Source organism: Nycticebus coucang, chromosome 18 (genome assembly GCF_027406575.1).
Source record: "Nycticebus coucang isolate mNycCou1 chromosome 18, mNycCou1.pri, whole genome shotgun sequence".
Classification (NCBI taxonomy): domain Eukaryota; kingdom Metazoa; phylum Chordata; class Mammalia; order Primates; family Lorisidae; genus Nycticebus; species Nycticebus coucang.
Genome location: NC_069797.1, coordinates 15,566,120 through 15,710,298, shown reverse-complemented (window position 1 = coordinate 15,710,298; position 144,179 = coordinate 15,566,120). Strand labels below are relative to the sequence as shown.

Sequence of the window (144,179 nt, the reverse complement as noted above, 5' to 3'; positions counted from 1 at the left end):
AAAGAGGGAGAGTTTGACCTCCTCTGCTCCCATTTGGATTCCCTTTATTTCCTTGTCTTACCTAAGGAGACAACAACCAAAGCAAAGAGACAACCTACACAATGGGAAAGGATATTTGCATATTTTCAATCAGACAAAAGCTTGATAACTAGGACCTATAGAGAACTCAAATTCATCCACATGAAAAAGCCAACAATCCCATATATCAATGGGGAAGAGACATGAATAGAACCTTCTCTAAAGGAGACAGACGAATAGCTAACAAACATATGAAAAAATGTTCATAATCCCTATATATTAGAGAAATGCAAATCAAAACCACCCTGAGATATCATCTAACCCCAGTGAAAATGGCCCACATCACAAAATCTCCAAACTGCAGATGCTGGCGTGGATGTGGAGAGAAGGGAACACTTTTACACTGCTGGTGAGACTGCAAACTGGTACAACCTTTCTGGAAGGAAGTATGGAGAAACCTCAAAGCACTCAAGCTAGACCTCCCATTTGATCCTGCAATCCCATTACTGGGCATCTACCCAGAAGGAAAAAAATCCTTTTATCATAAGGACACTTGTACTAGACTGTTTATTGCAGCTCAATTTACAATCGCCAAAATGTGGAAACAGCCTAAATGCCCACCAACCCAGGAATGGATTAACAAGCTGTGGTATATGTACACCATGGAATACTATTCAGCTATTTAAAAAAATGGAGACTTTACATTCTTCGTATTAACTTGGATGGAAGTGGAAGACATTATTCTTAGTAAAGCATCACAAGAATGGAGAAGCATGAATCCTATGTACTCAATTTTGATATGAGGACAATTAATGACAATTAAGGTCCTGGGGGGAGGAGGAAAAGCAGAGAGAGGGAAGGAGGGAGGTGGCGCCTTGGTGTGTGTCACACTTTATGGGGGCAAGACATGATTGCAAAAGGGACTTTACCTAACAAATGCAATCAGTGTAACCTGGCTTATTGTACCCTCAATGAATCCCCAACAATAAAAAAAAAAAAAAAAGAGTCTGATTTTTAGGTCTGAGTGAGGCCTTGGAATCTTCATAAAAAAAAAAAAAAAGACAACAGAAATTAATTTTCTCACAGCTCTGAAGCCCAAAATGAACAGGCTGAGAAAGAGTGGGAAGAACTGCACTCTCCCTGAGGCTCCAGCTGGTTACATTCCTTGGCTTGTGACCTCACCACTCCAATCTCTGCACTGTGGTCACGCTGCCTTCTCCTCTTTCTTTCTCTTACAAGGACCTCATTTAGGGCATACCTTGATCATCCAGCATAATCCCCGCATCTCAAAAGACTAATTTGATCTTATCTTCCAAGTAATTTTTTGCCACATGAGGTCATAGTCACAAATTCCAGGGATTAGAATGTGGATATCTTTTGGGGTGGGGACATTATTCAGCCCATGGCTGTCACCTTGTAACATGCTCAGTCATGGAGCAAGTCACAAGGCTGACCCTGGGCAAGGAATGATATTATACCCTTTCTGTGGAAGTAGAGAATAAAACCCTGGTATTGTGGTTCTAGCAAAGAAAGTGAACTACCCTTGGACATGTGAATGCTGGCTCTGTGAGACTCTAATTTTCACCCTCTGCTAGAACCCTTGGCAGGTTATATATCACCAGCAACACCTACATTAAAGATGTAGGTGCTGGGCAGCTGCCTCCGGGAGTTGGAATGTGAGATCCAGCTCCACAGTAGGTGGTACAGGCAACCAGAACTGACCTTTAGACATAAGGGCATAGCTCTCTCCACCAGGCCAGAGTGGGGCGTCCACCGTGCTCTTAGGTAGACAGTCCTGGGCTCATCAGAGGGGCATTCTTTCAAGGTGGTTGCTAGCCTAGATCAGGCAGTAAAGTTAGTGGGAAGAAAACCAGAACAAAGAGATACAGAAGCTCTGTTCTTAAGTGTCAGTAGCAAAGACCAGAAATAGCTGGGCTCCATTTGAACAGGGTTCATTTGAGCTAAGTGGCTGGTAAGAGCTCATGCCTTTGAACATTTGTAGATCTAGGACTTTGAGGTCATAGACTTACTGCTTAGATCTCTCCTCTTATGGTTTTTTTTTTTCTATTTTTAATGTAAAAATAATTTATTACTTTTAGCATAAAATTGTAGGATCTTAGGCCTGGATCTTGAAAGATAAACACTGGCTTTAAGTATCCTACAGATGAAAGTCACAGACACATTTACTTTCTGCTCACAAGCTTCATGCAGGGTTAGGGATGTTATGAAACCAGGGTAGAGGAAAACTACGTCTCATAGAGGAAGAGGTTGCCTCTGTATGTACCTGGTAAGGGTACACACAGGGTCGGCAGTTACTGCAGTTATTGGATCTGAAGGGACTTTGACAGAGGGACTCCTAGATTTTTATTGTCTTCTCTGTGGGAATGGCCTAACCAGGACCCAGGGACAATGTGTTACCATAGCAATTTTGCTGCTCAGAAAGTTATGTCGTCCAGGCCTAATGTCTGGGTTGTGAGCCATTAAAGACTTGGTAATTTATATTCACGTAACTACCATTTTCCATATCTGTACCATGAGTTATGATACCTTCCTTTGTGAGTGCCTGTTTCAGGACCTTGAAATTTCTCATTTATATCACTTAGGGGCTTTCCATGTGCAGATGGAGCAATGGGCTATCAATGTCTGGTCTCCAGCCCCAGCTACCATCAAACTCAATTACCATAGTCTCAACAGATTATTGGACATTTATAGATAGCTATTCCACCACCACTCCAAGCATAAAATGTTCTTCATGTTCGTTTCCAACAAAATTGCTTACACATCTCCATTTCTCTATTTTCATCAAAGATTTCTACTGCTAATTTTTCAACAAGACTCAATATCTTGGTATCATTTTATTTTGTTTAATTCTCTTTAATTTGTCTCCTTATTTCTAAGCGGTTTCCATCTACTAGTGTTTATTTGATCAAAATATCTCTTCCCTTCAACTCCCATTATTTCCATTTTAGGATCTCACAAACTCCCCACATGTACTATTAAAATACTTCATACATCCATTCTCCTCCTTCCTCTAACCAAGGTTGTCATATACTTAAGTAGAATAAATAGGTAGTTGTTTTCAGGTCATTGCAAAAGTCTTCTAGACCCAAAACTCCCCAGCTCAGTTGGTGATGTCACCACAGAGGGCTCATTCCATTGGCATCTAGATGTGAAGTGGCTTGTGTGATCATCATTAAATGAAAAAGATGTGGGGTACTCTGGAGAACTCAGCATGAAGAAAACAATACTCTGAAAAATGGACTAATTGAAGAACTCAGAACTTTACCTTCCATGGCTTGGGAATGCCATGGAAATTTACTGATTTTATGCTTTGTTTCAGCTTTAAGAACCTAAACACAAATAACTTTATCAGTCATATATATTTTATAGTAAAGGGAATTCTTAGCTTTTTTTGAAGAGCTAGTTGTGATACAGGTGAAGATAAAGGTCATTATAATTTGGTGCTGAAGAGAAGAGTCATAAAAAAAAAAGAGTTTGAAGAAAGAGGAAACATAGAAAGCAGACTTAGTCTTCTTCACAATTCCCAATGTTAATAATAAGTCAGAATTCCGTTACTACTCATTTAACAAGCATCCAATGAGTTGTATGTTATGTGTCCTGCCTTGTTATAGAGACTGGAAAGAGAGAAGTAAGCAAAACAGAAAACATTTTGCTTTCCTGAACATGTAAACAAATGAATAAATACATCAAGTCAAGATAGTGAGGGGTGCCCATCCTTTTGGCTTTTCTATACCACATTGTCTTGGGCCACACATTAAATACACAAACATGAATGAAGGCTGATGACCAAAAAAGGGACCCTTGCATAAGTCCAACACCACAGATAAGCAAAAAAGTCCTCACATAATACACATGTAGCCCATGGGCCATGGGTTGGACTCCACTGACATGAAGAAAATAAGGCAGGGTGCTCTGATAGCAATCGAAAGTGGCTACCAGGGGGACTAGATCACCAGGGAGGATCTCTCAGTGGAGTTTATTCTTAGCTAAGAAAATAAAGGACAAGAAGACACAGCCAAGGAAAGATATGAGATAAGACATTCCAAAGAGAGAGGCTAGCTTCCACAGGCCAATGATGGGAAGTTATTTGTGTTCACAAAGCAGGCCAAAGGCCAGCGTGGTTAGAGGGCAGAGCCATGTGGGGTGGTATCTGAGGCAGTCAGACCACGGTTTTGCAGTCAAAACCATAGTTTTGAGGAAGATGGTGATGAGTTTAGGTATTATGGTGAGTGAGTTGAGAGGTCCACTGAAGGGCTCGATGCAGCAGGATGACATCATATGATTCACACTTTAAAAATATCACCTGACCACTGTGTGGGGATTGGGCTGTGAGAATAAAGAGTGGCTATCAGAGGAATATAAATGAAAGATGGTGGTGGCTTGGCCTAGGACTGTGGAGGTGGGGTCTGGATATAGCTGGATATTTAGGGTATAGTTTGGATTTGGGGTATTGTTTCTATAGGATTAGATATTGGTTGAGGAAGGAAGAGGAATTAAGGATGGTTTGGTGTCTGAGGAACTGGGTCACTCACTCTGTGAGATGAGAAAGATGGAAGGTGAAGGGTGGGAGGTGGATCAAAAATTCTTTTTGGACTCCTGGGACATGTTGAGATGTCCACCTGACATTCCAGTGGAAATGTCAGATGGGGCATAGGTTATATCTGCCTGGAGCTCCAGAAAGAGTTTAAGTTCTAGATATACAAATTAGAGCACTGCCAGGTAATTTAAAGACATGATCATGGGTAGATTAGTAAGGTTGCCCAGGAAGAGAATGGAGGGAAGGAAGGGGTCCTGGAGGTGAAGGGGGGGAGGAGAGAGAGATCATAATCATAATTAATCTTCAAAAAATACTCTTTTATTCTTTTTTAGGTCATTTTCCTACTCCTTTGCTCAAGATCCCTAAATCTTCTGTATTTTCATTAGAATTCAACTCACTTAAATGCTTACAATGCTGAATGAAATTCCTGTATTCTTTCCAATTCCTCTAGTTGACACTAGTCTTTCCATATTTTGACTGTTTTTGTCCCTTTTTGTGTATTGAAGAATTAAATGTATCCAAAGAAAAGTCTTATCTTTGCCCTTGGCTACTGGAAGGTAATCTCTAGGTCTCTAGGACGTTCTGCCTGGTAAAAACATCTTTGATGGCCTTCCTACATGTCTAACATTGTGATTTCTTTGGAGCCTGGGGACTATGTGTTATCAGTTCTGGCTTCTGGAGAGATGGAGACTAAAGGATGAACTCAACCTCCAGGAGGGGCTGGACACTAAGGGTCAGTCATGTAAGGTGTGTGGGATTGAGCCCTGGGACAGCAAGGGCCTGTGTGGGCTTCCCTGGTGGCCATACTCCACACACATAGTCAAACATAGTGGGAGGACAGTGCTGTGCATGAATCCATGGGAGAGGATGACCAGAAGTTCTGTGCCTGGAAATTTCCAGGACTCTGCCCAGTGTGTCTCTTCTAGCTGATTTTAATCTGTATCCTCTCTCTATAATAAACCATAATCTTGAATATAGACAGACTTTCAGTGAGTTCTGTGAGTCCTTATAATGAATTATCAAACCTCCAAATTTGTAATTGGTATCCAAAGCGAGGGCAATCCTGTGTGGGGACCATTCCTCCAACTCGGTACTTGGCCCTAACTCTTCATACCTTTACTTTGATTAATCCTTTTCTTATTTTCTTTGGTATTTAGCTATTTTACATGTCTGCATGTCTTTTCCTCCAGGAGTAAGGTCTTCTGGAGCATGTTTACTTCTTTTATATCCTCAACACCTGGCACAATTTGGGGGCTCCTAGTAGCATTTCCATATCTGTGTTGAATTTAATTGTCATCTTGAGCATTATCTTTCTTTCTCTTTTTAAAAAATAATTGTCATATTGTTCAAGAAATACTTGCAGAGGAAACTTAGTCTATTTAATTTCTGCTTTGAATTTGTTAAAGCAAGAGCATTGTCAATATGTGTGTGGGAGTGGCCAGAGGGGAGATGGAGGAGGGAGCTTTTTTTTTCTGAGTGTGATTTTCTGTCTGGTTGGACCTCTATTTTGTAAGTGCTGTAGCTGCACCTTCCTGATGAGGGGCTCCTGCAACACTGGGAAGAGCCTAAGCAATTCAAAAACATGTACTGCTTTATTCAAGAGAGAAGATGCTTCAAGGAGAAACCCTGAGTCTCCTAGTTCTCTTTGGTGCAGTTGTTCTTGTCCTGCAAACCTGTGCTCTCCAATGCGCTCCCCACTACCCACACATCACTACCAAATGCTTGAATTGCGGCTAGTCTGAGTTGAGATGTACAGTAAGTATAAACTACACACTGGATTTCCAAGACTTAGTAATAAATAAGAATAAAAAAAGAATGTGAAATAGGTCATAAATGATTTTTGTAAATTGATCACATATTGAAATGCCTCTTTGGATCTATTGGGTTAAGTAAAACATATTATTAAAATTAATTTCACCACCTTCTTTTACCTTAAAAAAATGTAGCTGCCAGAAAATTGAAAATGCTGTATGTGGGTCACAGTTGTTAGGGCATTACATTTCTGCTGGACAGTGCTGCCCCTGGAAAAGTCACTTCTCTTTCAGCTCCATGGCTGGGGTAGGCATCCTCACTTCTGGGCAGGGGCGGGGGCGGATAACGCAAAGTCTTCAGGACGCAGAGGGCACTCTCCATCAATGCCGGGAGAGGACACACAGATTTCCTACCTGCTTTATTTTTCTGATGGTCATTTGCTTTATGGAATTTTTAAGAGGTAGGGGGGAATGAAGAAAAAGAGTGAGAAGTTTGTTTCCAGTTATCATCCTAGATGTTCTTAAAAAAGCACCCGAGAGACAAAAGTTTGGGAGGCACCATAATTGCTTAAAAAAAATCCTGTTAAAAAATAAGCACGTCAACTCTTCCGATACTTATTTAAGATGGAAACTTAAAAAGTGTCACTTATTTTTCCCATTTTAAGTTTTCCAAAAAAACGTTCCAGAGTCAAGCAGAAATCACATAATGCCAAGATTTTGTGAAAAGGAGTTTCTATCACAAAGTTACTAGATCTGAGAATTTGGTTTTAATAAACAGTCCACATCACCTTCCATGAAATGTCAGGAATGTGCTATTTTAGCAACAACCCCACCTGTGTCCTAGGGCACTGCGAGTAAGAATCTCCATAATAGGGAAAAGAAAATAATTAAGAATTGGCAGGCTAAATCTTCTAGTAATGGTCTTAATGACTTCTTCAAAGAAGAAGCTGGCCCCTACCTTCATCAGAAACTCATTAAATTGGCTTGGCACTTGTAGCTAAGGGGTTAGGGTGCCAGCCACATATATTGGGGCTGGCAGGTTCAAAGGGCCTGCTAAACAACAATAACACCTACAACAATAATAAAAAATAGCTGGGCGTTGTGACAGGCACCTGTAGTCCCAGCTACTTGGGAGGCTGAGGCAAGAGAATCACTTAAGCCCAAGAGTTGGGATGCCACAGCACTCTATGGAAGGCAACATAGTGAGACTCTATCTTAAAAACAAACAAACTCATTAAATTGTTGTCAGTTTTATAAAGAGAAATATCTGTTTCATTCCTTGTGAATCTGTAGAAATAAGGTGATCTCTCTTTGTCTCTCTCTCTTTTAATAACTACACTGAATACCTCTGACCACAAGTCTAACATTCATTACCAGATAACCCAAAGATAGTATGCAGACACGGCTAGACTGTAATGCTCAGCGCACACCCCTCATGGTGTGCAAATCATTGCTCATTTTCTGGTGGTTATCAACTGCGAGTGGCCCCGACCCTCACAAACACAGCTTGTTTAATTATATCACCCTTTAAAGGCAGTTTAGTCATTCAAAATACATTTTTAAAGGCTTCCATGAAAAGCATAAAAAGAAAAAAAATCCTTTAGCCATAATTTAGTAATTCCTTGGCCTTGATTTTTGGCTTTCCTTGCTGCCTAAGTGGTCATATATTTTATAAGCCTTGCTAATTTGCTGTTAAATTTGCTATTTATACGATCCTGGATGATTTGCTGGGCTTCACTGAACAGAAAAGATTTTTATTAGCAGCCAGTGCTTTCAAAGAGGTGGTTTTTTTCACGCCATCAAGGCCACTTTCTCAACTTATTGACAGCTTTATGAGTGTAGTTGGATAAAGAACAGTTTCCTGTATCCAAAAGCGTTTTGCATTCCATGGGGCAAAATCTTGGACTTTTAATTAGGATATAAGAGCCTTCCTTTCTCTTCCAACATTCCCTGGGGGCGCAGAGCAGTCACACTTGGATTTAGATAGTTAATCACTTTTCCAGACCTCAGCTCGCTAAAATTAGGAAGGTTTTTAGGTCAAATGCTTACTCGGCCCTGGGCCAGCCTGGGATGGTATTTATTTCTGCACATCTGCATTTTGTATACAGACACACACCGTTTTGCCATTCTAATTAATTGAGGGTATTTTGCCTACTGAGAAAACTGTCAGATGAATCCTGTTTAGAATCTTATCTGAACCTGCATTTGATACTTTTCACAAGAGAATGAAATATACCCAGGTTTTTCCCATATGGATTGCTATCTGCGTGGTGCACCAGGCAAATTCTCCTCATTCCCTTGCTCTTGTTCTGACTTCACTATCTAGCATGTTTATAGGACTTTTAAGGTTTGTATGTTTCTGTTAATTTTTTTTTGTTATAATCCTACCCAGAATTTATCTTCTTTCCTTCCCTCCCTCCCTCCCTCCCTCCCTCCCTCCCTTCCTCCCTTCCTCCCTTCCTCCCTCCCTCCCTCCCTCCCTCTTAACGTGGTGTTACAACTTTGATTATGAAAACAATGAGCTATCAAATAGTAAGTGAACATTTTGCAGCTCAAACTGGTAGCCCTGTTGATATAATTTGCCGGTAATTTTGTGTCTTTTCCCCCTCTGTGGAAAGCACTTGCCTCTAGGTATACCAGTTAGCTGGCTCTGGTCTCTTGCTCTAGTTTTGCAGAAATTCTAAGTCAGACTAATGAGTTTCTTCTGAGGGTATGAAGAAGCATGATCTTGGACAGTCTTATCTGTTGTCATTAAGCTATTCATAAAGACACAAGGACCACCTGATACCTATTTACTTAAGTAACTAGCAGGCTTTTCACATAAAGATGCTCTTCAGGAAATTTTTCTGAGTAGTCCATTAAAAAAATGTTGTCATTATCTTAAGAAAAGCTATTTCTCAAAAAATGAACAAAAAAGAGAAAGAAATCCACACCAAATATATGGGTTTTTATCCATGGCTCAAAATCTGGCTGCTTGAAAATGCCACTTGGTGAACTTCAGCCACACTTCACTCTGTTTGGGATTGTAAAGCAAAGGCCTGTGGCACCGATGGCTTAAGATCTGTGTGCATCTGAGCACCTGGTAAGAGTTTTTAACTCTCTCTTGTTCTCTTTGTGTCTCCATCTTTTCCTCAGGGAACAAACCTTCAGGCACATGTTCACACACCAACATTTGCAAACATCTAGGCAATTTACCAGTAGCAACAAAACCTAAGCTAATTCTGAACCTATCGTTCTTCGAGCCATGAGCTTAGAATGACTGACCACCTTCTGGAAGCAATGGGCAAAGTCAGAGAACGCAGTAAGCTCATTCTGATGTGGAGCTTTGCTGTATCCGTCGTCTGCATGAAGCTTTCAGAACGCCAATACTTGTAACGAATGGCAACTGATGCTGAATTTTAGTCTATTTGCTTTTTTTAACAGATTGCAGTGAAAATTAGTTCTCTTCTAATCTAGTCAACAAAATAAGTATGTTAATGGGCTGCTTTAGACTAGTAACTACATAGCCTGAACCCCAACATCTCTGAGGGATCCAATCTTGCTCTTTTAGTTATGCTTAAAATCAACAAGATAGTAAAATTGAGTTTTAGTATCTTCCGTTTCTAACTTTATGATTCTGGCAATTACATTTTTGTTTTCTTCCTGGTCTAGGCAATTGCTCTGCTTGCTATATTCTTAGTAACTTGTCTCCTAGTGTTTCCTTTTCTGCTAAAAGTTCTTTCTCTCACACATCAGTGACCTTGATCCTGGGGCAAGTAAGTCAGCTTGGGAGCCAGGGAGTCTCTGGGTAGCTCTGTCTCTTATTAGATATGAACTTAGGTTTATCACTTCACCTGGGCCTCAAATTCTTGCTCACTCAGGGAAAGGAGTTACAACACATGTTCCCTAAGGCACTTCCCAACTGTTAAATCTCATTGTCCCCAAAGGGCCCTGTATATGTTGGAATTCTTGGTGCAGAAATAGGCCTCAAGGAACAACACATCTAGGCTGGCTTTAGGACTTTACTTTCCACCTTTTTGCTAATTGCACCCTGGAAGATCGTAGCCAACTGAATGCATTTGATATAGGGAATATTTGGGGAAATGTTTCTCAAAATTCCATGTATGTATTTTTACCTTAGCTCTTGGATGTAGAGGCCTTCAAAATCAAGCAGGGCACAATTTTCTTCTTTCCTTTCTTTTTTCTCCTTTCCTTGTTTTGCTCCTTCTTTTTCTTTCTCTCTCTCCCTCCCTTCATTTTTTCCTTCCTGCCTCCCTTCTTTCTTATTTTTATTTCATTCCTTTCTCCTTCCTTCCTCCCTTCCCTTCACCGATGATAAGAGAGGCATTTCTTTCATAGAAAGATGCTCCTTCATTGGTTGTTCTCTGAATATGCTTTTATGTCTATCCGTGTACTCCAATGTTCCTACATACTCCCTGGTTTTCATGGACAGAAGAATAATTGCTACCTTGATAGTTACATGGAAATATGACCTAAGGGTGTGCATGTGTGCGTGTGCAGGTGTACGCATGTGTGCCTGGTGAGGAAGAGCAGACTTCCACTCCTTTGTCTCATTCCCATTTTCTGCTACACAGTCCAATATTGGATGCACCAAAATAGATAGTTATTTTTTCTAAACATCTGTATTAGTTATCTATTGCTGTGTAGCAAATTTCCCCCACATTTAGTGGCTTTGTTTATGCCAATAATGGCCATGATGAGAAGCTAATTAGGGACACAACCCTCTTCACCATAGCTTCAAAGAAAATGAAATACCTAGGAATATATCTAACAAAAGAGGTGAAGGACCCCTTTAAAGAAAATTATGAAACCCTTAGAAAAGAAATAGAGGATATTAAGAATCAACATTGTTAAAATGTCTATACTTCCTAAAGCAATCTACAGATTCAATGTCATCCCTATTAAAATACCAACATAGTACTTTCAAGAAGAAAGATGGAGACTTTACCTCTTTCATGTTTACATGGATGGAGCTAGAACATATTCTTCTCAGTAAAGTCTCTCAAGAATGGAAGAAAAAATATCCAATGTATTCACCCCTACTATGAAACTAACTTAGGACCTTCACATGAAAGCTATAACCAAGTTACAACCTAAGAACAGGGGGAAGGGGGAAAGCGTGGGGAGGGAGGTGGGAGGTGGGTAGAGGGAGGGGGATTGAAAGGATCACACCTGTGATGCATCTTACAAGGGTACATGTGAGCCTTGGCAAATGTGGAATGTAAATGTCTTGGCAAAGTAACTAGGAAAATGCCAGGAGGGCTATGTCAACTAATGAGATGAAAATGTGTCAAATATTCTATGAAACAAGTGTATGGTGCCCCATGATCATATTGATGTACACAGCTATGATTTAATAAAAAAAAAAAAAAAGACTTGGAAAAAATAATTCTTCATTTTGTATGGAACCCGAAAAACCCTGTACAGCTAAGGCAGTTCTTAGTAAAACAAAGCTAGGGCCATCAGCCTACCAGACTTCAGGCTGTACTACAAGGCCATAGTGGTCAAGACCGCATGGTACTGGCACAAAAATAGAGACACAGACATTTGGAATTGAACAGGTTCCTTTTCATTTCCCACTATCTCTATCTCTTTCCATCTCTTGTTCTCTGTATATATCTTCACTTGTTCTTAGTCAAAAGGCCTAAAAGTGATCTACATATCTTTTATGAAGTTTGTGGTTCTTTTGTGAATCTTCTTGAGGTATATTCCATTAAACAAAAGGCCACACTCACAAATATTTTTGAGCTAAGCTCTGCTGTTTGAGACAATCTATGAGGCATTCGCACTCTCAATTTCTTTAGAGCGCCTTTGTCTGAATAAATGGTACTCTGAGCCATCCCTTTTTAAAATTTCAGATTAATATATGGGTGCAAATAATTAGGTTACATTGTTCGCAATGTAATTGCTAAGCCCTTTGCCCAGGAGGTGTGTGGTATACCCTTATATTGCACCTGTTAGCTGAAAGCTTGCCAAACCCCTGTCCTTCTCCCCCCACTGGAATTTCACTGAGTTTGAGACATCACTTTAGATCTTTCTCAGGTCTTAAAATGTCTCAGTCACATCCTCAGCTTCTTCTTTGTACCTCAATTCCTGACAGCACTCTGAATTTGTTCATTGCCTAAGAGCCATTTCTGAATTTGAAAACCATTATTTGCTGTTGGGAAGGGCTGAAAGTTTCAAAACCATCCAGCCTTAGCTTGCTTTTTCTTTAACTGTTCTTTTGTCAATTCCTCCCTTTCATTATAAGCAAGAAACAGTGGCATCTTGAATACTTTGCTTAGAAATCTCTTTTGCTATATACCAGTTGGTTAGACATGTTTTGTTGACTACTTTCCACATAACTTCAGCAATAGTGTTGCTAAGTTTTATGCTTCTTTATAACAAACATTTCCCTTCCATCAAATTCTGGTGAGTTTTTTCGGTTAGTTTTTCTGCAAGACTTTATCTGTAGTATCCTCAAAGATTAGTAGCTTCTTCCAAGCACTTTCATTAACATTCTTCATAAAGTCCATTGCCTGGTTCCAAAGCCATTCTTACATCTTAGGTTGTCTCTCTCTCTCTCTCTCTTTTTAATGGAAGAACTATTATAATATTAAGAAAAGAATGGAACTAGAAAGAATTGTTGCCATGTTGATACTTGATAAAGGTGTTTACCAAGAATGTATAACATTTCTGGCAGTCCATAAGGCTGACATAAAATTTGCAAGTATCTAGGAATATTTCATCTTGTACTTTTTGAAGAAAGAGAAATAAATCTGGTAGCCTCTTATATTTCTTTATACATAGGGACTCAAGATTTTGGAATAACAGCTGGCTATTCTTTTTAGATGGGGAATTTGGCAGGTTTTTCTAGGAATACTTTGTGGCTGGTGATTAATGTAGACCACATCTATTTAAGGTTTTGCCATGTCAGAGATTTAGAATGAGATGGCACGACTTCCTTAGGATTTTCCTAAGGCTCCAGAATAAATGATAGAATCAAAACTGGAACTTTTCTATATTCAACAGGCAGTGGTATGCTTCTTATGTTGGCACATTCGCCACGTATTTCCTTTTGGTTTTACATAAATCACACCCATTTGTGTGTGTACGTGTGAGGGGTGGCTCTGGTGGTTAGAGATCCATGTGATCATAGTGAAGAAATAAGTAATGTTGCTTGAGAAGCTATCTACGTTTTTAAAATTATCTACAATAACCTTTCTTGCTTGCTTTAAAAAATTTGTAACTAAGCTCTTCCTACATCAGTATATACTTCGGCACATAGATATTTCTGTTCAATAGTGCAAATGTCATGTTCCCAGACATTTCCTTAAAAATAAAATGCTACTGAGGAATGTAGTACAAATCACAGCCATCTGCCCTACCAGTTAGTTATTCAAGCCATTTATTTTCAACTGGTTCATGAATACTACTAAGAAACTCCTCCCTGGATAAACTTCATTTGGTTTTAGCTCATTATATGTCTTTCTTAGGGTCACAATTTCACTCTATGTTCATTTAATAAATATTAAGTTCCTAACATGTGCTAGGTATAAACACGAGCCAGTAGCATTATGATCCCTGCTCTCAGAGGGCTTAGTGCCTACTGAGGAAAACAGGAACTGTTGAAAATGAAAACCAGAATGAATAAGTATATTTGAACACAGGACCCAGGTAAACCCAGGTGTTGTGGGGCTTGATAGACATGGTGTCCATGAAATTTTTGTGCAATTTAAAATAGTTGATACCCTCTGTATACAACTCGGGAGCTTTCTTTAAGGAAAAAAAAATAGAATGAATTTAAAAATGAAAAATTAGATACAAAAGTGAAATTCATTTACAATGAGAAAACACAGGCAATGACAAATTTTAAAATGCTGCAATAAATCATAAAATCCAGATAATTAACATTTTATTCCTTTATTGCCAGCACACTTCTGTAAAATATTTCCCCTTCTCTGCAGGCATCAAACCCTTTTGTTCGCCTCTTCATATGACAGTGATTTTGTTACATCACTTCCTATTGATAGAATAGAGAGATAATACAGTTTTTCCTGCAGTATGGATAATAGCAATTTTATTAATTATTAATAAATTAGAAGAGTTTTTTCATCCTCCCAAGTTTTTGGTTGCTTGTGCTATGTTAAGTTTTCTGATTTGTTTGTCAAATCTGGAAAACCACTAAAGGATTATTTTACTTATTATGAACCATAACATTTTATTGTTCTACATCAAGGTTTCTTAACTTTGCAAATTTTACAAAACACACGGACATTAGAACATAGTATTATAAGAAGGCTCTTCTCAACCCTTGGAAGGGGCTGGAGCAAGTAAGGGACGCTGAAACTGAGGCTTTATCAGCCTCAAAGCTTATCTGCTGCCAGACGTGAAAATGGACTGAGGCACAGAGATCTCAGGGGGACCACAGCCTAAAGGCTGCCAGTGAGAATGAAGAAGAGATGTTGGATTTTTACATATCTCCTTAATGGAAAAATATAATGGCTAGAATTGAGCAATTTATTTTTTCGTAGGGGTTTTGGGAGGTAGAAAGACGGGAACAAGGGTGACTCTCTATTTTCTGGGTTAAGTCACTGGAGGAAATGATGTCACTGAGGGTAGGGGATCGGATTTGTCAGTATAATTAAACTTGAGGGGTCTGTGTGGCAACTGAGCCAGCAATGTGGGTCTGGAGAACAGCCCGGGTGGTCATGGGGCAGCAGTGGGGTGGGGGAGTTGATGGTACCATCAGTCAGTGGAACATGGGGCAGGAGCCAGGGATTTGCTACTGTGCCTCAGCTGTGGGATGCCTGTAATTACTAAGAGCTGAGCTGGCAGCCCCCACAGGCCTAGAGGCTTTGATCCAACCAGCCCAATTTCTGTGAATGTGCTGGTGAGGGCGTGTTCCTCACTGCTCCCCCTGCTACCACCACACCCTCTCCTGAAACTTCATTTGGCATATTTCATGACACAAATCCTGGACCCAAAGCTTATAGAATTTTAATGAGACAACTTTCTCAATTCACCATCAGGATATTTTCTCTTTCCCACTTCTGTGTGTTCTAGTTGATCCTTTTTATCATTTTCTCTGGTCACTGTTATTAGTCTTTTGTTCCTTCTTCATATTTTTTCATTCTGTCTTATTTCTACAATCATTTTAAACATTCTTCGGTATGTTCTGTATCTAATGTAACAACCTCCGAAGTTCTTTCTGATCTGGCTTATTCTCACTCCTGGTGTCCTTTCTGTTGTATGCTTTGTCTTTCTTTTTTAAGTTAGTTTTGTTTTGTTTTCATTTTGAGCTTGTGTTCCTTGGAAATTTATCAGTAGGACAAGAGGAATTCTATGAGATCTGGAGTAAGGGCAATTTCTCTGAAAAAGATTATGCTTATCCTCCCTGGAGGCATTACAAATTCCTGGAATTACTTTAGACTAATTTCAAAGTTTATTTCTTATTTACTTGGCTTGCTTTTAGAATGTACCCACAGAATGAATTCAGATCTCAAATCCATGTGAAAGCCAGCCCATAGTTGCAAATTATGAAGGCAAGTTGTTTTCTCTTCATCCAAAGACAAGGTAGTGATAGGAAAATTTTTTTGATGTCTTCTTTTATGAGGTAGATTTCTGTTTTTGTTTTGTTTTGTTTTTGTTGTTGTTGTTGTTTTGTTTTCTGATTCTTTGTTTTGTTGAGGATTTTTCCAGATTCACAGGAAGTTTTGTAGGCATCTCTTCTCTTTGTCAGATATAAAGGAAATTTTCGGGGGGAAGGTGACACATTCTTACGTTTAGTCTTTTGTCTCTGGGCAGTTGCCAAAAGTGAAGATTTGTGTAACAGAATAATACAGATGCCCTTGGGGTAATCACCAGCGTCAGTGCTCACTTTGCTGGATTTATAAATTAGCTCTGTAAATTGGCCTCTAAGATTTTTTCTTATTCTCTTGCCAACTCAGCTACAAATATAAACTGATCATTTTGGGATATTTTGTTTTTGGAGGGTTCTTCAGATTGTTGCTGGACCTGAAAGTCAACCATGATTTTCTTATTTGATTCCCAGCCTTGAATTGCATTTCTAATTGCCTTTCTTTTCTCTTTTCTCTTGTCAATGACAGCACGACATCTCTTTACCATATTCTGAAATTATCAAGCTTATCTGTTGTATGGGTATGGAATCTACTTCCTTCACAACCATTTCTTAGAGACCCTGATCCTTCTACTCCACCATGGACCAGTGACTAAACTCTAGCAGCCATCCTGGAAATGCCCTTCTCTTGCTAGTATAAAGTTACAATTTCTCGGATTCATGGCTTAAAATATTTTTTTCCACCATTTTCTCTCTCAGTTATTGGACAAAATACGGTCTATTCATATCTAACATTGTATATTTTTCTTTCAAACTTGGTCGATAGTTTGCTAGGGTGTTACATATACTTTTAAAGTAAATTATCTAGAACTGTAGTTTTAGCTCCAACATCTGAAGGCCTTAGAAAGCATCACTCTTATCTTTAAAACAAGAAAAAACCTGAACACACTAAAAATCTGTGACTTTTCTTGGGTCCACTAGAGAATAGAGGTTTCAGGGTAAACCACTATTGCAAACCTGGAGAGACTGACAAATTCAGAATCATAGGCAGGATCTTTTTACCTGGAGCATAAGCCAGTAGAGCCTTAAACTAGTAGGAGCACACAGTAATGTTGATGAATTGCTGGAGGCTGAGAGTGTGAACTAGCATCAAAGGGAAAATATCCTGGGGCTAAGTAATAATGAGTTTTACTTCCAGGATCCATACTGGGATTTCACAGTGGAGAATCAGGAAAGATCTCCTGGTGACTCTGGCAGAAAGAGGGGAAAGGAGTCTTTTGAAAATGCACAGAGTATTGTGTGCATTTTCAAATCCACTTTCTAAAAGGAATGACTTTATGAGAGTCTTATGACACCTAAGGAAAAAGTGACATCCAACTCCAAAGCTCTCTCTACACTTCATGTCTCACATAAAGGGAAGGAAGGAATGTAAAGAAGCATTTGTAAAAGTCACAACTCTGAAACACAGGTCTACTGAAAGATTGAAATTCAATCATAAGATTATAAACTGCTTCCACTCCGTTATACCTTACTGCCACATCAATAGAGCTCCATTATAAACACATTATATTAGAGTTGTAAGAACCAAGAGGCACAGGCTCTATTTAAGGAGGAGCTCTTGGGGAAGCCCAAAGACAACAGAGGAGACAGAAATAAGGACATTAGAAGAGTCTGAAGCCTCTGCCCCCTACATCTATAGCTAACATTAAACAGCCCAACTCCTGGCTAGATTAACATAAAACCTCACATTAAATTCTTTTTATCTCAGTTTTTATAACCCAATACAAATGACTGGTTTTCATTTAATAATTGTGAGGCTTACTAAGAGGGGAAAAATAATACAGACTTAAGATGAAAAGCAAGTATCAGAACCAGATTCTCATATGATACATATTTTGGAATTATCAGATTAGGAATTTAAAACGTTATATTAGGGACTGACTCAAATGGAAAAAAGTTGGCAGCATGTAAGACTAGATTAATAAAATATGCAAAGAGATAAACCCCTAAGAATCAAAATAAAACAATGGAAATCAAGTTACAGCAACAGAAATGAAGAAAATGTCTGAGAGGCTCACCAGTAGAATGGACATGGCTGAGGAAAGAGTGAGCTTGAGGATATGTCAATATCAGCTGTCTGGACTGAAATGCAAAAACAATAAAGAAAAAAACCAACAGAAATAAATCTAAGAAATGTGGGACAATTTCAGAGGTATAAAATATACATAATTGGAATACCAGAAGACAGACAACAGAGCAGAAAAAAATATGTGAATTAATAATGGCTGAAAATTTTCCAAAATTAAGGACAGACACAAAATCACAAGTCTTAGAATTTCTGAAAACACCAAGTAAGATATTTACTAAAAAAAAAAAAAAAAAGCCTAGGCGTTTCATATTCAAACTCCAAGGAACTAAACACAAAAAAAGAAAACCTTAAAAAAAAGGAGGGATAAGGGATAGAAGTTTACCTACAGAGGATAAAATATATAATCAAAAAAGAGAATGAAGGGAAATACCCAAAATTTTGAAAGAAAAAAAATCTAGAATTCTATGTTCTAAGTATTATTTTTTAAGAATTAGGAAAAAATAAACACTTTCTTAGGTAAACAAACAAACACCCATAACCAGACATACAAGCAAAACAAAAAAGAAACAAACAAAAAAACCCTGAAAGAACTAATCATTAGTGGAACTTCTCTGCAGAAAATTCTAAAAGAAGCAATTCAGGCTATGGGGAAAACATAACAGGTCAGAAACTTGGACCCACATAAAGAAGGGAATGGTCTCAAAGAAGGAATAAATTAAGGTTAAAATAACATCTTTTGTCTTTTAAATTCTGAACTGACCTAAAAGTAAGTTTACTTAAAGAAATGATGGTGACAGTATATTGAGCAATTATAGCATGTGAATAAGTAAAATGAATGGCAGCATGTCATAAGGAATAAGAGGAATTGATGATACTCTGTTACAGGGTATCCACATGACATGTGAACAGTATAATGGTATTTAAAAGTGCACTTAGGCTAATTGGAAATGCATATTGCAAAGTGTAGAACAACCACTAAAATTTTTGTTGGAAGAAATATAATTAATCTGCTAAAGGAAGAGATAAAGTGGAATTATGCAAAATGTTCAATCAAAGCCAGAGAAGACAAGAGAAGAAAAGAAATAAGAAATATAATGAATAAAAGACTGTTACAGACATGGTAGTTATTAATTCAAGTGTTTCCACAATCACTTTAAATGTGAATGGTTTGAATACATCAGTTGAGAGACAGAGATTGGCAGAGTGAATAAAAAACAACGAAACTTAGGGCGGTCCCTGTGGCTCAAAGGGGTAGGGCGCTGGCTCTATATGCCAGAGGTGGTGGGTTCAAACCCAGCCCCAGCCAAAAACTGCAAAAACATAAAAAACAAAACAAAGGAACTTATCTATGTGTTGTCTATAAGAAGCTCATTTTGAATATAAAGACTCACACTAAAAGTAAAAGGAAGGAGAGAGATATGCCATGGCAATATTAATCAAAAGAATGTTGAAGGGGGGAGAGACAAGATGGCGGACTGAAGCCAGCTTTCAACAGAGGCTCCCGTCCAGAAGGAGAGTTAAGGGACAGGAATTTAGTAAGTATCCCAGTGGATTTGAGCCGCACCAAGAGAGAAGGTTGAAGAACGCACATCAACACTGCTGAGGCAAGCTGTGATCACAAGGACACAAACAAAAGGTACAAAATCCACCACCAAGCGGACGGGAGTCCCCCTCCCCCATGAGACTGGCTCAAGAGCCCCACAATTAAATAAATGGGCAGAAATTAAAGACCCTCCCACTACACTCCACGGGAGAGACCTTCTAAAAACTGGACCTACCTCCCCTACTAGGGTGCCGTGGCATTCTCCTGCCAGGCATAAAACTGTATAAAACTTTAAAAATCCTTTGCCAGCAACCCTGAAACCCCAAGACTCCCCTCCCACTCACTGAGGTCTGGAAGCCTGTCCCCCAGGAGTGGGTGGGTGGTTTCTCAAGGGGAGTGGACAGTCCCTGAGCTGCAACTGGTCAGCGCTGACTCTGAGGCATGCGAGTGAGGAGAGGGCACCTGGCTAAGGGGGAGTCACACCTCGGTGGCACTTCCCTGTGGTGCGGTGCAGCAGCCCTCCCTGTTCATCAATACGGCCAGGCATAAAACTGAATGAAACTCTAGCTTCCCCCGCCCTCACTGAGGGTCTGAGGGTCTGTCCCCCAGGAGTTCAGATCCTTGGGTGATTTCTCGAGGGGAGTGCACAGTGCCCGAGCTGCAACTGGTTAGCGGTGACTCTGAGACACGCGAATGAGGAGAGGGCACTTGGCTGAGGGGAAGTCACGCCTTGGCAGCACTTCCCTGAGGTGTGGTGCAGCAGCCCTCCCTGGGCAACAATACGGCCAGGCATAAAACTGAATGAGCTCTAGCTTCCCCACTGGGCTCTCAGCACTCCCCCCCCACTCTCACTTTGGGTCTGGGGGCCTGTCCCTCAGGAGTTCAGATCCTTGGGTGATTTCTCCAGGGGAGTGCACAGTGCCCGAGCCGCGACTGGTCAGTGCTGACTCTGAGACACGCGAGTGAGGAGAGGGCACTCGTCTGAGGGGGAGTCACTCATTGGCAGCACTTCCCTGCCGTGCGGTGCAGCAGCCCTCCCCAGGCAACAATACGGTCAGGCATAAAACTGAATGAAACTCTAGCTTCCCCCCACTCTCACTTGGGGGTCTGGGAGCCTGCCCCCCAGGAGTCTGGATTCTTGGGAGATCTCTTGAGGGGTGTGGACAGAGCATAAACTACAGCCTCTCAGTGCTGACTCTGGGGCGCGAGACAGAGGAGAAAAGGATTGGCTGGGTGCCCACACCAGAGTGGCAGTTCCTGGAGGCAAATCAACAGCCATTTTTTTCTTTAACAGCAAAACGGCTCACTTCTGGATATTCTGAAGCCACACCCCCTGTCTCCCTGGGCAACCAGGGGAGGCCACCAGTGAGCAAAGGATTTGCCTGACACTGCTCACAAACCTGGGAAGCTTCCAGGGCAGGGCTGACACAGAGAGGTAATCAGACACAAACCTCCAGCAGCAAAGACGTTTGAACTCAGAACAGCCCGTCTTCTGTAGGCGATTTTAGCAGAAACAGAGACAGAACCCAACAAAGTTGTCTGTTCTGTTCTGTTCTATTAGCAACATCAATCAGGGACGGGGCTAAGCCTGAGTGAACACCTCCCTCCCACCACCTGCATCAAGCACTCAAAGATGTCAGGCCCCATCTCCTCCTGATAGATAGCGGCAGACTGCAGGGGCCTGGCAGACTTCCTTGCAATTCAGGCAGGTGCAAACCCCTGGAGTATCTGTTCACTACAGGCAACTGGGTTAGCCATCTGCAGAGATACCAGTGACTGGGTCCGACGGAGGGGCAAAGTGGGGAAGGAGACATCAACCTTCCCAGACTGATCTATTTGCTAGGTGGCTCCTCCTGACTCCACGCAGCACTGGAGTAAGCCATATCAGAGGAGTCACCAGACCCCTGTGATCCAGTTCCCAGAGACCTCTTGAACTCTCCCACCCGAGACAGGTGCCGATTGAGACAATCGATTTGGACCTTTTGAACTGAACTAATAGACTGAGGACTTTTCAGGTGGTGCCCTGGGTATGCGGTTGTAGGAAGGTTTGATTTTCCTTTTCCTTTTCGAATTGGTGCCAGAGGTGGGTGGGCAGGGTGACTTAATTGCTGGTTTTTCCGCATAGCTGAGACTTCAAGCCAGAGTAAATATTACAATAGAATCGAACAGAAACCAACTGAAAACAAGACAGAACCACTTCGTCCCACCACACAAGACAGGGCCCCAGTTTCTCAGGCCACAACACTGTACGGGCCCTCTATAAAGCCCCAGGGGAAAAATCAAAGGGAGTAAAATAACCATGGGGCGAAATCAGCGGAAAAACTCTGGTAACATAAATAACCAGAATAGATCAACCCCCCCAAGAAAAGATACGGCGGATGTGATTGAAGATCCCATTCATAAACAACTGGCTGAGATGTCAGAAATTGAATTCAGAATTTGGATTGCAGACAAGATAAATAAAATGGAATTAGGAATTCGAGGAGAAATTCAAAAGTTGTCTCAAGAATTTAACAAATTTAGAGGCGGAGCAAGATGGCAGCCGAGTAACAGCTTCCTTGCATCTGGGCACCGTGAGTCTGGGGAGATAGGACTCCAGGCATCTCTGGCTGGTGGGAACTGCCTATCATCACTCCTATGAAAATACAGGGAGTCAGCGAGAGACTTCTGGACCCCAAGAGGAGGACTAAAACAGTGGAAAGCCGGCAAGTGGTCGCGTGTGTTCAATCCGTCTAAACCCGCCCACAACTGTAAGTTCAGTAGCAGCGAGACTGCAAACCAGAAAGGCCTTACCTGTGAACTGTTTTGATGTCCTTGGACTTGGCACTGAGTTGAACTGCCTTGGGGAAGGCCTGAGCGGGAGTGCGGAGAACTTTGGCCGTTGTCTAGGGCCCCAGTCCGAGCCGCTGAGCCAGACGGAGCTGATAGTGTTTGGTGGTGGGTCACACGGATCCATTGTCAGTGATCTGCCCCGGCAAGCTCTGCCCTCAGGGTCGCAGAGCTAGAAACGGGTGGGAGCTGGTAACCCAGCAACCAAGTACCCTAAGGGTGGGGTCTGAGCCGCCTTGCAGCCCTAACCCTCAGGGGAAGAGTGAGATCGGTTTTGGCACACTGAGTAAGTGCATAGCCACTTCAGCAGCGATTCCAGCGAGAAAGCTGGGAAAGCTTCTGCTCAGCAAGTTTACAAGTTCAAAGTGCCTTTTAAGTAGGCTGAAGAGAGATTTAGGGTGTCTACCTGCTGGGGTTTGAGAAATCAGCAGCCTCCAGTCGTATCAGAACTGTGACTAACATCTCATACCCCAGAAGACCACGTGTTGCCCAGACAATATTCAATAACATATACAAACTGCTTTGTTTTTGGTTGTGTATTTTTTTCTTCTTTTTTTTTTTTGGTTTGGTTGTTTTTTTTGTTTGTTTATTTTGACGTTGCTGATGTTCTTTTGTTTTTTTAATTTCAATCTTTTCCACACAGATCCCTTTTTCTTTCTCAATTTTCCTAGTTTAATTATAATTTCCCATTGCTGCCTTTTTTAATAACTTCAACTTCATTTTTGTTAGTGTTTCTACCGATATAATTTGGTTTTTCACCCAATTTTATCCCCATAAAGTTTTCTGTTTGCTTCTTTTGGTTTGATTTATAGCATTTTTGTCTTTCCTCTCTACTTGGTGGAGGTGGGGTACTGTGTCTGATCAGGTTAGCAAAGAGCTGCTGACCTCAAGGGAACCACGCAACTGGGCACCCCCAGAAGGTGGGGTTTTTTTAAGGTTGTGTCAAAGTACCCTACTGTACACCTATATTGCCCTGTCTCCCTCTTTCTGTGCCTCTCTTCTTTTTGTCAATATTCCTTATACCCACCCCCTCTCCTTTCTCTATCTTTCTTTTTTTTCTTATCACTCGGTCCTCCTTTCTTTCATCCCCTTTTTTTGCTCTTCAACCTTCTCACCCTTCTGGTCCTATAACCCTTAGTCCACAGGCATAAGAACTTAAAGAGCAAGAGGAAGTGAAAGGAAAATTAGGGCAAGGAAACAGATAAAAGAAATCACTCATGAGGAAGAATCAGCAGAAAACTCCAGGCAACATGAAGAACCAGTCTAGAACAACCCCACCAAGGGACAATGAGGTAGCTACTGCAGATGATTCCACCAGTATAGAAATGTTAGGAATGACAGAAAGGGAATTTAGAATACACATGTTGAAAACAATGAAAGAAATGATGGAAACAATGAAGGAAATTGCTAATAAAGTGGAAAATAACCAAAAGGAAATCCAAAAACAGAATCAAATAAGAGATGAACGATATGAAGAATATAAAAAGGATATAGCAGACCTGAAGGAACTGAAACAGTCAATTAGGGAACTTAAAGATACAATGGAAAGTATCAGCAACAGGTTAGACCATGCAGAAGAAAGAATTTCAGAGGTAGAAGACAAAGTTCTTGAGATAACTCAGACAGTAAAAGAGGCAGAAAAGAAGAGAGAGAAAGCAGAACGTTCACTGTCAGAATTATGGGACTTTATGAAGCGTTCCAACATACGAGTTATAGGAATTCCAGAAGGGGAAGAAGAATGCCCCAGAGGAATGGAAGCCATACTAGAGAATATTATAAAAGAAAATTTCCGAAATATCACCAAAGAGTCTGACACACTGCTTTCAGAGGGATATCGGACCCCAGGTCGCCTCAACTCTAACCGAGCTTCTCCAAGACACATGTGATGAACCTGTCCAAAGTCAAGACAAAAGAAAAGATTCTGCAAGCTGCCAGGAGTAAGCGCCAGTTGACCTACAGGGGCAAATCCATCAGAGTTACCGCAGACTTCTCTAATGAAACTTTCCAAGCAAGAAGACAATGGTCATCTACCTTTAATCTACTTAAACAGAACAATTTTCAGCCCAGAATTCTGTACCCTGCTAAGCTAAGCTTCAGAATTGACGGAGAAATCAAATCATTTACGGACATACAAACATTGAGGAAATTCGCCACAACAAGACCAGCTCTACAGGAAATACTTCAACCTGTTCTGCACACTGACCACCACAATGGATCAGCAGCAAAGTAAGAACTCAGAAATCAAAGGACAAAACCTAACCTCCACACTGATGCAAAAGATAAAATTAAGCAATGGACTCTCACCAAATAAGACGAATAGAATACTACCACACTTATCAATTATCTCAATAAATGTTAATGGCTTGAATTCCCCACTGAAGAGACATAGATTGGCTGACTGGATTAAAAAACACAAGCCATCCATTTGCTGTCTGCAAGAAACACACCTGGCCTCAAAAGACAAATTAAAGCTCCGAGTCAAGGGTTGGAAGACAATTTTTCAGGCAAACGGAATTCAGAAGAAAAGAGGAGTTGCAATCTTATTTTCAGATACATGTGGATTTAAAGCAACTAAAGTCAAAAAAGACAAAGATGGTCACTTTATATTGGTCAAGGGAAAACTACAACAAGAAGACATTTCAATTCTAAATATTTATGCACCCAATTTAAATGCTCCCAGATTCCTGAAGCAGACCTTACTCAGTCTGAGCAATATGATATCTGATAATACCATCATAACAGGGGACTTTAACACACCTCTTACAGAGCTGGACAGATCCTCTAAACAGAAATTAAACAAAGATGTAAGAGATTTAAATGAGACCCTAGAACAACTATGCTTGATAGATGTATATAGAACACTCCACCCCAAAGATAAAGAATATACATTCTTCTCATCACCACATGGAACATTCTCCAAAATTGATCATATCCTGGGACACAAAACAAATATCAACAGAATCAGAAGAATTGAAATTTTACCTTGTATCTTTTCAGACCATAAGGCACTAAAGGTGGAACTCAACTCTAACAAAAATGCTCAAGCCCACCCAAAGGCATGGAAATTAAACAATCTTCTGTTGAATAACAGATGGGTGAAGGAAGAAATAAAACAGGAAATCATTAACTTCCTTGAGCATAACAACAATGAAGACACAAGCTACCAAAACCTGTGGGATACTGCAAAAGCAGTTTTGAGAGGAAAATTCATCGCTTTAGATGCCTACATTCGAAAAACAGAAAGAGAGCACATCAACAATCTCACAAGAGATCTTATGGAATTAGAAAAAGAAGAACAATCTAAGCCTAAACTCAGTAGAAGAAAAGAAATATCCAAAATCAAATCAGAGATCAATGAAATTGAAAACAAAAGAATCATTCAGAAAATTAATGAAACAAGGAGTTGGTTTTTTGAAAAAATAAATAAAATAGATAAACCATTAGCCAGACTAACTAGAAATAGAAAAGTAAAATCTCTAATAACCTCAATCAGAAACGATAAAGGGGAAATAACAACTGATCCCACAGAGATACAAGAGATCATCTCTGAATACTACCAGAAACTCTATGCCCAGAAATTTGACAATGTGAAGGAAATGGATCAATATCTGGAATCACACCCTCTCCCTAGACTTAGCCAGGAAGAAATAGACCTCCTGAACAGACCAATTTCAAGCACTGAGATCAAAGAAACAATAAAAAAGCTTCCAACTAAAAAATGCCCTGGTCCAGATGGCTTCACTCCAGAATTCTATCAAACCTTCAAGGAAGAGCTTATTCCTGTACTGCAGAAATTATTCCAAAAAACTGAGGAAGAAGGAATCTTCCCCAACACATTCTATGAAGCAAACATCACCCTGATACCAAAACCAGGAAAAGACCCAAACAAAAAGGAGAATTTCAGACCAATCTCACTCACGAACATAGACGCAAAAATTCTCAACAAAATCCTAGCCAATAGATTACAGCTTATCATCAAAAAAGTCATTCATCAAGATCAAGTAGGCTTCATCCCAGGGATGCAAGGCTGGTTTAACATACGCAAGTCTATAAACGTTATCCACCATATTAACAGAGGCAAAAATAAAGATCACATGATCCTCTCAATAGGTGCAGAAAAAGCATTTGATAAAATCCAGCATCCTTTTCTAATTAGAACTCTGAAGAGTATAGGCATAGGTGGCACATTTCTAAAACTGATTGAAGCTATCTATGACAAACCCACAGCCAATATTTTACTGAATGGAGTAAAACTCAAAGCTTTTCCTCTTAGAACTGGAACCAGCAAGGTTGTCCTCTGTCACCTTTACTATTCAACATAGTGCTGGAAGTTCTAGCCAATACAATTAGGCAAGACAAGGAAATAAAGGGAATCCAAATGGGAGCAGAGGAGGTCAAACTCTCCCTCTTTGCTGACGACATGATCTTATACATAGAGAACCCCAAAGACTCAACCACAAGACTCCTAGAAGTCATCAAAAAATACAGTAATGTTTCATGATATAAAATCAATGTCCACAAGTCAGTAGCCTTTGTATACACCAATAACAGTCAAGATGAGAAGCTAATTAAGGACACAACTCCCTTCACCATAGTTTCAAAGAAAATGAAATACCTAGGAATATACCTAACGAAGGAGGTGAAGGACCTCTATAAAGAAAACTATGAAATCCTCAGAAAGGAAATAGCAGAGGATATTAACAAATGGAAGAACATACCATGCTCATGGATGGGAAGAATCAACATTGTTAAAATGTCTATACTTCCCAAAGCTATCTACCTATTCAATGCCATTCCTATCAAAGTACCTACATCGTACTTTCAAGATTTGGAAAAAATGATTCTGCGTTTTGTATGGAACCGGAAAAAACCCCGTATAGCTAAGGCAGTTCTTAGTAACAAAAATAAAGCTGGGGGGCGTCAGCATACCAGATTTTAGTCTGTACTACAAAGCCATAGTGCTCAAGACAGCATGGTACTGGCACAAAAACAGAGACATAGACACTTGGAATCGAATTGAACACCAAGAAATGAAACTAACATCTTACAACCACCTAATCTTTGATAAACCAAACAAGAACTTACCTTGGGGGAAAGACTCCCTATTCAATAAATGGTGTTGGGAGAACTGGATGTCTACATGTAAAAGACTGAAACTCGACCCACACCTTTCCCCACTCACAAAAATTGATTCAAGATGGATAAAGGACTTAAATTTAAGGCATGAAACAATAAAAATCCTCAAAGAAAGCATAGGAAAAACACTGGAAGATATTGGCCTGGGGGAAGACTTCATGAAGAAGACTGCCATGGCAATTGCAACAACATCAAAAATAAACAAATGGGACTTCATTAAACTGAAAAGCTTCTGTACAGCTAAGGACACAATAACCAAAGCAAAGAGACAACCTACACAATGGGAAAGGATATTTGCATATTTTCAATCAGACAAAAGCTTGATAACCAGGATCTATAGAGAACTCAAATTAATCCACATGAAAAAAGCCAACAATCCCTTATATCAATGGGCAAGAGACATGAATAGAACTTTCTCTAAAGATGACAGACGAATGGCTAACAAACATATGAAAAAATGTTCATCATCTCTATATATTAGAGAAATGCAAATCAAAACAACCCTCAGATATCATCTAACCCCAGTGAGAATGGCCCACATCACAAAATCTCAAAACTGCAGATGCTGGCGTGGATGTGGAGAGAAGGGAACACTTTTACACTGCTGGTGGGACTGCAAACTAGTACAACCTTTCTGGAAGGAAGTATGGAGAAACCTCAAAGCACTCAAGCTAGACCTCCCATTCGATCCTGCAATCCCATTACTGGGCATCTACCCAGAAGGAAAAAAATCCTTTTATCATAAGGACACTTGTACTAGACTGTTTATGGCAGCTCAATTTACCATTGCCAAAATGTGGAAACAGCCTAAATGCCCACCAACCCAGGAATGGATTAACAAGCTGTGGTATATGTATACCATGGAATACTATTCAGCTATTAAAAAAAATGGAGACTTTACATCCTTCGTATTAACCTGGATGGAAGTGGAAGACATTATTCTTAGTAAAGCATCACAAGAATGGAGAAGCATGAATCCTATGTACTCAATCTTGATATGAGGACAATTAATGACAATTAAGTTTATGGGGGGGGAAGCAGAAAGAGGGATGGAGGGAGGAGGGTGGGGCCTTAGTGTGTGTCACACTTTATGGGAGCAAGACATGATTGCAAGAGGGACTTTACCTAACAATTGCAATCAGTGTAACTGACTTATTGTACCCTCAATGAATCCCCAACAATAAAAAAAAAAAAAAAAAAAGAATTTAACAAATTTAAAGACAAAACCACCAAAGACTTAGACACACTGAAGCAAGAATTTGCAGCCCTCAAAGATATGAAAAATACAGTAGAATCCCTCAGCAACAGAATGGAGCAAGCAGAAGAAAGGATTTCTGACATTGAAGATAAGGTCTTCGAATGGTCCCAATCTCTCAAAGAGAGAAATGGAGAGAAATGGAGAGCAAAAACAGATCACTCACTCAGAGAACTCTCGGATAATTTGAAGAAAAGCAATATACGGAATAATTGGGATTTCGGAGAATGATGAAGTGGCCTCGAAGGGCACAGAAGCCCTTCTGCATGAAATTATGAAAGAAAATTTTTCAGACAAGCCTAGAGAATCTGAAATTCATATAGCAGACAGCTTCAGAACCCCAGCACGATTCAACCCCAATAAGTCATCCCCCAGGCATATCATAATTAGCTTCACTAAAGTTAATATGAAAGAGAAGATTCTCAAAGAAGCCTGGCAAAAGAAAACCATTATGTACAAAGGAAAGAATATTAGAATAACTGCAGATCTCTCTGCTGAAACTTTTCAAGCAAGAAGAGGGCGGTCATCGACTTTCAATCTCCTAAAGCAAAATAACTTTCAAACCAGGATCTTGTATCCAGCTAAACTGAGTTTCATTTATGATGGAGAAATTAAATACTTCAATGACATTCATATGTTGAAAAATTTGCCAAAAGTAAACCAGCTCTTCAGGATATTCTCAGACCTATCCTCCATAATGACCAACCCAATCCTATAAGACAAAAGTAAACTCACTCAGAATCTTCGAATCAAACTCCAACTTCCACACTGGCGAAAGGATTAAAAATGTCCACTGGACCTTTGAAAAACTCGATACCCAATATTCCACCAGACTTATCAATACTCTCCATTAATGTGAACGGCTTAAACTGTCCTCTAAAGAGGCATAGGGTAGCTGACTGGATACAAAAACTCAAGCCAGATATCTGTTGCATACAAGAGTCACATCTTTTTTTTTTTTTTTTATTGTTGGGGATTCATTGAGGGTACAATAAGCCAGGTTACACTGATTGCAATTGTTCGGTAAAGTCCCTCTTGCAATCATGTCTTGCCCCCATAAAGTGTGACACACACCAAGGCCCCACCCACCTCCCTCTATCCCTCTTTCTTCTTCCCCCCATAACCATAATTTTCATTAATTGTCCTCATATCAAAATTGAGTACATAGGATTCATGCTTCTCCATTCTTGTGATGCTTTACTAAGAATAATGTCTTCCACGTCCATCCAGGTTAATATTAAGGATGTAAAGTCTCCATTTATTTTAATAGCTGAATAGTATTCCATGGTATACATATACCATAGCTTGTTAATCCATTCCTGGGTTGGTGGGCATTTAGGCTGTTTCCACATTTTGGCGATTGTAAATTGAGCTGCAATAAACAGTCTAGTACAAGTGTCCTTATGATAAAAGGACTTTTTTCCTTCTGGGTAGATGCCCAGTAATGGGATTGCAGGATCGAATGGGAGGTCTAGCTTGAGTGCTTTGAGGTTTCTCCATACTTCCTTCCAGAAAGGTTGTACTAGTTTGCAGTCCCACCAGCAGTGTAAAAGTGTTCCCTTCTCTCCACATCCACGGCAGCATCTGCAGTTTTGAGATTTTGTGATGTGGGCCATTCTCACTGGGGTTAGATGATATCTCAGGGTTGTTTTGCTTTGCATTTCTCTAATATATAGAGATGATGAACATTTTTTCATGTGTTTGTTAGCCATTCGTCTGTCGTCTTTAAAGAAAGTTCTATTCATGTCTCTTGCCCATTGATATAAGGGATTGTTGGCTTTTTTCATGTGGATGAATTTGAGTTCTCTATAGATCCTAGTTATCAAGCTTTTGTCTGATTGAAAATATGCAAATATCCTTTCCCATTGTGTAGGTTGTCTCTTTTCAGTTTAATGAAGTCCCATTTGTTTATTTTTGTTGTTGTTGCAATTGCCATGGCAGTCTTCTTCATGAAGTCTTTCCCCAGGCCAATATCTTCCAGTGTTTTTCTTATGCTTTCTTGGAGGATTTTTATTGTTTCATGCCTTAAATTTAAGTCCTTTATCCATCTTGACTCAATTTTTGTGAGTGGGGAAAAGTGTGGGTCCAATTTCAGTCTTTTACATGTAGACATCCAGTTCTCCCAACATCATTTATTGAATAGGGAGTCTTTCCCCCAAGGTATGTTCTTGTTTGGTTTATCAAAGATTAGGTGGTTGTAAGATGTTAGTTTCATTTCTTGGTTTTCAATTCGATTCCAAGTGTCTATGTCACAAGAGTCACATCTTAACCTAAAAGACAAATACAACTCAGGGTGAAAGGATGGTCATCCATATTTCAGGCAAATGGTAATCAGAAAAAAGCAGGTGTTGCAATTTTATTTGCAGATACAGTAGGCTTTAAACCATCAAAAGTAAGGAAGGACAAGAATGGTCACTTCATATTTGTTAAGGGTAACAATATGATGAGATCTCAATTATTAATATCTATGCACCCAATCAGAATGCACCTCAATTTATAAGAGAAACTCTAACAGACATGAGTAACTTGATTTCCTCCAGCTCCAAATAGTTGGAGATTTCAACACTCCTTTGGCAGTATTGGATAGATCCTCCAGCAAGAAGCTGAGCAAATGAATCTTAGATTTAAACCTAACCATTCAATATTTAGATTTAGCAGACATCTACAGAACATTTCATCCCAACAAAACTGAATACACATACTTCTCATCAGCCCACAGAACTTACTCCAAAATTGACCACATTTTAGGTCACAAGTTTAGCCTCAGTAAATTTAAAGGAATAGAAATTATTCCTCGCATCTTCTCGGACCATCATGGAATAAAACTTGAATTGAGTAACAACAGGAATCGGCATACTCATACAAAAACATGGAAGTTAAATAACCTTATGCTGAATGGTAGCTGGGTCAGAGATGAGATTAAGAAAGAAATCACCAATTTTTTGGAACAAAACGACAATGAAGACACAAACTATCAGAACCTCTGGGACACCGCAAAGGCAGTTCTAAGAGGGAAATTTATAGCACTGCAAGCCTTCCTCTAGAGAATGGAAAGAGAGGAAGTTAACAACTTAATGGGACATCTCAAGCAACTGGAAAAGGAAGAACATTCCAACCCCAAAACCAGTAGAAGAAAGGAAATAACAAAAATTAGAGCAGAATGAAATGAAATTGAAAACAAAAGAATGATACAACAGATCAATAAATCAAAAAGCTGGTTTTTCGAAAAGGTCAATAAAATAGATAAACCTCTGGCCAACCTAATCAGGAGAAAAAGAGTAAAATCTCTAATCTCATCAATCAGAAACAACAAAGATGAAATAACAAGACTCGTCAGAAATCCAAAAAATCCTTAATTAATATTACAAGAAACTTTATTCTCAGAAATATGAAAATCTGAAGGAAATTGACCGATACTTGGAAGCATGTCACCTTCCAAGACTTAGGAGAATCAAGTGGAAATTTTGAATAGACCCATATCAAGTTCAGAAATAGCATCTAATATACAAAACTTCCCTAAAAAGAAAAGCCCGGGACCAGATGGTTTCACATCAGAATTCTACCAAACCTTTAAAGAGGAATTAGTACCTATATTACTCAACCTGTTGCAAAAGGTAGAAAAAGAAGGAAGACTACCCAACATGTTCTATGAAGCAAACATCACCCTGATCCCCAAACCAGGAAAAGACCCAACAAGAAAAGAAAACTATAGACCAATATCACTAATGAACGTAATGCAAAAATATTCAACAAGATCCTAACAAACAGAATCCAGCAACACATCAAACAAATTATACATCATGACCAAGTTGGTTTTATCCCAGGGTGTCACGGCTGGTTCAATATACGTAAATCTATAAATGTAATTCAGCACATAAACAAATTAAAAAACAAAGACCATATGATTCTCTCAATCGATGCAGAAAAAGCTTTTGATAATATCCAGCATCCCTTCATGATCAGAACACTCAAAAAAAATTGGTCTAGAAGGGATTTTTCTTAAACTGATAGAGGCCATCTACAGCAAATCCACAGCCAATATCATATTGAATGGAGTTAAATTGGAATCATTTCCACTCAGATCAGGAACCAGACAAGGCTGCCCATTGTCTCCATTTCTTTTCAACATTGTAATGGAAGTTTTAGCCATTGCGATTAGGGAAGAAAAGGTGATCAAGGGTATCCATATAGGGTTAGAAGAGATCAAACTTTCGCTCTTCGCAGATGATATGATTGTGTATCTGGAAAACACTAGGGACTCTACTACAAAACTCCTAGAAGTGATCAAGGAATACAGCAGCGTCTCAGGTTACAAAATCAACGTCCATAAATCATTAGCCTTTATATACACCAACAATAGTCAAGTTGAAAAAGCAGTTAAGGACTCTATCCCATTCACAGTAGTGCCAAAGAAGATGAAGTATTTGGGAATTTACCTAACAAAATACGTGAAAGATCTCTATAAAGAGAACTATGAAACTCTAAGAAAAGAAATAGCTGAAAATGTTAACAGATGGAAAAACATACCATGCTCATGGTTGGGAAGAATCAACATTATTAAAATGTCCATACTACCCAAAGCAATATATAATTTCAACACACTCCCTATTAAAGCTCCTCTGTCATACTTTAAAGATCTTGAAAAAAACAATACTTTGTTTTATATGGAATCAGAAAAAACCTCTAATAGCCAAGACATTACTCAGAAATAAAAACAAAACAGGAGGAATCACACTACCAGACCTCAGACTTTACTACAAATCGATAATGATAAAAACAGCATGGTATTGGCACAAAAACAGAGAAGTAGACATCTGGAACAGAATAGAGAACCAAGAGATGAGTCCAGCTACTTACCACTATTTGATCTTTGACAAGCCAATTAAAAACATTCAGTGGGGGTGGCGCCTGTGTCTTAGTCAGTAAGGTGCGGGTCCCGTATACTGAGGGTGGTGGGTTCAAACCCGGCCCCAGTCAAACTGCAAAACCAAAAAATAGCCGGGCGTTGTGGCGGGTGCCTGTAGTCCCAGCTACTTGGGAGGCTGAGGCAGGAGAATCGCGTAGGCCCAGGAATTGGAGGTTGCTGTGAGCTGTGTGAGGCCACGGCACTCTACCAAGGGCCATAAGGTGAGACTCTGTCTCTATAAAAAAAATAAATAAATAAATAAAAAACCATTTATTGGGGAAAAGATTCCCTGTTTAACAAATGGTGCTGGGTGAACTGGCTGGCAACCTGCAGAAGACTGAAACTGGACCCACACCTTTCACCATTAACTAATATAGACTCTCATTGGATTAAAGATTTAAACTTAAGACATGAAACTACAAAAACACTAGAGGAGAATGCAGGGAAAACCCTTGAAGAAATTGGTCTGGGCGAGTATTTTATGAGGAGGACCTCCTGGGCAATTGAAGCAGCTTCAAAAATACACTACTGGGACTTGATCAAACTAAAAATCTTCTGCACAGCCAAGAACACAGTAAGTAAAGCAAGCAAACAGCCCTCAGAATGGGAGAAGTTATTTGCAGGGTATATCTCTGACAAAGGTTTAATAACCAGAATCCACAGAGAACTCAAACGCATCAGTAAGAAAAAAAACAAGAGATCCCATCGCAGGCTGGGTGGGGGATTTGAAGAGAAACTTCTCTGAAGAAGACAGGCGCAAGGCCTTCAGACATATGAAAAAATGCTCATCATCTTTAATCATCAGAGAAATGCAAATCAAAACTACTTTGAGATATCATCTAACTCCAATGAGACTAGCCTATATCACAAAATCTCAAGACCAGAGATGTTGGCGTGGATGTGGAGAAAAGGGAACACTTCTGCACTGCTGGTGGGAATGCAAATTAATACATTCCTTTTGGAAAGATATATGGAGAACACTCAGAGATCTAAAAATAGATCTGCCATTCAATCCTGTAATTCCTCTGCTGGGCATATACCCAGAAGACCAAAAATCACAACATAACAAAGATATTTGTACCAGAATGTTTATTGCAGCCCAATTTATAATTGCTAAGTCATGGAAAAAGCCCAAGTGCCCATCGATCCACGAATGGATTAATAAATTGTGGTATATGTACACCATGGAATATTATGGAGCCTTAAAGAAAGATGGAGACTTACCTCTTTCATGTTTACATGGATGGAGTTGGAACATATTCTTCTTAGTAAAGTATCTCAAGAATGGAAGAAAAGGTACCCAATGTACTCAGCCCTACTATGAAACTAATTTGGGGCTCTCACATGAAAGCTATAACCCAGTTACAACCTAACAATAGGGTGAAGTGGGAAAGGGAGGGGAGGGAGTAGGGTGGTGGGTAGAGGGAGGCGGATCAGTGGGATCATACCTGTGGTGCATCTTACAGGAGTATTTGCGAAACTTGGTAAATGTAGAATGTAAATGTTTTGGCACAGTAACTGAGATAATGCCAGGAAGGCTATGTTAACCATTGTGATGAAAATGTGTCAAATGGTCTATGAAGTGAGTGTATGATGCCCCATGATCATATCAATGTATACAGTTATGATTTAATAAAAAAAAAGAATGTTGAAATAGCTATATTAATTTCAGGCAAAGCAGATTTCAGAAAAAGCAAAAGAATATTGTCAGTGATAAAGAGGACCATTGCATAATAATAATATAAATTTCTCAGAAGATGAAACAATCCATAACCTAACAGCAGAGCATCAAAATATGTGAACCTCAGACTTACAGAATTGGAAGGAGAAAATGTCTCTACTATTACTCTTTCACTAATTGATAGATGAAGAAGACAAAAAAATCAATGAGAATATAGTTAGACCAAACAGCTTTATCCATCAGCTTGGCCTAATTGACATTTATAGAGAACTCTACACAACAACAACAGAATTGAAAATCTTCTCATGCTCATATGTAATATTCACAAAATTCTGGGTCACAGAACACACTTTAACAAATTTGAAAGAATAGAAATCATACAAAATATATTTTTTTCAAACCACAATGGAATTAGACTAGAAATCAATAACAGAAAGCTAGTGGAAACATCTCAAATATTTAAACATCAATTTTTCATGTCAGTATATTTTCTGCTATGATACCAGAACACCCTAGATTGGGTAATTTATAGAGAAAAGAAGATTATTTGGTTCCTGGTTCTGGAGACTGAGAAGTTCAAGAGCATAGCACTGGTATCTGGTGAGGATCATGCCATGGGAGTAAAGTGGGAGGCAGAAAGGCAAGAGTAAATGTGCCAGAAAGCTCACTTTTATGACAGAACTACTCCCCTAAGAATTAATCAATCACAAAATAATAGCATTAATTCATCCATTCATTGCCTCCCAAAGACCCCACCTCTCAATACCACCACAAAGGCAACTAAGTTTCCAACCAAAGAATGTTTGGGGGACACATTCAAACCATAGCAGCGGTAAATGTCTAAGTAATGCAGGAGCCAAATATGAATTCTCAAGAGAAATTTAAAGATCTTTTAAAGGAAATGAAATTAAACATATAACTTCTCAAAATTTGTAGAATTCAGTGAAGGCAATTATTTTGGGGAAATTCATAGTAATAAATACATGTACAAGAAAATAAGAAATACTAAAATCAATAATCTAAGCTTCTATTTTAAGAAACTAGAGAATGAAGAAAACATAAACCTAAAGCAAGTAGAAGAAAAAAAAAGCCTGTGGCAGAAATCAATGAATTTGAAAGCAAGAAAAAAAACATGAAAATCAATAAAGTCAAAAGCTATGTTTTTGGTAAGACCATTAAAAGTGAAAAATCTCTTGAAAAATCTCATGATAGCTGGGGGCGGGGCGGGAGAGATAGAAAACTCAAATTATCAATAGCAGAAATAAAAAAAATCATTGCTAATGATCACATAAACATTAAGAGAATACTAAAGCAATGGTATAAACAACTTCGTGTGCATAAATTTGAGAACTTAGATTAAATGGACTAATTTCTTATAAAATGAAGTTAACAAAGCTTCATATGAAAAATAAGTAGATAATTTCAACAGGACTATATCTATTTAAAAATTGAATTGATAATTAATAATCTTACAAAAAAGAAAAGATCAGTTCTGGATGGTTTCAGTGGTAAATTTTATCAAACATTAAGGAAGAAATCATATAATTATCTAAAAATCTTCCAGAAAACTAAGAAAACTTAACACTTCTAAATTATTCTATGAGGTCAGCATTACCCTGATGCTATAACCAGGGAAAGACATTAAAAGAGGGAAAAACTACAAACCAATATTTCTCATGAGCATGTGGTCGACAGAGTTATGCACCCCCACCCCACCCATCAATAGCATCCACATTCTATCCCTGGAAATGGTTATTTAGATGGCAAGAGGCACTTTGCAGATGTTAAGGAGATGCCATGATTAACCTAGATTAACTGCATGGATCCAAAGTATTATAACCATAAAGGTCTTTATAAAAGGAGATCGAAGTGTCAGAGTCAGGCAGTGGTAACAGAAGCAGAGTTTGAAGTAATATTCTTTAAAGAGGGAGGGGGACCAATAGGAATGCAGTGGGCCTCTGGAAGCTGGAAAAGGGGAGGGAATGGAACGTTTTTTAAAGCTCAGAAGAATGAAGGGTTAGCCTGTAAGATTCACTTCACACTTCTGACTTCCAGAATTGTGAGACAATAAATTTGTGTCTGTTAGCATCACTACATATATGGCAATATTTTAGAGCAGCAAAAGGAAACTGATACAACATAGGTGGAGATATCCTCAACAAAATATTAGCAAACTGAGTCCAAAAAGGCGTAAGAGGAAATCCCAAATGGGATTTTTTTAACTATGCAGGGGTTGTTTAATACTTAAAAATTTAAATATCAATTTAATATTTAAAAATAAATTAACATAATCCACTATATCATCAGACTGAAGAAAACCACTTAAGTCAACTGAAACAGAAAAAGCATTTCACAAAATCCAATACCCATTCATAATAAAAATTCCCAGCAAACAAGAAATAGAGGAGACCTTCCTTAAGCCCACATAGAATAGCTACAAAAAAAAAACCCAAAACAGAAAACACCCTTAAAGCTAATTTCTTTTCTTTTTTTTTTTTTTTTTGAGACAGAGTGTCACTGTCACCCTCAGTAGAGTGCTGTGATATCACAGCTCACAGCAACCTCAAACTCTTGGGCTTAAGCTATTCTCTTACCTCAACCTGCCAAGTAGCTGGGACTACAGGCGCTAACCACAATGACTGACTATTTTTGTTGTTGTTGTTGTCATTATTGTTTATCAGGCCTGGGCTGGGTTTAAACCCACAAGCCCCAGTGCAAGTGGCTGGTGCCCTAACCACTGAGCTATGAGAGCCTAACCCTCTATAGCTAATTTCATACTTAATGTTGAGAACAGACACTTCCCTGCTGAGATTAGGAACAAAGTCAAGGGGGTGCTTCCTGTACTTCTGTTCAGTATCTTACTGGTAGTCTCAGCTAGTGCAATAAGACAAGAAAAGGAAATAAAATACAACAGATTAGGAAGAAAAAAGTAAGATTGTTGATCACAGATAATATGATTTTCTATATAGAAAATTCCCCCAAATTGACAAGAAAAAAAAAAAAGAAAGAAAGAAAAGAAAACTCATAAACCTTCTGGAACTAATAGGCAAGTGTAGCAAAGTCACAGGATTTAAAGCTAATATACGAAAGTCAATTATATTACTGAAATTTGAAATAGAAAGTACCATTTCACCAGACATTTGAAATACTTACGTATACATTGAATAAAATATGTACAGGATCTGTATGTGAAAAACCACAAAATTCTGAAGGAAAAAATTAAGGATGATCTAAATAAATGGAGAGATATTCTGTGTTCATGGTTTGCAAATCTCAATATTGTTAAGATGTCAGTTTCTCCTGGCTTGATTTAAAGATTTAGCGTAATCCCAATTAAAATCTTAGAAAATTATTTTGTAGGCACTGACAAACCAATTTTAAAGTTTACATAGAAAGGCAGAAGATGTAGCATAGTTAGCAGAATAATGAAAAATATGGAACAAATTTGAAGGCCTCAAAGTGTCCAATTTGAAGACTTATTATAAGACTATAGTAACTAAAGCAGCATCACATTGATGAGAGAATGAAAACACAGATTAATGGAACAGAACAGAAATAGACCTCTGCAAACATAGTCAACAAGGGCACACAGACAATTTGAATAAATGGTGCCAGAATATCAGATACTCATATTCAAGAAAAGAAAAATGAATGTAAACACTGACCTTACAATGTTCACAAAATTTAATTCAGAATGGATCATACATTCTAAATGTAAAATGCAAACTATAAGTCTTTTAGAAGATGATATAGGAGGAAATCTACATGTTTTTGGATTTGGTGATGAGTTTTTGGATACAACACTAAAACCACAATCCAAGAAAGAAAAAAATTGGTCAATTGTATTTATTATAATTAAAAGCCACCATTAAAAAACACATTTCAGATAAAGTACTTTTATCAAAAGACATAAGGAACCTATAAAACTCAACGATAAGGAAACAAAAGATATGAACAGATTTCACAGCATAAAAGTTTGTGAAAACAACAACATGTGCACATGAGAGAAAAATAATTAAATTTGAGACAGGTAGGGGGGCTCAATAAGTTCCCACCTAATGGTACAATGTATAAGTAAATGGCACACTTCTTGGGCAAAGGTCACAACTATAACTTGGACTTTACCTAACAAATGCAAACAGTGTGACATTTTGTATCAACCCTCATATTAATCTGAAATAAAAATAAATTAATTAATTAAATTAAAAAAGATCAGCATCGTTTATCATTTGGATATTGCAAATTAAAATAACAGTGAGATAACATTAGCCACCAATAAGAATGGCTAAAAGTTCTTAAGAAATGACAACACCAAATTCTGGAAATGATGCAGAGTGACACTGTTGGTGTAAATGCATGGTGATACAGCCACTTTGAAAGCCAGTTTAACAGTTTTTTACAAAATTATAGAGTTTTACCACACAATTGGCAATGAACATGAGTGTTTATAGTGGATTTATTCATAATTGCTCCCCAAATGGAAGCATCTTTGTCCTTCAGTGGGTAAATGTATAAACAAACTTTTGTATATCCACATCACAGAATATTATTTATTCACTTCAAAATGTGAAGGAGGTATGTGGATGGCTTCTATAACGCTTAAGTCAGGGCTACTAGTGTGTTCATCACCTGAATACTATTCCTTGTACCTGTTAGGTAGGTTTTTATCCTTTCTCCTGTTATCCTCCCCTCTTCTTGGTTTCCAGTGACTTTTAGTTATCTCTGTGGCAATGTGTGCCCATCAGTTAGTTCCATGTTATTAGAGAGTGCATGATTCCAACTGTACGACGTACGGGGAAATATGAAACTAGTGAAGAGATCAGTGGTTGCCATGTCTCAAGGGAGGTCGGGAGGATTGAACAGGTAAAGCCTGGAGGATTTTCTAGAGTGGTGAAACTATTTCATTTCATACTATAATAGTAAATATAAGACAATATGCATGATAGCCATAGACTGTTACAGTACAGAGTAAACTTCCGTGCAGGCACATTTAAGAAAACAATCCAACCTCTGTGTAGTTTATGAGAGGAAAGAGTGCTGACCTAAGCAACTTTGCAAGTGAGTGGATGCTGTAATTCTAAAGGCAAAAGAAATTGCATATAACACTGTACTCTAACTGATCAAGTTGTCTCCTATAGGTGTCTGAGTTAACAATTCTGATGCTGTATACATGTACATGGAACCCAACAGCTAAGTAACTGAATGGCAGGTGGTGGAAACTAGGCTTCTCACCATGGCAGTGGAAGTTAACCGATAAGCATGGGTAAGAACTAGAACAATCCGTGCGATTGTGAAGTATAGCCGGAGACATCAGTATGAATTCATCTTATGTTTAGTTTAATATAGACCCAGATGGTTACATATATAATAAAAATATTTATAGATGTGCTTAAGTACATATAATAGTATACACACCTCCATTTCCTTGCTTTGTCAGCTCAGAGAGCCTGAAAGCAATAACACATTAGAAGCCATGACCACACCCAGCACTCAGACCTTGGCTTCTAACACCGTTCCAATAAAAGGGATGTGGTTCTTTAGGGAAATGGCTGATTTTAGGATCATGGCAGGAAATACACAAAATGAGCCTGAACAATCTTACGGTGATAGAAAGTAAGGAAGTGCTCAAAACCAAGAACAGTAACGCAAAGACAACCAGCACCCACTGATGGGGTTATGTCACAGTTTCTCTGCTCTCTCCCCGAGGGGAAGGTGCCTGTGTTCTTAGAGGTCATTAGTAGGTACAGTGAGGTTTTGCTTGTGTAACTGCTGCCTGGCACTTTGCCTTTTCTGTCACCCCAGGGATAAAGGTACAGGGAATTTGCCACTTTGTGGATTTCCGGTGCTTTCTTCCCCTGCCACTGTGAGCTGAATAAAGCGCACCATACCTTCCCACCGTGCCTGTGTCTTTCTTCAGCCTGTCTGGAGCAGAGCGCTGCTGTAACATGGTTGTACCCAGGAGCCAACTGAAATCACTCCCATGGCCAAAGCTGGAACAATTTGAACAATTTTATTTTATTACCAAAATAAAGTAATATTGGGTTGTAATGTAAAGTATAAAATAGGGCGGCACCTGTGGCTCCAAGGAGTAGGGCACCAGCCCCATAAGCCCAGAGGTGGTGGGTTCAATCCCAGGTCTGGCCAAAAACTGCAAAAATAAATAAATAAATAAAGTATAAAATAAATATCAGTGTCTGTGTAAATATAATGAAATAATTGATTAACAGGGAAGAAGAGATGAATCTCCCAAGCAGAAGTAGTCTAAATAATCTACGTAAATACTCTGTGTTCCTGGAGGGAGATGTGAAGTCCCACTCCTTACGTGTGGGTTCCACATAGCACAGCACAGAAAGGGGAGAAAAGGGTAACTTTACAGAGGGAAAACCTGGCAAACATTACCCGGGGATTCAGTCTAACATTCACAGTGGGAAATCACCATGACAGTATTTACCCTGGATAGGATGTGATCAGAATGGCATGTGACTTCCGTGGTCTTCCTCCCCCACACCCATAACCTCAGTCTGAACGTGAGGAAAAAATTAGACAAATAGAGGGACACGCTACAAAATACCTGACCCATACTTCTCAAAACTGTCAAGATCATCAGAAACAAGAAAAGTCTGGAGAACTTTCACAGTCAAAGGAGTGTAGGGAGATGTGGCAACTCAATGTACCATTGTACCCTGGATGCGATCCTGCAAAGGAAAAAAGACGTTAGGTAAAAACTAAGACAATCTGAATCAAGAAATATGCAGTATCGGTTCATGAATTGTAGCAAAGGTACCATAGTCATACAGGAGTATAAGGTACTAGGACCAGAGTCTGACACCAGGTTTAAGGGGACTTTCTGTGCTGTCTTCTCAATTGGTTTATATATCTGTGACTGTTCCAAAATATGAAGTCTGCCTTTAAAAATTTGCCCTCAGAAACCTGGAGGCATTGTCTTCTAATAGCCAGTGGTCTTGATGATAAATCAAATTGTTATTCTTTTCTGAGAGATACAATTTTTTTTTCTCACTCTCTTCTGGAAGCTTTCAAACTATTTATTTTGTTAATTCCATGCTGTTCTTAAATTTGGTGACAATCTTTTAGACGTGGTCTTCTGTCATTTATCTTAATCACTCCAGCCCTTTTAGTCTGAAGAATTTTGTGTTCCTTTTCCCTGAGTTTCTTTCGTTACATATATTGACAATATTCTCTCCATTCCTGTATCTTTTTTAGTTGCTTCGTTTAGTAAAAACACTCAATTGCCTGGTTCCGACCCCTGCCTGCTCTTCATTCTGTCTACTTTTACCATTCTGACATGTATTTTAGGATAGGTACCCTACTCAATCTTTCTGTCCTTCTGCTGATAATTTATTCTGGCAACCTTAAAGTAAAAACCTCTGAATTTTTACTTCTCAGCATCCTGTCTTTGAATAGATAAATTTGGTCTCTAATTTCGTTGAGGCTAAAACGTGTAAAGATCTTGTTTGTTATTATTTTACTCACCTGACTCTCGGGGGGTTATCTCTGTGTATTTATGTGGCCTCTGCTTTTTGTGTGCTGCTGGTTTTGAGCACACACCTTACAATTCTTGATTGCCTGCCTACATGTAAACGTAGTGAGTCCCGCTGATGATGTATGCAGTTGGCGTGAGGGTTTTGTGCACTTGCCCAGGAGGGTCTGTTTTGCTGCTAGGCTTCTGGGAAAGGGGGATGTTTCCCTTCAGGATGGCCTGGACTAAGAGAACTTTCTGCCTGTGAAACTCAGGTCCTCCGAATGTAGATCCCAAAAGTCTTTACTCAGTACAAAGAGCATCCCATAACGTAAACTCTCTGGGGAAAGCTGTTTAATTTATATAGAGGAGAGGTTTATGCCCTTATCTCCTGGTTCATAAATAGCTGGGAAGCCTCCTGAGGTTATGTTTTACATTTTTTGAGTCTCCTCAGATTTTATAGATCTGAAGGGATCTTTAGAGGTCATTCTGCCTATATACATGAGGGAACCAGAACTCTGAGCAGTGATTTCTATTTTTTTTTTTTTTTTTTTTTTGAGACAGAGTCTCACTCTGTCATCCTGGATAGAGTACTGTGGTGTCACAGCTCACAGCAACCTCAAACTCTTGGTCTCAAGCGATCCTTCTGCCTCAGCCTCCTGAGTAGCCGATACTATAGGGGCCTGCCACAACATCCCACTAGTTTTTCGATTTGTAGAAGCGACAGGGTCTCACTCTTGCTTAGGCTGGACTTGAACTCCTGAGCTCAGCAATCCACCAGCCTCGGCCTCCCAGACTGCTAGCATTAGAGGCATGAACCACTGGGCTGAGCAGAGAAGTGATTTCTTAATTGCTTTTGTGGAGAAGAGTTTGGGTGAAGGAGTTAAATCCATCCAGTTTGGATTCTAGCCTTTACATTGTGAGGTTTTGAGCAAGTACTGAATTTCTCTTAAGAGCCATTCTCTCATCTATCAAATGACACAATAATGGAACATGCTTAATGGACTTGTCATGAGGCTAGAATGAGATTATACATATGTAAAGTGTTCAATATGGTGGTCATAACCTAACAAATATTGCCATTATCATTAACTGACTGCTGTACCCAATGATCATTTGTTTTTAAGGTAAATGAGCACCGAATCTGGTATCTGTTCACTTGGTGACATCATGAGAGATCAAAGCTGCATTAGAGAAAAGGAGTTTAACTTTGTCAGAAAGAAAGATCAAGAGAAAAATATACTACTGTAAGGAGGCAAATACGTACAAAGGAAGTATGAGACTCAGAGTGCATGTGAGCAGCCCTCATGATTCAGGTGTGTTTGTTTTGCCTGAGAAGTTTGTTACCTTTGTAAAATTACAGTTATTAAGAATCACATTCCAGTGAGACTAGCAGAACTTAGAAGCTAGACAGAAGCAGACACGTGGAGTTTCAAAGCAGCTGGGTGGGAGGAGGAGGAAATGTTAGGAGGCATTTTTCTTTTCAACACGAGATTTGATAATAGCGTAATTATACAAGCAGCCTTCTGAGCACAGAGAACCAAACTTCCAAGTGGGAAACATAAATGAAATAATACAATAGAGACAGAGAGAAGTAGCCATCGGAGCCAACAGGCAGCTTTGGGTCTCGGGACTAGACAAAGTTAGCCTTGATACCCACGCCCTGAGATTAATTCTGTAGTTACAATTCAGGAGCTGAGGGAATGATTGTGGGAAAAAGACACCAGATTCCCTCTTTTCGATGTTCAATTAATTTTACAGGCTCTTTCTGTTGAGCATGTGTGCTTTCCCCATTTGTCTGGCCAACACGAGCAGAGAGGCGTGAGCTCCTTCTGGCACACGTTTCCCCATCTCCCAGGGGTCAGTGTTTACATTAATAACACACGGCCCACTATGAGGTGCTCTTTCTGTTAACCCCGCACAGCTGCTAATTAGCAGGTCACTTGCAGGTTAGAGGTGTGCTCATGTTGTGCTTCTTGGCTGGCTGTTGTGTTATTATAACAACTGTAAATGCCATGTGCGGCTGCCATGCGGGCTGTGCTCAGAAGGCTGTTTGTACAATTACAGGCATTAGTCCGAGATGGAAGCTGCCAGCTGACATTCAGGAGGCAGTAATAACTTAATTTCTCCCACAACAAATTGGCTCTCTGATAACAAGTTCAGTTACACTCTGGACTTAGAGATGGCTTGAAAAATTCCAGCAAGCACATTTCAGTTCGGTTATCACTGTGGGCAGCTGGGTGAGCACAGCCACAGCCACGCCAGCTTCCAGCCCTAGGACCTGCTGAAAGGTGCTATCACTTTGAAGTATACCATATCTCTTAATTTCCAAAGGAAAAAGAATATATATGTACTACATATAAATAAATATATATAATATACTTCAAAGTATGCTTAAATATTCTAAAGATATCTAAATATATGTGTGTGTTTGTACACGGTGGTTCCTTGGTACCCATAGGGGATTGGTTCTAAGATCTCCCTGGGGTACCAAAATCTACTGATGCTCCTCAAGTTCCTTAAATACAATGGTGAAGTATTTGCATATAACCAAAGCACACTCTCTGTACAGATACTTACATTATCATCATCATACTCTGATGTATACTTACATCATCTCTAGATTATTTATAATACATAATACAAGGTAAATAAATGCTATTGTGTTACACTGTTTAGGGAATAATGACAGGAAAAAAGTTTGTACGTGTTGACTGTAGATGCAATTTTGGGGGTAATATTTTTATTTGAATCTATGCATGTGGAGGGCTGACTGTATATATAGATATATTCAGAGAAATCAACTTCAACTCGTTTCATCTAAGGGTTTGTCACAATAAGGTGCTATGAAGGGTTGTTACCCATCTATTGTCTTAGGAGTGGACACAGTTCAGGAAACTCTTTGCTTTGTCATAGTGTCTGTAATTAAATCAACTGGAGATGCATCTGGGCACCTGCTCTCAGGGACTCTAATCATGTGTGCCTTTGTTCATGGTTTCCCTCAGCCAAATTATTTCTCTTTTGGTTCTACATCCATCCAATGCTGGTGAAAATTCCATTGCCTCTGTGACAACTTGCTTGGTCTTCCTCTTTTACCTACACAGAATATGACATCTTTCTTCCTGGTGCTTTTTCACCAGTTGGTATAATCCTTATAGCATTTCCTGTCTCTCATAAGTATTTGTGCCTACACTGGTCTCTGAGAGGTGATTGGGAAAACCTTCCAACCTCATCTGTTTCTTATCCATTTTGGTAACATTCATGATGCCTTGTCCTCAGTAGGTGTTAAAAGCAACTGTTAAACTGATTTTGAAATGACAGTACCAGCGCTCATCTCAGGGGATTTTCTGGGGCATCAGGTGTTGCCCCATGCATGTTTAGAGGTAACACTATCCTGAATGAAACCCCCAGAGACCAGCGTGTTACTGTCAGGCAGCCGGTGCAGGAGGGAGCCCTTAGGACAGCAGGACTTCCGTGTCTGGCTCGGGGTCGATGGTTGGAAAGCGACGGCTGTACTTGCGCACCGGCACACCGTCAGGACCCACCAGGAACTTCTCAAAGTTCCACGCAATGTCATTGCGGCACAGGGGAGGCCAAGTGGTGAACTTGGGGTCAGTCCTGAGGGCAGTGGCGTCGTCACTGGGCGCTGGCAGGGCGTCCCGCAGAAAGGCAAAGAGCGGGTGCAGCTCAGCACCGCCTCGCACTTCTAAGAGAGTGAAGCTGGGCTCGAACCCTCCGCCGGCTCGGAGGTGCTTGAGGGAATTCAGAATCTCTTCGTTCTTAGCGTTTTCCTGATGTCCAAACTGGTGGCACGGGAAGCCAAGCACGACCAGGCCTCGGGATCCACGGCGCTGCTGCAGCTGGTTCATCTTGGTAGAGTCCGGGACACTGGTGCCTCGGAGGGATGCCACATTCTCCATGAGCAGCACCTGGGCGGGCGGGGGACCCGGGCTCGCAGGCTCCCCGCTGGCCAGGGTGCAGAGAAGGCGCACAGAGACTGGGCCGCAGCCGCTGGCCGAGCAGCACCCACGGTGTCGGAGGCCAAGAAGCGAGGAAGGAACTTTGGACCAGGGCATGAATTTGATTCTTTAAAAGTAAAAATCTACTTTATGCAATATGTAAAATAGATTTCAGTATATATGTATCTGTTAGATAATACTTACATTTTGTGCAGCATTTATATCCATATATTTATGCATTTATTTATTTTTATCTTATTTTATTAGTATTTTTTGAGACAGACTCTCACTTTGTTGCCCTTGGCAGAGTGCTGTGGCTTCATATCTCACAGCAACCTCAAACTCTTGGGCTTAAGTGATTCTCTTGCCTCAGCCTCCCAAGTAGTTGAGAATATAGGTGCCCTGCCACAGTGCCTGGCTTTTTTATGGTGTCTCAATCTTGCTCAGGATGGTCTCAAACTTGTGAGCTCAGGCAACTTGTGAGTCTTGGTCTCCCAGAGTGCTGGATTACAGGCATGAGCCACTGTGCCTAGCCTACGTATATGTATTTGTATAAAAACCCATAATCATATTCGTATCTATTTTTGGCATTCTATGCCATTTAAATTAGATTGCAAAACTTTTAAAGACCTGCAAAGATATATCTTCTGAAATGACAAAACGTTATGAATACAACTTTATATTAAAATCATCTAGCAATAAATACATGTGCACCTGAAGTCCAGAAAGACATGCATAAATAATAATACTGAATGTTTACATATGGTAGGATTTGAGTTCCTTTTTATTTTGTTAATAGGTATTTTGTAAAATGTTATGGTATGTATAATTTACATATAAAGCTTTTGTATGTAGGAAAAAATATTATTAATTTATGATTTTAATGATAGATTTTCAACATTTTAGAAGAGGGATATCAGCACCTCTAAATTATTTCTAAAATTATGTCCAGGACATAAATGTTGTAGGAAAGTGTTAGTTTTCTATGTTGAATGACTAGGCTTAATTGATTTCATGTATTTTACATGTGTCCAAGTTGAGGTAGACAATGTGTTCAGAGTTCACAGGTGTAGCATTGGGTCCGGGCAGGAAGTCAAGGTATTTTGAAGAGAAAATGCTGGCACTGGCATTGGAACAATGTTAAACGAAGCATGGGCTTTATTTGTTTAGCTATTTGTTTATTTTATGATTATTTTTTGGAGGGTCAGACTCAAACTGAGTGATTCAGAGGAGCGCTGAGCTCAAGACTGCTGTGTCTGCGCTGCCTTCCAGGCAACACTGCTCATGCTGATACACAGGCTCTTTTAGTCCTTACAGTGATCCTATACGATGGCTTTTTAAAAATCACTGTATCCATTTAGGCTTAGACAGAGCTGCCAGGTTTCTGGAACTCAAAACCATCTGTGTGACTCTGTGGCCCAGGGTCTGACTGCCTTGTGTGCTGTTGTGGTTCTTCGTGTTTCCCTCTGGCTTCATTTCACTTGTGCCGTCAGGAGCCAAGGCTGTACTTGGTACAGAGACGCAGTTGGTGCCCCACCCATACCCACTCTCAAAGCCAGCAGTGCTTATGTGGAGCAGCCCTGCTCAGGTTTCATCTTCCCTCCTCACCCTGGGACAGAGAGAGGAGGCAGCCAAAGGCAAACAACGTGGGGACACAAGGGGCTGGCCCCTGGACTTGAGGTTCTCACATTCTCACATTGTTTCAGTAGCGTTTTGAGCTTTTCCTCTATGGTTCTCAACCTGTGGATCGCAACCCCTTTTTTCTATTTGTAACAACGCAGTGATTAGGAAGGTTAAGAACCACTGCTCTGGTGTGTTTCAAGAGTACAATCACATAGTGTAGTTAAATGGCAAGTTTGTCTCTCCCTTCCCAATGCTCACGCATCTGATTTCTGACTCTTACTTAGTAGTATTGGCCAGTACCTCTGGAATGGAAAAAAAAAAAAAAGACCCCTGAAAACAAATGTCCATTATCACCATTCATGGGCATTCTTTTATTTTCCTTGATTTAGGTAGAAAATTTTCTAGTATTTTTCTTTTCTTTTCTTTCTTTCTTTCTTTTTTTTTTTTTTTTTTTAGACAGAGTCTCACTCTGTCACCCTGAGTAGAGTGCTGTGGTATCACAGCTCATAGCAACCTCAAACTCTTAGGCTTGAACAATCCTCTTGCCTTTGCTTCCCGAGAACTGGGACTATAGGCACCTGTCACAATACCCAGCTAATTTTGCTTTTTTCAGTAGTGATGAGGTTTCACTCTTGCTTAAGTTGGTCTCAAACTCCTGAGCTCAAGCAATCCACTTGCCTTGGCTTCCCAAAGTGCTGGGATTACAGGTGTGAGCCACCATACCTGGCCACTTCTAGCATTTCTCTATGAAGTATGATGCTGGCTTGTGGATTGAGATAGATATATTTTAGTATCTACAAAGTCAGACCAATAAGTTCAAAAACATCCTAGAAAAACAACATATCTCATTGGTGAACATCACCATGGTCACCTTTGAAGTACTCCCCTTGTGAGTGCACTGTCCACCTTCAAAGCACTTTTTCTAGGATGTGTTTGTGAACTGATTGTCTGACCTTGTGTGTGTCTATATACATCTGTTTTATTTATTTATTAAAAACAACTGGATTTTTCAAATTTAAAAAATACAAAATTAACTCATCTTAAAAACTGACTGAAAAAGGGGAAAGAGGGATGGGCCCAGTGGCTCATGCCGGTAATCTCTTGCACTCTGGGATGCCAAGGCATATGGATTGCCTGAGTTCAGGAGTTCAAGACCAGCCTGAGCAAGAGTGAGACCTCACCTCTACAAAATATCCAGGTGTTGTGCAGGCACCTGTAGTCCCAGCTACTTCCGGGGCTGAGGCAAGAAGGTCACTTATCCTCAAGAGTTTGAGGTTGCTATGAGCTATATGACACCACGTCACTCTACCTAGGGCAAGAGAGTGAGACTCTGTCTCAAAAAAAAGAAAGAAAGAAAGAAAAAAAGGAGAAAGGATTAACCATTACTCTGTCTTTCCTATTTCATTTGTGCCACCAGGTTTCTAATAGTTTGTAGGTAAGGTGAAGTACCTCTTTTAAAAGTGTTCCATCTGATTTTCACAAAAAAGAAATGACAGAATTAGATTATTTCTGCTTTACCAGCTCGATACATTAATGGATCTAGGTATTGAACATCAATCACTGAACATCACAAAGAGAGAAACAACCAGTTACTGTAAGTCTTCTGATGAGAGACTACAGTACCACCTTTATCTTGCTAGAGTACCAAACTCAATGCCTGCTCAGGCCTCTCAATCCAGCTCCTAACCTGCAGGAAATACAGAAGACAGGGGAAATGTTCAACGGCACCCCGACTATACCATCTGCAAAATCTAGGCCGTGGAAAAATCCACATCCCAAAGGTGTAGGTGCCTCAACTGATAAATTGCAAGAAAAATTAAAGAATAAAGGGGGACTTGCACATTAGTAGAAACTTAATAAGCATATCAAGTTTTTAAAATTTGGCACTACCGTATGATGTATAAATATACACTTGGGTGGTTAAGTGATAAAGAAATGCAAGAAGGGGTCACTCAAGGTCAGTGCTGGCATCTCTGTGGGGAGGGTCAGGACTGTAAGTGGGAAGGGACACGTGCAGTGGCTTCTGGGCATGCTGACAAAATTCTAGTTCTTCACCCAATGCTGGTTGCAAAGGTGTACTTCCTTTTATTAATTTTTGTATGGTTCTCTCTATTTGTGATTTCATTTATAATAAGTAGTGAATGGGTTAAATTAAATGACATTGGGGAAAGGTGGTGAGTTTGTGAAAGAATCCGTCTGGTGAGTATTCAAGTATCCATGGAAGACACAGGCAGCGTGGTGCAGTGGTGGGTGGAAACCAGCTTTCAGATTAAGGAAGACTTGATCTGTAGCATTTTGCTCATTTTCCTGATGTAAACACTCCCCTCATGGCCATTTTTAAGCCACTGAGGAGTTGTTACTAAATGTGGATACTGGGAAGATGCACAAACTTGATTTCAAGAGCCAGTAAGAGGGCAGGGCCCATTGGCTCTCCCAGCACTCTGTGGGTGGATTTCCTGAGCTCACAGGTTCAAGACCAGCCTGAGAAAGAGCAAGTCCTCATCTTTAAAAATAGCCGGGCGCTGTGGTGGGCCCCTGTAGTCCTAGCTACTCGGGAGGCTGAGTCAAGAGAATTGCTTGAGCCCAAGAGTTTGAGGTTGCTGTGAGCTGTGACACCACAGCACTCTATCAAGGATGACAAAGTGAGACTTTGTCTCAAAACAAGAGCCAGTGCGAGCCAGGTCCATGCCTGCTGAGTGCTGGGCACTGAGGATGCAGGCCATCATGTTCCCCAATTTGCATTGTGTTTCTATGGGCATAAACCTGGCTTCAACTTGATCACAGCTTAACGTAAAATCCATGATTTTTGTAAGAATCCAGATCAGAGGACCAAAGGGATCCCTCATCCTTTGCTTACTTCCTCCTTTGTGGTCTTCAAGAGATGCCAACTTTTCTACTGGAAGAAGGGCAAGAATGAGTCTGAAGCCCCCATCTTCTGTTGATGATGAGAGACTTCTTAGAAGAAAGTGTAGAGGGCAAGGCTGAGCTGGTAAATAATTTAGGGCTCTTGAGTTTTTGAAGGGTAGGATGAGAGAGGGCTTGCGAGCCGCACGCTTTTGACTTGAGTGACTAATGTCTGCCTCTGGGCCATTGGAAGGGGACGATGGAGGGAAGGCAGCAACACTCTAGGCTCAAATATCTCTACTTCCCTGTGGATTAAGCCCATGTATACTTTTCAGGGAAATCCAATTTTATGGCTTAATGACTTCTGAAAACTGATTTCAGAGACATGAAATATTAATTTGCCTTCCCCGCTGGTCTCCCAGCTTCTGGGGTGCCGTGAGGGCACCTGAAGCAAAGTTTCTCTGGAATTATTCTTTCCACGGTCATCAGAAGCTGGGAATAGGGCTCTGCCTCAGAACCTCTGAGGAAAATCTTTGAATATCCAGCTTCCTGGGCTCTACTGCCGGCACCCCACTACTGGATCCAAGGATTTGGGAGCAGGGCCTACAGATGCCTATTTTCCAAAAGACCTCCTGGTTCTTATATAACCGGCCATAGACTGGTACATGTATTTTTGAAAAGCAAAAGAAGCACTAACTTATTTTACAGGAACATATTTTGAGTGGAAAATCCCATGACCAGAAACATATTTTGGGCAGCCTAGATCCCAGGACCAGAAAATATCAAGTTTGGCTCAGGGCCACGGTGAATTTTGAGCATCTCTAGTGCTGTTTCCCATGCTCAGTGATGGCGAGTCTCAGCCTCTGGTCTGCACCATCCAGTCTCCACTGGGGTTCTTCTAACCTCATACGTCCAAATCTCAGCAAAGATTTTAACATGACTCTGCTCTCACTCTCGGGCGGTGACACTTTCCCAGGGGAAAGGAGCCTTAAAGCAGAGGGCATCTTGGTCTGTGGATCTGCAGACAGTGTGCAGACAGGCAGCACAGCTTGTGCACTTGACTCAGAGACCTGCCCTGCCATGGTAAAATCACAGATTATCATAGCCCCCTGTGAACAAAATGTGCCCTTTCTAATACTAAGGAAAATAAAGTGAGGAGTGAGAATGACACAGTGAAGAAGCTTCTCCTCTCAGCTCTCATGAGACCAACATTTCTCCTTATTCTCACGTCACTGAAGGTGGGGCAGTGCGGTAAACATCCAGCTCTGTTTCCTACATCCAGCCCTGGAGACAGCAGACTCCCCTTACCAATTCTCACTGAATCCAGTGAACACCCACAAAACGCTGACAGTTTACAGCTGCTTCAAGAACAAAACTGATGCCTTATACTTCACTAGTTGAATTATGTTTCCAAGGCAAGGGTGGACAGTGGCACTGAGTCCCTCACCTTATGGATTATGGAAGCTCTCACTGAATTATTCAGGGTGGGGTGGGGCCCTTTCACAGCTGGCCTTCATTGAAAGGTACTATGGACAGTTGTGGTTATGAATGATAAAACACAACTACAGCCCAGGATGAAGGAGGGGAGGGGATGGGAGAGGCTGGATGGAGGGAGGGTAATTGGTGGGACCTCCCCTGTGGTGCATACTGCAAGGGTACATGTCAAATCGATTAAGAGTGAGTATAAATGTCTTAACAATTAAGTAAGTGAGGTGAAGTCTGTGGTAACCAGTTTGATATAAGCATTCCAAATTGTATATTAAATCAACACATTGTACCCCATAAATGCATTAATGTACACAGTTATGTGGCTCAGTGGGTAGGGCGCCGGCCCCATATGCCCAGGGTGATGGGTTTAAACCCGGCCCCAGCCAAACTGCAACAAAAAAATAGCCGGGCATTGTGGCGGGCACCTGTAGTCCCAGCTACTTGGGAGGCTGAGGCAAGAGAATCACCTAAACTCAGGAGTTGGAGGTTGCTGTGAGCTGTGATGCCACAGCAGTCTACCAAGGGTGACAAAGTGAGACTCTGTCTCTACAAAAATAAATAAACAAATAAAAGTAAATACATAAAGAGCAGGGGCACTGAGTTTGAGTCTTGGCCTTGCACTTTACAGTCTTGGTCATTGTTTTAGCCTCTTTGAGGCTTCCTTGCTTATAATATTGGTAGAGTATGTGTGTGCACACCCAGATATATTGCTGTGTGTGCACACCCAGATATATTGCTGTGTGTGCAGCAGTACAGTCGAACCTCCATAGTCGGCCACCTCCCTGCATTGACCACCTTCTTAAGCTGATCTAATTTTCATAGACAAACATGCACCACTAAGGCCTCGTTCCTCAGGTTGCCCGCCTCTGTGTGTTGACCATTTTGCTACACACAGCCCTTTGGGGGGTCAACTTACAGAAGTTCCACTGTAGATTCATACTACACATATTTGCTTCATGGAGCTGTCATAAGCAATGCATAACTTGAATTGAGCAGGGTTCTTAGTACTTTTCCTCAATAAGAGTAATTGCTGCTTTTGTACCTTTGCTTTCTGAGTGAGCCCTTGGAAGATAGATGCCACTGTACCCAGACAGAGATGAGACAGGCAGATTCTCACCACACCGGGCTGAGCTCTGGGTGATGGAGGCCACTAGTCAGAAACCGATGGTACCTTTCTCTCCAGTATCATACCCTATTACAACTATTTCTTTATTCTTTTTTCAAAATTATGTTTGTTTGTTTGTTTTTCCAGACACAGTCTTACTCTGTCACCCTGGGTTGAATACTATGGTTTCATAGCTCACAGCAGCCTCCAACTTTTGGGCTCATGTGATCCTCTTGCCTTAGCCTCCCTAGTAGCTGGAACTATAGGTGCCTGTTGCGATGTTGGGCTAGCTTTTCTATTTTTAGTAGAAACAGGGTCTCACTCTTGCTCAGGCTGGTCTTGAACTTATGAGCTCAGGCAACCCACCAGCTTCAGTCTCCCAGAGTGCTGGGATTACAGGTGTGAACCACTGTGCCTTGTCCAAAATTAAGTTCTTATATTACCTATATATCTCATCCATATCGTGTGTGTGTGTGTGTGTGTGTGTGTGTGTGATATGACAGATTAAGACTGAGGGACTTGGATTTCTCTGTGTCCCTTACCTGTGAGGGGAAACATTGCAGAGAGCCTGTAATTTTAACAAACCTCCCTAGGGATTTTTTTTTTTTTTTTTTTACATACTACCCTTTCAGAATCATTCCGAGCCCTCTTTCTTCATGTATTCATTCATCTGACTGCTATTTACTGAGTGTCAGCTCTGTCTCCAAAACAAAAGGGCCAAGTATTACAGAGAGGGTCCACGTGCCTGCAGACTTCTCTATAAGCCTTGGAAATCTTTATGCTCAGGAGACAAACCCTCTTCCTCCATCCTGGGCCTGTGGTAGTGGCCTCTTTAGCGACACATATGAAGTCATGGTGGCGTGAAGGGACTAATGTCTGCCAGAAGCAATGACCATTCCAGTGTGGGTGGACGTGAAGGTGTGCTGCCCTGGGGCCTCAGGGAGGGACAGAATCCTGAGAAACAAGCCTGGAGGAGGAGGGGACAGCGCAGACTGTGAATAACTGTTGTGATTTCGATAGTGCCACCGTGTGTTTGGCACTTTGCTTTACAAACGTTATTTTATTTAATCAGCGTAACATATAGGTATTATTATAACCTGACATTAGCACATCAAGCATCTACTTTTAACTCCAGCCAGGCCAGAGAAGCTTGGAAAACAGAAGCATTCCCAGCAGGCAGCCACACTGGGCAGCAGAAAACTATACAAAGAGAAACGCAGACCCCAAGCCTGAAGTGTCAATTATATTTCTAACAATTGCATATGGACTTCATTAGCCGGCTAAATGGTACCTATTTTAGCATCCCGCCAGCTGGTGGGATTTCCAGTAGGAAACGTGAGAAGGGAATAAGTCTAGGAATCTCAGGTTCCCTGGGGCCTTCTGGAATCCATGGAGATTAAGCAAGATAAGGTCAGCTCTAAATGTCCTCCTCTTCCTGCACCCTCCACGTGGTTATCTACCCCCAACCCAACCCCCCCAAACCCAAAGCACCTGTATCTATTCAGAGGCAGCCCAGGCTGCTCTTTTGCACGTCCCTTTGGGCCTCTGAGGCTGAATTCCCCTCGAGGATGATAGGCAGAGGCAAAGAGAATTCATTCAGCACCAGCTTGCTGTGGGAAACTTGTATATCTTTGACATGAGGGTGCTTTATTCTATGCTTCCTTTTACATCTTTAGCAGAGCTCTGTGTTGCCTTTTCCCATAGGCTAAATATAACGATGGGTAACCTAATCCTGAAGGTAACAGAATAATCTTAGAGGACACAAAGCTCTATTTAATTCTTGCCAAATGACAGAATGTACCCAGACTTTGAACAGGCCCCGCAGAACTCCAATAAGATTTTGTGTCTTGCCGAGCTTGGAGCCAGCGTCTTCCCTTTCTATCTTTCCCCACTCCCAGGCAGGATCTGATTTCACACCACTTGGTCCGTAAGAGGATAATGGTATCACAATTCAAGACAGGCAACCATGGAGAATTGTTTTATATGCTTCTGATACTCAAGAAGTTTCAGCAGCCGGGGCTAGGTCTCAGTTTTCAAGGAGAGTCAATTCCAGGGCAGAAGACAGTGTGGTAAAATAGAAGAAACAGGGGCTTTGGAAATCAGGTTGACATGGGTTGGAAACATGTCTCAGAAATGGGCCTCAGTTTCTTAATTAGTAAAATGACGGTAAAAAAGTATCTATCTTATAGAAATTTCCCAGGAAGGGATTATAATTAAGGAAATATGTGGAATTCTGTTGGGGACATCTTTCCACACTTGGCTTCATTTTTAAAGATAATTTGAAAGCAGAGTGTTGCCCAGTTAATCCTCCCCCAAACTAGGACAGTATGCCAGGCTGTCCTCTGAGCAGCGCATGTCAATGTGTTTGACATTGGGATAGTAGATGGCGGTGATTTTGACATGTTTGGAGGACTAGATTTTTTTGCCAGGACTCCATTTACACATATAAGAGCCATTTGCTGAGGGCCTTTTATTTAGTGAAATAGATGTTGTTTTAGGTGCTAAGGATTATGTAAATAAGACACCTACCATCCTTGCCCTCAAGGGGCTCAGGCCACTGCCAGGTGCAGCAGGAACAATGACAGATAGTCGGGTTGCATGGGGTTGGCAGAGAAGGTTGAAGTCAGTTCTGTCAGTGATGGGACAGAATCAGGAGAGGCATCAAACAGCAAGAGACTCTTGAGCTAAGACTTGAGGAGCATTAGCTGTTCTAGAGGAAGAAAATCAGTGGCAGCAAATTCTAGATCCAGGGAGCCTCTTGGGCAAATCGAAGATAAATTTCCTGTGTGGATCAGGAAAAGGGTAACATTTCACGGTGGCAGAGGCACAGAGCTGGAGAGACCACAGACGAGGCTGGGCCGAGTCCTGAAGGGCTCTACAGGACACGCTAAGGGTTGGACTCTCATCCTGAGCACAGTTCGGGAAACAACAAAATTGTCTCTGTAAGGAAGTAAGGTAATTAGATTTCTACTTTAGAAAATTACTTTGGCTGTAATGAAGAGATCTCTTAGAGGTTAAGTTGTTTTGTTTGTATTTCCTGCCTGGGGTTTGTACTATGTCCTGAATCTTTGGTTTGAAGTTTTCTCATCCAGTTTGGAAAATCCCTTGAGATTATCTCCGTAAATATTGCTTCTGCCTCCTTCCCCTCTATTCTTTGTCCATTTTATCATGTACTATGTGCTTCTTAGAATCTTTTCTAAAATTTCCATCCTTGTTTCTTTCTGGGATTATGTAATCTGCTTTTGTAAATAAAGTGTTATTGGAACACACTATGCCCACCGTTTGTATATTGCCAGGGGCAGATTTTACAGTCCTATGAAGAGGTTAATAGTTTCATCAGAAGCTGTATGACCTTCAAAGCCTAAAATATTTACTGTCTGGACCTTGCCAGAAAAAGTTTGCTGACCTCTAGGCTAATATGTTGTTAAATGATCTATTGAGTGATTTATTTCAGTTATCTTTTTTTTTTCAGTTATACAATTTCTAATTGATTCTTTCTAATTGTTTCTAGTTCTCTGTTTAAACACTCCACCTTTTCATTTTTAAACCTATTAGTCACATTGTTTTTAAAATAATTCATGCCTGAATAATACTGAATAATAGCGATATCTGGATTTCTTGCTGGTTTTCCTTATCTTTTTTTTTTTTTTCCTCAGTTTTTTGGCCATTTTATGTTTGGTCTTCTGGTGTAATGTTTACTGAGTGGTAGCTCGTTTATGATATATTGTAGAATAGTGATTTTTTTAACCGTGTCAGTGAAAATTTTTTAAGAACATTAATTAAATTATTTTAATAAGAAGTTCAAAGCATAGTAAGTATGTGTATGCTTTTATGATTGTTATTGGAAGGGCGATTGGTCTGCACCTGGCTACTCTGCCATTACTGGAAGTGGAATTGTGGATTATAGATAATTTGTAACAGGACACAGAAATGTGACTCAGTGCCTGTAGCTCAGCAGCTAGGGCACCAACCACATACACTGGAGCTGGCAGATTTGAACCCAGCCCGGGCCTGCTAAACAATAATGACAACTACAACCAAAAAATAGCCGGGTGCTGTATTGGGCACCTATAGTCCCAGCTACTTGGGAGGCTGAGGCAAGAGAATTACTTGGGCCCAAGAGTTTGAGGTTGCTGTGAGCTATGACGCCATTGCACTCTACTGAAAGCGACATAGTAACACTCCTGTCAAAAAAAAAAAAAAAAAAAAGACAAAAAATGCAAGAACAGTTTAGGAGAAATTGTATCCATTTGAGAAATAATGATGACTTGCACCAAAGGCTATAGCAGTTAGTATAATGAACAGGATATGAAGTTGTCTAATAAGTAGAGAGACAATTTTTAATATCATTAGCTGTCAGGGAAATGCACACTAAATCATAACGAGATACTATTAATAATACATATCTATCAGAATGGCTAAAATACAAAGTGGTGACAACAGCAAATTCTGGTGAGGATGTAGAGAAACTGTATTATCTGTACAATGCTGATATAAACGGAAAATGGTGCAGATACTCTGGAAAACTACTGACAGATTCTTATAAAAATAAACATGATGTTATCATCCAACCCAAATTACACTCTTGGGTGTTTATCCCAGATAAATAAAAACTTATGTTTATGAACAAATAAAAGAATGCATAAATGTCCATAGTAGCTTTCTCTCTCTCTCTCTCTCTTTCTTTCTTTCTTTCTTTCTTTCTTTCTTTCTTTCTTTCTTTCTTTCTTTCTTTCTTTCTTTCTTTCTTTCTTTCTTTCTTTCTTTCTTTCTTTCTTTCTTTCTTTCTTTCTTTCTCTCTCTCTCTCTTATTATTGTTTGGGATTCACTGAGGGTACAAAGAATGAGGTTACATTGATTGCATTTGTTAGGTGAATTTCCTCTTATAATTGTGTCCCACCCCCAAGAGCTGTGCCATACACAGAGAGCCCCATCCCTCTCCCTTCTCCCCTTTCCCTGCTCCCTCGTTCCCCAACCCCCCCATATTAGCTCATCTCCTGCCTTCATATTAGAATTCAGTACTTTGGATTCTTGCTTCTCCATTCTTGTGACACTTTACTAAGAAGCTTGTGTTCCAAATCAGTCCAGGTTAATATAAAAGATGTAAAGTCTCCATCTTTTTAATGGCTGAATAGTATTCCATGGTACATGTATATCACAGCTTGTTAATCCATTCCTGGGTTGGTGGGCATTTAAGTTGTTTCCACATTTTGACACTTGTAAATTGAGAGCAGCTTTATTTTTTGTATTCCTATATGAGAAACAGCTCATATGTCTTTCAACAGGTGAATGGGTAAATAATCATGGCTCCATGAAATGCTACTCAGAAACATAAAGGAATAGGTTATTGATCTGCAAATTGTTGAATGAATGTTAAGCAAATCGCAAGCCAACACAAGAAGGTTACATGCAGTATGATTTCTTGTATGTAATATTTTTGAGATGACAAAATTCTAGAAATAGAGAATTGCTGTGGGTTGCTGTGGGTCAGGGACAAGCAGAAGGGCTGAGGGAGCAGGTGAGAGGGATGTAGTTATAAAGGGCGACATGACTTGTGGTGATGAACATGACTGCAGTATGTGTACTCAAACCTGCAGGCGTGATAAAGTTGCATCGCACAAATACACACACACACACACACACACACACACACACACACACACACTGGGGGAACCTGAATAACAGTGGTGGACTGTGTCAAGGTCAGTGTCATGGCTGTGATATCATACTATAGTTTTGCAAAATGCTGTCATTGGGGGAAAATGGACAAGAGTACGTGGGATTACTCTCTAGTATTTCATAGAACTGCTTGTAAATCTACAAATCTCTTAATAAAAAATTTGGTAAAACCCAAAAAACCAACAGAAAAATATGTCACTCAAAATTCAATGACCTTTAAAAAAATTCTTATCTCATATTTTGTTACATAAGCACTTTTTTAATGGAAGGTTTTTTATTCAACTATTTTACACTATGATCCTATGGTTACATTATTCAACTGAATACATAATTCAGGGTTTTAAATAGTATACACTAAGTAACCCTCTATGTTTGTTTAGTTGAAGGAAAAGTATCTGTTAAAGAATATTAAATTGTTTGCAAATTTTTCAGGCGATTCTTTCCTTTTTCCTTTCTCCTCTCCTTCCCTCCCCTCTCTTCCTCTTCCTTTCTCTCCTCCCTTTTCCTTTTATTTTTCCTGCTCCTTCCCTTTCTTTCCTCTTTCCTTCTTTTACTAAAATTAACAGCCTGTATGTTGTGTCTGTCAGGGTTCAACCAGAGAAACCAAATCAGTAGGAGATTAGGAGATTTATTGTAAGGAATTGGTGATTGTGGGGCCAGCCAAGATAGTCACCAGGAAGAGCTGACTGGGTCTTTAGGGTACAGGGCCTAGCTTCTTTCCATGGGCAAAGTTTTTATACAGGAAAACTTTAGCTCTGCTTTTAAGATCTTTCAACTAATCAAATTAAGCCTAAGAAGATTATCTAGGATAATCATTTCTACTTAAAATCAGCTGCTTATAAACTTTAATCACATCTATGAAAGATCTTTATAACAATGCCTAGACTAGTGTTTGAACAACTTGGGACTGTGGTCTGGTCAAGGTGACAAACAAAACTGTCACATATGTTTTTGCTGCACAGATGTGAGAATTTCTCTAGGATGTATGTGTATTCAAAGGTGAAATTGCCAGGTCATTGATATAATCATTATTAACTTTATGAGATATTTCATGTTGCTCTGGAAAGTGGCTGAACCAATTTACACTGTCAATTATGAGATTTGTTATTGATTCTTATTTTGTCCAAAGTTTGTTACTATACTTTTAAGTTTTGCCAGTTTTTTGAGTGTGATATTGTACTTCCTTGAATGTTATTACTAGTGAGGCTGGTTTTTCCTTGTGTGCATTGCTATTCTTTTCATTTTACCTTTTTTAAAGAGTGCACTTGTGTGTTTTACCTAGCTTCTTTCTATTACTACCTATGTCTTTTTTTTCTTTTTTAGATAAGTTCAGCTTTACTTGTTTAATTGCTTTGTGATTTGTGCAGATGATATTTCTAGAGTTGTTGTGAGGAAAGAGGCCACTTCAGTCCTGGGAGTTCAATGACGCCCAAGGTAGCTTGAAACAACACTTTTTATTATTGTTGTTGTTGTTATTACTATTATTATTATTATCCCAAGAGTTTTCATGGGCCCGGGGATTGGGCACAGCTTGGCTGGGTTGTCAATTCAGGGTCACAAAGCTACAGTCAGGGGGCTGGTTAGGTCACCTTCTCATCTGGAAGCTCAGCTGTGGAAGAGTCTGCTTCCACTTCCAAACTCATTATCTTTGTTATCAGACTTCAATTTAATGCAACTACAGCTGGCTGTCAGCTGAAGGCTCCCTGAGTTCCTAGAAGCCACTCTCACATCCGAGGGACACACCTTCATGTCTGCACAAAGTAGGCTTCTCCAACAAAGCCATGCATTTCATCAAGTCAGCAATAAAAGCCTCTACATAAGAGAGGGCTCTGTCCCTTCTCTTTTTAAAAAGGAACTTCCACCAAATTAAGTCAGATCCACCAGGATAACTTCCTCTCTCAAAATCCATTGATTTGGGACCTTAAGGCATGTGCAAATGTATTTTCATGTTAGCCATATTCAATCACTAGAAGCAAGTCACAGGCCTTGCTCAAATCCAAAAAGAAATAATGTATCAAGTATGAATATCAGGAAATAGAAATCATAGGAATCCCCCCTACTTCGCCCCAGGTCTGTCTGCCAAAGCATCATGTGTTAAGTCTTACAGCAAAACACACAATTTTAGTTGCTCCCTCTTACCAGGACTTGTTTATGGACTGTTTCCTAGGCATGATATTGAGCGATTTTAAAATGAGAGAAAGAGAGAGAGAAAGAAAAAGAGAGAGAGAGATGAGAATTAGATTTATACGTGATACTATGTTATGTAGGCCAGAGTGGCTGTACAGTAACCATGTTTAGTAACTCCATGATGAAATTCCAGTGACAGTCATAAAAAGGATTAATTCAAGTATTCCCTAGTGTTTGAGAGCTGCTTTATTCAGAAAAACCGGAGAAAAAATAATGGGTAAGCACATCTGTCACTGTGTGCTGACAATGGGTATCTTGCCCAATGGCCCAGGCCTCTCAGTGTCCAGTATCATTCCTCTTGCTCAGCCGGCTGCGGGAAGATCTCATCAGGTAAGTCTGGGTCTGCAAGAAGCTGCAGGTGCACAATTGCATCCAGGCTAATGAGTCTCCTTCCCTTGAAGTTTATGAAGATCCCTGTCATTCATAACCACGAGAAGCAGCAGTTGTATTTGATATTTGTAAATGCTTTTCTTTTCTTTGTGGCTGTCTTTATATTTACTGGAAGATCTCTTTGACTTTCAGAAACAAACTCATTTGTCCTCTGTGATGAGCCCTGGAGGGTGGTAGTAGATGCAAGCCCAACTCAACGGCTGCACAGAGTTGGGATCACAGAGCACACAGTGCAAACCATACCGTCTCAGAATGAAATGCTCTCCTGACTTCGTACTGACCTCACCATGTATTCTTTGATGCCCTGCACTGCAGTCTGAGGCCCAGGATGTTGTAGCCCCATCTCATACCAAGTTCAGCATGGCCCTCCCACAAGGGTATGGCCAAAGGGCACATGTTGTGATCCAAGAAGCATCGCTGCCACCACCTTCCTCTCCTCTTCCTCCTCTCTTTCCAAAGATCCCCGAACATAGCCAACAATGTTCAGTCTGGTCTAAAGGAAAAGCAGGGCAGAATATGTATCTCATTGGATATTCAAGGGAGGAAGAGGAGGTGCAATCATTTTTTCCTACCACCAGCATAGGAAAGCGTACATCATGTATATATCTTAATGTATTGATAGGCCTAGTGGGCCTAGGCTAAGACAGAAAGGGATCAGGCCTAGGCTATAATGGAAAAAAAAAAAAAAATTCCTGGCAAATTTCCGACTATAATCTTTCAAATGAAGTGAAATAAGTCTAGTTCACTCCCAAGATAAATGAGAAAGTACTAATTAATTTCTTGCTTCTAGTTCACTCCAAGTTTCTTGCTTGGTTAACTCCCTGGGAAATAGACGGGGAAGTTCCAAATGTTCCCGGACTGACTTTTAAACAATACCAGGTGGGGAAAGTACTGAAACTAAGATGTATGGGGGGAAATATTAAAACAAAGATGTATGACATACGACTAACCACAAAATTCTGCTTCTGTACAATGCTAGCTTGCTACCCTACCTGGATGCACCTGGACAGCCTGCTTGCCAACCAGGATGCAGACCAACCCTTAAAAACCCGACCCCCTTAAGCACTCGAGGCTGCTCTCCCAAACCCCATGTTGGGACACTGAGGTAGTCACTGCCTGGCTCTTCAATAAAAGGACTCTACTGTAAATTTGGCTTGTTTACCAGTGTGGCCTTTGTGGAACTCCTGGGTACAACAGTATATAGTTTATTTTACCAACTTATTTGGGTTTTTCTGGTTAAGATCCTCAAGTGTGTGTGTGTGTGTGTGTGTGTGTGTGTTATGGACAGGCGACGTTGGGGGCAGACAGCCATCTCCTACTCACTACTATCAAAGGCGGCTTGAACATTGAATTTGAACATGGTGAAGCTCTCCAAATGCTATGTAACAGAGTTAGCAAATAATTGTTCACTTAGTGACTATAAAATTACATCAAGTTTTCCTGTGTTTAAGGAAAAGGTACAGCTTTCATGTAACACAAAACTCAGAAGCCAAATAAAGTTTGAGCGGGAGGGACAGAATTTTATTTCCACCAGGGATAGTGGAATTGTAAAATATCATGAACTCTCTCCCCGCAAAAGAAACACAACATGCAGAGGAAGGGAGCAGTAAAGAAATAGCAACTTAACTTTATTTTCCTAAGAGACCAAATCAAAATCTCCATATACTTTGTTTGTTACAACAGGACTATTGAAGAAGTAATGGATATTTAATAACTGGTTTGGCAGCTCCTTAGCAAATGTTAATTTTTAGAGTTCAGATTCAATAAACCTTGTGGATGCCCATAGTTTCTCAGGCATGGAGCACATAATCTCATTTGAACCTCTCCATATTTCTTTGAAATAGTCTTACCAGTAAGGAAATTGAGTGCCAGTGGGTGCCTGTAATTTGCTAAAGGTCACATAGCTAGTGAGTCAGGGAGCCAAGTTCAAACCAGGTATAGTTTTAAATAAGTTAATGAATCTTTTGATAAGAAAAGAAAAATAATGAGTTATTTCTTGAAGGTATTCTGAGAAAATTGGTTCAAATAACCTTACTACTTGGGGTGGCATGTCCAGAGAAATAGGAAAAAATCAAACTATGAGCAAAACCTGGGCTGGCCATTTCTGTTTTGCTATAGCAAAAGCTAGAGAAAGAATAGTTTTACAGAAGCTCTGTGGGCTCACTCGGTTCACTCTAGCTCTGCTCTAATACTTAAAAAGGGAAGGATGCTCTAATTGTCCTCGTGCCAAAATAAGCAATAAGTAAGGTTTCTCCTGATGTAAGATGACTGAAAGTACCTTTCACCTCTGACTGCCCCACTTTTCCTCCAGTAAAGCCGGTATTTGATGGTTCTGACATGAGAAGCATAATGAAGGAACACTACAGGCCCATGGATGTCAGGGAATGAGGCAAAACCATTACTGACATTATCACTGCACCCATGAGTCCAATCTCTGAGAACACCTAAATTCTAGGTCTCAGATCAAGTAAAAAATCCCATAAAAAATAATATACATATAGACCCAGGAGCTATTTTACAATGATTTTTATCCTTTCATAATATATCACACATATTTTTTTAAACACAGGTGCTAAAATTTGTGTTACATACCTACTGTTCAAAAGAATAAGCAATCCTTTTTATTACCAAATCCAAAATCTATAAAAATAAGTAAACGGTATTATTAAAAAGTATAAAAATGTTTATTTTCATTAATTTACAGTATTTTTAACTATGCAGAGATAAAAACTATTTTAAATTTATTTTGACTTTGTAAAAAAGCTTGTAATAATATAACTTCTCATTTTCTTCTTATAGATGATAATCTGGTCTAAGATACAGTTTGTTTCAACTAATGGTTTCAATAACCTTTAACTTAATAGTATACATTGTGATGTGTTGTGATGTGTCTCAAGGGGAAAATGAAAATACATATCACATAAAGAAATCTTTAAGAGTGAAAGCATAAATTAAGTCAATCTTTATCCCTTAAAGCTTTATGTATTTTTAAATAGTTTTTTTTTTGTTTTTTAAGACAGAGTTTCATTATGTAGCCCTCTGTAGAGTGCTGTGGAGTCATGGCTCACAGCAATCTCAAACTCTTGGGCTTAAGTGATTCTCTTGCCTCAGCCTCTCAAGTAGCTGGGACTACAGGTGCCCACCATAATCCTAGCTATTTTTGTATTGCAGTTGTCATTGTTGCTTTAGCAGGCCCGGGCTGGGCTCGAACCCGCCAGCCTTGGTGTGTGTGGCCGGCACCCTACCCATTGAGCTACAGGTGCTGCCTTAAAATAGTTTTTAAGTATTTTACTTACTAGGTTTTTTAAAGTTAAAAATGTAATATATCCTTATTAGAAGTAAACACAACGATGCTAGATTTTTAAAAATAAAATAAAATCAGCTCCAATTTTATAACCACTCTTCTGTTGCTCAGTGATCAGTATATAAAATGAAAATAGTATGTATTTTCCCACTGTTATTCTTGCTCATGAGAGTACAACTATGTACAATTATAATACTTATTCAGTTTTTTTTTTTTTCTTGAGTCAGAGTCTCACCATGTCGCCCTTGGAAGAGTACCACGGGTAACAGTTCACAGAAACCTCCAACTCTTGGGCTCAAGCAATTCTCTTGCCTCAGCCTCCTGAGTCGCTGGGGCCACAGGCGCCCACCACAATGTCTGCCTCAACGCCTTCCTGTTACCCCTGCCTTCAACCATAGCCCCTAGCATCCGCTGATCCATTATCCATCACTGAAATTATATCACCTTGAGAATATTCTGTGAACAGAATTGTACAAAATACAAACTTTTGATGTTACCTTTTCTTTTGCTTGATGTAATGCCCTTGATAGCCATTCATGTTGTTGTGTATATCCACAATGTGTATCCTTCACATATATACGTATATAAACCTACCCTGCTCTTCTCCAGAATAGCTGCATCACTTCACATTCTCACCAGCAAAAAATAATGCTTATTTTCAAAAGTTTCTCACACAGTCATGCTTGTCATACAATTGTATGTTGTATTTTTTAAATTCCTTGAATGTGCTTTGGAAGCATGATTTCATTGTCTGCAAACTATTCTATCATCTGGATGTACCATAATACGTTTTATCAAATTACTTACTACTAGAGATGTCATTTTCAAACTTGTGATAGGAAAATTGTCATTATGATCAGTATCTGTATTAGTCAGAGACTGGCCAGGGAACAAGAAACTGCTGTAGGTAATTGGGAGGGAATTTAATACAGGGAGTTTGTGATTCAGTTGATGGAAGAGCTGGGAAGCCCATCGGTGAGCAGCTCAGCATCTAGGGAGAGCAGGAAGCTGTTTCTGACCTTGGAGGGCAAGTGACAACGAGGAGCTACAAGTTAGAACAATCTAGCAGGTAGGGGGACTAAGGCAGACACTGCTAGGAAAGTGCTGGAAACAATAGGGAAGAACTTCCTGTGTGCTGCTAGCTGTAACACAGACAGAGCTTTTTCTGGTGTGACCACAAAAGGTGGAGAGAGAGAGAATAGAGAAGTACCTTGGGTTCTTCCTTCCTCTAATTTCCCGATTTTTTGCCATTGCCTTTCATGGTGGAAACTATCCAGAAACCTAGCCACAAAAGAGCTTGGAAAAGTGTATGTGTGTTTTGGCAGAATAACAAACATGGGCATGAAATCTGACAGCAAACAGGCCAGACGTTGAGAAGTACGGCAGCCTTGCACGCAGGTGTCTGTGAGGGTCTTTGATTATTTCCTTAGGATGTATCTTAGAAATAAAACAACAGAATGGTCAAAAGCTGAACCATGGCTTTGGAATATGCTTGATGTCCCTGGGGTGTCCCCTAGAAAAGTTGCACCATTCACACACACACACACACTTCCCAGTCCCTGGCACTGAAATTGCTATTTGAGAATAATCTCCTATTTTGCTAGAGAGAAAATTGTATACCATTATTTCAGTTTGCATCTTTTATTTTGCTGGTTAAAAAATATTTAAATGTTTTTTATATTTTTTTCTCAAGATTGTATCCCTTCTTATGAGAATCGACTATTGATGTTCTCTCTCATTTTTCTTTTTAGGTGCCCACACTCTTTAAAAGCAGATTTCTTGAGGTATTATGGACATACAACAAACTGGACAGAGGTGGGAGAGATGCATCTTAGAAATAAAACAACATATTTAAAGTAAGAAATGTGATAAATTTTGGTGTATGGATAGACCCACGGAACCATAAACATTAAGAAAATTCACGTATTCATCTCCTCTTAAAGTTTCTCCGTACCCCTTTACAATCCTCTCTCCCACCTCTGCCCACCTGCCTGCTCACCCCATCACTGGGCAGCCACTCACCACTCTCTGTCATTGTAGATTGGTTTGCACTGTCTGGAACTTTATATCACTTTGAATCATATAGTCCGTTCTCTCTCTTTCAATTTTTGTTCTGGCTTATTCCACTCAACATAATTATTTTGAGATTCTTTCTTTTTTTTTTTTTTTGAGTTTTCATAGAATTTTTCTTTATTAAATCATAACTGTATACATTGATATGATCATGGGGCATCATACACTCGCTTCATAGACCATTTGACACATTTTTATCACCGTGGTTAACATAGCCTTTCTGGCGTTATCTCAGTTACTGTGCCAAAACTATTGCAGCCCAATTCTTAATAGCTAAGTCATGGAAAAAGCCCAAGTGCCCATCGATCCACGAATGGATTAATAAATTGTGGTATATGTACACCATGGAATATTATGCAGCCTTAAAGAAAGATGGAGACTTTACCTCTTTCATGTTTACATGGATGGAGCTGGAACATATTCTTCTTAGTAAAGTATCTCAAGAATGGAAGAAAAAGTACCCAATGTACTCAGCCCTACTATGAAACTAATTTGGGGCTCTTACGTGAAAGCTATAACCCAGTTACAACTTAACAATAGGGGGAAGTGGGAAAGGGGGGGTGGGTAGAGGGAGGGGGATCGGTGGGATCACACCTGTGGTGCATCTTACAGGGGTATTTTTTTTTGAGACAGAGTCTCACTATGTCACCCTTGCCAGAGCGCCACGGTGTCACAGCTCACAATAACCTCAAATTCTTGGGCTTAAGCGACTCTCTTGCCTCCGCCTCCCAAGTAGCTGGGACTATGGGTGCCTGCCACAATGCCCGGCTACTTTTTGGTTGTAGTTGTCATTGTTTGGCAGGCCCGGGCTGGGTTTGAATCTGCCAGCTTCAGTGTATGTGGCTCGTGCCCTAGCCACTGAGCTACAGGTGCTGAGCCTCCATTTTTGGTTTTTATTCAGTTCATTTTTATTGCTGGGTAGTATTCCCCTGTACGGACATATCAATATGCGTTCATCTGTTCACCTTTTAATCTACACTTGGACTGGCTCCAGTTTTTGAGTAACATAAATAAACCTGCTATGAACATTGGTGTCAAGTGTTGTATGAACAAATGTTTGTATTTCTCTTGGATCAATAATTAGGGCAGAATGACAAATCCAGGTTTAACTTTTAAGAAACTGCCAACCAGCTATTCCAAAGTGTCTGTAGCACTTTATATGCTCTGCGGTGTATGAGAGTTCCGACCTGTCCCCATCCTTACCAGCACTCAGTGTGGGTGGGCTTTTAAATTGTAGCCATTCTAATAGGTTTTTAGTGTCATTCTCGTATGCATATATTTAAACAGTTTTCCTCATATATATTGCAAATTTCTCATTGATTTCAAAGAGCCTGTTTTTGTAGACTCCATTTGACTGTTGTAAGCTCAGTGTGGCTAAATATTTTATCATAATATCTAGGTTGACACCTGGCCTGGGTTCACCTCCATTCTATCCAAAAAGTTCCTCAGTTTCTTCAGGGATCCCATAAAACTAAGTGTTCTTCTGAAACATAGATCATTCCTATTATCTTCATGGCTCCTGAAGACAACCATGAATTTTTTGTTTGAGGTGGAAAGCAAGATAGTGTGACATCACAACATGCAGTTCTTTTAGTTTCTTCTGTGCTTTTTTATGCTGTCCCCTGATTTTGGTCGGACACAAGGTCTAGAGCCTCTAACATGGCCCTCTTGGACAGTTGCACAAACTTTGTTTTTCATGATAGTAATATCCAAATGCAGAATTTAAAGCATCTGGTGAGAGCACCTAATTCTCCATGTGACCCCCATTCACAAAGGTGTATTTGCAAATCAGAGCTAGCCATAGGGAACTCCTCATTGGTCTCCAAAGCGAAGTAAAAGTGTATCTCCCTGAACACACATAGCTGTAGATTTGCAGTATGTGTGTGGGAAGCAAAGCGTCTAGGTACTGGCCCAAACATAAAGTGGAAATAAGCTATGCAAGGCTTATTTCCCAAACAAATGGGCTATAGGACTCCATGGGTACTCCAGCTGCTGATTTGCTCTAATTTAGAGAGAGAGTTTCATAAAATGAAACCTCTTTTGCTTTTACAAAAAGACAGTTGTGAGAGAAAAAGGACATTGCTTTTTGAGACGTAATCTAATGATGATTTGTTTGCAAATGCACTGAGTCCAAGGTCCTTGTCTACACTTCAAAGGAACAGAATAGAACTTCCTAAACGAATGAATGATTATAGGAATGAATGTATAACACGTATAAATAAGTTCATTCAGCAAAAATTTATCCATAATGTGTGTCTCCCACTTTCCTAGACATAGTCCTTGGCCTCTTGTAGCTGACAGAGGAAAAAGATGGACATTACTCAAACAACACACACACACATACGTAATTATACATAATTCAAATGTAGATGAATGTCTTTTTTTTTTTTTTTTTTGGTCGAGACAGAGTCTCACTTTGTCGCCCTCGGTAGAGTGCCCTGTCATCACACAGCTCACAGCAACCTCCACCTCCTAGGCTTAGGCGATTCTCTTGCCTCAGCCTCCCGAGTAGCTGGGACTACAGGTGCCCGCCACAACGCCCGGCTATTTTTGTTGTTGTTGTTGTTGTTGTTGTTGCAGTTTGGCCAGGGCCAGGTGTGAACCCGACACCCTCGGTATATGGTGCCCTACTCACTGAGCCATAGGCGCTGCCCAGAAAATGAATGTCTTAATGGGAAAGTGCCAGGGGCTATGTGAGGGTGTATGTGTACATCGAGGAGCTGCACTAGTCTGGGAGTCAGAGAAGTTATCTCTGAGGAATAATGAATTTAATTTGAAACCTGAATGATAACTAACTAAATGAAGAGATAAAAGAAGTGCATTCCAGACAGAGGAATGGCAGGTGCAAAGGTCCAGGGGCAGGAAGGGACAGGGCCATTTTAGTTCCTTAAGAAGTCCAGAATAGACTTGGGTGGGGAGTGAAAAGGTAGATGATGGGAAGGTAGAGAGAGGGTGGGCAAGGAAGACTTTTTAGGCCATGTTCAGTTGTTTGGCTTTGTCCCAAAAGAGTAAAGTAGCAGAGTTTGAAGTGGTGGTGATTTCTCTGAGTTGTGTTGTCAAAAGAATGCTCTGGTTGCAGCACAGAGAAACATTTAGAGTGGTGTCTGATTGAAAGTAAGGAGAATCGATGGGAGGTGATTTTAAGGGGCTTACAGGGGACAGATGTCAGGCGAGAGACACCTGTATGTCAGGAAGCCTTTAGGGTGACTTGGGTTTCTATCCTGAGAAACTGTGCTGGGGACAGCCTTCATGGAGATAGGGAAGGCTTGGCTGTCTTCTTCAGGGAAGAGCGGGTTTGAGAGTTCAGTTCAGTTTGACGTGTGGTATTGGGGATGATGTCAAGGAATTCTGAGGGAAGACATGTGGGCAGAGGTCTGTATGGGGCTGGAGCTCAGAAGACAGACCTGCTTTGAATGACACATGTGAGGGTTACTATCACACAGCTGCCGGCTGAAGTCATGGGCAGGTATGCCTTGGGCTCCTTGGTCTTCACAGAGTTGAGAGTAGGTTTCAAACTAGACCATGAGGACTCTCAGTACTGAATATCTGGGTACTTAAGGTTAAGTCAACCATGAGAATGAGATGTTGTGTTCTAGAGAGGACAGAGAATTAGCAGGAAAATATGGTATAGTGAAAGTTCAGGAGAAAAGGTTAATAACATTAATAAGGTTAATAACAGGAGTGGTTAATAACATTAACAATTTCTGAGACGCCAAAAACTATGATGCCTAAACAATCACATGTTAACTTTAAAATGTTTTGTTTGTTATTATTAAAGTAGACAGGTTTGTCTTACCACCCAGGGGGTCCAACCCCCAACCCGCAGGCTGCATGCAGATTATGTGAGGACTTTTTTGCTTATCTGTGGTAGGAGATATCATGAAAATTATGCACAGACTTTTTCATTTTGCTCACCAGCTTTTGTCCAGTTTTGTGTATTTAATGTGTGGCCCAAGATAGCACCTCTTCTAACATGGGGCAGGGAAGCCCAAACGTTGGACACTCCTGTATCACGGTTATTTCCTTTACGTCTTTCTGTATGTAGACTTTCTGCTGTGATCTTTTTTTTCCTCAGAGTTCTGGAAAGGATGTATTTTTTACATAGTGACATAAACTTAATCTATGTTTGGCTTACATTTTCCTACTTGTTGGAGTCATGTAATGATAAGCATTTTTAAGTTCCCATATAAAAGGTAAAAAACTAAGCAATCTATGTGGTTTCTTCTTGCTTTCTGTATCTACCTATGATGCTAAAAAAGCTTGTGTTAATACTGCATTTCACATTTTCTGTTTCAAGAATAATTTTTTATGTTTCCATTTATTTTTTCACATTAAAAACAAATAAGCCTTCCTTTGGTGCACCTTTTGTATTATATCTGCCTCATTCTTAGCCCCTACATTTCCTTCATTTTTTTGATTAGAGTACATTTTTAGAGTGTATATACATACATATAATATACATAATTGTATCTATATATCTATCTACAGAATGTCCATAAAGTTTGTATGCAATTTAAAACAGTTGGCTGTTAATAGTTGTGTACACACACATATATTTATATATAAAATTAGAGACAAGATCTTGCTCTGTGGCCCAAGCTAGAGTCCAGTGGCAAGAGAGATTATAGTTCACTACAGCCTTAACTCAAATTCCTGGGCTTAAGCCATCCTCCTGCCTCAGCCTCCTGTGCAGCTGGGACTACAGGCATGTCCCACTATGTTGAGCTAATTTTTAAAAAATTTTTTTAGAGATAGGGTCTTGCTGTATTGCCTAGGCTGGTCTCCTGGCCTCAAGCAATCCTCCCATCTTAGCCTTTGAAAACATTGAGATCATGGGTGTAAGCCACCATGTCTGGCCTTTAGTTATATTTAAATATAAATATTTTTAATATTTGGATTATATCATTGTAAAAATAAAATCCAAATAATATAGAAATATAAACAATGAAAAAATGAAAAATCTTCACACTGCTCCCACTGAAGAAGAACCACAATTAAACCCCGAATTCCTTAGTTTCCCTTTCTTTTAAAAACACACAATGGTACCTAGATTTCCACCTGCTTTGCTATCTGTAGTCCTTTCTAATGTGAAAATTCATGTCTCTTTATACTTCCAGCTGTTCAGCTCTGGAAAGTCTACTTTGATGACGTCATTTCCATCCTTTCTATTCGCTTTCTTTGGAACCCCTGTAGCTGGTGGTGCGATCAACGTCAGTCCTCAGCACAGGTCACGTAACACCCTTCTGTTATGCCCAGGAGTTCCATGAAGACCACACTGCTAAACAAGTTAAATTTAAAGAGGAGTCCTTTTATCGAAGAGCTAGCAGGTGACTGCCTCAGTGTCTGCACATGGAGTTTCTGAGAGCAGCCCCAAGTGCTTAAGGAGTCAGGTGTTTAAGGCTTGGTCTGCATCCTGATTGGCACGCAGGCTGTTCAGGTATGTTTGGATGGGGTAGCAAGCAAGCATTGTACAGAAGCAGAATTTTGCGGTTAGTTGTACGTCATACATCTTTGTTTTAATATTTCCCCCCTATACATTTTAGTTTCCGTACTTTCCCCCCAAACATCTTAGTTTCAGTACTTTCCCCACCTGGTATTGTTTAAAGGTCAGTCTGGGGACAGTTGGTGCCTCTCAGTTGGTTTCCCAGGAGTTAGCAAAGCAAGAAACTGGGAGTGAACTAGAAGAAATAAATTAGTACTTTTTCATCTATCTTGGGAGTGAACTAGACTTATTTCTTTTTTTATTTTTTTGAAAGCTTGCAGTCCGGAAATTTTCCAGGAGTTAACTGGTATTTTTCATTGTAGCCTGGGCCTGACACCTTTCTGTCTTAGCCTAGGCCCACTAGGCCTAACAGTTCAACACCCTTTCTTGGGGTTCCCACCTACTTGCAAGTTGCCATCATCCTGCAGTTGACGCACGTGGTGGGACCGGATGGGCCTGGTGATGGCGATATGGCTGCCTCAAAAAAGTCATTCCCCTATGAGAGAGGGTTGATGCCTGGTCTTCTGATTGGGATAGCCACAGACTTCTGAATTGCTTGCAGGAAATTGGAAATTAGGACTCTTCTAGTTTGCTCATAGACATTCTTTGTTTTTAGGTGAAAAATTATAGATATGTGTTTCTTTAGGGGAGACTCCTCCGAGTCCCAGGCATTACACTGTCTATTGTTTTTATTCTGAATTATTTTAGTGGGCTACCTCAGGCATACTGTTTTAAATTTCCTAAAGAAATGTATACTGAGCTATAGTTGTGATTCATCTTTCATGTGAAAGTGTGAGTGATTACAAATTGGTTTCCTAGTAGTGCTGAGTACATTGGATATTTTTTTTTCCATTCCTGAGATACTTTACTAAGACAAATATTTTCCAGCTCCATCCATGTAAACATAAAAGAGGTAAAGTTTCCATTTTTTATAATGCTGCATAGTGTTTCATGGTGTACATATACCACAATTTATTAATCCATTCATGGGTCGATGGGCACTTGGGCTTCTTCCATGACTTGGCAATTATGAATTGAGCTGCAGTGAACAATCTGGTGAAAATATCTTTGTTACCAAATGATTTTTGGTCTTTTGGATATACTTCTAGAAGAGGAATTGCAGGATCAAACAGCAGCTCTACATTTAGATCCCTGAGTGTTCTCCGAATTTCCTTCCAAAACGAACATACTAGCTTGCATTCCCACCAGCAGTGCAGAAGTGTTCCCTTTTCTCCACATCCATGCCAACATCTGTTGTTTTGGGATTTTGTGATGTGGGCTACTCTTACTGGAGTTGGATGACATGTCAGAGTAGTTTTGGTTTGCATTTCTCTGATGCTTAAAGACGATGAGCATTTTTTTCATGTGTCTGTAGACCATGCATTTGTCTTCTTCAAAGAAGGTTCTGTTCATGTCTCTTGCCAACAATGAAATGAGATCACTTGTTTTTTTCTTCTTAATAAATTTGAGTTCTCTGTGGATTCTGGTTATTAGACCTTTGTTGGAAATATAACTTGCAAAAATCCTCTCCCATTCTGAGGGCTGTCTATTTGCTTTACTTAGTGTGTTCAATTGGGTGAATGAGGTGAAGGCTGTGTTAATTAGTAGAATGTAAACACTCCAATTTGTAAAAATAATCAACAAATTGAATCCTATAATGGCATAAATGTATTCGTGATCTATGTACAAAAAAGTTAATAAAAAAAAAGAATGTATACTGAATAGGGACAATAAAAGTGACACATTATAAACCTTCTTTACCTAAAATATAAATATGCAAAGGGGCTAAACAAAGGGTACAAAACTCATTATTTATTTTTTTAATTTCAGTTAATACAAGGATGCACATGATTAGGTTACATTGCTTGCATTTCTTAGGTAAAGTTCAAGTTGTATTAGAGCCCTTCACCCAGAGGGCGTGCTGTGTACCCTTACACTGTGCACCTTAGGGGACAGCTTAGCAGTCACCCACCCTCCCCCTCTTTCCATTTTCCTTCCTTTCTTCTTCCTCCTATTTGAATTAAATTGTGTTTTTCTCTCCCATGGGTGTGTAATTGTTTATCTATTGGTTTCATATTAGTATTGAGTACACTGGATACTTGCCTTTCCGTCCTTGTGATACTTTACTAAGACGAATGTGCTTAGACTCCATCCAGGTAAATACAAAAGATGTAAAGTCTCCAACTTCTTTATGGCTGAATAGTATTCCATGGTATACATATCCATCCATGTGTTGATGGGCACTGGGTTGGTTCCACATCTTGGCAATTGTGAATTGAGCTGCAGTAAACATTCTAGTGCAAATACACTTATGGTAAAATGATTGTTTTTTATTCTGGGTATATACCTAGTAATAGGATTGCAGGATAAAATGGAAGGTCGACTTTTAGCTCTTTGATAATTCTTCATATTTCTTCCCATAGAGGCTGTCTTAGTTTGCAGTCCCACCAGCAGTGCAAATGTGTTCCCTTCTCTCCACACACTCCAGCATCTGCAGCTTTGGGAGTTTGTGATGTGGGTTATGCTCGCTGGGGTTAGGTGATGTCTCAGGGTGGTTTTGATTTGCATTTTCCTGATGATTAGGGATGATGAACATTCTTTCATGTGTTTGTTGGCCATTCTCCTGTTTTCTTCAGGGAAGGTTCTGTTCATGTCTCTTGCCACTTATACTATGGGACTGTTTACTGTTTTCTTACTTATTAAATTGAGTTCTCTGTAGACTCTAGTTATCAGCCCTTTGTCAGATTCATATCAGGCAAATATTTTCTCCTATTTTGCAGCTGTTTGCTTTAGTTGTTGTGCCCTTAGCTATGCAGAAGCTTTTCAGCTTTATCAAGTTTCACTTACTTATTTCTGGTGTTGCTGCAATTGCCAAGGGGTTCTTCTTCATAAAATCCTTTCTCAGGCTGATTTTGTCAAGAGTTTGTCCCACACTTTCTTCTAGAATTTTTATCATTTCATTTCTTAAATTCAAATCTTTTATCCAGTGACAGGCAATTTTTGTCAGTGGTGAGAGGTACAGGTCCAGTTTCAGTCTTCTACATATGGCTAACCGGTTCTCCCAGCATCATTTGTTAAACAGGGATTATTTTCCCCCATGAGGAGAGAAGTCCCAAAGCTATCTCAACCAAACTCCTGGTTTTATATTAGAATAATATTTTTACAATTATGGCAACTTTTACCCTTTTCTTAAAGTTACTACCAACGGGGGAGAGGAAACCTTAAATTCCTATAAAATATCTGTTGCTTTGATTTTTCTTCTAAGTAGCAGCAAACTAGCCTACACATGTATTCTACTGGCATCTAGAGCTTTTTGCTCTAACAACTGTCATGCTGGAATCAATAAGCTGTTGATTAAAAACCTTGTTACTTAATACACTTAGTAAGCTCAAACTGTTTTTTAGAAACCTAATCACTTTCATGTCACTAACTGCAGGGATAGAGACAAAAGCTGTGGCTAATTATTCACAACTTTACAAAGCTGATATTGAATTTCTAATGTGTCCCAAATGCCCACTTTCTCTGATTAGTCCCTGTGTTCTGCTAGCTAGCACATTACTAGCTTGAAGAATGGCTTAATATTAAAGATCTTAAAGTTTCAGAAAAATTTGAAACAGGAACAGATTCTCTGATCATTTTCAAACAGTCCTATGCAGCTCCAGAAGAGCTGCCCCGGACCTGCGATCAGCACCCTCCCAGACCTCTGGAAGAGCAACGCCCACCTGGAACCTGGTAAGAGCTGCACTGGAACCCACTATCCAACCCGCTGGGCACCCCCACATCCTGACCAGGAACTCCAGGAGCCAGACAACCCCATCTCTTCCCTCCTGTACCCTCCCTGCCTCCACACCAGCCCGTTCGTCTGGCCAGGGACTCTGGTAGCCACGTGCCCTCCGGAGCCCTCCCTGACTCTGCACGGAGCCCATCTCCTAGCCAGAGACAGCTGCAGCTTTGGCCCCTCTGTGCCAAAGTCACTAGGTGCCAGGCACTCCCAGAACTGTGTGCACAACCACACCACCCTGTTGCTGGATCCGGGGGTGTCACATTCCAGAGCTGCTCCCATAACCAGAACTCCCTGGCTGTGGCAGCCCCAGAAGAGCTACACAGGGTCTCTCCCTACAAAGATCCAGCAATAATAGAGTGATCCACCCGGGGTCTAATCTCGGAGAGACACAATCCCAACTCTGAGGATGGCCAGAGGCAACAGTGAAAAAAAATCATAACAAGAAATCAAAGGACAAACTCTGGCAATATGAATAATCAGAGTAGATCAACTCCCCCAAGGAAAAATGGGGCAGAAACAGCACAAGATAACATGCATAAAGAAATAGCTGAGATGTCAGAAATAAAATTCAGAATATGGATAGCAAATAAGATAAAATTAGAATTCCAAGCAGTAACCCAAAATAAGTCTCAAGAATTCAATGAATTCAAATACCAAATGACCAAAGATATTGACACATTGAGAAAAGAAGTTGCAGCCCTCAAAGATCTGAGAAACACAGTAGAATCCCTCAGTAATAGAATGGAGAAACAGGAGAAAGGATTTCTGACACTGAAGACAAAGCTTTCAAATGCTCTCAAACTCTCAAAGAGGAAGAGAAATGGAGGGCAAAAACAGATCACTCTCTCAGAGAGCTCTGGGATATTTCAAAGAAAACCAATATTCGTCTTATAGGGATCCCCAAAAGCGATGAAGCAGCTTCACAAGGCACAGAGTCTCTTCTCCATGAGATTATGAAATAGAACTTTCCAGACATGCCAAAAGACTCTGAATTTCAGATAGCTGACAGTTTCAGAACTCCAGCATGAATCAATCCAAATAAGACATGCCCCAGATACATCATAATCAATTTCACTAAAGTTAATATGAAGGAGAAATTTCTGAAAGCAGCCAGATGAAAGAAAAACATCACCTAAAAGGGGAAGAATATTAGAATAACTGCATATCTCTCTGCTGAAACCTTTCAAGCTAGAAGAGGATGCTCATTGACTTTTAATCTCCTAAAACAAAATAACTTTCAACCCAGGATACTGTACCCAGCTAAACTGCGTTTCATTTATGATGGAGAAATTAAATACTTTAATGACATTCACATGTTGAAGAAATTTGCCACAACTAAATCAGCTCTCCAGGATATTCTCAGAACTATTCTCCATAAAGACCAGCATAATCCTCCACCACAAAAGTAAACCCACCCAGAAAATTTTGATCAAATTCCAACTTCCACAGTCGCAAAAAGATTAAAAATGTCCATTGGACTCTCAAAAGGCTTATCAATATTCTCAATTAATGTGAATGGTTTAAATCGTCCTCTAAAGAGGCACAGGTTGGCTGACTGGATACAAAAACTCAAGCCAGATATCTGCTGCATACAAGAATCTCATTTTACATTAAAAGACAAATATAGACTCAAGGTGAAGTGATCATCTATACTCCAGGTAAATGGAAAGCAGAAAAAGGCAGGTATTTCAATCCTATTCACAGATGAAATAGGCTTTAAACCAACCAAAATAAGGATGTATAAGGATGGACGCTTCATATTTGTTAAAGGTAATACTCAATATGATGAGATTGCAATTATTAATATTTATGCATCCAACCAGAACGCACCTCAATTTATACGATAAACTCTAACAGACATGAGCAACTCGATTTCCTCCAGTTCCATAGTAATTGGAGATTTTAACACCCCTTTAGCAGTGCTGGATAGATCCTCCAAAAAGATGCTAAACAAAGAAATTTTAGATTTAAACATAACCATTCAACATCTGGACTTAACAGACATCTATAGAACATTTCATCCCAACAAAACTGAATACACATTCTTCTCATCAGCCCATGGAATATACTCCAAAATCAACCATATTCTAGGCCACAAATCTAACCTCAGCAAATTAAAAAACAAATTATTCCTTGCATCTTCTCAGACCATCATGGAATAAAAGTGGAACTCAGTAACAACAGGAATCTGTATGCATACCCATACAAGAACATGAAAGCTAAATAACTTTATGCTGAAGGACAGATGGGTTATAGATGCGATTAAGGAAAAAATCACCAAATTTTTGGAACAAAACAATAATGAAGACATGAATTATAAGAACCTCTGGGATACTGCAAAGGCAGTCCTAAGAAGGATATTTATAGCACTGCAAGCCTTCCTCCAAAAAATGGAAAGACAGGAAGTTAATAACTTAATGGGACATCTCAAGCAACTGGAGAAGGACATTCCAATCCCAAACCCAGCAGAAGAAAAGGAATAACCAAAATCAGAGCAGAATTAAATGAAATTGAAAACAAAAGAATTATACAACAGATCAATAAATTCAAAAGTTGGTTTTTTGAAAAGGTCAATTAAATGGATAAACCTTTGGCCAACCTAACCAGGAAAAAAAATCTCTAATTTCATCAATCAGAAATGGTAAAGATGAAATAACAACAGACCCCTCAGAAATTCAAAAAATCCTTAACAAATATTACAAGAAACTCTACTCTCAGAAGTACGAAAATCTGAAAGAAATCAACCAATACCTGGAAGTACACCACCTACCAAGACTTAGCCAGAATGAAGTGGAAATGTTGAACAGGCCTGTAAGAAGCCCTGAAATAGCAACAACTATACAAAATATCCCTAAAATGAAAAGTCAAGGACCAGATGGCTTTACGTCAGCATTGTACAAAACCTTTAAAGAAGAACTAGTACCTATACTACTAAACCTTTTCCAAAATATAGAAAAAGAAGGAATACTACCAAACACATTCTACAAAGCAAACATCACCTTGATCCCTAAACCAGGGAAAGACCCAACAAGACAAGAAAATTGTAGACAAATATGACTAATGAATGTTGATGCAAAAATACTCAATAAGACCCTAACAAACTGAATCCAACAACACATCAAAAAAATTATACACCATGACCAAGAGGGATTTGTCCCAGGCTCTCAAGGCTGGTTCAATATATGTAAATCTACAAATGTAAGTCAGCAAATAAAGAAACTAAAAAATGAAGACCATATGATTCTCTCAATTGATGCAGAATAAGTTTTTGATAATATCCAGCATCCCTTCATGATCAGAACACTTAAGAAAATTGGTATAGAAGGGACATTTCTTAAACTGATAGAGGACATCTACAGCAAACCCACACCCAATATCGTATTGAATGGAGTTAAATTGAAATCATTTCCACTCAGAGGTGAAGCAAGATGGCAGCCGAGTAACAGCTTTCTTGAATTTGGGCACCGTGAGTCTGGGGAGATAGAACTCCAGGCATCTCTGGCTGGTGGGATCTGCCTATCATCACCCCTGCACAGATACAGGGAGTCAGCGAGAGACTTCTGGACCCCAAGAGGAGGACTAAAACAGTGGAAAACTGGCAAGTGGTCACATGTGTTCAATCGGTCTAAGCCCGCCCGCAACTGTAAGTTCAGTAGCAGCGAGACTGCAAACCAGAAAGACCTTACCTGTGAACTGTTTTGGTGTCTTTGGACTTGGCACTCAGTTGAACTGCCTTGGGGAGAGCCTGAGCAGGAGTGTGGAGAACTTTGGCCATTGTCTAAGGCCCCAGTCTGCGCCACTGAGCCAGACGGAGCTAATGGTGTTTCGCGTTGGGTCACAGGGAGCCATTGTGAGCGATCTGCCCCAGCAAGCTCTGCCCTCAGGGTGGCAGAGCTAGAATTGGGAGGGAGCTGGTAACCCAGCGACCAAGTAGCCTAAGGGTGGGGTCTGAGCCGCCTTGCACCCCTAACCCTCAGGGGCAGAGTGAGACCAGTTTTGGCACACTGGGTAAGTGGATAGCCACTTCAGCAGTGATTCCAGCGACAAGCACTTTCCTGGGAAAGCTTCTGCTCAGCAAGTGAACAAGTTCAAAGTGCTTTTCAAGTGGGCTGAAGAGAGATTTAGGGTGTCTACCTGCTGGGGTTTGAGAAATCAGCACCCTCTAGTCGTATCAGAACTGTGATTAACATCTCATACCCCAGAAGACCACGTGTTGCCCAGACAATATTCAATAGCATATACATACTGCTTTGTTTTTGGTTGTGTTTTTTTTTCTTATTCTTTTTTTCTTTTTTTTTTTGGTTTGGTTGTTTTTTTTTGTTTATTTTGATGTTGTTGATGTTGTTTTGTTTTATAAGTTCAACCTTTTCCATACAGATCCTTTTTCTTTCTCAATTTTTCTAGTTTAATTATAATTTCCCATTGCTGTCTTTTCAATAATTAGAACTTCATTTTTGCTAGTGTTTCTACTGCTATTATTTGTTTTTTCACCCAATTTTATCCCGCAAAGTTTTCTGTTTGCTTGTTTTGGTTTGATTTATAGCATTTTTGTCTTTCCTCTCTACTGGGTGGAGGTGGGGTACTGTGTCTGATCAGGTTAGCAAAGAGCTGCTGACCTCAAGGGAACCACCCAACTGGGCACCCACAGAAGGTGGGTTTTTTTTAAGGTTGTGTCAAAGTAACCTACTGTACACCTATATTGTTCTGTCTCCCTTTTTCGGTGCCTCTCTTCTTTTTGTCAATATTCCTTTTACCCACCCCCTCTCCTTTCTCTATTTTTCTTTTTTTCTTATCACTCGGTCCTCCTTTCTTTCATCCCATTTTTGCTCTTCAACCTTCTCACAATTCTCGTCCTGTAACCCTTAGTCCACAGGCACGAGAACTTAAAGAGCAAGAGGAAGTAAAAGGAAAATTAGGGCACAGAAACAGATAAAAGAAACCACTCATGAGGAAGAATCAGCAGAAAACTCCAGGCAACATGAAGAACCAGTCCAGAACAACCCCGCCAAGGGACCATGAGGTAGCCACTGCAGATGATTCCACCTATGAAGAAATGCTAGGAATGACAAAAAGGGAATTTAGAATACTCATGTTGAAAACAATGAAAGAAATGATGGAAACAATGAAGGAAACTGCTAATAAAGTGGAAAATAACCAAAAGGAAATCCAAAACAGAATCAAATAAGAGATGAACGATATGAAGGATATAAAAAGGATATAGCAGAGCTGAAGGAACTGAAACAGTCAATTAGGGAACTTAAAGATGCAATGGAAAGTATCAGCAACAGGTTAGACAAGGCAGAAGAATGAATTTCAGAGGTACAAGACAAAGTTCTTGAGATAACTCGGATAGTAAAAGAGGCAGAAAAGAAGAGAGAGAAAGCAGAACGTTCACTGTCAGAATTATGGGACTTTATCAAGCGTTATAACATACGAGTTATAGGAATTCCAGAAGGGGAAGAAGAATGCCCCAGAGGAATGGAAGCCATACTAGAGAATATTATAAAAGAAAATTTCCCAAATATCACCAAAGATTCTGACAACCTGCTTTCAGAGGGATATCAGACCCCAGGTCACCTCAACTCTAACCGAGCTTCTCCAAGACACATTGTGATGAACCTGTCCAAAGTCAAGACAAAAGAAAAGATTCTGCAAGCTGCCAAGGAGTAAGCGCCAGTTGACCTACAGGGGCAAATCCATCAGTGACCGCAGACTTTTCTAATGAAACTTTCCAAGCAAGAAGACAATGGTCATCTACCTTTAATCTACTTAAACAGAACAATTTCCAGCCCAGAATTCTGTACCCTGCTAAGCTAAGCTTCAAAATTGACGGAGAAATCAAATCATTTATGGATATATAAACATTGAGGAAATTCGCCAAAACAAGACCAGCTCTACAGGAAGTACTTCAACCTGTTCTGCACACTGACCACCACAATGGATCAGCATCAAAGTAAGAACTCAGAAATTAAAGGACAGAACCTAAAACCCACACTGATGGAAAAGATAAAACTAAGCAATGGACTCTCACAAAATAAGACGAATATTATACTACCACATTTATCAATAATCTCAATAAATGTTAATGGCTTGAATTCCCCACTGAAGAGACATAGATTGGCTGACTTGATTAAAAAACACAAGCCATCCATTTGCTGTCTGGAAGAAACACACCTGCCTTCAAAAGACAAATTAAAGCTCCGAGTCAAGGGTTGGAAGACAATTTTTCAGGCAAATGGAATTCAGAAGAAAAGAGGAGTTGCAATCTTATTTTCAGATACATGTGGATTTAAAGCAACTAAAGTCAAAAAAGACAAAAATGGTCACTTTATATTGGTCAAGGGAAAAATACAAGAAGAAGACATTTCAATTCGAAATATTTATGCACCCAATTTGAATGCTCCCAGATTCTTGAAACAGACGTTACTCAGTCTGAGCAACATGATATCTGATAATACCATAATAATAGGGGACTTTAACACTCCTCTTACAGAGCTGGACAGATCCTCTAAAGAGAAATTAAACAAAAATATAAGAGATTTAAATGAGACCCTAGAACACTGTGCTTGATAGACGCATATAGAACACTCCATCCCAAAGATAAAGAATATACATTCTTCTCATCACCCCATGGAACATTCTCCAAAATTGATCACATCCTGGAACACAAAACAAATATCAACAGAATCAAAAGAATTGAAATTTGACCTTGTATTTTCTCAGACCATAAGGCACTAAAGGTGGAACTCAACTCTAACACAAATTTTCGACCCCACCCAAAGACATGGAAATTAAACAATCTTCTGTTGAATAACAGATGGGTGAAGGAAGAAATGAAACAGGAAATCATTAACTTCCTTGAGCATAACAAAAATGAAGACACAAGCTACCAAAACCTGTGGGACACTGCAAAAGCAGTTTTGAGAGGAAAATTCATCGCTTTAGATGCCTACATTTGAAAAACAGAAAGAGAGCACATCAACAATCTCACAAGAGATCTTATGGAATTGGAAAAAGAAGAACAATCTGAGCCTAAACTCAGTAGAAGAAAAGAAATATCCAAAATCAAATCAGAGATCAATGAAATTGAAAAGAAAAGAATCATTCAGAAAATTAATGATACAAGGAGTTGGTTTTTTGAAAAAATAAATACAATAGATAAACCATTGGCCAGACTAATGAGGAATAGAAAAGTAAAATCTCTAGTAACCTCAATCAGAAATGGTAAAGGGGAAATAACAACTGATCCCACAGAGATGCAAGACATCATCTCTGAATACTACCAGAAACTCTATGCCCAGAAATTTGACAATGTGAAGGAAATGGATCAATATTTGGAATCACACCCTCTCCCTAGACTTAGCCAGGAAGAAATAGAGCTCCTGAACAGACCAATTTCAAGCACCGAGATTAAAGAATCAGTAAAAAATCTTCCAACCAAAAAATGCCATGGTCCAGATCGCTTCACACAAGAATTCTATCAAACCTTCAAGGAAGAGCTTATTCCTGTACTGCAGAAATTATTCCAAAAAATTGAGGAGGAAGGAATCTTTCACAACACATTCTATGAAGCAAACATCACCCTGATACCAAAACCAGCAAAAGACCCAAACAAAAAGGAGAATTTCAGACCAATCTCACTCATGAATATAGATGCAAAAATCCTCAACAAAATCCTAGCCAATAGATTACAGCTTATCATCAAAAAAGTCATTCATCATGATCAAGTGATGATGAATGGGATGCAAGGCTTTTTTAACATATGCAAGTCCATAAACGTTATCTACCATATTAACAGAGGCAAAAATAAAGATCACATGATCCTCTCAGTAGATGCAGAAAAAGCATATGATAAAATCCAGCATCCTTTTCTAATTAGAACACTGAAGAGTATAAGCATAGGTGGCACATTTCTAAAACTGATTGAAGCTATCTATGACAAACCCACAGCCAATATTTTACTGAATGGAGTAAAACTCAATGCTTTTCCTTTTAGATCTGGAACCAGAGAAGGTTGTCCTCTGTCACCTTTACCATTCAACACAGTGCTGGAAGTTCTAGCCAATACAATTAGGCAAGACAAGGAAATAAAGGGAATCCAAATGGGAGCAGAGGTCAAACTCTCCCTCTTTGCTGACGACATGATCTTATACTTAGAGAACCCCAAAGACTCAACCACAAGACTCCTAGAAGTCATCCAAAAATACAGTAATGTTTCAGGATACAAAATCAATGTCCACAAGTCAGTATCCTTTGTATACACCAATAACAGTCAAGATGAGAAGCTAATTAAGGACACAACTCCCTTCACCATAGTCTCAAAGAAAATGAAATACCTAGGAATATACCTAACGAAGGAGGTGAAGGACCTCTATAAAGAAAACTATGAACTCCTCAGAAAGGAAATAGCAGAGGATATTAACAAATGGAAGAACATACCATGCTCATGGATGGGAAGAATCAACATTGTTAAAATGTCTATACTTCCCAAAGCAATCTACCTATTCAATGCCATTCCTATCAAAATACCAACATCGTACTTTCAAGATTTGGTAAAAATGATTCTGCGTTTTGTATGGAACCGGAAAAAACCCCGTATAGCTAAGGCAGTTCTCAGTAACAGAAATAAAGCTGGGGGCAGCAGCATACCAGATTTTAGTCTGTACTACAAAGCCATAATGCTCAAGACAGCATGGTACTGGCACAAAAACAGAGACATAGACACTGGAATCGAATTGAAAACCAAGAAATGAAATTAACATCTTACAACCACCTAATCTTCGATAAACCAAACAAGAACATACCTTGGGGGAAAGACTCCCTATTCAATAAATGGTGTTGGGAGAACTGGATGTCTATATGTAAAAGACTGAAACTGGACCCACACCTTTTGCCACTCACAAAAATTGATTCAAGATGGATAAAGGACTTAAACTTAAGGCATGAAACAAGAAAAGTCCTCCAAGAAAGCATAGGAAAAACACTGGAAGATATTGGCCTGGGGAAAGACTTCATGAAGAAGACTGCCATGGCAATTGCAACAACAACAAAAATAAACAAATGGGACTTCATTAAACTGAAAAGCTTCTGTACAGCTAAGGAGACAATAACCAAAGCAAAGAGACAACTTACGCAATGGGAAAGGATATTTGCATATTTTCAATCAGACAAAAGCTTGATAACTAGGATCTATAGAGAACTCAAATTAATCCACATGAAAAAAGCCAACAATCCCTTATATCAATGGGCAGGAGACATGAATAGAATTTTCTCTAAAGATGACAGACGAATGGCTAACAAACACATGAAAAAATGTTCATCATCTCTGTATATTAAAGAAATGCAAATCAAAACAACCTGAGATATCATCTAACCCCAGTGAGAATGGGTCACATCTCAAAATCTCAAAACTGCAGATGCTGGAGTGGTTGTGGAGAGAAGGGGACACTTTTACACTGCTGGTGGGACTGCAAACTAGTACAACCTTTCTGGAAGTATGTATGGAGAAACCTCAAAGCACTCAAGCTAGACCTCCCATTCGATCCTGCAATCCCATTACTGGGCATCTACCCAGAAGGAAAAACATTCTTTTATCATAAGGACACTTATACTAGACTGTTTATTGCAGCTCAATTTACAATCGCCAAAATGTGGAAACAGCCTAAATGCCCACCAACCCAGGAATGGATTAACAAGCTGTGGTATATGTATACCATGGAATACTATTCAGCCATTAAAAGAATGGAGACTTTACATCCTTCGTATTAACCTGGATGGAAGTGGAAGACATTATTCTTAGTAAAGCATCACAAGAATGGAGAAGCATGAATCCTATGTACTCAATTTTGATATGAGGACAATTAATGACAATTAAGGTCATGGGGGGGAGCAGAAAGAGGGACGGAGGGAGTGGGGTGGGGCCTTGGTGTGTGTTACACTTTATGGGGGCAAGACATGATTGCAAGAGGGACTTTACCTAACAATTGAAATCAGTGTAACCTGGCTTATTGTACCTTCAATGAATCCCCAACAATAAAAAAAATAAATAAATAAAAATAAATAAATTGTTGATAATGTAAAATTTGAAAAAAAAAAAAAAAAAGGAATCATTTCCACTTAAATCAGGAACCAGGCAAGGTTGCCCATTGTCTCCATTGCTCTTTAACATTGTAATGGAAGTTTTAGCCATTGCAATTAGGGAAGAAATGGCGATTAAGTGTATCCACATACGGTCAGAAGATATGAAACTTTCACTCTTCGCAGATGACATGATTGTATATCTGTAAAACACTAGGGATTCTACTACAAAAGTTTTAGAAATGATCAAAGAATACGGCAATGTCTCACGCTACAAAATCAACACCCATAAATCTGTAGCTTTTAAGTATACCAACAGTAGCCAAGACGAAAAAACAGTTAAGGACTCTATTCCTTTCACATTAGTGCCAAAGAAGATGAAATATTTGGGAGTTTATCTAACAAAAAATGTGAAAGATCTCTATAAAGAGAAAAAAGAAACTTTAAGAAAAGTAATAGTTGAAGATGTTAACAAATGGAAAAACATACCTTGCTCATGGCTGGGAAGAATCAACATCATTAAAATGTCTATACTGCCCAAAGCAATATATAATTTTAAGGCAATTCCTATCAAAGCTCCATTGTCATATTTTAAAGATCATGAAAAAAATGATACTTCATTTTATGTGGAATCAGAAAAAACCTCGAATAGCCAAGACATTACTCAGAAATAAAAACAAAGCAGGAGGAATCACGCTACCAGACCCGAGACTGTACTATAAATCGATAGTGATCAAAACAGCATGGTACTGGCACAAAAACAGAAAAGTAGATTTCTGGAACTGAATAGAGAACCAAGAGATGAATCCAGCTACTTACCATTGTTTGATCTTTGACAAGCCAATTAAAAACATTCAGTGGGGAAAAGATTACTTATTTAACAAATGGTGCTGGGTGAACTGGCTGGCGATCTGTAAAAGACTGAAACTGGACCCTCATCGTTCACCATTAACTAAGATAGATTCTCACTGGATAAAAGATTTAAACTTAAGACATGAAACTATAAGAATACTTGAAGAAAATGCAGGGAAAACTCTTGACGGAATCAGCCTGGGTGAATATTTTATGAGGAGGACTCCCAGGCAATTGAAGCAGTATTAAAAATGCATTACTGGGACCTGATGAAACTAAAAAGCTTCTGCACAGCCAAGAACGTAGTAAGTAAAGCAAGCAGACAGCCCTCAGAATGGGAGAATACATTTGCAGGTTATACCTCTGATAAAGGTTTAATAACCAGAATCCACAGAGAACTCAAACATATTAGCAAGAAAAGAACACATGATCCCATCTCAGGGTTGGCTAAGGACTTGAAGAGAAACTTCAGTAGAGAAGTCAGATGCACAATCTACAAACACATGAAAAAAGCTCATTATCCTTAATCATCAGAGAAATGCAAATCAAAACTACTTTGAGATATCACCTAATCCCAGTAACATTAGCCCACATAACAAAATCCCAAAACCAGAGATGTTGACGTGGATGTGGAGAAAAGGGCACACTTCTACACTGCTGGTGGGAATGCACACTAATACGTTCCTTTTGGAAGGATGTTTGGAGAATCCTTAGAGATCTAAAAATAGACCTGCTATTTGATCCTATAATTCCTTTACTAGGTTTATAGCCAGGAGACCAAAAATCACAATATATCAAAGACATCTGTACCCGAATGTTTATTGCAGCCCAATTCATAATTGCTAAGTCATGGAAGAAGCCCAAGTGCCCATCGACCCACGAATGAACTAGCAAATTGTGGTACATGTATACCATAGAATATTATGCAGCCTTAAAGAAAGATGAAGACTTTACCTCTTTCATGTTTATATAGATGGAGTTGGAACATATTCTTCTTAGCAAAGTATCTCAAGAATGGAAGAAAAATATCCAATATACTCAGCCTACTATGAAGCTAATTTACAGCTTTCATATGAAGGCTGTAACCCAACTATAGCACAAGAATATGGGGAAAGGACCAAAGGAGGGGAAGGGAGGGGGGAGGTTAGGTTGGAGGGAGGGTAATGGGTGGGGCCACACCTACAGTGCATCTTAGAATGGGTATGGGTGAAACCTACCAAATGCATACTACAAATGTCTACATACAATAACTAAGAAAATATCATGAAGGCTACGTTGAACAGTTTGATGAGAATATTTCAGATTGTATATGAAACCAGCACATTGTACCCCTTGATTGCACTAATGTACACAGCTATGATTTAACAAGAAAATAAATAAATAAATAAAAGATAATAAAAAAAAGAGAAAGAAACAGTCCTATGCAACATCTGCCTACCTGAGGGACTAACTGCCATTTAGCAGAGGCCCAATAGCATCCTCGTAATTCCACCTGCTTCAAGATGGTTGCCTCCCAGCTACTGAGTAAAGAGGAGGAAAACGGTCAGAATTGGCTCATAAAATGGCCAACCTGGTTTAGACATATTCTAACTCTCACATCTCTTTCTCCTCCCCTGAATTATCTCCTGAGACCCAGAGCTGCATTTCCAACTGCCAAATATACAAATTCTCCCCCAGTTGCAGAGGACCACAGCTATCTGTCTGAAAGACTGTACTGGAAGTTGGGGAGCAGACTGAGATGTTGAACTGAAATCTAGCCCTCCTCAAACTGTCGCTGGGGTTATGTCATAGGAGTGAAGGTGACATAATTAAGGCAACCGATTAAGTTGTCTTTTATTGACGAATGCTCTGAGTTCTGAGTAACTCAGCCCATATGTCATATGATCCTATACTCAAAAAGAGCATGCTGGAATCATTACATTTTAGACATGAGTCCCACTGGTAGAACAAGGTCAAAGGGCAGGACAAAAAGATCATTTTCCCCTGAAATCTGCCTATCTCATTAGCCTTTTCATGGGTGATAAAACTTTTCCTTCTCTCCAAATATGCAGGGGTCCCATGGCTATGAATACTTAGCTTCCCATTTCCATTATTGTTATAAATTATGTGCCATGCCCCTGGAGTACCTTGTCCCAAGGTAGAGATACTTATTGAAGATGAACTATTATATGACAATGCAAGGAAAAATGAGCTTTAGGATGTAAAGCTAACACACTTTTTTATAAACCATTAATCCATTCAGCATATGTCATATGGGTAATTCCTGTAAAGCGGAGTGCATAGTTCACATGGATTATTCCTGGATGTTCACCACACACACACACACACACACACACACACACACACACACACACACACACACACACACTTCTCTTCAAATAAACAAGAACATCAATTTAATATTCTAATTTTTATTAATCTTCTTTGATTTTCTCTACCTTTTATAATTTTTCCAATTAGTTAATCTGAGTTACCCCAGCTCTCATTCCTCATATTTTTGTTTTTCGGGTTTTTTTTTATACTTTAGGATCCAAAAAGGAAATAAAGTTAAAAGTTGACCCTGCTGCTTTTATAACAAAGTGTGGAATTATTCTTTCATATTATTTGCAGGATCTCTTTTGAGGGACTTGGTTGAAATTAGACCTTCACCCAGAGAGACTGGTACTCTATGTGAGATGATGGACATCACATATTTTGGTCAAATGACAAAATGAGCTTCATACTTTAACACAAAACATCTATTTCAAAATATTTATTTAAATAACTCATCTTATACCTTTACCCTCTATCACCCATCACTGCCTTGAAAGTATTATATATAAATATGAATAGTTAGAAATTAAACTAATACTTCATAATGGACCATTAGCAAAGTAAATCCTCAGATATGAAAGGATAAAACCTAGCTTACACAGTGACACAAAGGTTAAAACTAAGCAACAGACTTTCAAAAAATAAGATAAATAGAACTCCACCACACTTATCAATTCTTTAATACATGTTTATGGCTCAAATTCTCCACTGTAAAAGCACAAGCTGGTTAATTGGATAAAAAAAGCATAAGCCATCTATATGCTCTCTCCAGAGAACACACCTAGCCTAAAAGGGCAAAAGAAGACTCCAGGTCAAGGGTTGGAAAGCAGTTTTTCAGGCAAACGGAATTCAGGAGAAAGGAGGGGTTGCAATCTTTCTTTCAGGTACACGTGTATTTAAAGCAGATAAGGTCAAAAAAGACAAATGTGGACAACAACAAGAGAATATTTGAATTCTAAATGTGTATGCACCCAATTCAAATGCTCCCAGATTTATGAAACTGATCTTGAGGGATCTGAGCAATATGATATCCCATAACACTGTAATAGCAGAAGGCTTTAACACCCCTCTTACAGAGCTGAACAGATCCCCTAAACAGAAACTAAACAAAGGTACAAGGGATTTAAACACAACCCTAGAACAAACGTGCTTAATACACATATACCATCTGAAAGCTAGAGAATATATGTTCTTATCATCAGCTCATGAAACATTCTCCAAAATAGGTCACATCCTAGGACACAAATCAATTCTCAACAAAATTAAAAGAATTGAAGTTATACCTTGTATCTTTTAAGAGCACCAGGCAATAAAGGATAAATTAAACTAATACATAGATAAGGTCAGTTGCCTTCCTTACTAAAAACTGACCTTCATGGAGATTAGTTTTCTTCCCTACCATGACATTTTAAGAAGAAACGCACTCTTCTACTATGAACAAGGACTGAGATGATGTGTTGCTGCTGACCAGCCTTCCATGCAATACTAAAATAAGTTTTTACAGCTGAAAAAAAAAAAAAAAGTCCAGGTAGTAACTCAGGTCAGTACAAAGAAAGACATGAAGAGGACTGTGAATGGTAAAAGCAGAGATTAACATACAAGATTATATACTTTTTTTTTTTTGAGACAGAGTCTCACTATATCTCACTTGATAGAGTGCCACGGTGTCACAGCTCACAGCAACCTCCAACCCTTGGGCTTAAGCGATTCTCTTGCCTCAGCCTCCCAAGTAGCTATAACTACAGGTGCCTGCCACAATGCCCAGATATTTTTTTGTTACTTTTGTCATTGTTGACAGACCCTGGCCAGTTTTGAACCCACCAGCCCCAGTGCATGTGGCTGGTGAGCTATGGGTCCCGAGGCAAGATTGTATAGATTAAGACTTTATTCTTTTCTTCTCTTAATTTCTTTCGAGATTTATGTGAGATTGTATGAAACAATAATTTAACATTGCATTGTTGAATTTATAATGTATGGAGGTGTGATACATATGATAACTATGGCATGAAGGAAGAAAAAAATGGAGCTATGTTGGGGCAAAGGTTTTGTATTTTATATTAATTAAGTTGTCATTATCTTAGAATAGATTGTGATAAACTCTGATGTAAATTGTAATTCATAGAGGAATTGCAAAAAAGTAACTAAAAGTATATATAATTAAAAAGGCAACATTGATACACTAAAAACAGTTATTTAACAAAAAAAGAAGGCAAGAAAAAGAAAAGAGGAAAAAAGCAAAAGAGACATACAGCCAACAAAATATCAAAATTGCAGATGTCCAGCTACCTACATCAATAATTCTATTACAATGTGAATGAACTAAACAATCCAATGAAAAAGCAGGAATTATCTGATCTGATTAAGAAAAAAAAAAAAGATCCAAAAATATGTTTTCCATAAAAGACACATTTTATATTTACAGAAATTGAAAGCAAATATTAACAATAAGAGATGTAAGTTATATTAATAGAAGACAAAAAGGACTTGAAGACTATAAACAGGATTACACACAATAGGGCGGTATCATGTGAATAAAAGGTTCAATCTATCAGAAAGATGCAACAATTGTGAGTGCATATCAACTTAAACATCTCCCTACAAAGATCTAGCAACAATAGAGTGATCCCACTGGGGTTTAATCTTGGAGAGGCATCTCCCCAATTCTAAGGACAGCTAGAGGAAATGGTGAACAAAAATTCATGAGGTGAAATCAAAGGAAAAACTATGGCAATATGAATAATCAGAGTAGATCAACTCCTCCAAGGATCAATGGGGCAGAAACAGCAAAAGATCCCATGCACAAACAAATGGCTGAGATGTCAGAAATCGAATTCAGAATATGGATAGAAAAGAAGATCGAACTAGAATTCCAAGCAGTAACCCAAAAGATATCTCAAGAATTCAGTGAATTCAAAGAGCAAATGACCAATGATTTTGACACATTGAGACAAGAAGTTGCAGCCTTCAAAGATCTGAGAAACAAAGTCGAATCCCGCAATAACAGAATGGAGCAAGCAGAAGAAATGATTTCTGACATTGAAGACAAAGCTTTCTAGCGCTCCCAAACTCTCAAAGAGGAAGAGAAATGGAGGGCAAAAACAGATCACTCTTTCAGAGAGCTCTGGGATAATTTCAAGAAAATCAATATTTGTCTTATAGGGATCCCCAAAGCGAAGAAGTGGCTTCACAAGGCACAGAGTCTCTTCTCCATGAGATTATGAAGGAGAACTTTCCAGACATGCCAAGAGATTCTGAAATTCAGATAGCAGATAGTTTCAGAAATCCAGCATGACTCAACCCGAAAGAGACATCCCCCAGACACATCATAATCAGTTTCACTAAAGTTAATATGAAGGAGAAAATTCTGAAAGCAACCAGACGAAAGAAAACCATCACCTACAAGGGCAATAATATTAGAATAACTGCAGATCTCTCTGCTGAAAACTTTCAAGCTAGAAGAGGATGGTCATCGACTTTTAATCTCCTAAAACAAAATAACTTTCAACCCAGGATCCTGTACCCAGATAAACTGAGTTTTATTTATGATGGAGAAATTAAATACTTTAATGACATTCACATGTTGAAGAAATTTACCATATCTAAACCAAGCACTCCAAGATATTCTCAGACCTATTCTCCTTAAAGACCAGCGTACTCCTCCACCACAAAAGTAAACCTAACCAGAAAATTTTGATCAAATTTCAACTTGCACAGTCGCAAAAGGATTAAAAATGTCCACTGGACTCTGTAAAGGCTTATCAATACTCTCAAATAATGTGACTGGTTTAAATTGTTCTCTAAAGAGGCACAGGTTGGCTGACTGGATACAAAACTCAAGCCAAATATCTGCTGCATACAAGAATTTCATCTTACATTAAAAGAAAAATATAGACTCAAGGTGAAGTGATGGTCATCTATACTCCAGATGAATGAAAAGCAGAAAAAAGCAGGCATTGACATCCTATTCGAAGATGCAATAGGCTTTAAATGAACCAAAATAAGTATGGATAAGAATGGACACTTCATATTTGTTAAAGGTAAGACTCAATATGATGAGATTTCAATTATTAATATTTCTGCACCCAATCAGAACTCACCTCAATTTCTAAGAGAAACTCTAACAGACATGAACAATTCAATGTCCTCCAGTTCCACAGTATTTGGAGAGTGTAACACTCCTCTAGCAGTGCTGGATAGATTCTTCAAAAAGAAGCTTAGCAAAGAAATTTTAGATTTAAACTTAACCATTCAACATCTGGACATAACAGACATCTACAGAACATTTCATCCCAACAAAACTGAATACACATTCTTCTCATCAGCCCACGGAACATACTCCAAAATCAACCACACTCTAGACCACAAATCCAACCTCAGCATATTTAAAACATAGAAATTATTCCTTGCATCTTCTCAGACCATCATGGAATAAAAGTTGAACTCAATAACAACAGGAATCTGCATACCCATACAAAATGTTCCTAAACACCATGGAATTTTATTTTTTAAGACACAGAGTTGCTCTGCATAGAATGCTGTGGCGTCACAGTTCACACCAACCTCACTCACACTCCTGGGCTTAAGCAATTCTTTTGCCTCAGCACAGGTACCCACCACAAAGCCTGGCTATTTTTTGGTTGCAGATTTCATTGTTGTTTAGCAGGCCCAGGCCAGGCTCAAACCTGACAGCTTCGGTGTTTATGGCTGGTGCCCTACTCACTGAGAAATTGGTGCCAAGCCACCAGAGTGGAATTTTAAACAACAATGGAAAGAAAATGGGGAAATTCTCAAAGACTTTTATTTTTGAGTTTGTATTATCAATTTGCCCTCGGTAGAGTGCCATGGCATCATAGCTGACAGCAACTTCAAACTCTTGGACTCAAGTGATCCTCCTGCCTCAGCCACCTGACTAGCTGGGATTACAGGTGCCTGCTATAACACCTGGCTAGTTTTAAATAACACATGAGTAAAGAAGAAAGAAAAAACACAATGGAAACCAGAAAACATTTTGAAATGAATGTAAATGAAAACATTATCAAAATATGTGGGATACAGTCAAGCTCAGAGGAAAATTTAGACCTTTAAATATCCGTACTAGAAAAGAAGATAGGACTTCAATCAGTAACTTAACCTCCTTTTTTACCAAACTGAAACAAGAGACAGAAAACTAAACCAAAAACAAGCTGAAGGAAGGAAATACTACACAGCTGGAATCAATGATATCAATAAGACATTAACAGAAAGAATTACAAAGCAATGCCTTGACCAAATTTGTGCCAACAAAGGAGATGAGTTAGATGAAATGGAAAAAAATTTAGAATTATTGAAATTAATCCAGGGATAAAGAGAAAATCTGAATGGACCAATAACAAAGAAATTGAGTTAGTAATTGAACTCTCATAAAGTCAGGCCTTGAGAAAGACCCAGCAGAGGTGCCACCTCATAGGACCAAATAGACTTCACACATTTTCCCTAATTCTTTAAGCTTACTTTATATTTTGATCTAAGATACAAAATTGACTTCTTTCAAGACAATATTCATAGAATAAATGGCATTTTAAAGGTTAACATCTAGGAGCGGAATTGCTGGGTCTTGTAGTAGCAACGCGGTTGAAACTGAAGACCAGTATCCTATATGAAGTATCTCAACAACGTAAAAACACCACATGAGCAGCACCTGGACCTCCATGAGAGCTGCCCACAATCAGCGATCAGCGCCCAGACCTCCATAAGAGTTGCGCCGCAATCAGAGATCTGTCCCCGCCCTGACCCTGGTGCGCCGGCTGGGCCTCCGCACACCCTGACCAGGAACTCTGGGAGCCACACAACCCCACGTCCTCCCTCCTGTACCCTTCCTGCTTCTACCCTGGCCTGCTTGTCTGGCCAGGGACTCTGGTAGCCACGTGCCCTCTGGAGCCTTCCTGCCTCTATACAGAGCCCTTCTCCTGGCCAGAGACTGCTGGAGCCTTGGGGTCTCTGAGCCAAAGTCACTAGGGTGCTAGGCACTCCCAGAACTGTGTGCACCACTCCACCCCGCCCTGTTGCTGGATCCGGGTGTGTCACACTTTGGAGCTGCTCCGACAACAAGAACTCCCTGGCTGGGGTAGCCCCAGAGGAGCTACACAGGGTCATTCCATATAAAGATCTTCTCAGACCATCATGGAATAAAAGTTGAACTCAATAACAACAGGAATCTGCATACCCATACAAAAACATGGAAGCTACATAACCTTATGCTGAAGGATAGATGGGTTATAGACAAGATTAAGAAGGAAATCACCAAATTTTTGGAACAAAACAACAATGAAGACACAAATTATCTGAACCTCTGGGGTACTGTAAAGGCAGTCCTAAGAAGTAAATTTATAGCACTGCAAGCCTTCCTCAAGAAAACAGAAAGAGAGGAAATTAATAACTTAATGGGACATCTCTAGCAACTGGAGAAGTAAGAACATTTCAACCCCAAACCCAGCAGAAGAAAAGAAATAACTAAAATCAGAGCAGAATTAAACAAAATTGAAAACAAAAGAATTATACAACAGATCAATAAATCCAAAAGTTGGTTTTTTGAAAAGATCAATAAAATAGATAAACCTTTGTCCAACCTAACCAGAAAAAAAAGAGTAAAATCTCTAATCTCATCAATCAGAAATGACAAATACCAAATAATTATAGACCCCTCAGAAGTTCAAAAATCTTTAACAAATATTATAAGAAACCCTACTCTCAGAAATATGAAAATTGAAAGAAATCAATCAGTAGTTGGAAGTACGCCACCTACCAAGACTTAGCCAGAACAAAGTGGAGATGTTGAACAGGCCTATATCAAGTTCTGAAATAGCATCAACTATACAAAATCTCCCTAAAAAGAAAAGCCCAGGACCACATGACTTTATGTCAGAATTCTACCAAACATTTAAAGAAGAACTAGTACCTAAATGATGAAACCTCTTCCAAAATACAGAAAAAGAAGGAATACTACCCAACACATTCTGCAAAGCTAACATCACCTTGATCCCTAAACCAAGGAGAGACGCAACAAGAAAAGAAAATTATAAACCAATATCACTAATGAATATTGATACAAAAATACTCAATAAGATCCTAACAAACAGAATCCAACAACACATCAAAATAATTATACACCATGACCAAGTGGGATTTATTCCAGGGTCTCAAGGCTGTTTCAACATATGTAAATCTATAAATGTAATTCAGCACATAAAGAAACTAAAAAATGAAGACTGCATGATTCTCTCAATTGATGCAGAAAAATCTTTGATAATATCTAGCATCCCTTCATGATCAGAACACTTAAGAAAATTGGTATAGAAGGGACATTTCTTAAACTAATAGAGGCCATCTACAAACAAACCCACAGCCAATATCATATTGAATGGAGTTAAATTGAAATCATTTCCACTTAGATCAAGAAGCAGGCAAGGTTGCCCATTGTCTCCATTGCTCTTTAACATTGTAATGGAAGTTTTAGCCATTGCAATTAGGGAAGAAAAGGCGATAAAGGGTATCCACATAGGGTCAGAAGAGATCAAACTTTCACTCTTCACAGATGAAATGATTGTATATTTGGAAAACACCTGGGATTCTACTACAAAACTTTTAGAAGTGATCAAGGAATACAGCAATGTCTAAGGCTACAAAATCAACATCCATAAATCTGTATCCTTTATATATACCAATAATAACCAAGCCAAAAAAAGAGTCAAGGACTCTATTCCTTACACAGTAGTGCCAAAGAAGATGAAATATTTGGGAGTATACCTAACAAAGGACATGAAATGTCTCTATAAAGAAAACTATGAACAGAATAGAGAACCAACAGATGAATCCAGCTACTTACCATTATTTGATCTTTGACAAGCCAATTAAGAACATTCAGTGGGGAAAAGCACCATGTAGCAAATGGTGCTGGGTGAACTGGCTGGCGATCTGTAAAAGACTGAAACTGGACCCACACCTTTCACCATTAAGTAAGATAGACTCTCACTGGATAAAATATTTAAACTTAAGACATGAAACTATAAAAATACTTGAAGAAAGTGCAGGGAAAACTCTTGAAGGAATTGGCCTGGGAGAATATTTTATGAGAAGGACTCCCAGGCAATGGAAGCAGTATCAAAAATACATTACTGGGACCTGATCAAACTAAAAAAGCTTCTTTAAAGCTAAGAACATAGTAAGTAAAGCAAGCAGACAGCCCTCAGAATGGGAGAATACATTTGTAGGTTATACCTCTGATAAAGATTTAATAACCAGAATCCACAGAGACCTCAAATGTATTAGCAAGAAAAGAACAAGTGATTCCATCTCAGGGTGGGCAAAGGACTTGAAGAGAAACTTCTCTAAAGAAGACAGATACATGATCTACAAACACATGAAAAAAAGCTCATCATCCTTAATCATCAGAGAAATGCAAATCAAAACTACTTTGAGATATCACCTAACTCCAGTAAGAGTAGCCCACATAACAAAATCCCAAAACCAGAGATGTTGGCATGGATGTGGAGAAAAGGGCACACTTTTACACTGCTGGTGGAATGCACACTGCTATGTTCCTTCTGGAAGGATGTTTGAAGAATACTTAGAGATGTAAAAATAGGCCTGCCATTCGATCCTATAATTCCTCTACTAGGTATATACCCGGAAGACCAAAAATCACAACATAACAAAGACATCTGTACTAGAATGTTTATTGCAGCCCAATTCATAATTGCTAAGTCATGGAAGACTCCCAAGTGCCCATCGACCCCCAAATGGACTAGCAAATTATGGTACATGTGTACCATGGAATATTATGCAGCCTTAAAGAAAGATGGAGACTTTACTTCTTTCATGCTTACATGGATGGAGCTGGAACATATTCTTCTTAGCAAAGCATCTCAAGAATGGAAGAAAAAGTATCCAATGTACTCAGCCCTACTATGAAGCTAATTTATGGCTTTCACATGAAGGCTATAACCCAACACAAGAATATGGGGAAAGGGCCAAGGGAGAGAAAGGGAGGGGGGGAGGGGGAGGGAAGGTAATAGGTGGTACCACACCTACTGTGCATCTTAGTATGGGTTCAGGCAAAACTTACTAAATGCAGAATACAAATGTCTACATACAATAACTAAGAAAATGCCATGAAGGCTACGTTGAACAGTTTGGTGAGATTATTTCAAATTGTATATGAAACCAGCACATTGTACCCCTTGATTGCACTAATGTACTATGATTTAACAGTAAAACAATAAAAAAATTTAACAATAAAAAAAAAAAAAAGTCAGGTCTCGCTGGCTTTGCTGATGAATTCTGTTAGATATTGAAAAAAAATGTCAATTTTCCACAAACTCTTTTCATGAATTAGAATAAAAGAGAAAATTTTCATTTCTCCTGAAGTTAGTATTAACTTCATATGAAAGTGCAAAAAAAATTACAAGAAAGAAATAACTATATAGGCTAATATACTTTATGAATAAAGAAACAAAAATCCTAAAGGAAATATTAGCAAATTAAATCCAGTAATATATAGAAAGGATTATACAACATGACCAAATGTTGTTTATCCCAGAAATGGGAAATTGCTTTAACATTTGAAACTGTTAATGTAGTGCACCAATTATTAGAATAAAAGACAAAACCACATAATCATCCAGAAAAGGTATTTGACAAAATCCAACATCTATTTGTGATAAAAGTTCTCAAAAAATTTAGAATAGAAATTCAGTAAGTTGAAGGCATCTGAATTATAAAGGAAGAAATAAAATCCTCTTATTCTTAGATAATTTGACCTAAGAATAGAAAACTTATGGAATTCCTAAAACTATATTAGAAATGATAAATAAGTTTAGCAAAGTTATAGGATATAAGATCAAAACACAGATATCAATTGGGTTTTTTATTATTAAATCATAGCTGTGTATATTAAGGCGATCATGGGGCACCATACACTGGTTTATACACCATTTGACATTTTTTCATCACACTGGTTAACATAGCCTTCATGGCATTATCTTAGTTATTGTGTTAAGACATTTATATTCTACATTTACTAAGTTTCACATGTACACTTGTAAGATGCACCGCAGGTGTAATCCCACAAATAACCCTCCCTCTGCCCATCCTCCCCCCTCCCTCGTCTTCCTCTCCCCCTTCCCCATATTCTTAGGTTATAACTGGGTTATAGCTTTCATATGAAAGCCATAAATTAGTTTCATAATAGGGCTGAGTACATTGGATACTTATTCTTCCATTCTTGAGATACGTTACTAAGAAGAACATGTTCCAGCTCCATCTATGTAAACATGAAAGAGGTAAAGTCTCCATCATCTTTTAAGGCTGCATAATATTTCATGGTGTACATATACCACAATTTATTAATCCATTCATGGATTGATGGGCACTTGGGCATTTTCCATGACTTAGCAATTATGAATTGGGCTGCAATAAACATTCTGGTAGAAATATCTTTGTTATAATGTGATTTTTGGTCTTCTGAGTATAAACCTAGTAGTGCAATTATAGGATTGAATGGCAGATCTATTTTTAGATCTCTAAGTGTTCTTCAAACATCTTTCCAAAAGGAATGTATTAATTTGCATTCCCACCAGCAGTGTAGAAGTGTTCCCTTTTCTCCACATCTACGCCAACATCTCTGGTCTTGGGATTTTGTGATAATGGGCTAATCGTACTGGAGTTAGATGATAACTTAAAGTAGTTTTGATTTGCATTTCTCTGATGATTAAGGGTGATGATCATTTTTTCATATGTCTGTAGGCCATATACGCTTGTCTTCTTCAGAGAAGTTTCACTTCAAGTCCCTTGCCTACCCTGAGATGAGATCACTTGTTCTTTTCTTGCTTATACGTTTGAGTTCTCTGTGGATTCTGGTTATTAAACCTTTGTCGGAGACATAACCTGCAAATATCTTCTCCCATTCTGAGGGCTGTCTGATAGCTTTACTTACTGTGTTCTTGGCTGTGCAGAAGCTTTTTAGTTTGATCAGGTCCCAGTAGTGTATTTTTGATACTGCTTCAATTGCCTGGGTGGTCCTCCTCATAAAATATTCGCCCAGACCTATTTCTTTAAGAGTTTTCCCTGCACTCTCTTCTAGTAATGTTATAGTTTCATGTCTTAAGTTTAAATCTTTAATCCAGTGAGATTCCATTTTAGTTAATGATGAAAGGTGTGGGTCCAGTTTCAGTCTTCGACATGTTGCCAGCCAGTTCACCCAGCACCATTTGTTAAATAGGGAATCTTAAACCCACTGAATGGCTTGTCAAAGACCAATTAATTGTAAGTAGCTGGGTTCATCTCTTGGTTCTCTATTCTGTTCCATATATCTACCTCTCTGTTTTTGTATCAGTACCATGCTGTTTTGATCACTATTGATATATAGTGTAGTCTGAGGTCTGGCAGCCAGATTCCTCCTGCTTTGTTTTTATTTCTGAGTAATGTCTTGGCTATTCGAGGATTTTTCTGATTCCATATAAAATGAAGTATCATTTTTTCAAGATCTTTAAAGTATGACAGTGGAGCTTAATAGGGATTGCATTAAAATTGTATATTCCTTTGGGTAATATGGACATTTTAACAATGTTGATTCTTCCCAGCCCTGAGCATGGTATGTTTTTCCAATTGTTAACTTTTTCAGCTATTTCTTTTCTTAGAGTTTCATAGTACTCTTCAGAGAAATCTTTTACATCATTTGTTAGATAAACTCCCAAATATTTCATCTTCTTTTGCACTACTGTGAATGGAATAGAGTCCTTAACTGTTATTTGAGCTTGACTATTGTTATTATACATAAAGGTACCGATTTATGAATGTTGATTTTGTAACCTGAGACGCTGCAGTATTCCTTGATCACTTCTAAGAGTTTTGTAGTAGAATCCCTGGTATTATCCAGATATACAATCATATCATCTGTGAAGAGTGAAAGTTTGATCTCTTTTGACCCTATGTGGATACCCTTGATCACCTCTTCTTTCCTAATTGCGGTGGCTAAATCTTCCATTACAATGTTAAAGAGCAGTGGAGACAATGGGCATCCTTGTCTGGTTCCTGATCTGAGTGAAAATGATTTCAATTTAACTCCATTCAATACGATATTGGCTGTGGGTTTGCTGTAGATGGCCTCTATCAGTTTAAGAAATGTCCTTTCTATACCAATTTTCTTACGTGTTTTGATCATGAAGGGATGCTGGATATTATCAAAAGATTTTTCTGCATCAATTGAGATAATCATGTGGTCTTTGTTTTTTAATTTGTTTATGTGCTGAATTATAGTTATTGATTTACATATATTGAAGCAGCCTTGAGACCCTGGGATAAAACTGACTTGGTCATGATGTATAATTTGTTTGATGTGTTGCTGGATTCTCTTTCTTAGGATCTTGTTGAATATTTTTGCATCTATATTCATTAGTGACATTGTCTATAATTTGCTTTTCTTGTTGGGTCTTTTCTGGTTTGGGGTTTAGGGTGATGTTTGCTTCATAGATCACGTTGGGTAGTCTTCCTCCTTTTTCTATACTTTGGAACAGGTTGAGTAATACAGGTACTCATTCCTCTTGAAAGGTTTGGTAGAATTCTGAAGTGAAGGCATCTGGTCCTGGGCTTTTCTTTTTAGGAAGATTTTGTATGCTTGATGCTATTTCAGAACTTGATATAGGCCTGTTCAACATTTCCACTTGATTCTGGCTAAGTCTTGGAAGGTGACATGCTTTCAAGTATTGCTCAATTTCCTTTAGATTTTCATATTTCTGAGAATGAAGTTTCTTGTAATATTCATTCATTAAGAATTTTTTGAATTTCTTTTATTTATTTATTTATTTTTTTTATTAAATCATAGCTGTGTACATTAGTATGATCATGGGGCACCATACACTTGGTTCATAGACCGTTTGACACATTTTCATCACACTAGTTAACATAGCTTTCATGGAATTTTCTTCGTTATTTTGCTAAGACCTTTAAAGAGTCTGTTATTATTTCATCTTTGTCATTTCTGATTAATGAAATTAGATATTTTACTCTTTTTTTTCCTGGTTAAGTTAGCCAAAGGTTTATCTATTTTATTGACCTTTTTAAAAAACCAACTTTTTGATTTATTGATCTGTTGTATAATCATTTTTTGTTTTCAAATTCGTTTAATTCTGCTCTAATTTTGGTTATTCCTTTTCTTCTACTGGGTGTGGGGTTGGAATGTTCTTTCTTTTCAAGTTGCTTGAGATGTCCCATTAAGTTGTTAACTTCCTCTGTTTCCGTTCTCTTGAGGAATGCTTGCAGTGCTATAAATCTCCTTCTTAGGACTGCCTTTGCTGTATCACAGAGGTTCTGATAATTCATGTCTTCATTGTCGTTTTGGCAATTTCTTTTTTAATATCATCTATGACCCAGCTATCATTCAGCATAGGTTATTTAACTTCCATGTTTTTGTATGGGTATGCAGATTCCTGTTGTTACTGAGTTCAACTTTTACTCCATGGTGGTCTGAGAAGATGCAAGGAATAATTTCTATTCCTTTAAATTTACTGAGCTTAGACTTGTGACCTAAGATGTGATTGATTTTGGAGTATATTCCATGGGCTGATGAGAAGTACGTGTACTCAGTTTTGTTGGTATGAAATGTTCTGTAGATGTCTGCTAAATCCAAATGTTGGATGGTTAGGTTTAAATCTAAAATTTTTTTGCTCAGCTTCTTATTGGAGGATCTATCCAACACTTCCAAAGGAGTGTTGAAATCTCTGACTATTATGGAGCTGGAGGAAATCAAGTTGCTCATGTGTTTTAGAGTTTCTTTTATAAATTGAGGTGCATTCTGGTTGGGTGCATAAATATTCATAATTGAAATCTCAGCATATTTTGTATTACCCTTAACAAATATGAAGAGACCCTTCTTATCCTTTCTTACTTTTGTTGGTTTAAAGCCTATTGTATCTGCAAATAGAATTGCAACACCTGCTTTTTTCTGCTTACAATTTGCCTGAAATATGGACAACCATCCTTTCACTCTGAGTCTATATTTATCTTTTACATTAAGATGTGACTCTTGTATGCAGCAAATATCTGGGCTGACTTTTTGTATCCAGTCAGCCAACCTGTGCTTCTTTATAGGACAGTTTAAGCTGTCACATTAATGGAGAATATAGATAAGTCTGGTAAAATTTTGGGTATCTAGTTTTTCAAGTGTTCAGTGGACATTTTTAATCCTTTCACCACTGTGGAAGTTGGAGTTTGATCAAAAGTTTCTGAGTGAGTTTACTTTTGTGGTAGAGGATTTGGCTGTTCATTAAGAAGGATAGGTTTGAGAATATCCTTAAGAGATCATTTGGTTATGGCAAATTTCTTCAACATGTGAATGTCATTAAAGTATTTAATTTCTCCATCATAAATGAAACTGAGTTTAGCTAGATACAGGATCTGGGGTTGAAAGTTATGTTGCTTTAGGAGATTAAAGGTCGATGACCACCCTCTTCTGGCTTGAAAAGTTTCAGCAGAGATATCTGCAGTGATTCTAATATTCTTCCCTTTGTAGGTAATGTTTTACTTATGTCTGGCTACTTTCAGAATTTTCTCCTTCATATTAACTTTAGTGAAGTTAATTATGATGTGTCTGGGGAATGTCTTATTCAGATTGAGTCATGCTGGGTTTCTGAAACTGTCTGCTATCTGAATTTCAGTGTCTCTTGGCATGTCTGGAAAATTCTCTTTCATAATTTCATGGAGAAGGGCCTCTGTGCTTTGCAAAGACACTTTATTGCTTCAGAGATTCCAATGAGGTGGATATTAGCCTTCTTCTAAATATCTCAGAGCTCTCTGAGAGAATGATACGTTTTTGCTCTCCATTTCTCTTCCTGTTTGAGAGTTTGTGAGCATTCAAAATCTATGTCTTCAATGTCAGAAATCCTTTCTTCTGCTTGCTCCAGTCTGTTATTGAGGGATTCTACAGTATTTTTTCAGATCTTTGAGGACTGCAAATTCTTGCTTCCATATGTCAAAATCTTTGGTGGTTTTGTCTTCAAATTAGTTGAACTCTTGAGACAACTTTTGAATTTCTCCTTGAATTTCTATTCAACTTTTGAATTGCTCCTAAAATTTCTAATTCCAAATTTTCCTCCATTCTATTAATCTTGTTTGCAATCCAAACTCTGAATTCATTTTCTAACATCTCGACCAGCTGTTCATGAATGGGATCTTCAGTTACATCTGTCATATCTTTCCTTGGGGTGGGAGGTTGATTGCCTCTGGTTATTCATGTTACCAGAGTTTTTCTGCTGATTCCATCTCATGATTATTTTACATCATTTGACTTTTCCCCTGGAGCTTTGCCGAGGACCTGTACAGTGTTACCACTTGAGAAACTGGGGACCTGTTTAGTGTGGTGGGACTATGTGGGTCTGTCTTGTTTTCAGCTGGTCTCTGTCCAACCCCAGTGAAAGAGTTACTCTGGGTTGAAGTCTCAGGGGACCTGCGTTTTCGTTCCAGATCTGTCCCGCTGGTGGTTGCCACCTGAGATGATGCCCAGCCTCCTCTGGTTGCCCAGAGAGACAGGGGTTGTAACTCCAGAATATCCAGGGGTGATCCCTATTGTTGCCAAAAATGGCTGCTGCTCTGTGCCTTGGGGCACCGCCGCTCCAGCATGGTTTCCTGTCAGCCAACTGTCCTCTCCTCACTCCCAAGCTACAGAATCAGCACTGACCAGCTGTAGTCCAGGCCCTGTCCACATCTCTTGAGAAAACACCCAAGAATCTGGACTCCTGGGGAACAGGTCTCCAGACCCCAGAGTGAGAGTGGAGGAAAGTGCTGGGAGCTCAGATTTGCAGGCAGAGAATATATACAGTTTTACACAGTTTTATGCCTGGCAGGAGAGTGCCATGGCACCCTAGTAGGGGAAGTATTTTTAGAGGGTCTCTCACATGGAGTATAATGGGAGGACTTTTGAACTCTGAACATTTGTTTATGGGGTACTCTGAGCCATTCTCATGGGGGAGGGGACTCCCATCCACTTGGTGATGGATTTTATACCTTTGGTTTGTATCCTTGGAGTCTCAGCTTGCCTCAGCAGGGTTGATGTGCATTCTTCAACCTTCTCTCTTGGCGCAGCTCTAATCTGCCAGGTTACTTGCTAAATTTCTGTCCTTTAACTCTCCATCTGGATGGGAGCCTCTTCTGGAAGTGAGGCATGTGCCTAAAATTTTCTTTTCTTTTGTTTTCTTTCTTTTCTTTCTTTTTTTGGGGGGGACAGGAGTCTCACTAAGTCAGCCTCAGTAGAGTGCCATGGTGTCACAGTTCACAGCAACCTCAAACACTTGTCAATTGTGTTTTTTTATGCTTATGATAAACAATTTGAAAATAAATTTCAAAAAATAATTCAAGCTGGGCACGTTGGCTCATGACTATAATCATAGCACTTTCAGAGGATTATTTGACTTTAGGATTTTGGGAACTGCCTGAGTTAAATAGAGAGACCCCATATCTAAAATATATATATTTTTAAATAGCTTGGCATGACTAATTAAATGTACACTACTAGTACATTACTTGCAATGTACACTAGTAGTCCCAGCTACTTGGGATACTGAGGCAGGAGGATATTTGAGCCCACTTACTGGAGGCCATTGTGATCTGTGTTTGCCCTACTGTGCTCCACTCCAGCCTGGGCAATTGATTGAGATCCTATCTTTAAAAAAAAAAAGGAAAAAAGAAAGAAAACAATTCAATTCATAATAGCATTATAAAAAACCTCTGAGGAATAAATTTAACAAAAGAAATACAAGACTTTTACAATGAAAAACCACAAATATTTCCTGAAAGAAGTTAAAGCTGTACCTGGGAAGCCATGTTGTGTTCTTGACTAGGAAGAGTCATGTTGTAAAGAGAGTGATTCATTGAAATTGAGCTATAGATTCAATAGGTCAGTTACCCATGAAAATCTCACGTAAACACAATCCCTTATCAATATATTCCCAAAGGCTTTGTGTAGACCTTAACAAGCAGATCCTAAATATAGGTGGAAATGCAAAGGACTAAGAATAGCTAAACAATTTTGAAAAAGAGCAGAACTAGAGGACATATACAGTTCAATTTAAAACTGACTGTCTATAGTTATTGAGACAGCATGCTCCTGGCATGAAAAGAGACTTTGTAAATCAATGAATGGCATAGAATTAAGAGTCCAAAAATAAACCCTTACATTTAGTTCAATGTATTTTTGACAAGGTGCTAAGGCAATTCAATGAGCAAAGTCATGTTTTTAACAAGTAGTGTTGTAACAATTAATGATCTGTAGGCAAACCTACAAATTTAAACCCTTACCTCACACTATAAACATAAATGTCCAAAAAAGGATCATCTATCTAAGTGTAGGAGCTGAAACTATAAAACTCTAGAAGACAATTTGTGACCTTAAGTTATACAACTCATTCCTATGGCATCAAAAACATGAGGACAAAGTAAAAATGATTATTTGAGTTTCACCAAAATTAAAAATGCTTATTAAAAATGTTTGTGCTTCCAAAGATGATATTAAGAAAGTGAAAATACAAGCCATAGACTGGAAAGAAATTGTTACAATCATGTACTTCATAAAAGATCTATATCCAGAACATATAAAGAAAATTTACAACTTAGTGTGCCAACAGCTCAATTCAAAGAATGTTTAAAATGGCTGTGTGGAGTTTTTACCACAAAGATACATAAATGGCTAATGAGCAAATATACTTGACATCCTTAGTCATTAGGAAAAGATAAATTGCTATAGAATCATAGAGATATTGCTTCACAACCACTCTTAGTTATAATAAAGAATAAATAAAATAACAAGTGTTGGAGAAGATGTTGAAAAACAAAAACATCGCTGGTGAGAATACAAAATGGCACAGCCATTTTGGAAAACATTCTGATGACTTTCCAAATCATTTAAATGTAAACTTTCCTGCAAGTCCTTTGGTAGGTATCTACTCACAAGAAATTAAAATATATGCGTGCCAGAAAGTGTTTGTGAAAATTTATAATATTATGGTGCATTATGACCCCAAACTGAAAATTCCACATATCTGTGATTTGGTGAATAGTTTAAAACAATGTAGCATTTCCATGCAGGAGAGTACTACTAGCAATAAAAATCAGCAAACGATTGGTGCATGCTACAACATGAATAAACCGTATGATTCTATTTCTACAAAATGCCTAGAAAATGCAAAGCCTATAGAGACAGAAAGCAGATCAGTGGATGTCTGGGCCCAAAGGTAGGGACTGACTTCAAATGGCCATGAGGGATTTTGTAGGGGAATATTAAAGACTAGATTGAGGTAATAGTTTCCCAGTTCTATAAATTTATTAAAATCATTGGCTTATATATTTACGGCAGGTGAACAATATGTAATGTAAATTATGCCTTACAAAGCTGTCAAAAAATAATAAGCAACAACTGGTAGGGTTTGGGAGGTGCAGATAAAACAAATTTGGCAGTATGTTAATACTTGTTTGAAGCTGAGTGATGATTGAGGGGCATTCATTATAGTATTCCATATACTTTTTTGTGTTTGAAATTTTCAAAGCACAAGTTACAAAATAAATAAAAACATAGGAGTTCCACGTTTATGATTAAATTATGTATTTTTCTTTTTTACTGGGAGAGCAAAATTTTAGAATATATCTTGGACTTGAGGCTGAAATTGGACTTCCTAACACTTCCTTGCAAACTCACCCTGTGTTTTGTTGCAAATAGGACAGACACAAAGAGGATGAGAGGAAGGAAGAGAGAGAGTCAGAAAGAGACGGAGGTTCAGACTAGCGATCCAGAGTTCTAGCATAGATGGTGCTTTGCACACACAGGAGCCAGATCCATCCATGGGACACTTGAATTGTCTAATCAGATAAGTGACTTCTTCTGTTGGAAAAGTAATGAAAAATAGGAAATACAATGGCTTCTAATAATTTAATCTTTTCTCACATGATAGAAAAAGTTTTAGAAATTTATGTGTCTAGATAGGATGTCAGGAACAGGTAGTGTCCCCTTATAAAGGAGACAAAAATAAACTGATCTGAGATGTTCATCTATTCCAGATTATCCTGAAGAACTATTTTATTGGAGTCACACCATCCCTTGGCTTGTCCCTTATAAGGAATGAATCTTCCCAAATTACAACCTCAACCTGTCATGCCTTATTTTTAGAGGTGGAACATTTATGTATAACAGCAAGTGGTACAGGTAGGACCTTTGTCCATCTCTTCTTTCAAGACTTGGCCTCTCAGGCCCTGTGTGGTGGGTTGTGCATGTAATCTTAGCACTCTGGGAGGTTGAGGCATGGGGATTTTTTTTTTTAATTTGTTTTTATTACTAAGAATGGCCTTGCCTTCATCAGTATTTTTCAGCTTGGCATGGGGATTGTTTGAGCTCAGGAGTTTGAGATGAGCCTGAGCAAGAACGAAACTCCCTCTCTATCAAAATAGAAAAACTGAGGCAGGAGGTCGCTTGAGCCCAAGAGTTTGAGTTTAGTGAGCTATGGTCATGCCCACACTCTACCCAGGGCAACAGAGTGAGACTCTGTCTCAAAAAACCAAAAACAACAACAACAACAAAACCTTTGCCTCTCAAACCTTTTACCAGGCAAGGATCCACGGATGAGTGCAGCATCCATGTGCGGAAATGCATTAGGAACTCCTCTTTGTTCTACATGCAACAAAGTTTTTGAAAAGGGTTAAAGACATCTAACATAGAGAAGATTAAATAAAACTAAATTACGGTTTATGTATGCAATATATGAGTATCAAGGAAACCTTCATAAAAATGCACTCAGGGATGTCCAGCCTGTGGCCCAGAGCAGTATGCTGATTTTATGAGGACATTTTTTTCTTTTGCTTATCTATGGTGTCAGATATCACGAAAAGTGTGCATGGACCTATATTTTGCTCATTAGCTTTTGTTAGTATTTGTGTATTTAATGTGTGGCTCAAGACAACTCTTATTCTTCTAATTTGTGGCAGGAAAAAAAAAAAGAAGGTTGGATACTTCTGTTGACATCATGACATTCTGACTCTGCCTTCTAGTGCTTTGGCCCAGGAGTTTGTGTGTTTTTTTTTTATGGTTGGGGATTCATTGAGGGTACAATACCCAGGTTACACTGATTGCAATTGTTAGGTAAAGACCCTCTTGCAATCATGTCTTGCCCCCATAAAGAGTGACGCACACCAAGGCCCCGCCCCCTTCACTCCTTCCCTCTTTCTGTTCCCCCCCATAACCATAATTGTCATTAATTGTCCTCATATCAAAATTGAGTACATAGGATTCATGCTTCTCCATTCTTGTGATGCTTTGCTAAGAATAATGTCTTCCACGTCCATCCAGGTTAATACGAAGGATGTAAAGTCTCCATTTTTTTTAATGGCTGAATAGTATTCCATGGTATACATATACCACAGCTTGTTAATCCATTCCTGGGTTGGTGGGCAGTTAGGCTGTTTCCACATTTTGGCGATTGTAAATTGAGCTGCAATAAACAGTCTAGTACAAGTGTCCTTATGATAAAAGGATTTCTTTCCTTCTGGGTAGATGCCCAGTAATGGGATTGCAGGATCAAATGGGAGGTCTAGCTTGAGTGCTTTGAGGTTTCTCCATACTTCCTTCCAGAAAGGTTGTACTAGTTTGCAGTCCCACCAGCAGTGTAAAAGTGTCCCCTTCTCTCCACATCCACGCCAGCATCTCAGTTTGGAGATTTTGTGATGTGGGCCATTCTCACTGGGGTTAGATGATATCTCAGGGTTGTTTTGATTTGCATTTCTCTAATATATAGAGATGATGAACATTTTTTCATGTGTTTGTTAGCCATTCGTCTGTCATCTTTAGAGAAAGTTCTATTCATGTCTCTTGCCCATTGATATAAGGGATTGTTGGCTTTTTTCATGTGGATTAATTTGAGTTCTCTATAGATCCTAGTTATCAAGCTTTTGAAAATATGCAAATATCTTTTCCCATTGTGTAGGTTGTCTGTTTGCTTTGGTTATTGTCTCCTTAGCTGTACAGAAGCTTTTCAGTTTAATGAAGTCCCATTTGTTTATTTTTGTTATTGTTGTAATTGCCATGGTAGTCTTCTTCATGAAGTCTTTCCCCAGGCCAATATCTTCCAGTGTTTTGCCTATGCTTTCTTGGAGGATTTTTATTATTTCATGCCTTTTTTATTTCATGCCTTTATCCATCTTGAATCAATTTTTGTGAGTGGGGAAAGGTGTGGGTCCAGTTTCAGTCTTTTACATGTAGACATCCAGTTCTCCCAACACCATTTATTGAATAGGGAGTCTTTCCCCCAAGGTATGTTCTTGTTTGGTTTATCAAAGATTAGGTGGTTGTAAAATGTTAGTTTCATTTCTTGGTTTTCAATTCGATTCCAAGTGTCTATGTCTCTGTTTTTGTGCCAGTACCATGCTGTCTTGAGCACTATTGCTTTGTAGTACAGACTAAAATCTGGTATGCTGATGCCCCCAGCTTTATTTTTGTTACAGAGAACTGCCTTAGCTATAAGGGGTTTTTTCCGGTTCCATACAAAATGCAGAATCATTTTTTCCAAATCTTGAAAGTACGATGTTGGTATTTTGATAGGAATGGCATTGAATAGGTAGATTGCTTTGGGAAGTATAGACATTTTAACAATGTTGATTCTTCCCATCCATGAGCATGGTATGTTCTTCCATTTGTTAATATCCTCTGCTATTTCCTTTCTGAGGATTTCATAGGTTTCTTTATAGAGGTCCTTCACCTCCTTCGTTAGGTATATTCCTAGGTATTTCATTTTCTTTGAGACTATGGTGAAGGGAGTTGTGTCCTTAATTAGCTTCTCATCTTGACTGTTATTGGTGTACACAAAGGCTACTGACTTGTGGACATTGATTTTATATCCTGAAACATTACTGTATTTTTTGATGACTTTTAGGAGTCTTGTGGTTGAGTCTTTGGGGTTCTCTAAGTATAAGATCATGTCGTCAGCAAAGAGGGAGAGTTTGACCTCCTCTGCTCCCATTTGGATTCCCTTTATTTCCTTGTCTTGCCTAATTCTATTGGCAAGAACTTCCAGCACTACGTTGAATAGTAAAGGTGACAGAGGACAACCTTGTCTGGTTCCAGTTCTAAGAGGAAAAGCTTTCAGTTTTACTGCATTCAGTAAAATATTGGCTGTGGGTTTGTCATAGATAGCTTCAATCAGTTTTAGAAATGTGCCACCTATGCCTATACTCTTCAGTGTTCTAATTAGAAAAGGATGCTGGATTTTATCAAATGCTTTTACTGCATCTATTGAGAGGATCATGTGATCTTTATTTTTGCCTCTGTTAATATGGTGGATAACGTTTATAGACTTGCGTATGTTAAACCAGCCTTGCATCCCTGGGATGAAGCCTACTTGATCATGATGAATGACTTTCTTGATGAGAAGCTGTAATCTATTGGCTAGGATTTTGTTGAGAATTTTTGCGTCTATGTTCATGAGTGAGATTGGTGTGAAATTCTCCTTTTTGTTTGAGTCTTTTCCTGGTTTTGGTATCAGGGTGATGTTTGTTTCATAGAATGTGTTGGGGAAGATTCCTTCTTCCTCAATTTTTTGGAGTAATTTCTGCAATACAGGAATAAGCTCGTCCTTGAAGGTTTGATAGAATTCTGGAGTGAAGCCATCTGGACCAGGGCATTTTTTGGTTGGAAGATTTTTTATTGTTTCTTTGATCTCAGTGCTTGAAATTGGTCTGTTCAGGTCCTCTACTTCTTCCTGGCTGAGTCTAGGGAGAGGGTGTGATTCCAAATATTGATCCATTTCTTTCACATTGTCAAATTTCTGGGCATAAAGTTTCTGGTAGTATTCAGAGATGATCTCTTTTATCTCTGTGGGATCAGTTGTTATTTCCCCTTTATCATTTCTGATTGAGGTTACTAGAGATTTTACTTTTCTATTCCTCGTTAGTCTGTCCAATGGTTTATCTATTTTATTTATTTTTTCAAAAAACCAACTCCTTGTTTCATTAATTTTCTGAATGATTCTTTTCTTTTCAATTTCATTTATCTCTGATTTGATTTTGGAGATTTCTTTTCTTCTCCTGAGTTTAGGCTTAGATTGTTCTTCTTTTTCCAATTCCATAAGATCTGTTGTGAGATTGTTGATGTGCTCTCTTTCTGTTTTTTGAATGTAGGCATCTAAAGCGATGAATTTTCCTCTCAAAACTGCTTTTGCAGTGTCCCACAGGTTTTGGTACCTTGTGTCTTCATTGTTGTTATGCTCAAGGAAGTTAATGATTTCCTGTTTTATTTCTTCCTGCACCTATCTGTTATTCAACAGAAGATTGTTTAATTTCCATGACTTTGGGTGGGGTCGAAAATTTGTGTTAGAGTTGAGTTCCACCTTTAGTGCCTTATGGTCTAAGAAGATACAAGGTAAAATTTCAATTCTTTTGATTCTGTTGATATTTGTTTTGTGTCCCAGGATATGATCAATTTTGGAGAATGTTCCATGGGGTGATGAGAAGAATGTATATTCTTTGTCTTTGGGATGGAGTGTTCTATATGCGTCTATGAAGCACAGTTGTTCTAGGGTCTCATTTAAGTCTTTTATATCCTTGTTTAATTTCTGTTTAGAGGATCTGTCCAGCTCTGTAAGAGGAGTGTTAAGGTCCCCTGTTATGATGGTATTATCAGATATCATATTGCTCAGACTGAGTAAGGTCTGTTTCAAGAATCTGGGAGCATTTAAATTGGGTGCATAGATATTTAGAATTGAAATGTCTTCTTGTTGTAGTTTTCCCTTGACCAATATAAAGTGACCATCTTTGTCTTTTTTGACTTTAGTTGCTTTAAATCCACATGTTACTGAAAATAAGATTGCAACTCCTCTTTTCTTCTGAATTCCATTTGCCTGAAAAATTGTCTTCCAACCCTTGACTCGGAGCTTTAATTTGTCTTTTGAAGCCAGGTGTGTTTCTTGCAGACATCAAATGGATGGCTTGTGTTTTTTAATCCAGTCAACCAATCTGTCTCTTCAGTGGGGAATTCAAGCCATTAACATTTATTGAGATAATTGATAAGTGTGGTAGTATTCTATTCGTCTTATTTTGTGAGAGTTCATTGCTTAGTTTTATCTTTTGCATCAGTGTGGAGGTTTGGTTCTGTCCTTTCATTTCTGCGTTCTTACTTTGCTGCTGATCCATTGTGGTGGTCAGTGTGCAGAACAGGTTGAAGTATTTCCTGTAGAGCTGGTCTTGTTGTGGCGAATTTCCTCAATGTTTGTATGTCTGTAAATGATTTGATTTCTCCGTCAATTTTGAAGCTTAGCTTAGCAGGGTAAAGAATTCTGGGCTGAAAATTGTTCTGTTTAAGTAGATTAAAGGTAGATGACCATTGTCTTCTTGCTTGGAAAGTTTCATTAGAGAAGTCTGCGGTCACTCTGATGGATTTGCCCCTGTAGGTCAACTGGCGCTTACTCCTTGGCAGCTTGCAGAATCTTTTCTTTTGTCTTGACTTTGGACAGGTTCATCACAATGTGTCTTGTAGAAGCTCGGTTAGAATTGAGGCGACCAGGGTTCCGATAGCCCTCTGAAAGCAGTGTGTCAGAATCTTTGGTGATATTTGGGAAATTTTCTTTTATAATATTCTCTAGTATGGCTTCCATTCCTCTGGGGCATTCTTCTTCCCCTTCTGGAATTCCTATAACTCGTATGTTGGAACGCTTCATAAAGTCCCATAATTCTGACAGTGAACGTTCTGCTTTGTCTCTCTTCTTTTTTGCCTCTTTTACTATCTGAGTTATCTCAAAAACTTTGTCTTCTACCTCTGAAATTCTTTCTTCTGCCTGGTCTAACCTGTTGCTGATACTTTCCATTGCATCTTTAAGTTCCCTGATTGACTGTTTCATTTCCTTCAGCTCTGCTATATCCTTTTTATATTCTTCATATCGTTCATCTCATATTTGATTCTGTTTTTGGATTTCCTTTTGGTTATTTTCCACTTTATTAGCAGTTTCCTTCATTGTTTCCATCATTTCTTTCATTGTTTTCAACATGTGTATTCTAAATTCCCCTTCTGTCATTCCTAACATTTCTGTATACGTGGAATCCTCTGCAGTAGCTACCTCATGGTCCTTTGGCAGGGTTGTTCTGGACTGGTTCTTCATGTTGCCTGGAGTTTTCTGCTGATTCTTCCTCATGGGTGATTTCTTTTATCTGTTTCCTTGCCCTAATTTTCCTTTCACTTCCTCTTGCTCTTTAAGTTCTCATGCCTGTGGACTAAGGGTTGCAGGACCAGAAGGGTGAGAAGGTTTAAGAGCAAAAAAGGGATGAAAGAAAGGAGGACCAAGTGATAAGGAAAAAAAAAGAAAAATAGAGAAAGGAGAGGGGGTGAGTAAAAGGAATATTGACAAAAAGAAGAGAGGCACAGAAAGAGGGAGACAGAGCAATATTGGTGTACAGTAGTGTACTTTGATACAACCTTAAAAAAAAAAAAAAACACCTTCTGGGTGTGCCCAGTTGGGTGGTTCCCTTGAGGTCAGCAGCTCTTTGCTGACCTGATCAAACACAGTACCCCACCTCCACCAAGTAGAGAGGAAAGACAAAAATGCTATAAATCAAACCAAAACAAGCAAACAGAAAACTTTACGGGATAAAATTGGCTGGAAAAACCAAATAATAGCAGTAGAAACACTAACAAAATGAAGTTCTAATTATTGAAATAGGCAGCAATGGGAAATTATAATTAAACTAGAAAAATTGAGAAAGAAAAAGGATCTGTATGGAAAAGGTTGAACTTAAAAAACAAAACAACCATCCACAACATCAAAATAAACAAAAAAAAAACAACCTAACCAAAAAAAAAAAAAAAATGCAACCAAAAACAAAGCAGTATGTATATGTTATTGAATATTGTCTGGGCAACACGTGGTCTTCTGGGGTATGAGATGTTAATCACAGTTCTGATACGACTGGAGGCTGCTAGTTTCTCAAATCCCAGCAGGTAGACACCCTAAATCTCTCTTCAGCCCACTTAAAAGGCACTTTGAACTTGTTCACTTACTGAGCAGACGCTTTCTCAGGGAAGTGCTTGTCGCTGGAATCACTGCTGAAGTGGCTATCCACTTACCCTGTGTGTCAAAACTGGTCTCCCTCTGCCCAGGAGAGTTAGGGCTGCAAAGCGGCTCAGACCCCGCCCTTAGGCTACTTGGTCACTGGGTTACCAGCTCCCACCCAATTCCAGCTCTGCGACCCTGAGGGCGGAGCTTGCCGGGGCAGATTGTTCACAATGTCTGTCTGTGAGCCAGAGCCAAACACTATTAGCTCCGTTTGGCTCAGCGGCTCAGACTGGGGCCCTAGACAAAGGCCAAAGTTCTCCGCACTCCCGCTCAGGCTCTCCCCAAGGTCGTTCAGCTGAGTGCCAAGTGCAAAGACACCAAAACAGTTCACAGGTAAGGCCTTTCTGGTTTGCAGTCTTGCTGCTACTGAACTTACAGTTGTGGGCGGGTTTAGACGGATTGAACACACACGACCACTTGCCAGTTTTCCACTGTTTTAGTCCTCCTCTTGGGGTCCAGAAGTCTCTTGCTGACTCCCTGTATCCTCTCAGGGGTGATGATAGGCAGATCCCACCAGCCAGAGATGCCTGGAGTCCTATATCCCCAGACTCACGGTGCCCAGATGCAAGGAAGCTGTTACTCAGCTGCCATCTTGCTCCGCCTCCTAGGAGTTTGTGTTTTTAAAACTACTCTGGTTGGCTCTGATGGCAGCTTTGTTTGTGAATGAACACCTAATTTTAGCTTCTGGTTCAATTCAGATCTTCATCCTAAACTCTCTACTTCAGATATGCCTCAGTGTGCTTCTCATCTGCAGACACATGATGTCAGGTAGGAAGTGGAACCAGAATAAAGGACAGGAGCTAGAGTGAAAATTCTCCTGAAGCCAGGCAGGATGCCAGAGAAAAGATTTAGTAACATTTAGTATCCATTCTTGGTTTAAACAAAACGAAAACCCTTTTAGCACGGAAGGGATGTAAAATGGCATACAACATAATACACAATGTCTATTTTATACCAATAGGAACATACTTAATTGGGTCAGGGGCTGATGTTTGCTTCACAATATTAATAACCCCCGTCTTCTTTCTCAACAGAACCTCGAGATTTAGGGGGACACAAGGTGCCCAGTACAGTACTCCATTTCACAGCTTCCAGGAGGAACAGTCGAGGGCACAGCCAGGTTGAACTGAAGCCCTGAGTTCCTGAAAGAGCCCTGGGATGGGAATTGGGAAACCAGCATTTGAGCTGTGGCTCTGCCACCTGCTGCCTGGAGGACCTTGCTCTTTGAGTTTCAGTTTCTTCACTTGGATCATGAAAGGTTTGAGCTAAATTAAACATAACCTTCTAACTACAATATTATAATATTTGTAACAATTCCTACTTACTTTAACAACACATCTGTAGAAAATGCCATTCCACCTGCTCCCTCTTTGAACATAATCTTTAGGTTTTTCCCAGTCTGCAGTAGCCTTGCACCTTGGGTAGACTGAGCTGACTTTATGGTGACTGTCATTAGTTTGGTGATGTGCACAGGATTCAAGCCTGAGCCAATGATTTTTGTTTGTTGTTTCACTGGCCAGAGGACTGGTTTGAAAGCTCAGGATGTTTCTCTCTGTCCCCTAGAATTTCAGCTAGAGAGCTTATCTTGAATTGCTGTTGGCATCATCATTTCCTCACAACTGGAAGCCAACCTGAAGGGCAAACTAACGTACAGAGAAAAGCAGAGTCAGGAGACATACAGAGAAATACCACTAGGAACCTTGATCAACCCATGCCTGAATCCCACCCACCCTATTACTGGATGCTTCGTTTCCTTGAGTAAATATATACTTCTTGCTGTTCAAGAACTTCTTAAAAAATCTCTTGCAATCATCAGTATCATTTCTGATAAAATGGCTTAAAATCTAAGTCCTAGGTCATTAAAATCTTAGACAAGAAAGATTGAGGAAGGGAACTTGTTCTTCCAAACACTCCATAATACTGTGATTGGCTCTCTGAAGTGTGACTACAAGATGACAGGCTAAGGCTGAAGCCAAATATGTTGGTATGTTTTGAGATGACAAACTTCAGGAGATGATAGGAGTTTTATCCCTTAGAGTCCATGAATACTTTTTAGACTGGTCTATTTGGCACCTGGATGCCTGGCATCTGGCTTCCTGGAATATCCTAGGCACTCAATAAATATTTCTTGAGTAAATACATAAAGGAAGAAAGGAGATGATGCAAGAGGGTATAGGGAGGACAGGCACATGTCGGCATCCTAGATGTATTTGTGTGTCAATTTTGTAATGCAAAAGTGGCAAAAGCAGCCTGGAAATTTTCCAGGAATCCAATGCCACAGCCTGGGTTTGTCAATCTGGGAAATGCATCTCCTGAAACTATACACATTAGGGAGAAAAGCTTCCAGCCAATGGAACAACTCGATGATAACCATTGGAAATGCAAAAAGTGTCACCACTTAGACCCCGATGTGTGATTCAGGCTTTTCCTTGGGAGGCCCTCACCCTGGCTTGCATGGCCAGACCACACAGTTATATATCGTGTCACTGAGCTCCTTAATTCAATCTCCCATCTCGGTCCCCAGCCTGAAGCATAATTCATTCAACAGCAGGAGATGTGTTTACTGATTTTCTCCTCCTATAAAGAAAAGGCTAGTTGCTTTAGAAAGTTCCCATTTGGTTCTATAGTAATACACAACATAAGCTTACAAACTCTTGAAGTAAAAGAACTTTTAAAACACGTATTTTAAAGAAGACCACACAGGTGCTACTGGACGTGAAGTTGAAGTTGCACTTTTATAGGGTATGACAACAATCTATTGAAAGACTGGGTCCTAAATTTAAAATCTCAGGGGGAGAAAAGATATAAATAAATTAAACATATAAACTGAATCTTATGATACAAAACTGAATAAAAGTTTATAGCAATAGCTTCTACTTTTTCTTAAAAAAAAAAATGACTGGCTTGAGATATATTGGACTCAATTTTCTTTTTGTCATTCAGAGAAAGATACCCTGTATCCATTGTATATCTTTCAGGGATACACAATAGCTGTAGCCATTCTTGCCAATTACTCAAAATGGAGTGTTTTTTAAAATGTTAAGAAAAGCGTAGAGTATAAATGTCTTAATACAATAATTAAGTAAATGAGGTGAGGGATATATCAACTAGTATGATGTAAGCATTCTAAATTGTATATGAAATCAACACGTTGTACCTCTTAAATGCATTAATGTATACATGATCTACCTCTTTTTGATTCAATAAAAAAATAAAGAAAGAAAGAAAAAAAACACAAGTGCAGTATAAGTTTGGTGTTAATACAAATAATTTCTTAGACTAATCCTTTAACCTCCATGATCTCGTCCTACTTTACAGCATGGCATGTGATGGGATTCATGTTATGAGGCTGTAAAGTTAATTAGAATCACATTTCAGATAAAAATTGAAGGCAGTCACAAACAAAGCCGGCTCCTTTCACTGAGGATGAGGGTGGAGCAGCACACAGAAACATCAACACACTGCAAACTGAGGCTGGTGGTGGTGGAGAGTCCCCCAACACAGGCAAAGGCAGTGACTGTCTCCCCTCTCCACTGGAGTGAAAGTGGAGTCTAGAATTATCACCACCGTGCCTGTGATCGCCACTCAGAATGGCAAGACTTGGCCAACTGGCTTCTGTGTACCAAGCTGAACACCATTTTGGAGTTTTATTTTGCTGCTGCTGTAACCCCAGGGGAAGAAGCCAATCCCCACTGAAATCTAAGAAGAAGGAAGAGAAGAAATAAGATCTTGGCTATGAACGATTCATCATCCACCTTTCCAAAGATGAGATGTTGGCAGAGGTTGCTCAGGTCAGAGCTGAGAGTGAACCCCTCTTCCCTTGGAAGCAGGCTGGTGGCTGGCGTTACATTAGCTCTCTGCAGACACAAAGCCTCACACCTTGTCTACTCCTGATGGAAGAGCAGAATGATTAATGTTGTCAAAATTTCCTGGAAAAAAAGAAAATTCTCTGGGGTAAGTACAGATATAACAGAGCTTAGGAACACATTTCCTCGCTTTCATGTTCTGTCTCTCCTCGCCTCTCCTCAGGAATATGCAATCATTTGCCAATCACCCACCATGGCAGGCACTGTGTCTGGGCTGTATGGACACTGCCTCCTTCCCAAGGTCCACACGCTTTCCACACCTGAACGGCACGTTTCCTCCCAAAGGACACAGAGTATACAGGGTATTTGAGGTGTGGATGTGCCTAGGTCGGTTGTCTTTGAATTGTATTTATTTGGATGGAGTTGAAACACATTCTTCTTAAACTATCACAAGAATGGAAAAGCAAGAATCCAATGTGCTCAATCCAAGAATCCAATTAATATGGAACAAATAACTATAGCCCATATGAGAGAAAAACACAATTAAATTCAAGTGGGTGGAGGAGGGAGGGAGAGTGAAGGTGAGGAGAGAAGAGAAATGGTAACCTGTCCCCTAACGGGCACAGTGTAGGTAACACAGCACACCCCCCGGGTGAAGGGCTCAACCACAACTGGGACTTTACCTAAGAAATTCAAATGATGTAATCTAATAATTGGTACCCTCATATCAATCTGAAATAAATAAATAAAATAATACATATATTATTTATTCTCTTAGGCAATAAAATACAATCAGTAAGCTATATAATGCTAAGCTTTGGTACAAACCTTCAACTAAAAACACAGTCTAGTCTTAAAAGTACACTGCCCATGGAGAATCCCATAAAAAAAAAATCTCCCAAACTGCTTCATACACAACTAAATATTATGATATTAAATTACTTTTGAAAATTTATAAGGTAAACTTTTAAATGACATACATCTATGCCTTCGCCCTTCTTCCAAATATAGAATGTGACAGCCTGTACAACACAGAATTTAGAAGGTTTTATTATTACTTTAACTGAAAGTACATTAAAAACACCAATAAATAAATAACCAAAATCTAGCTTGGTTTGGGGCTGCCACTTACTGAACTCTATACGTACTGTAAGAGGAAGAAGGGTGACAGGTACAATGAGGGCCGGATCAAAACCATGGGACCAAATACCAAATATAACAAACATAACGGGAAGTTTATTTTATGCTTGAAGTAGGCTGAACTAGGAAGTGATGCCAGCAGCGTTAGGGAGGGAGGCAGTTCTATACACAGCAGGCTGAGGAGCAGCTGGCTCTACAAACAAGTCTTTCTTATCAGGGCCCCAAGGACATGCAGCTCATCACTGAGACTCTCGGGCTGGCTCATCTTATTAGGGTGTCAGAGGCCTGTGGTACCAGTGTATTTCTCACGGGTTTGTAACTGGACAGGTACAAGGAGGCAAGCAGCCCGTGGCATGTCTCTCTTATCTGAGTTACGACCACCTGTATCAGTCTCACAGAATGGCCTTTTTAGAGCTAAGATTGAGTTTGCTTGGCCAGCCTAACAAAGGGCACATTGGGTTCACGGTAGGACGTCTGTCCTCCTGAGGAGAGGCTGCAAGGTTGGGGTCAGAACTGACCTACTGAGCAGCAGGAGAAAGACACTGCCTCAGTAAGTAGGACCTGCCACTTCTTCCCCTGCACAGGGCTCCCTAAATAAATATTGCACAAATATTTAAATAATATTAGCTTGAAGTGGTGCCAAATGTTTGGCTGGAGCAGAACACCCACATCTCTTTCTCTCTCTGCTCCTCAATCCAAGAAGGGTGTGTGTGTCCCAGCATGGAAGGAAACAGCATCACAGCAAACAAGCAATCAGGCAAATGAACAAACATTACAACAAAAGAGATTATGCTGGGACGTGGGAGGGCTGGAGGAGGAGCAGGACTTGAGACCCTTCTGACACCGGGGAATCTCTTCACAGAGAGAGACAGAAGGCAGAGAAAGACTTATTTCAGGAACACTTATAAATCTAGGTTTATCTAATATTAGAGTTGGAAGGAACTAGACATTCTGGTGTTGAGAGAAATATTCTTAGAGGAGTCTGGCCTTGTTTTGTTTTTCAGACATGTAGTAGAAAGCCTAACAGTGACAGAGGGGACTGGGCGGCTCCCTCATTGGAGCCGGAGAGGGGCTGGGTCTTGACCTGGTGACCCTCGGTGGTGGAATTCCACAGGCTGAGAGCAGGGCCACTGGAGCTCATTTGTAGAGGAAGAAAAGGGGCCTCCAGGTTCTTATTTACATAAAGTCATTGATCTATTAAGTAAAAATAAAACCCCCAAATCCAATTTAATGGATTAGGATTTTCAAGAGCTGTGAGATGTGGGTCTGACCCTCAAGGACTTCTTCACCTAGTCGGGAGGAAAGATGCAGGTGGCCGCTTGCTGCAGGCCGTGCAGTGATCTCACACAGAAGGGAAGCAGCCAGCACACTCTGGGAGCTAACACCTGAGAGAGTTTTCATTCAACTGTGGAGATGCTCAAGGTCTGATATCCTGGGCAATGTTGCGGTGTAAGGGGTATGCAGTATCAGGCAGGGAAGGGTCTAGCAAAATAATCGAGAAACAAAAGCAAAGTGTGTTCAGATTGCAGTAAGCAGGTGGAATGGCTATATTGTAAAAAGGAACTCTCAGAAGGTGCGAGTGCTAGGAAACAGGGGTCCAGAAACGTAAAATCTTAAAAGTCAGCTTACAGAACGTGTCTTTCACTGGGTGGGTGATTTACTGTTTTGAGATGAGCAGTGACCAAAAAAAATCAGAGTTGAATTTTAGGAAAAGTAGTTTGGCAGAGGTTTTCCAAATGGCTGGTTGTAGGGACAGACTTCAGAAAATTAAACAGTGGCAGAATAGAAGGAAAAGACACGCGTGAGATCAGCGACCCTGGAATTATATTTATGATGCAACACAGTGCAATCCTGGCCCACTGAGTCGCTGCACATGAAAAGGCTCTGTCAACTTTTAGCACCAATGAAACAGCAGGGACAAAGGGCCATGAAGCGAAAGGTGCTGTGGGATAAAAATTCAGAGCTCTCATTTCAACTTTTGATGCCCTGAAGGAATAACAAATTTCCTGATTTAACTTAGAGGTAAGATAGGGTCTTCAGAGGGATCAAGGCAACCACACAGGTTTAACCTGAGTTTCCCAGAGGGAATAGGTTGGATGCAAATAAGATCCAATGAAAGTAACACACACACACACACACAATCTCAAGGCTTAATCCCCACCCATAAGGCTATATGGCCTTAACTCCTTCATGAAATCCATGACTATCATTTATGAATAAATGATAGGTAGGGCTGCCAGATTTAGCACATGTATGCACAAACTTTACAATATGCTCAGGTAAATTTGAGTTTCAGATATTCATGCATTCTTTTTTTTTTTTTTTTACTATACGTATGTTCTAAATAGGATATCTGTTTTGATCACCCCTCTGCCCTGTTTGTGATGGAGGATTCCCATCCTGTGGTTACAAGATTAGCCAGACACACAAAACTTGACCCTGGACAGATGACAGCAGTTCATTACTCACATATCCTCACTGTTGGGGCTGGGAGGACTCTGCACACCAGGCAGGGACAATTCAGGGCTTTGACTTGGGAACACAGTGACCATAATAGGAGCTATGGGAGGGAGCTGTGTAGTACCAAGAGGTAAGGTGGCCCCTAGTCCCTACCGGACAATGTGATTTGTGGGTTTGATCAGTTTCACAGGCTGGCAAGAACTTGAAGCCCATTATTCAGGGATAAACAGGCACTTGGTTCTGGTTTCCACAATAAGGTGGTCTGTCTGGTTGGGGAATGATCTCATAGCAAGGAGGGATAGTGAGAAATATGCAGGTAGGTCATTCATGACCTCCCAGGGTGAAATGTCAAGGCAGCTCATAATCCATTATAGGCCTTATACCACGATATGATTCATTCTGAAATGAATATTGTTCCTCTGAAATCGAAATTTAACCGGGTGTTCTGTATTTTATTTGGCAAATGTACTTCTGGGGGGTTGCTTTACATGAGTGTCCATCAGCCTCAGGATCCTTGGAGAGAGTTGACAGCTCTCAAGTTTCCCTCACTAGGGCCACATACAAGAATCTGCCGCAGTGTCTCTGTGTGTGAGCCTATGCATCCTGGCTCCCAGGGCCTGGGTGTGCTGAGATCCATGGCAGGACGCATTAAGACCCTTCTCCATATTTTTGACATTGGGCTTAGTTGGGTTGATGTTGCTATAAAGGACTACCTGAGGATGGGTAATGTTTTTTTCTTTGAGACAGAGTTTCACAATGTCGCCCTGGGTTGAGTGCCATGGTAGCATCGAAGTTCACAGCAACCTCTAACTCCTAGGCTCAAGCGATCTTCCTGCATCAGCCTCCTGAGTAGCTGGGACAACAGGTGCCCACCATCACTACTGGGTAGTTTTTCTGTTTTTGGTAGCAACGGGGGTCTCACTCTTGCTCAGGCTGGTCTTGAACTCCTGAGGTCAGGCAATCCACCCCTTCTGGGCTCCCAAAGTGCTAAGATCACAGGCGTGAGCCACTGTGTTCTACCAAGGTTGGGTAATTCATAAAGGTAAAAAGTTTATTTGGCTCATGGTTCTCAGGCTGTATAAGAAGCATGGCACCATCATCATCTGCTTCTGGTGAGGGCCTCCGTCTGCTTCCACTCATGGCAGATGGCAAAAGGGAGCAGGCATCACACAGAGAGAGGAAGGAAGAGAGAAGGGAGGCAGGGGCCAGGCTCTTTTCAAAAATAAGTTCTCAGGAAAATTAATAGTGCAACACCTCACTCATTGCTGCCGGGACTGCACCAATCCATTTGTGAAGGATCCACCCCCAAGACAAAAATACCTGCCACTAGGCCACACCCCCAACATCAGGGGTAAAATTTCAATATGAGATTTGGAGGGGACAGATATCCAAGAATGAGATAGCGACATCTCATTCTTTGAATGGGCCTAAAGAATCAAGAAGCTTTTGATTAAGAGTCAAACATCATCTAAAAACTCAGTTGCCTTCCCTTCTGTCCTTCACTTCTTGATCTTCAGAGCCTAAAACTAGTTCCTTAGGCTGACCTAAGACATGAGTGCCCCTCCAATACCTTTGTTCATGACCTGAAATACGAACCTACCTCCTCTTCCAGTCACCAAGCATGAAAGCCTACGAGACATTCTTAGAGAACATCTCTGATCCTCTCTGCACAGCCAGGTTTCTTTTTTAAATTTTTTTTTATTAAGTCATTTGTACATAGATCATAACTACATTTGTGCCATTATGGGATTTGATGTGTTGATTATTTGTACAAATTGGAGTGCTTACATCCTACTAATTAACATAGCCTTCACCTCATGTACCCAATTACAGCATTAAGACATTTGTGTTCTACACCTGATAGATCCAACGTGTACTTGCAATGTGCTCCATAGGTGTGGTCCCCCTACTATCTCTCTCTCTCTATCAACCTCCCCCCCTCCCCTCCCCTCTCCCTTCCCTTCCCTCCTTCATCCTAGGCTAAAGTTGTGTTTCATTTTTCATATGCAAGTGTGAGTGATTATAAATTGGTTTCACAGTAGTACTGAGTACATTGGATATATATTTTTTTCCATTCCTGGGATACTTTACTAAGAAGAATATTTTCCAGCTCCACCCATGTAAACATAAAAGAGGAAAAGTCTCCATTTTTTTTTAATGCTGCATAGTGTTCCATGGTATACATATACCACAATTTATTGATCCATTCATGGGTCGATGGGCACTTGGGCTTCTTCCATGACTTGGCAATTATGAATTGAGCTGCAATGAACAATCTGGTTTATACTCGCAAGTGTGGCTGGGGGACTGGGAAGGTGTGAGCTGGTGTTTCCTTCCTGGTTCTGCAGGAAGCAATCAGGCTTTGAGATCTGTGGCTTGTCTTGGTGGGGTTTTTAATGGTTTTGATGTAACAGGACCAGGTCCTGAGAGGAGAGATATTTGGTGGGAAGAGGGTGTGCTCTTATTACACTAAAGAGGTGAAAGCTTTTTTTAATAACTAACAGAAACCCTTACCCAGAGAACAAATAGGACCTTTCATGCAGTGAGTCAAGGATGCAAGATTATGAGAGCTGAGACTTTGGGATTGAATGAAGAAGCCACTGACTTCAAGTGATCAGGTGATCGCTTGAAGTAGCCCATGCTTGGCAAGTAGCCCATGTGGGATGACCTTAATTTTTATTCATTATTTACACAAAAAATAACACATTGGGGACCTACTATGTGTCAGCACTCTAGTGAGTGCAAAAGACAGTATTTGCGGGCAGCGCCTGTGGCTCAGTGAGTAGGGCGCCGGCCCCATATGCCGAGGGTGGCGGGTTCAAACCCAGCCCCGGCCAAACTGCAACAAAAAAAAAAAAAAAAAATAGCTGGGCGTTGTGGCGGGCGCCTGTAGTCCCAGCTACTCGGGAGGCTGAGGCAAGAGAATCGCGTAAGCCCAAGAGTTAGAGGTTGCTGTGAGCCCTGTGACGCCACGGCACTCTACCCGAGGGCGGTACAGTGAGACTCTGTCTCTAAAAGAAAAAAAAAAAAAAAAAAAAAAAAGACAGTATTTGCTTTTCAAAGCTTATCACTCATTGAATTGTAATCAGTCTAAACAATGGATAGTGTCAGGCTTGTATAGTTGGTCACAGAACTTAGTGTCTACCAATGAGTTATACAGAGACATAGAAGGCACAGTGAGATTGTCAAACATGGCCATGTCATATTCTTGCTTAGAATTCCCCACTGGTTCACCATGACTTCTAGATAAAGACAAAGGTGAGGGGCACGTGCTTTATGCCTCCTTCCTCGTGCCCCCACCTATCCTGCTCATTCTGATCTCTCTCTCCACACTGGGTTTCCTGGTTTCTCATATCAGTTTTGTCTTTCCTCCAGAAAGTAATAACACACACAGTCCCCTCTTCCAAGAGCATCTCTCTCACTTACTTCTCCCTTGTTAGCTTCACTCGCACAGCTCAATATTGTAGCCACCAGCCACACGTGCCTATTAAGCATTTAAAGTGTGATCAGTCCAAACTGCAAAATCTACTCTGGATTTCAAGGATGCAGTGGAGAAAAAAAAAATTATTAAAAAAACTCCATAATGTTTTAATGTTAATTATATGCTGAAATGATACAATTTTGGAACTAATTGATGAAATGAAATACTTATTAAAATTAAGTTTACCTTTTCTTTTTTTAGTAAAACAACTTTAGGAAATGCTTTAATGTAATAAAAAGAAGTCATAAAAATCTCACAACTAAAAATTCTTGTCCTGGATTTCTTTCCTTTTTTCCTATTATCTTTTTTCTCTTTGGAATATAATACATATTTTTTTCGTTCCATTGACAGATACAAATTATGTTTATGGGACACAACATAATGTTTAGATATATGTATACATTGTGGAATGGCTAAAGCAAGTTAATTAACAAATGCATTACCTCACATACTTATCATTTTTTGTGATGAGAATACTTAAAAATCTATCTCCTTGGCAACTTTTAAGTATATGATGCATTGCTGTTAACCGCAGTAACCATGATGTAGATGTAGTAGATAAGATCTGTTGAACTCACTCCTCCTGTCCAGTGAAAATTTTGTACCCTTTGACTAACATCTCCCCAATACCCACTACATCTCCAAGTCTAATTTTACATTTTAAGAAATATTTCATAGTGTAGCTGGTAGAAAATCTCAAATGATACATGTGCTCACATTACAGTTCTCTTGGACAGCTCTGCTCAGTTCTGGGCCCTGTCTTCACCTCTGCTGGGATGTCTTTCTGCCTTCCCTGATTAGAAAAAGTCCTCCTGCTCTGTGTCCCCACGGCCTCTGATGAGCAGGTCACCTGCCACCCTCACCTGTGTGGGATTTGATCCGTGTCTGCTTCGTCCTGCTCTGTGAGCGTGGGGACAACCTTTGTTCATCGCGGACTCTCTAGCACATAACATAGTTCTCACTTCTTTGAGCAACTCAATATATATTTGAATAAATAAATGAGCAGGGTTTATATGAAAGGACACCTGTGACTGGCTGTTGACACAGAGCTAGGTACGAGGTCAGAAAAAAAAATATGAGGATTTAAGAATTCTCATTTGGCTTGAGAATGTGGTCAAATCATGAAAGCTTAACTGAAATAAAAGCATAGTCTGGCTCATAGATTAAAAAATCCTTTTATCATAAGGACACTTATACTAGACTGTTTATTGCAGCTCAATTTACAATCGCCAAAATGTGGAAACAGCCTAAATGCCCACCAACCCAGGAATGGATTAACAAGCTGTGGTATATGTATACCATGGAATACTATTCAGCCATTAAAAAAAAATGGAGACTTTACATCCTTCATATTAACCTGGATGGAAGTGGAAGACATTATTCTTAGTAAAGCATCACAAGAATGGAGAAGCATGAATCCTATGTACTCAATTTTGATATGAGGACAATTAATGACAATTAAGGTTATTGGGGGGGAAGCAGAAAGAGGGACGAAGGGAGTGGAGTGGGGCCTTGGTGTGTGTCACACTTTATGGGGGCAAGACATGATTGCAAGAGGGACTTTACCTAACAATTGCAATCAGTGTAACCTGGCTTATTGTACCCTCAATGAATCCCCAACAATAAAAAAAAAAAAAATCAATTGCATCACTGAGAGATGGGGGAACATTTGCATTTCTGTGAGCCTTAGAACTTTTAATCAACCACAAACTCAATGTTAGCCATTATGATGGGGCCTTTATTACAAGTGATAATGCAAATTCTGTTCTCCACGTGGAAGTATGAATCTACCTAATGAACTGTTTGTCAGAAGAACTCTAGTGTGTTGTATGTCATTCTAAGTGACTTTACAAAGGAATTTAAGCAGCATGAAAAGGCCTTTCTACCTATATATTTAGCAAAGCTTAATGAAATAAGAAAATTTTAAGTACATCTTTTAACCCTGAAGAACTGGGAGAACACAATACGAGTTTTCAAATATTGGAATTTATAACATTGAAGAGAAAGACACAGACATTTTTGTAATGTTCCAGGTGGGAGCACTAGGATCTGTGAATCACAATCACACAGTACAGGCTTTCAGCTTAGTATGAAGAACTGCAGAATTACAATTCCCTGGAGGGGGAATAAAAAGGTTTTCTCAAATCTGGCTAAATAATCAGGGGTGGGGAAGTCCATTTCCCACTGACTTCCACAGTGCATGGTGCTGGGGTGGCCCTCAGAGGGTTGCAATCTCCTTGCCAGGAAATGTGCTATACCTGGATCAAGGGTGAGGGAGAGGCTGTCATGGAGCCACCTGGGTTGGCAGCTGCTGCCAGCATGCCTTTCGCCAGAAATGAAGGGAGTGCATGAGCCTAGCCCAGCTCTTTCCTGCCAGCAGAGAGACATAGCAGAGGAGGGGCTGCCGTCTGATATTATCCGAGTTACCACTGGGATAATAGCCAGCATGGATGGATGAAAGGTTAGGGAAGGAGGTGGGGCAGGGCCTGGGAACAGAGAGGGAGGTCAACCTACCGTAAACGCATTCTGGAGAGGCTGGAGAGGGTTGTGAACCAAATGCAAGTGGAAGCTCTAAGTTGCAAGGACCTTGTCCTCTGGCTCAATCTAACTTCACTTGCAGAATACCAATCCAAGATAAAATTAAGGATGTCAAGACAGCCACCACAGAGGATTAAACCTCAGGCTGGCCCTTCTGAGCATGGAGGTCCTGAGTGACCGCATGAGTTTGAGCCTTCGGGTTTGGGGCATGAAATCCTTCCAGGAGAAACAAAGAGACAGTTCATTCTTTGGTCACTGGCTGGTCTGGTTTGGGGCCAGACACAGAGCTCGGGGAGTAAAGATGACAATGAGGAGACACAGGAAATATTTCTCTGCTAGAGCAGGTGATCAGATACTCCAAGGAAAGAGGTGTGGAGGCCCTGCTGTGTGAATGATGAGAGTGTGTCAGCCAGGGCATGAGGAGGCCCTGAGGAAGGCAGTGACCTCCCTGGAGCCGAGAGTGAACACATGAGATGTCACCTGATCCTGGACCCTGCCTTCATCTCCAGTTTCAGTGAGACAGACTCCTGCCCACATTGGTGAGATCCATTTTATCCCTTATAACATATGAGCACACACAATATTTTTCTTTATGTCTAAATCAAGGCCACCAAGTTCCAGCCATGTCTGTTATGCAGGTATTTGCCCTGTGATTATTGACAAATTTCTGTACACTTATTCTCCTGGGAATACAAAGAAAAAAATCACACTTGAGATTCCATTGTCTGAATTTAAGCTATAATAATTTAAAACATAAATGTCTTAGAAACCAACCAACATTATCTCCGGTGTCTGTCACATAGAGTTAATAGCGCTCTCTAAACTTCAGTTCTAATATCATAATATGCAGTTCTTTGTTTCTATTTATTGTTAAAATATTTTCCTGCTATCTCATATGGAACAGCTTTTGAAGATTCCTATGTGCCACAGCTGGAAAATTCCTTCTTTGAAGTGCCCCATTTATTCATCTTTTGTCAGTGGCAGGCTTTTTAAGCGCAGACATTTTATACTTTTCACAGTTATTTCAAAATCTATTTCATTTGATGCAGAGTCAATTTATCATTCTGCACACATTCCTAGTTTGCTTCCCCCCCTCCTTCTCTCACTTTGGCATTGCTAAGTTCATCAGAGTACCTTTTCTATTTTTTATTTTTCTCTTTCAAGCTGTACTGTGGCACCCAGAGAGACACTGAAAACCCACAGCTTCAAAATGTTCTTACCTGAAATTTTTCCATGGACCCCACCTAGGCCCAGTGTGTATCAGTGATGACTAAAAAAAGTTGGATACAGTAACTTATGAATTTATCTGATGATAAGACTGTCTGCTCTCAGATGCAAATCTGAAAGTTATGGTTCATTGGAATATACCAGTTTGACTTTATTTAGAATCAAGGAGCTGGGGTGCTTGGTGACTCAAGCTTATAATCCCAGCACTCTGGGAGATTGAGGAGGGAGGCTCCCTTGAGTTCAGGAGTTTGACACTCCCCTGAACAATAACAAGACCCTGTCCCTACTAAAAATAGAAAAATTAGCTGGGTATTGTGATGGGTGCCTGTAGTCCCAGCTACTCAGGAGCCTAAGATAGGAGTGAGTGTGAGATTGCTTGTGAACTAGTCTGATGCCACAGCATGCTAGCATGGGCAAGATAGCAGACTTTGTCTCCAAAAATGTACTTAAATTAATATAAAACTAGTACACCAACAACTACATGCCCACATGAAAGAAAAACACATTTAAATTAAAGACAGGAGGAAAACAGAGGGGGAGGAGGTGTGATCAGCTCTCACCTATCAGGTACAAAGTGCAATGGCACACTTCTGGGAGAAAGGTTTAACTGCGACTCGGACTTTACCTAATGAATGCAGTGTAACCTAATTGTATGTCCCCTTATATTAATCTGAAAAAAAAATTAATAAAGGGAAAAAAATAGGATCAAGGAGCTGCTGTTTGGCCAGCCTGGTTGCTGAAGCTTGTTCTCCCAGGCTTTTTCAATGAACCAGTTTTGCACATGGGGAGATTTGCATCACATTGTGTAGGTGTGGAATGAATGACAGTGACAATCCCATGATTTCCCAGAATTTCCCATGAAATTCTGAGACAATTTCAATTTCAGCAAAGAGTTATCTTCTAGAAATGGCAATGCAAAAGGACTTTTTTCTAAACTCATTTTAGTGATATCCATTTTCTTTTGACTTAATCAAGAGAAAAGGTGATTTAGGATAATGGAAATCCAGATAGTTAATACCTCAGGATTGTTCTATTAGTTGGTATGATAGCAGAAACAATTTAAACTCCGCAAAAAATGACTTACCTACTCCCTGACTTTTGGCTAATAATAACACAAATTACACTCAAATTTGCATAAATCTTAGCAGGTCATCCCCTCATTGGGCTTCATGCACATCAGAACTCCTCTGGGGTATTTCTTTTCATTTTGGAAAACTTCTTATAAGAGCCCCTATAATAAGCTTTTATTAATATGATATATGATCAACTTTTATAACTGTTCTATAGGTGTTTTAAAGTGCAATGCAATCATTATAGTGTGTATTATTCAACATATTTAAAACATTATTTTTCTTAAATTATTAGTATTCTTTACTATGCTAATTTATTTTTGTTTAATTGATCTATCAATGTCCAAAAAGACACAATAAAAGCCTCATTAGCATTCTGTTTTTGACCTTCCTTATCCTTCTTTACTTTTGTTGGTTTAAAGCCTATTGTATCTGTGAATAGAATTGCAACACCTACTTTTTTATGATTTCCATTTGTCTGGAATATAGATGACCATCCCTTCACCCTGAATCTAAATTTATCTTTTCAAGTAAGATGAGATTCTTGTATGCAGCAGATATCTGGCCTGAGTTTTTGTATCCAGTCAGCCAACCTGTGCCTCCTTAGAGGACAATTAAAGCCATTCACATTAATGGAGAATACTGATGAGCCTGGTAGAATTTTGGGTATCAAGTTTTTCAAAAGTCCAATGGATATTTTTAATCCTTTCACCACTGTGGAAGTTGGAATTTGACCAAAAAGCCCAATTGTGCATCGACACATGAATGGATTAATAAACTGTTGTATATGTACACCATGGAATATTATGCAACCTTAAAGAAAGATGGAGACTTTACCTCTTTCATGTTTATATAGATGGAGCTGGAACATATTCTTCTTAGCAAAGTATCTCAAGAATGAAAGAGAAAGTATTCAAAGTACTCAGCCCTATTAAGAAACATATTTATAGCTTTCATATGAAAACTATAACCCAATTAAAGCCCAAGAATATGGGAAAAGGGAAAAGGGAGGGGAGGGGAGGAGAGAGGATGGGAGGAGGGAGGGTAATTGGTGGGACCACACCTATGGTGCATCTTACAAGGGTACATGTGAAAGTTACTAAATGAAGAATAGAAATGTCTTAACACAATAACTAAGAAAATGCCAGGAAGGCTATGCTAACCAGTGTGATGAAAATATTTCAAATTGTATATAAAACCAGCACATGGTATCCCATGATTGCATTAATGTATACAGTTATGATTTAATAATAATAAAAAAATTGTGTTTTTGTTTGTTTCTCTGGTTTGCTTTACATTGATAGTGATTATGTGTAATTTGGCATCTTAATATCAATGACCATACCTTCAGCATATATTATATTTTGATTGATTTGTAAAATCTACCTCTTTAAAGCACTTATTAACATTAGGCTTAATGGGGGGACAGAGAGAAGATGGCTAACTGAAGCCAGCTTTCCATAGAGGCTCCCGTCCAGAAGGAGAGTTAAAGGACAGAAATTTAGCAAATAACCTGGCAGATTAGAGCTGCACCAAGAGAGAAGTTTGAAGAATGCACATCAACCCTGCTGAAGTGAGCTGCAACCCAAGGATACAAACAAGAGTTACAAAATCTATCACCAAGCAGACGGGAGTCCCCTCCCCCATGAGAATGGCTTGGAGTACCCCATAAACAAATGATCAGAGTTCAAAAGTTCTCCCATTATATTCCATGGAAGAGACCCTCTAAAAACTGGACCTACCTCCCCTAGTAGGGTGCCATGGCACTCTCTTGCCAGGCATAAAACTCTAAAACTGTATATATTCTCTACATGCAATTCTGAGCTCACAGCACTCCCCTCCACTCTCACTCTGAGGTCTGGAAGCCTGTCCCCCAGGAATCCAGATGCTTGAGTATTATCTCGAGAGGTGTGGACAGGGTATGGACTACTGCTTGCCAGTGATGATTCTGTGGAGGAGAGGACAGTCAGCTGAGAGGAAGCCACACGGGAGCTGCTGGTGTCCCAAGGCACAGAGCAGCAGACGCTTTTGGCAACAATAGGGCTCACCCCTGGATATTCCAGAGCCACACCCCCCTGTCTCTCTGGGCAACCAGAGGAGGCTGGGCATCTTCTCTGGTGGCAGCCACTGGCAGAAAAGATCTGTGATGGAAATGCAGGCCCCGTGACTAAAGGGTTTGCCTGAGGTGGTACTGGTCTGGGTGCAGCACAAGGACTAGAAAATGCACACGCAGAGTCGGCAGATTCCCAGGGTAGGGCTAAACCAGAGGACCCGTTTACTGAGCCTAAGATGCACCTAGCCCTCAGGGGATCATTAGCCTAGACAAAGGAGGGCAGGGGACTATAACTGACAGCTAACCAGGCTGTGAATACAAACTACTGGGCAGCAGCAAAGACAGAGCCTGAGGCGCAGGTTCTGTGAACTCAAAACAGCTTCTCTTCTGTAGGGGAATTTAGCCGGGACAGAAACAAATTCCATAAAGTTGTTCTGTTCTATCAGTAACAACAATCAGGAGTGGAGCTGGAACTGAGTGAACACTCCCAGCCTCCATCAAGCACCCGAGGTTGTCAGGCCTCACCTCCCCCTGCTGGATAGTGGCAGAGAGCAGTGGCCTGGCTGAGGAGACATATATCTCCCTATGATTCAGGCAGGTGCAAACCCCTGGAAATCTGCTCATTGGAGGCAACTGGGTCACAGCCCTGCAGGGTTATCAGTGACTGGGTGTGACAGAGGTACAAGGTGGGGAAGGAGGCATCAACCTTCCAAGACTAATCTATTTGCTGGGTGGGTCCTCCTGACCTCACGGAGCACCAGAGCAAGTCATATTTGAGTTGAGTTGTCAGCAGACCCCTGTGATCTAGTTGCCAGAGACCTTTTAAACGCTCCCACCTGAGACAAGTGCTGACTGAAACAATTGATTTGGACCTCTTGAACTGGGCCAATTGCCTGAGGACTATCCAAGTGGTACCCTGGGTGTGTGGTTGCAGGAAGGTTTGAGTTTCCTTTTCCAATTGTTGCCTGTTGGGGGCGGCGGGGTGACTTAATTGCTAGTATTTCTCCACAGCCGAGACTTCAACCCAAAGTAATTGATTCCTTAGGGTCGGACAAAGACCAGCTGAAAACAAGACAGAGCCACTTAGCCCCACCCCCCCAAGCAGGTCCCCAGTTTCTCAGGCAGTAGCACTGTATGGATCCTCGACAAAGCTCCTGGGGAAAAGTTACAGACACCAGTCCCATCTTTTGGGCAAAGGGCTGGTTAATCACTACTCCTGAAGCCTCGAACCCAACTTTTCTTTATCTACTCATCTAGTCAAATGGTCTAAAATAATCATGGGGTGAAATCAGTGGGAAAACACTGGTAACAAAAATAACCAGAGTAGATCAACCCCCCCAAGGAAAGATATGGCAGATGTAACTGAAGATCCCATTCATAAACAGATGGCTAAGTCGGAAATCAAGTTCAGAGTTTGGATTACAAACAAGATTAATAGAATGGTGGAAAAGTGAGAATTGGATATTCGAGGAAAAAGTCAAAAGTTGTCTCAAGAATTCAACGAATTTAAGAAAAGATCACCAAAGATTTTGACACATTGAAGCAAGAATTTGCAGCCATCAAAGATCTGAAAAATACAGTAAAATCCCTCAGTAACAGAGTAGAGCAAGAAGAAGAAAGGATTTCTGACATTGAAGACAAAGCTTTTGAATGCTCCCAAAATCTCAAACAGGAAGAGAAATGGAGAGCAAATATGGATCATTTTCTCAGAGAGCTCTGAGATAATTTGAAGAAGGCTAATATCCACCTTATTGAAATCCCTGAAAGCGATGAAGTGGCTTCGCAAGGCAAAGAGGCTCTTCTTCATGAAATTATGAAAGAGAATTTTCAAGACATGCCAAGAGATTCTGAAATTCAGATAACAGACAGTTTCAGAACCCCAGCATGACTCAACCTGAATAAGACATCCCCCAGGAACATCATAATTAACTTCACTAAAGTTAATATGAAGGAGAAAATTCTGAAAGCAGTCAGACATAAGAATACTATAACCTACAAAGGGAAAAATATTAGAATGACTGCAGATCTCCCTGCTGAAACCTTTCAAGCAAGAAGAGGGTGGTCTTGGACTTTTAATCTCCCAAAACAAAATAACGTTCAACCCTGGATCCTGTACCCAGATAAACTGAGTTTCATTTATGATGGAGAAATTAAATACTTTAATGACATCTACATGTTGAAGAAATTTGCCACAACCAAACCAGCTCTCCAGGATATTCTCAGACCTATCCTTCATAATGACCAGCACAATCCTTTACCACAAAAGTAAACTCATTCAGAAACTTTTGATCAAACTTCAACTTCCACAGTGGTGAAAGAATTGAAAATGTCCACTGTACTTTCGAAAAACTGGATACCCAAAATTTTACCAGGCTTATCAATATTCTCCATTAATATGAATGGCTTAAACTGTCCCCTAAAGAGGCACAGGTTGGCTGACTGGATACAAAAACACAGGCCAGATATCTGCTGCATATAAGAATCTCATCTTACCTTAAAAGATAAATATAGACTCAGGGTGAAAGGATGGTCATCCATATTTCAGGCAAATGGAAATCAGAAAAAAGTAGGTGTTGCAATTCTATTCACAGATACAATAGGTTTTAAACCAACAAAAGTAAGAAAGGATAAGAATGGTCACTTCATATTTGTTAAGGGTAATACTCAATAATATGAAGTTTCAATTATTAATATTTATGTACCCAACCAAAATGCACCTGAATTTATAAGAGAAACTCTAACAGACATAAGCAACTTGATTTTCTCCAGCTCCATAATAGTCATAGATTTTAACACTCCTTTGACAGTGTTGGATTGATCCTCCAATAAGAAGCTAAGCAAAGAAATTTTAGATTTAAACCTAACCATCCAACATTTGGATTTCACAGACATCTACAGAATATTTTATTCCAACAAAACTGAATACACATACTTCTCATCAGCCCACGGAACATACACCAAAATCGATCACATCTTAGGTCACAAGTCTAACCTCAGTAAATTTAAAGGAATAGAAATTATTAATTGCAATTATACCTTGCATCTTCTTGGACCACCATGGAATAAAAGTTGAACTCAGTAACAACAGGAATCTCTATACTCATACAAAAACATGGAACTTAAATAACCTTATGCTGAATGATAGCTGGGTCATAGATGAGATTAAGAAGGAAATTGCCAAATTTTTGGAACAAAACAATAATGAAGACATGAATTATCAGAACCTCTGGGATACTGCAAAGGCAGTCCTAAGAGGGAAATTTCTAGCACTGCAAACCTTCCTCAAGAGAGTGGAAAGAGAGGAACTCAACAACCTAATGGGACATCTCAAGCAACTGGAAAAGAAAGAACATTTCAACCTCGATTGCAATAGAAGAAAAGAAATAACAAAAATTAGAGCAGAATTAAAATAAATTGAAAACAAAAGAATTATACAACAGATCAATAAATCAAAAACTTGGTTTTTTGAAAAGGTCAATAAAATAGATAAACGTTTGGCTAACCTAACCTGGAAAAAAAAGTGAAATCTTTAATTTTGTCAATCAGAAATGACAAACAAACTTCTCAGAAATTTAAAAAATCCTTAATGAATATTATAAGAAACTTTATTCTCATAAATAAGAAAATCAAAAGGAAATTGACCAATAATTGCAAGCACATCCCCTTCCAAGACTTAGGCAGAATAACGTAATGTTCAAAATGTTGAACAGGCCTATATCAAGTTCTGAATATTGCATCAACCATACAAAATCTCCCTAAAAAGAAAACAATGGGACCAGATGGCTTCACATCAGAATTCTACAAATACTTTAAAGAGGAACTATTACTCAACCTATTCCAAAATATAGAAAAAGAAGGAATACTACCCAACACATTCTATGAAGCAAATATCACCCTGATCCCCAAACGAGAAAAAGATTCAACAAGAAAAGAAAATTATAGACCAATATCACTAGTGAATATAGATGCAAAAATATTCAACAAGATCCTAATAAACATAATCCAGCAATACATCAAACAAATTATACAACATGACCAAGTCAGTTTTATCCCAGGGTCTCAAGGCTGGTTCAAGATACATAAATCTAGAAGTATAATTCAGCACATAAACAAATTAAAAAACAAAGACCATATGATTCTCTCAATTAATTGAGAAAGAGCTTTTGATAATATCCAGCATCCCTTTATGATCAGAACACTTAAGAAAATTGGTATAGAAGGGATATTCTTAAACCTATAGAGGCCATCTACAGCAAACCCACAGCTAATATCGTATTGAATGGAGTTAAATTGAAATCATTTCCACTCAGATCAGGAACCAGGCAAGGTTGCCCTTTGTCTCCACTGCTCTTTAACATTGTAATGGAAGATTTAGCCACCGCAATTAGGGAAGAAAAGGCGATCAAGGGTATCCATATAGGGTCAGAAGAGATCAAACTTTCACTCTTTGCAGAAGATATGATTGTGTATCTGGAAAACACCAGGGATTCTAGTACAAAACTCTTAGAGGTGATCAAGGAATACAGTAATGTCTCAGGTTACAAAATCAACGTGCATAAATCAGTAGCCTTTATATATACCAACAATAGTCAAGCTGAAAAAACAGTGAAGGACTCTATCCCATTCACAGTAGTGCCAAAGAAGATGAAATATTTGGGAGTTTATCTAACAAAGGATGTTAAAAATCTCTATAAAGAGAACTATAAAACTCTAATAAAAGAAATAGCTGAAAATGTTAATAAATGAAAATACATACAAGTTCATGGCTGGGAAGAATCAACATTGTTAAAATGTCCATACTACCCAAAGCAATATATAATTTCAATGCAATCCCTATTAAAGTTCCACTATCATACTTTAAAGATCTTGAAAAAATAATACTTCATTTTATATGGAATCAGAAAAAACCTCAAAGCCAAGACATTACTCAGAAATAAAATCAAAGCAGGAGGAATCATGCTACCAGACATCAGAATATACTATAAATCGATAGTGATCAAAACAGCATGGTACTGGTACAAAAACAGAGAAGTAGATGTGTGGAACAGAATAGAGAACCAAGAGATGAATCCAGCTACTTACCGTTATTTGATCTTTGACAAGCCAATTAAAAACATTCAGTGGGGAAAAGATTCCCTATTTAACAAATGGTGCTGGGTGAACTGGCAGGCAACCTGTAGAAGACTGAAAATGGACCCACAACTTTCACCATTAACTAAGATAGAGTCTCACTGGGTTGAAGATTTAAATTTAAGACATGAAACTATAAAAATACTAGAAGAGAGTGCAGGGAAAACACTTGAAGAAATCAGTCTGGGCGAGTATTTTATGAGGAGGACCCCCCGGGCAATTGAAGCAGCTTCAAAAATGCACTACTGGGACCTGATCAAACTAAAAAGCTTCTGCACAGCCAAGAACACAGTAAGTAAAGCAAGCAAACAGCCCTCAGAATGGGAGAAGATATTTGCAGGTTATGTCTCTGACAAAGGTTTAATAACCAGAATCCACAGAGAACTCAAATGTATAAGCAAGAAAAGAACAAGTGATCCCGTCTCAGGCTGGGCAAGGGACTTGAAGAGAAACTTCTCTGAAGAAGATAGGTGCACAGCCTATAGACATATGAAAAATGCTCATCATCTTTAATCATCAGAGAAATGCAAATCAAAACTACTTTGAGATATCAACTAACTCCAGTAAGATTAGCCCATATCACAAAATCCCAAGACCAGAGATGTTGGCATGGATGTGGAGAAAAGGGAACACTTCTACACTGCTGGTGGGAATGCAAATTAATACATTCCTTTTGGAAAGGTGTTCTGAGAACACTTAGAGATCTAAAAATAGACCTGCCATTCAATCCTATAATTCCTCTGCTATGTATATTCCCAGAAGACCAAAAATCACATCATAACAAAGATATTTGCACCAGAATGTTTATTGCAGCCCAATTCATAATTACTAAGTCATGGAAGAAGCCCACATGCCCATCGATTCATGAATGGATTAATAAATTGTGGCATATATACACCATGGAATATTATGTAGCCTTAAATAAAGTTGGAGACTTTACCTCTTTCATGTTTACATGGATGGAGCTGGAACATATTCTTCTTAGTAAAGTATCTCATGAGTGGAAGAAAAAGTGTCCGATGTACTCAGCCCTACTATGAAACTATTTTATGGCTTTCATATGAAAGCTATAACCCAGTTATAACCTAAGAATATGGAAAAGGGGGAGAGGGAGGGGAGCGGAGGAGGGAGGATGGGCAGAGGGAGGGTGATTGGTGGGATCACACCTATGGTGCATCTTACAAGGGTACATGTGAAAGTTACTCAATGTAGAAAAAAATATATATATATATATAACATTAGGCTTAATTTTCTACATTGGCTACATCAAAACAGCTCTTCTACCCAAGGAAGTACAGCAAAGTTGCTTCCTGGTTGGGATAGATGTTGGGAGGACATCGCTCCTCTATGGCTTTCTTGTGTACCTCAAATTTATTAGAATGACTCTCTTCTTGGTGGCTCCTGAAGTGCATTTGAACATCTCTTTCTCAACCCAACTTCTCTGGTCTTAAAGCTGATGGAAGCTCCTCTAGCCCGGTGACACTACTTTGTTCATAAGATCTGTTTTCTGTGTTATGATTTTTCTTGGTTTATTATAAAAGAAAATATATGTGTTCAAATCCTGTAAAGTCTAGCTGTAAGCTGCAGGAATGGAATAATCATATAAGGTAGCAGGAGGCCATGGAAACAGCAGTTAGCCCTAAATGCAGGGATTAAAACCATCTTAGAACTCAGTGGAAAAGTACTTTTTCATCTTAAGAGTCAGGAAAGTAATACATTTAGTTCATTGATGGGACATGTTGGAATTTAAAAGCTAGGTATGGGGGTTAAGCTTCTTTTACTAGTATCCTGTAATTATGAAATTGCAAATTTCTTATTTGTATGAAGGTGAAACCTTACAGTTCCCCACCATAGCTAAAAATGGTTTTGCTCTTAAGAACAAGGCCACAATATTTGGGAAGACGATAAAGGGGTTGGGTTGTTTCCCTGACGTTAGCAGCTGAACGGTAGAGGATGTTTAAGTCACGGGAGTGGCAGCATTTTAATCAGCGCCAGCAACAGATAAATAATTCTGACCTCCATTAATTTCTTTTCCTTAGAAATAGCTTTTAAAAACAAAGTCCCTGTTATAAATATTGTAAGCCTCTTTTTAGGCCCGCCACTCCCCCGAATTCTCTCATTTCTCTTTTCTAACCCAGAAATTTTCAAAAGCAACATATCTATCACAAGAACTTCTAAGGGTAGAAAGTCACTGCCCGTGTCAAGGCAGAACCCACCAAAATTGGAAAGAAATGAAGCATGTGTTAGTCTCATTTCAGATCCGATCAGATCTAGAGACAATCTGAAAGTTGGAATGTAAAATATGTGGGCAATTCCTCATCCTTATCCTGACCGTTTGCACACACAGATCAGGGGTCTGGCTGAAGTGTGCAGCACCCACCATCCACACTGGAGGAAATGCCTGCTCTTCGCTGTTCACGGAGAAGAAAGTCATCTCCTTGACACACTATTTGTTATAGTGAAAAGTCTTCATATAACCATCTGTTTCTTATAAACGTGTTTATTTGCTCACCCTCGAGGAGCAAGGTCCTGGCTAAGGAGTCCCCGGTTGCATAAAGAAAGTCAAGATTATCATCAGAATCTTCAAGGGCTGCTGAAAAAAGTCATGCTGTTTAGTTCCTTCGCTGTATAAATCAAGACACATAGGCCTCACTAAATGTTTGTGCAGTGAGTCATGTCCATGTATTTGATGTCTTCAATTTTTTTTATCAATCTCACAAAGATCCAAAGGTGCAAACATGAATATTTTTTAGTGTAGTGTGTCTTGTATGCATTATCAAAATAACTGGTTTAAAAGTGAAAATCTATAAACACCAAAGACCAGGATGCAAGAAAATGGTCCTCTCAAATATCATTTTGGGAACAGTGATTTCATTTGGCATTTTTGGAAATCAATCTAGTGATATCTATCTATTTAAAAAAGTGCATGTCCATTCTGACCCAGTAATCTACCTATGCAAATTTAGTCCACAGAAATAAGAAACCTAGACTTAAATAAAAGTTGATGGAGCACCTGTCACACACCAGCTCTGGGCTGCATGCCTTCACGTGTATCTCATTCATTACTCTAGTGTAGTCAGAGGTTCTTTAATTGATTTCATGGCTCTTTATAGCAAAGTTTTAAGTTATTTCAAAGAAAAAAATTGTAACAGATGATACCCTGAAATTTTCAAATTGGCTTCTGTGAATTGCATCAGACGCGGCTCAAAAATAAAAAAAAACATGGACGGGAAGAAGAAAAAAAGAAGAAATTTTCAAAGAAAACTTAAAGCTCAGAAATCAATGTCAGTTCTCCCCAGAGACTATTTGAAAAAAAAAAAAAAAAAAAACAACAACAAAAAACCGCAACACATAGTTTTGATAAAATTTACTCTGAACAAGCCTGTTTGGGACACACTGCCAAATATCATTTCATTGAAGAGTTTCTATGTTCTTTATCTCTCTTTTTTTTCCCCTTCTACCCACGCATGCTCCTCTCACAGGATGGTTCTTTTTCATAAAAAAAATTTAAAAATACTTTGATTATCTTTGATTATACATGTGGGTACTGATAAATAATCTACTTTAGATTGTAAGCATCCTCATTTGTCCTAGCACTGAGTCTCCATGACTCCAGGTCTGGCTGAACGGCCAAGTAAGTTTGTTTCCCCAGAGCACCAGTTTTGATGTCCCCAGCAATGATGAGGCATAATCACAGATGATGGGATTCTAGGATCTAATGAGAAGAATCCAAACCTGAGAGTCAGGATGCCAGATTTCTCATCTTACTTTGGCCAGGGACTCCCTGCAGTGCTAATCTCTCTGGTTTGATACCCTTTTCTCCACAGTGACAATCAGTAAGTCCACTCTCCTTTCCAGGTAGCCTGGGTAACCCGAATCTTTCTTATGTGGATATTCTCAATCTTCGGTGTTCTCTTGTCATCTTTCCCTTTAATGTTTAAATATAAACAGCTTCTGATATGCCGGCGTTTCCCCTAAATCTCTAGAATTAGGCAGATGAGTGGGTCATATTTATTAATTCACCCTGTGAGTTCCTGCCTCTCTGAATGGCCCGTCACCCTGCTGTAATCACAGCCCCTGCTATGGTTCTATTTCTGCACTGCTCTGCCTCATTCCCAGGAATCTCTCTTTCTCTGTCTGTCCCCCAGAGCATTTGTCACGCTGGAATACTCTGTGAGTTTGGGGGAATTTTAGTGACGTTTAGAGGGTAGGAAGTAAGGATTGATTGTATTTTACAGGAGAAAACATCTCTATGTAATATCAAATGATAGTTTTATAAATGTATTAGCCACCTCCCTAAACATGGATGTCCTATCAGTTGTGTGCCTCTGTGGAACATTCTGCTACCTTCTCCCTGTAGTCGATACCACGGTTCTCAGTCTTGGCAGTATGTTAGAATCACCTAGAGAGATTTTCACAATCCGAGTGGCCAAGCCTTACCCCAAACCAATGAAATCAAAATCCTTTGGGGATAGGATTATCAACATTTTTTAAGCTACCTGGTGGATTTTAGTGTTTAGCCAACTTGAAGACCCACCGCTTCTGATATTTCTTATGTCACCTTCTTTCCTTTGCTCAGACCCCTGAAGTCTTCTCTTCAGTTCACATCCCCCATTTTATATTTTATTAAAAAGCAGCTCCGATCGTGTGTGTATGTCTATATGTCCATCTGTACTCTGACCTCTTACTAACTCATTGGTGCCTATACACCTTCCTATCACCATCATGGGTTTGGGGTGGGTGGGTGTTGGTGTCACAAAAATAGGCCGAAACAAAAGAACTATTTACCTCCAAAATGAATTATGTCGCTGGCCAAGAAAGCAGACACAGCTGCAGTCAGTTTTTGTTTAAATAGCATTTTTTTCCCTAAGAGTACACATGGAAAAAGTTCTTTGAGCCCCCTAAAAATAAAGGGCTCTGCACATCTGAAAGCTCTTTCTGTTTGTACAGTGCCCACCTCTGCCTCCTCGGGAGAGCAGAATTTCCTTCTGCCCAAGCGGTGGGATCTCAAAGAGAGCTGTCCTCAGCCCAAACACACAAAACCAGACCCTCCAAAGTGAGACAGGGCATTCCTGCACTGATGCCTGGGGCTGGATAAAATGAGCTGTTAAATCTTTTTGATCTTTAACTCCTGAGAGTCTGATTCCTCTGCAAGTGGGTTGGGGGACAACCTGGAGGGAGCTGACCCACAGGTGTGAGCTGAGCCTGGC

The 144,179-nt window shown here is 39.5% G+C and overlaps 1 pseudogene; it reads right to left on the bottom strand.

Moving 5' to 3' along the window:
• Positions 1-46,257: 46,257 nt before the first annotated feature.
• On the bottom strand, positions 46,258-127,880 carry LOC128571019 (glutathione peroxidase 1-like; annotated as a pseudogene).
• Positions 127,881-144,179: the final 16,299 nt, after the last annotated feature.